The sequence below is a fragment of the Patella vulgata genome, chromosome 4 (assembly GCF_932274485.2).
Source record: "Patella vulgata chromosome 4, xgPatVulg1.2, whole genome shotgun sequence".
NCBI classification, from domain to species: Eukaryota; Metazoa; Mollusca; class Gastropoda; family Patellidae; genus Patella; species Patella vulgata.
Genome location: NC_065882.2, coordinates 19,312,819 through 19,456,997, shown reverse-complemented (window position 1 = coordinate 19,456,997; position 144,179 = coordinate 19,312,819). Strand labels below are relative to the sequence as shown.

Here is a 144,179-nt window from a genome sequence, read left to right as displayed (position 1 = left end):
CATGGCCGCCGTTTCATCTTCCAGGATGACAACGCAAGATGTCACAGGGCCAGGATCGTTACAGGTTACCTCCAACAACAGAACATCACCACATTACCTTGGCCAGCACTGAGTCCCGACCTCTCCCCCATCGAGCATGTCTGGGACATGCTTGGACAGAGGTTACGTCAACGTCAACAACGTCCTGCCAATGTCCAAGAACTTGCTGCTGCGTTGCAACAGGAATGGGACAATCTGGACCAAAATGACCTTAGACGTCTCATTAGGAGTATGCCACGTCGGATCAATGCTTGTTTGGCAAACAGAGGAGGATTTACCCGTTACTGACTTGGTTGTGATGCTGTGGTAACTTTGCTGTTTGACCCCGGGTATCATTTTACCCTTATAATGGTCAGTCTGTGCCTTACTTAGTCTAACGATCATTTGGAATAAATCGATGAATGTGAACTTCATTTCATTTTGTCATTTGTTTCTTCGTCAGTTTCATTAGGTGACTTTAATAACACTTAAAAATCAAATATCCCCTACTTTTTTTGAATAATAGATCCGAAATAAAAAATTTTAAATTGTGTTTGATATTTTAATATATGAAAAATAAAACTGTTTCACACTTTGACAATATTTGTTTTTATCATAAATTTTTGGCGGATAAAATATTCAAGTTGACGGAAAAAAAATAACATCAATTTTTTATATAAAAATTGTGATTCATTTTGGCGGATAAAAATGAAAGTCAGTGTGAGTCGTGCATTTAAGACATTTAAGACACCGAGCCAAACATGATACCAAGTCAATACGCAACATCTGATCAGATCACAGGAACCATCCAAATAACTTTGCCGACCTCATTCCCAACAACAACTGCATTCTGCTCTGTAGAAAATAACTGATTAAATATTATGTTTCCATTGAAATTATTTTTTATTATATGATAAATATTTTCAATCATGTATGTCTTTCAGTTGTGCGTGAGGATGGGTGGGTTGTTGATTGCTATACTATCTTGAAATATCTACGGACAGAATAAAAACAAATGTTGTGTAAAGTTATAATCACTTTGAAGACATAAAATGAAATCTCATACGTCTAAGGAAATGCTTGGACTTTGATCCTACTCACACTAATTAAATTTTATTGACATTGAGAGGAATCTTACATAGCTCAAATTTCATGGATTATAAATAACGGACATTAATATCATTAATTTTGATATGTGAAATATTAGCCTACGTTGGTCTTTTATTCATCAATGACAGCTCGTGATCTGTGGTGTCCCCTGACCTGCATCCAATGGTTTACGCCACCTGGAAGAGTCGGAGAATGCTCACTAGTCCGCGGGTCCATTAGTCCACCGATATCTATCATGAGGAGGTGGGTTAGGTTTAAGAATTTGGGGGAGAGGTTAAGTCTCCACATAAGCACTGACCTAGAGTGATGAAAAATTAGTTCGTGATATTTCCTAGTTTTATTAAAATACATACACTACATTAGGTTTATATACAAAGGTAATTTAACTTTTTTTGGTGTTGGTGGCGATGATGGTCTTCCTTGGATGGTGCTTCTGGTATTCTGGTATTTTTATTTCTGAAGAAAAAAGGAATAAATTTGGGGCTCTCGGGTGAGAGCCACATTAGTGTGTTTCCTACTAAGAATTGGATTTTCTAAAAATGTGTTTGTTCCACTATCACCGGGTTAGGTTTAGGGATTCTTATATCTAGTTGATTTTATTTACTAACGGTTAGGGTTAGGGTTTGATATATGGTTTGTTTTGGGTTAGGGTGAGGACTGGTCTTATTTAAACTAATTTATTGTGCACTAAGATGTTGTTCAGATTTTTATTTTTAGAATATGCAATAATAAGTTTCTGCGTGAAGATTTTTCGGGTAATTTTCCTGGAAGTCAGTATAGTGTTTTCTGATGATTTTGGACGCACTTGCTGCTGTTGCGCTAAAAGGGGGCTACAAAAGGTGCTATTGCGCTAGCCATATGGATATTCAAACCTGGGGGGGGGGAACTGTTGTTTTCAATTGGTCAATCCAGAATTTTGCTCTAGTTAGCCTAAACGTTTTAATTTCTTCCGGAGTTTCAAAGTTGCTCTTAGTCTTTTCTATTGGTGTGAAAATGAGATAAGAAATGTCATGATTTGGTTGGTTGAAGTGAATTGAGACCGGTTTGTCTTTTTTGGTGAATGTCTGACCGATGACCGTTAATTCTTTCCCTAAGTGAATTTTGGGTCTCCTCTAAATATTGTTTGTCACATTGTCTACATGAAATTAGATAAATTATGTTTGAACTACTGCATGAAAGTTGGTCTAATATTGGGAATTGCGTGCCAGATATTTTTTTTATGGAACTGGTCGAATATGTTTATGATTTGCATGTTTGACATCTGGGATGTTCACAAGTTTTTGTTTTAACTGCTGATTGCATATTGTTTGTTTCTTTGGCGGCATATTGTTTGCTTCTTTAGCGGCAAGTTCAGCTAGAGTATTGGTTTTGAATACCCCATTTCTCTTAGTTTGCTAAACACCATCGTACATGCCGACTCAAAGTCAGCCTTCTGAGTACATAATCTATGGAAACGGAGAATCTGAGATTTTATGATGCCAGAGAACGTATGTTTTGGGTGAAAGGAGCTTTTGAACAGTAATTGATGTGTATCGGTTTCTTTGAAAAATACTTTAGTTTCCAATTGGCCAGTGTTATTGGTGTTGCTAATTTTAAAAACGGTGGTGTCAAGAAGCTGTTATGACTTATGGATGATGATTGTTCAGAATGTTGAAAAACGCCCAAAATTCGTTTAGTGTGTACGTCCAGACTATGAAAACGTCATCTAAAACACGTCCATAGAAATCTGGTTTTAATGGCAGAGTGGCAGGATCCCCCTTTCCGACTACGCCATAAAGAGATTTGCATAACTCGGGGCAAATCGTTTTCCCATCGCAGTTCCTGAAGACTGGAGGTATTAGTCAGGTCACTATATGAAAAATACCCCCTCAACCCCCCAAAAATTGCTACAAAAAGTTTCTCAACTGATTCTGGTAGGATTTAGCGTACTTTATAACATACTAAAAGTTAACCAAAGTAGGACCCCCGGAAAATTGTAGGTTCACTGCTCAAATAGTTTGAACATAGTAGGAGTTTTAACAAAATAATGTCAAATCATGCTTTGCCGGACTGAGATGTCACGTGACACTCACCATGGTCAATATGTCCGCCGCCTTACTTTCGACCAAATGAACACACAAATAGTATCCCTTCAACCGCAATCACAAATACCAAATCTCAACCGGGCCGCAAAAACAGCATTAAATACCCTCAAAAAAGACACATAATAATTAAGATCAGCGACAAAGGCTCGTAATGCAATCTTAATAAACATGAACTGCAAGACAAGGAATACATAACCGCAAAACTATATGATTATCTATCCGCTAAATCTGACTGCCGACAGCGACATCGCTACGCTACCAAAAATACATAAAAATCCAGAAACAGAATAGTTATACCTAATAAATTACTCAAGGGACGCCCAATAATATCAGACTGTGGCAGCGAATCATACAACGTATCACAATTAGCATCTCAACACGCTTCCTACTTTAAAGACACCAACGACTTTAATCACAAAATCAAACAGTCCCTGAGCACACCATTTTAATATGCATCGATGTACAGTGCATGCATTGAAACAGTTAGGAAATCATTTCTTAGGGACCCACAGGCTTCCGGGCAGGACGAAGAAATCCTTAAATTACTCGACATTGTCTGTGGATGAATGTCATTCAACGACCAAGTATATAGTCCGGTCAAAATACAGTTTACAAATCCTGCCAATCAGTAGCCATTGGGGCGGAACTTAGGAACCGGTTTCACGCTGATTAATGGCCGGTGGGTTATACCAAAGATAAACGAAGGGTAAAGTTATCTCTGGGATCGAGATTGAGTTTGTTTGTGGGTTCGCTATAGAAAGACAAAACTGATAAACATTCAAATCTTGGAATAACTTCATAATGGCCAGTTTTTACACTGAATCTAATGGCAGGTCCGTAACTAGGTTTGGGGGGGGGGGGCGGGGGCGAAGCTCCACCTGCAAAAAGTTTCGCCCCCCCCCCCCCGTGAAAAAATTGTCACCATAAAAACAATAGGTATACATTGTTCGCCAATTTGACAGCACCCCTGAGAACACTCCCAGCCCCCCTCGTTGCTCTGAGCTACTTACGACCCTGTCTAATGGTGCTATTTATTTTGTATTTAGTAATGGAATTGACCATTAATGCTTAATGCGTTATTGTAGATGTTACGAGGAAACATTCTAGAGCACATTATGCATTTCTAGAGTCATTACTTCCACGAGAATGCAAACCCAAGATAGCCATACAATGAAGTGAAATGGGGTTAAACGTCTTAAGTTCTGCCCCGACTTGGCTAATGAAGACGGTCATATGCCATACAGTGTGCGATGATGGAAATTTTGCCTGGACAAACGACTATACGGCATGACGGAAATACCGATGAACTTTGTCGGCCAACCCCGGGATCGAACACGGGACCTGCAGGTTAACAAAGTAACGTCTTTCTCACTGAGCCTCCCACCACCTATGCAAAGCCGGGTAACTAAGCTTATAAATGACTTATCATTACCCAGCATAGGGTTACTGAACTATTCATGAGTTCATATATATAATATATATTATCTGACATGATGGACATCTTGAAAATCTTAATGAGAATAGTGACAGGAGTGGTTTAAAAACAACCTACTAATTACTTGCTGTCTACTTCGTTATCAAATTATATTAAAGGATTAAAACAGACCAGACTGCCATATTATATATCACGTAAATTACACGATGATGGACACAAAGATGAATGAGTTACGATAGGAAATATTTAAAACCCACGGCTTTTTATTGAGAAATGTAAGTGGCTAGGATAGTTTTATATCGTATCATAACTTTAAAAAATATTATAACTAAAAATGAAATTAAACAATGGTACTATACGGACCACTAGAAGATGTATTTTTCTCAGCGACAAATGACACAATTTAATTAATGTGTTTTTAAAATTCATTAGAAATTGAGCATAGCCCGATTTTAGTGCCAAAGAAATCAACATTATAATATCCCACCAAAAGCTCAATACGCCAGAAAGTTTACAATCATTAGTACCAAGTGTATTTTTTGTATAGTAATGTAGACAATTAAATCCAAAGACGTATGTAAGGTGCCATCTTGTCCTTGATGTTCATGGACAGAAACAAGTTATTCTTTAACAGCTGAATGACGTCCAAAGAGAGAAGAAAATGACACGAATGAAATCAATGGGAAGCTAAGATTTTAACAATGCTTTTTTTAAAGAATAAAAAGCAAACTTTCCGTTTTGTCCTTATTGCTGAAAGTAATGTCGAGTGTACGCGGCTGGATATGCTTTCTATTTACGGGCCAACTAACCATTCACCAATGGGCTCCTCTGACTCAAGGGGTGTGTCTTGTAATAGGTTTAGTTAACATTTTGTATTGACTATGTGGTATTCGGGTAATCTATTCTATGTTTAGTTCTATAGGCAATAACGCTATAAAGTCCATTGGAATTTCTCTAATATGTAATCTAGCTAAACCATTCTGCTAAGCTTAAAACCCTCTCAGATCAAGGCTATACGGAAATTACAACATTGCTATGACATGGTCAAAACATTCAGATTTGTACGCGCACAGTCAATCATTTACACAAACGCGCCTATGCCGTGGCCTTTACATGACTACAGTCAAATACGCAAACAGATTTCGATTGCAACTAGCCCGGTTCTATCAGTCTGAATTACAAATTAACAATCAGTTCACCAGTACCCTCGCTGTTACAGGATTATATCGCTAATTAAATTTTCCAATGTGAATAAAAAACAATACATTAAAGTCTCTGATCGTCATGTAAGTGATATTTAATCTCTCGCAAACGTGAACACTAAGTCGTTTAAGACGAATAAAACCCCCAAAATGCCACAGTTCCGTTTAGTACATTATGAAAATTTGTCAATACTCGGCATCCTATACAATCGATAATATGAACGGGATGGGATCAGCGCCTCCTATAATCTTCGCTAAACAATATTGATGGAGTTTTATTTATTTCCATTGAATCCAAGCCAGGAGATTATCTCTCGTTCATATTTTGATTTCTTCCGGATTAAGCCATGAAAAAATAGATATTGTCTAAAATGAAATTTGACGATCGGCAAACGCCTTTAAATGATTACGTGACATAAAATTATGTAATTCAAAATACCGCCTTTTACATAACTCTTTCCATCAGGAAAACCCTCCACACGCTAATACAACTTTTAAGAACCAAACAAACAACCAGAATTAAAAGGCTTTTATTAGAATGTGCGGCCTCCATCTTCAGTTATTGTTGGTGTGAATAATGCAAAATATTTGTCAGTTTATTATATATCCCGATCACTAAATGCCCTTCAAAGATACACGAAAGACTGATCCCAGATTCTAGACCTATACGGTAGTTGTGTAATTCAAAGCCGGTGTCGCGGTTTGTTTTGTTTTGTATAACTTGACACCTATTTGGTTGTATAGTTTCGGTCGCTCCCATTCTGCAAACAAAGAACTAAATAAGCATTTTTGACTTCATTACATGAAAATGGAAGCGGAATAAATGCTTCTCAAAATTCGATGTAAGAATTAAATGTTAGTCAACGTGGCTCCGTGTCTGTTCGCAAGCGCAGCTAATATTGTATGCTTATATGGCGGACAAGGTAATTGTATCTGATTAAATTCAAACTTCAATTACGTTTTTTGTGAATTATGGGAACTAAAAAACCCAAGTACGATTGGTTAAACATGGTTGTGGCAGAAAGTATGTTAGACAACAGTGAGGCGTAAAAAGCAGAATAATAAACAAAATAAAATCAAATTTCAGTTACGTTTTGTTTTATAATAATAAAATGCACGGGCATCGGTTTTTTTGTGAATTATGGGAGCTCAAAAACCCAAGTTCGACTGGTTGAACATGGTTGTGGCAGAAAGTAGGTTAGCCAACAGTGAGGTGTAAAAAGCAGAATAATAAACAAAACAAAATTGTAATTTAATTTAAAATTTTCTTGGCGTTTCACACGGCACTGAACTCTACGCTTTTTTTTTCTCTCATTGACTCCCCCCCCCCCCCACACCACAAGGTTACAAAGAGGTGTTAATTTCAAGCGTCTTTATTCACCCGATTAGATTTTATTACATACTTCGAGAAGGTATTTGTTGAGTAATAAAACCTTCTAGTAGTTTATCGAGGGCTGGCCGTCCTTACCGCACGGTACAAATAAAACAATAGATTCCGGTCTCCGCCATCATATAATAAAGTGTGCCATTTGTTAGTCGTTAACAACACATCGTGTCAATTTCAATTGGATGTTGCTGCTGGTACCGCCATTGTTTTTTTTGTTTTTTTTAAAGCAATCGAAAATGCAACATAATGTCATTGAGAGAGAGAAAGGGGAGGGAGAGAGAGAGAGAGAGGAGGAGGGTGAGATGGGACTTAACGTCCACTCAAGAAAACTAGATCATTTCTCATGCTAACATATGGTTCAATTTCATTTCAATAATTTGCTTGCACGTAGGGGTATTTAGCATTCGGACTCAATGGCAAACCTTCTGATCTAAAGCGTTAAACCACCAACCCTCCTAGACTCATGAGACACCAGAGAGCCAACTTCAAATAGTCATAACTTTAGTTATCATTGATCGATCTGACAAAATTTGAACCATTGCTTTCTGGCGTAACCCAGGTGAAACTGACTAGAAATGCGTGTTTAATCGAGACGAAAAACCGAGGTCTCGTGTACGTAAAAAGATCTCTTCTTTATTGAAATTCGAAGAAGAATTAGTGGTAAATCCGGTAAGTCAGTATTAACTCGTAAAATGTCCACGAGCCGTTAAACCCTATCCTATTCTTTGTTTATATATGTAACTTGAATAATCCCGGATTAGATGTTTACAAAAAGACCCTGATTCTGGTATATATATTATACTGTTATTAACTTGGTGAATGATCTTGCGTGCTAAAAATAATTATTGCTCCCTAGAGGACAAACAAAATTGAGCTAAATCATAAAGACAAATCTGGGTGTGTAAATATGGACACGTGTACATTGTACTATATGTATTTTGTATAAAATGTTTCAATGGCATTTAGTAATAGAATTGTGACCTGTATACGTATTATGTATGCCACAGTGTTCTAAATTGATCGAAATCTAGGTATGTAAATACATAAAATCAGCACGTGCGATATACGTAGTATGTATGCCACAGTTTTCTAAGTTGATCGTAAACTTATTACTCAAATAGCCATTTATGGATGTGATAATGACATTATCTGTAAATCAGGAAGTTCGGAATTACAGATGTCACGTTTAGTTAGTGCCAAAAGTAGCTACATTACTGGTAATCTGGCGAGACATTACGTTTCTACAATTCAGTTTTTCCCTGGCAATTTTAAGAAACATGAGACAGCGTGGAATTAATTAATAACATAAGACTTATTTAATAACATAACGATAATTATTACCCCAGTGTAAAGCTAGATAGATGGTCTTCATTAGTACTAATTATGGAGAAGATATGGATCAATATAAATATCTAATAAATACATTTGTCATTATAACACTTGTATAAAGTTCTGTTCAAAAAGCTTCAAAATCTTTTTAATGTTTATTCGCCAAGTTGTTATAACAAAAACACTAAGAAGGTTAATCCCGATTGTCATGACATATTTTCGACTTTTTTTCCTATGATTCAGACACATATCGAAGATTAAGAGATTCTGGGTGACCGAGACTAACTTTGACATGCGGTAATGGGGATATAATTCGTGCATTTATTCATTCGTCCTTTTATTAAACATACATTATGCAAAAGCTAAATCTGCCTATTGCAAATCTTCATTTAGGTTTCAGATGTTATAGAAATTATTAATTAGACCTTTATTTACACAAAAAGCTCAAAAGCAATTCTGTAGACCCTCGGATGGCTTGGATACAGCTTGGATTTAAACAGTCGTCCATTTAAAATTAAATCAAGAAATGGCCGACCAAGCTAACGTTTACCGTTGGTCACTGACACCACTACCGGAAACTGGCAATGAAAGGTCTACCAAGCGAGGGCACCATAGCCACTGAGAATGTTTCTTGATAATTGAGAATAATATGCGGGTGGATTTATCGTCTGTCAATCAAACGATCGGCAATTCTCGTAGACGGTGCGGACACAGTTGATGCCCATTTCTAGTCCAAACTTCTAACAGTGACAACTCCATTCAGAATAAAGTAATTTGACTGAAATTTTCAATATTTTCTTTTTTTATCATCTGTTTGAATTATTATAGCAAAACTGGCCAACTCTTTATTAAACGCTTAACTAAAGTATCTTTAATTAATTTCTTCATTTAATGTCCAATGTGTTGTTTTAATAACTTATTTTATTAATTTCAATAGATTTCTCTTAAAGATGGGTTCCCAGAAAATTATTTATCGGGTGGTTATTTCCAATAAAAGTATGGCAATTTTGGTATTATATGGAAAGTAGAGATATCCAATCTTACTAGAAAAATACTGGATTCCCCGAAAACACTCATGGAGCGTATACAGGACAAAAATGTAAGGGTTCCCCTAATCGACAGCCCGACGATTAGGAATTTCTGCACGCGTGATGTCAAAGGTCACGCGCGAACATTGAGCGCTTGATGTACAAGATGATAAACTTTATGAAGAGTTAGACGTACAACACTTTCTGAGTTAAAAATGACGGAAAAAGACGCGGGTAGTGGATAATCCGAGAATTTAATTAGGATTCGATATTTGTAATAAATAGTAAGCGATTGAAGACAACATCGTTTTATGTGTGCAATGAATTCTCCTCTGACTTCCACGAGAGGTAAGTCACGTGACGTAAACATGATCTGGTTTGATCGAATTTTTATAGCAGGGCATGCCTTCGCAATTACAATGTTTCAGAAGGATTTGAAGCAAAATTATGACAAATTAATTAGTTTGAATATGTTTTTAGTCCAAATATACCATTAAATCACCCAGTTTGTACGCGGGAATGTATCGTAATACCAATTATAATACCTGAAGCCATTCTGCGCGGACCAGTTTACGCTACGACGCCTTATGTGAACAATGCACGCGCCATCAAGCCAGTGATCGACGCCGTATGATGTGACGTCACATGTAGAAGGCATACTTGAACCTACAAAGGTCTGTCATTTCATGCAGATATAAGAAGTCGTTCGCAATAATCCTGTGAACAGATTGGGGTAAGACAGTTAGTATTAGATAATTATGTAGAATAGTTGCTGTTTTGAACCATACCATCAATGAAACAACTCGACGGGAAAATAATTCCTATATTAACGGGTATTCACATGATCTGTTGACCGAACTGAAATAATGTGCTCAACCACCTTTGAGTTTGACAGACGTACTCCATGGCAGTATGAGGTTTTGAATGAGATTAACCCTTTGGCAGCTGATCTGTCTGTTGTACAAGTTCTGTCGCTAGCATTTGGTCTAATATTCTAACAACTGTAGGCTACTAGAAATTAACAACAGATGGATCGAGTGCTTTGAGAAGTCGACGAGCAAGCCAGACGCCTTCACGTCGCAAAGTTTATTGTCTTTTGTTGTAAGTTTAGTTTCGTCCAAGGGCGAACGTAGTAGATTTATTATCAAGGGGAAGATCAAAGTTATTCTTGATATCGGAGTTTTGATTAAGATATTAAATGGCGAATGGATCTATTTTTTGGAACCATAAATAGGTCTAAAAGCACACATTAATGTAATATGAGTGTATATAAAGTGATTTATATTCAATTTCGTAAAAAAAAAATTCTAATCAATTATGTTCGGTGAAATACGCGAACAGTCAAAACTGAACGACAATCGTTTAAGTACGGTGGCTGATTTTGGACATGTAAAAAACTGAACGATAATCGTTTACGTACGGTGGCTGATTTAGGACACTTAAAAAAATATCTCGAGCGCTCGATACTAAGTCGAGCGCTCGAGATACTAATAGCCCGTTCATACGCTAATTTTTAAACCAGTTCATAATCGCTGGGGTTTTTAAGAAAGCACCGTGTTGCGTTCACACGTACTATAAGCCAAACCAGTTCAACTATTCTGACCTCTTTGGTCGGAAGTTAGAGTTAACTACGCATGGGTAGCTTCATATTCTTTATTCGGTTCTCGCACGCTTTCGATAACATTGGCACTGTCTGACCCCGATATTGTCACAGGAATGTAACTTACTGCGTATTGCGCATGCTTAAAGCAAGCTGGAACCGGTTTTTTTTTAAGCCAACCCGTTCAGACGGCTAAGATGAACCAGTTTAAAATAAAAAGCCTTCTCGAAGACAGGTCCCCACATTTGCGTTCAAACGCTTAAGTTAAACTGGTTTAACGATCCCCGGGGTTTTTAAACCAGTTCAACTTAAACATGCATTATGCAAGAGCTAAATCGGATTATTGCAAGTCTTAATTTAGGCTTCAGATGTTATAGAAATTATAAATTAGATCTTTATTTAAACAACAAGACCAAAATTAACTCTGTAGACCCACGGATGGCTCGGCTACAGCTCGGATTTAAATAGGATTTCACTAATTGATTAAATCAGATAAGGGGTAACCTGATGAAAATACGTCAGAGATCGAGGCTAAATGATAGAGTGTACTTAGCGAGGCCGCTGTAAAGCGTTTCCGTATGCCATTGAAAACTTTACTTGATAATCGAGATATGTAGGTGGAGTTAACGCCTGTCAATCAAACCTTCGGCGAAGGTGAAGACACATTTCGCTACCATTTCTAGGCAAATATTACAACGATGATAACTATGTTCAGAATAAAGTAATTTGACTGAATTTTTCAATATATTCTTCTTTCATCATCTACTTTTGAACTGTTATAGCAAGAATGGCCAACTCTCTATAAATATCTCCCATAATGTATCTTTAAGCGTCTGAACGGGCTATAAGTCGAGCGCTCGAGATAATACAATCAAACACGGGTCAACCGATGTTTTAATCTGTATAATTTTGTGCATTATTTAATGATAAAGCTGCTGTGACGGAGCGCCCCCCCCCCTTCACACACACACACACTCCATCCCATACTCATCACCACCACTAAATATTTCCCGTTATATTTACCCCCATCCAAGTAGGGAGTATATCGCATGTTATTATACGAATCAATAATTGTATATATGTAGGTTACAGAGTTTTGCTAGGAGAGACAGACATTTCCTCTTATCTAGAAGCTCGGGTCTGATCCAGGGTTATTTATTTCATAATGTAAGAACTGATCATAGTCTAATTTACCCTGGCGCAAGTGGCGCGATATTCTGACTTATCCCATGGTTATTCCATGTGTTGGAACAGTGGTGAAATCTAAGATAAGATAAGATACGATGTTTATTGCATCAAAACGTCCTGTGATTTAAATATTTCAATTTTATTCTGTGTATTACCAGTTTTGCCAGGTGATCCGGTTTTCCTATGATATAAATATCCCATTCGATTCTGTATTACCAGTTTTATCGTACACATAACTTACCTCGCACAGACATGTCAATATACAGTAAACCATGTTTTCAAGATCTTTGGTTATTGATTTAGAATTGGAAACTGCAGGTGAGTTTAATGTAGGATATTATCGTGAAATAAAATATGCAATTTTAATCCAACGAGACTAGGTGGTAATAATGTTTTATAGAATGTCGGATTATTTTGTGTCCGATTTGTCTTTCTGTTTTAGTTTTTATGTATATGTCCTGGTAGTTTAATTTAATCCATTCTCATTAAAAAAATAACGATGACCCATCACGCAGTTCGTGCATTGTTTACAATGTTTGATCTCCAGACTAATGAACGCAAGTCGCAAGACACATAATTAGAGCTGATAAGGCGGAACTACTATTTATTCTGAAGGTTACAGTACAGAGTTGGAGGTTGGAGGTCACCAATGCCAGAGAGTTATATAAAAGAAAACACCCACTCCTAACAAAATAACGAATTCGATAAACCTCTTAAAAGTAATACGTGCAAAAACAGGGAAAAAATGAATAAGCACTGACGCAGTTTCATTTGACTCATATTCTGCTCATGCGCAAGGAACATCGTCTAAACGGAAACATCCCAGGGCACTTACGAAACAGAAAAGGCTAACCAAGCACTTGAATTTCATCTAATGATCATTTATTAGAAAGTCGGATTGGTTTAGAATGAAATATTCCATTTATAATTCCCAAGCAAATTAACTATTTTACCGCATGTTAAGAAGTGTAACTTAAAATGTTTCTCGTTCAGTCGTTGTGTTTTCTTTAGCTTGAAGGAGTGAAAACACTGTAACAAATATGACATGTTATTTTCAAGCTTAACAATCTTTAATCCAAAGTCTTGCTAAACACCCGGTTTCCTCCCACTGCTAAAAAACCCTACGCGCAAGCGAATTATTGAAATAAAATTAAACCATATGTTAGTCCCGAAATGACCTAGTTTGTATCGAGTGGACGTTAAACCCCATTTCTCTCTCTCTCTCTCTTGCTGAACACGGGGGGTTGGATGGCCGAATGGTTAGCACGTGCGCGTTGTAACATAATACCTGTCATTGAGTCAAGTTTGGTGGTTTCGAATATCCGGTTGTACGTGACAATGAGTAGGGTAGCCTGTCCAACCCCGTGGGTTTTCTCCGGGTCCTCAGGTTTTCCCCCACTGCTATAGACCCCTACGCGTATGCGAATTATTGAAATAAAATTAAACCATATGTTAGTCCCAAAATGACCTAATTTGTGTCGAGTGGACGTTAAACCCCATTTCTCTCTCTTGCTGAACACAAGTGATCTCAATCCTCTATAGTGTTTACTAAATGGCTAACTTCCACTGTATATTTAACATGCCTATTGGTATTAAACTGTTGAAACCCCTTTACCACTTTGTATTATTAATTGAGGGGGGTGGGGCGCTTTAGGTCACAAGGTTTGCATGGTAATGATTCCAAAATAAACCTTAGAACCGAGATGGGGTGAAAAGCCTTTTTTTATATTAGTTGTGTATGGGATCAGCCGGTAACGGATAGAGGCCAGAACCGATAAGAATCCGTTACTAAAGTAATACTTCATTTACCACAACGGAAGACAACCAGCTCCAAGAATTTCAGCAGTTCAAGTCCGAAAGGTAGGCACTGTTTCGACAAGTGATGAAAACAGAAGACTAATCCATGCGTGGCAATATCAAATGTTCAGTTACCATTTTTTTAAATTCTTATCGAGTTCATTAATAAAAGTGGTCCTAGTATACCGAGGTTATTCAAGAGGGTTAAAGTTTCTGTTTTTTAGGGAGTCAATAATCACAACACCCTGCGAGAAAGATGAAATGTAATTAATATCAATGAAAATATGTTGATACAGGAATGTCTGCAGCCCTTTGATGATGATGTAAATGCGAAATCCGGTGGTTATAGTTTGTTATTGAATTTGAATTATGTCAACTATAACCTCGTAGCATACTTGGGATGCCGGAGAATATATTTGCTATACAAATGTACATCTTATAACACGTTGTTGAATACCAAAACATATCGTCCTAAGCCTGTCCAAGGGCACGGGATGTTTACGACTGAAACTTGTTAATGTCATCTACATCTCACAATAGTTGTTATTGTAGCAATTAGTTAGTGACGGAGTACGTTGAAAGTAAATGCCTGTAATTAAGGATGAAATTGAATCGCTCACCTGTGGCAATTTGCCACATTTATGTACATTTGATTTCATGACTTTACAGCGTATATAAAAGCAAATATTGTATATTTAAGAAAAAAATAATTGGGAATCCAACATAATAATGTGCTGCTTTGTGTAATATGAAAAGAGACTCGATGTTGTGAATAATCCAAATATACGGACAGTTGTATCGCTTTGTATCACTGGAGATCGACCAAGATTTCTGGCCGGCATTTTCAAGGCTTTTTTGTCATTTGATAACCATAACATATCAGCATGGAATACTGGTATAACTCTCCTGACAACAGAAAAGCCACAGTACAATTAATGACAGATCATGAGGTCGACTTGCCCTGAGGCAGCGTAGCTGTCGGGCCCCAGTGATAAGATGACATCCTAACGAGGGTCCGGGGAGTTCTCAGCCCCCAGGGTTGAAATTTGTACGGGGATACTCCCATGAGAATAGGGAGCCACGGTGGCTAGGTGAGTTAGACGCTGGCTCGCTAGCCTGGAGGTCGGGTGTTCGATCCCTGCATTGGCCGAATAAGTTCATCGGGATTTTCCGACGTGGTTTCCCCTTGTCAGTGGTGCAGAACGGGGGCCTGGCAAGGACAGCTGTCTAGTCCTTCGGATGAGACGAAAAAGAAATGGGGTTTAACGTCACTCGACACAAACTAGGTCATTTCGGGACTAACATGGTTTAATTTTATTTCAATAATTCGCTTGCGCGTAGGGGTCTTTAACAGTGGGAGGAAACCGGAGGACCCGGAGAAAACCCACGAGGTTGGACAGGCGACCCTACTCCTTGTCACGTACAACCGGGGATTCGAAACCACGCCAGTCGACTCAATGACAGACTTTATGATACAGCGCGAGGATGAGACGAAAAACTGAGGTCCCGTGTATACATTGGAATGCATGTAAAAGATCCCTTGGCAGTTGGAATTCGATATAAGAGTTGGCGATAGTGCCGCTGCCCGGGCAAAATGTCCCTCATAGCACAATGTATGGCGTATGCCCGTCTTTATCAGGCCAGTATAGGAGCAGAACAGTAGGACGTTAAACCCCATTTCATTTCATTTCACATGAGAATTTTCTTGAAATTTCGACATGAAGTGATTGTTGTGTATATCCCGGGTGGGAAGTCATATTATTCTAAGCAGTAACTAGATTAGTAATCTGAATGAAGTTGTTGCAGATCATATTTCCGAATAGTGCAGAATTTGTTTCTTCAGGAATATACATGTACTCGGAGAATTGATTCAGTTTTTTTATGCCGCTTTCCTGTTATCCAACCCGGGCCAAATGACACCAGTTCGCGATTATTCTTGTTAAACGAGATGTTTGAGTGAGAAACGGTGGCCCGACGGAAATATTGGACAATTAACCAGACCGCTACCTGTCAACCAAAAATAATATTTCGGGATTTGAGTTATGGAAACATTTCTGATATCAACTTCCCACTTCCAACCCACCCATCATTGAAATCAATTTTTTTTTCTGACCCAGGCCAATTGGGGTGCCCCTACCAAATAATTTCAAAATATACCACATTTTTACACTATTTACGTAGGAGGGGCGGCCATTTTGGTCGGCAGTTTTGGTCCGATTTTCACGAAATTCGAACTCAACCATCATTAGGGTATACCGGTGATATATTCAAGATCTTTGGGTAATAAATATGCATATTAAGTTTCATCAAAATCAGATGAAAATTGTGACCTGTAGGATATCCATAAGCTAAAATCGTGATTTTTCGTAAAATCAGGGGCCATAATCCATGAAGTTATGGTCCGATACATGCCAATATCGAAAGGAACCGAGACCCATGTTTCGTCAAAATCGAACAAAAAATGTGACCTGTAGAGTGTCCGGACGGACGGACGGGGGCGACGACATAATATGTCCACATGAAAATCTCTATTACATCCCAAATAAAATTTATGGTGCTGAAAGGTCTCCAAATGTTTATGTTGTTTTTATTGGTAATGCACCTTTTTTTATTAGCTGGACCCCCATAATCCCCGCGAAGATACGTCGGTGACGTCACTAAATATATTTGGTATCCGATTTCACAAACGTTTAGATTTTAATTCTCCAATAGTTGAGAGTAATGCCTAGGTCCCAAAGGTCATTTTGTTTCCTCGAGGAAGTACTACCGAGTGAAATTGGTGATCCTCGCAAGGCGTCGGAATAGGTTCCCTGGTTTCCAGGAAAGCTTCGTGAACGTCGCGAGCCATGTGGAACCATCGGAAGGCCCCGGGGGAACTGTGAAAAATGTCAATGCCATGTAAAACCATCTTGAGGCCTCTGGAGAATAGTAAAAAATGCTTTCCTGGAGCTTCCACGAAATATTATTTTCTGGCCGAAGTATCAGGGGATATTTTAAACCTTGGCGAATGTTAAATGACCTTTGGGTGATCTTGGGAGTTGCATGCCCGAATATTTCGGCTACGACTGAAAAGTGCATTCTCTCCATGGCGCTGATTGGCTGGATTTCGTTTTGAATCGAGGCGATCATTCCCCTAAGTTGCTGCCGATATGCCACCACGCAAGAGACTGAGATCTGCCAGCAAGAAAGCTTTGAAGAAAAGAAGCACCACACATAAACCAACCAAAAAAGGACTCTGCTCTAACTCGTGCTGTTCTTGTAAGTCAGCCGTAATAAGACGTAACCTTCCATTAACATGATCAAATGGGAGTACACAGAGATGTACACCCTTCAACTGCGGAGCCCAAAATGTGCATATAAATACTGCATCCTCCCCACCCAATAACCCTCCCCAGTGTCACCTGGGATGGTTCGCAAGTATTCTCCGATGCATCCCCTGATTTACGGGAACATTCACCCGATAATTGTGATTATCGGCGAAGGTACACCGGAGCTTCCCCGAGCATTGGGAGCCTTCCCCGATGATTCACGACACGACAATGTTCGGAGGACATTCCCAAAAGCTTTTTGACCAGAGCTGAGCATCAGTGAATGTTCACCGGATCATCCTCGATGCCCAATAAGTACCATTTCTCATGGGATTACTCCGGGGTTTTTTTGTGTGAAAAAAACAAACATCGGGACCCATCGGAACAACATTATGATTATTTCCAAATCGCCGATGATTTTGCCCCAGTGGGACCTAGGCAAAATATTATATAAGCGCTTCACAAAATACCTCCATCGCAGTAGTTCAAACATGGAGTTGTATGTATTTGATAACTAAACTTGCAAGAATGGTAATGAACGTACTTCTGGTAAATTCAACGTGGGCTAAACAGATCGATTTCGACACTTAGATCAATCTGCTATCATACATTAAAGATAAATTATGGGAGATTAGATAAAGAGCTGACAGTTCTCACTATAATAGTTAAAAACTACATAATGTAAAGGGAATTTGCTGAAGATTTCAGTCAAATTGATCCACTCTGAACCGAAAATTTAGCGATTGAAATTTGGGCCTAGCCTCGATCACCATTTCAAGTTTCAACAAAATCGGATAAAAATTGTGACCTCTATAGGGTCCACAACCTTGATATACCACATTTTTACGCTATTTGAGAACGTACGGCGGCCATTTTGTCTGTCAATTTTGGGCCGATTTTCACGAAATTCGAACTCAGTTGTCCTTAGGGTGTAACGGTGACATAATAATACGGTTTTTTTAAAATCGGATAAAAATTATGACCTCTATAGGGTCCACAAGCTAAAAAGGCGATTTTTCGTACAATCAGGGGCCATAATTCAGGAAGTTACGGTCCGATATGCGCGAATATCGAAAGGAACCGAGATCTTTTTGTTATAAACTTACATTTTAAGTTTCAACAAAATCGGATAAAAATTGTGACCTCTATAGGGTCCACAACCTTGATATACCACATTTTTACGCTATTTGAGAACGTACGGCGGCCATTTTGTCTGTCAATTTTGGGCCGATTTTCACGAAATTCGAACTCAGTTGTCCTTCGGGTGTAATGGTGACATAATAATACCTTTTTTAAAATCGGATAAAAATTATGACCTCTATAGGGTCCACAAGCTAAAAAGGCGATTTTGCGTACAACCAGGGGCCATAATTCATGAAGTTACGGTCCGATATGCGCGAATATCGAAAGGAACCAAGATTTTTGTGTTATAAACTTACATTTCAAGTTTCAACAAAATCGGATAAAAATTGTGATCTCTATAGGGTCCACAACCTTGATATACCATATTTTTACGCTATTTGAGAACGAACGGCAGCCATTTTGTCTGTCAATTTTGGCCCGATTTTCACGAAATTCGAACTCAGTCGTCCTTAGGGTGTAACGGTGATGTAATAATACGGTTTTTGAAATCGGATAAAAATTATGACCTCTATAGGGTCCACAAGCTAAAAACGCGATTTTTCGTACAATCAGGGGCCATAATTCAGGAAGTTACAGTCCGATATGCGCGAATATCGAAAGGAACCGAGATTTTGGGGTTATAAACTTACATTTCAAGTTTCAACAAAATCGGATAAAAATTGTGACCTCTATAGGGTCCACAAGCTAAAAACGTGATTTTTCGTACAAACAGGGGCCATAATCCATGAAGTTTCGATCCGATACATGCCAATATCGAAAGCAGCCGAGATCTTTTGGGGATAAACCTATATTTCAAGTTTCGTAAAAATCGGACAAGAATTGTCTGGACATCCGGACGGACAGGGGCGACGACAATATACGTCCACATGAAAATGTGGGCGTATAAAAATTTTGTTTTTTTCTACTGTCGGGGCTAGACATTTTTTAAATATTCTAAAATTCCCGCCATAAAATGTCTTGATTCGCAGATTTAATGAAACATACATAGTTTTCATTTGGGTAATGTCAAAGTGGGTAATTCTGCCACATAATGTTATAGACCTCATTTCATAAAATGCATCTGATGTAAAGAATCCAACTGAATTTTTAATCATTCCTCAGATATCCCCCATCTTATAAACCCCCCCTATTGGAATATGCTATTACTGTATTATTTCGCCACTGTACGTTTAAGACTGCACAGTAAGGGGCACCATGTAATTCCGTCACGGTGGAATCCATGAGATGTTCATTAAGTGAATGTCTTGAATGAATTCAATGATTTAGATTTTCCGCTAAAGCTAAGGAGAGCTAAGCAATTCCATTGGTCATTACTTTTGGACAAGATAACTTTGTTTCTAACTGATGGAGACTGAAGATTTTCTGCTTAGACTAAGATTAGAAAATTAGTTTGATTGCTCGATTCCTTTCAAAAAGATAAATGTGAAATTAATTAGTATGTATCATCTACATGTATTTATTTTGGGATATCGGCGGGGGACATCAGTCTCACTGTTGTTTTTTTCTTCAAGGATCCTAAATCCTAACATTAAAAGTATAAATGGTGTTCTGCTGCTTAATCCCTTGGAATAATAAGATAAATTAATCTTACTTTCTTCATGAAACACGTAGCTCCATTTACCAATTCACCTTTACGAGACCTTTTCATCCCTTTCTGTCAAGCTATTAATTTCAAGGGAGGTCTCAGGTTTTTATCTCTTATTAATTTCAATTGAGGTCTTAGGTTCTCTTTCGGTTTTGGCTGCATAGCACACTACTTGGCTATAAAAGGTTATCGTTGCCAATATTAAATGCTCTGCTAAAATGTCTTTTCCATTGGTTAAGTGTAAAATGTACAAAGTCTTAATACCGGTAATGATGAAATCAAAAGTCTCTAAGGGCAAAGTTAAATGTAAAACGTCAAATGCAATGTGCCAAATGTCAAATGTTTTATTGGAAAATGCTGTTTTATGGCGTGTCTTCATTTTACATTTCCTCATTACATTTTACATTTGCGCTCTGTCGCATCTCTTTTGTCCTTTACGCTTTCTACATAGCATCTTACGCAGAGTACTAAGTTTGATAGGCAAATGTATGATATCACGTGACTTAACATATATGGCAACGTTGCCGAGATCAACCTGGCATACTATAAGATATTTACTACACCATATTGAGGCAATCAACATGGCAAACTATAAGAAATTCTCTGGACGACTGTGCCTGTAATGGAATCATGTGATTGGTATGGCTAATCCGAGCCGTCGTCAAATAACATAAATTGAAAGTATAGTCTATATTTAGTTACTGTCAGACAGCCACACATTTCTTTCGACAAACAACAAAATATTCTTCCCAGTGATAACACGATAACTGGAATTTCGTATGAAGACCCGTATTTTGACATTTTAAACCCTCGCCACCGTTCCCCACAAACTCTCTAAATTTTAGTACAGGCTAATTAACTTTAATCCATTTTATAAAAATATAAATTAATTTCGCCCAACAAGTAATAAATATACTTAAAGAGAGGAATGATTATACATGAACGTGCTTTTCAACGATATGTAACATGCTATCTGGAATTTCGTATTATGACCCGTATTTTGACATTGCATACCTCACCCCCCCCCCCTCCGTAATCATGGCAATATAGTTTAGTAACATCCAACAAGGTAAGTAATTTTCTTATAGTGTGCCAGGTTGATCTCGACCTCGTTTCCGTATATGTTAAAAGGGAAGACCAACGATTTTCAACAAGATTTCCATAAATCTTAAATATATATTCATATTTAATCCCCTCCGTAAAACAAGCAAAAATGTTTTTGTAAGTGAGAAATTAATTTTTATTAAAACCGGAAGTGACGTAGTTGGTGCAACACGCTCACTGGTCTCTATAGTAAGCATACCGGTTACTGCTGTTCACGCGCCGTCCTTTAGCCAAATATCTGATCAATTGGGCTGTTTATTAGAATATTATAAACACGAATTTGTGGGTTTTTTTAACGTTTAGTACACAAAGCCGTTGCGTAAATTCACTTATACTGAACAGTACGCTGTTGCCCAATTCACGCCACATGGCTGATTGTTTACTATAGAGACCAGTGTGCGTGTTGAACCAACTTCATCACTTCCGGTTTAAAAAAAAAATTCTCGCTTCCAAAAACATTTTTTCTTGTGTTACAGAGGGGATGGATTATTTATCAATATATATATAAGATTTATGGGTAGCTTGTTGATAACTCACGTGGTATCCGAGAATTTGCACATCAAAGTTAGTGCTTTGCGTAAGGTGGCATGTAGAAATCGTGGCGTGGTTTCGATTCCTCGGTTGTACGTGACAAGGAGTAGGGTCGCCTATCCAACCTCGTGGGTTTTCTCCGGGTCCTCCGTTTTCCTCACGCTGCTAAAAACTCCTCCGCGCAAGCGAATTATTGAAATAAAATTTAACTATGTGTTAGTCCCGAAATGACCTAGTTTGTGTCGAGTGGACGTTAAACCACATCTCTCTCTCTCTCTCACCCGGTGCAGAAATGTGGGTCGTTAAACCCTATTTCATGCATTTTTTCTTAGCTACTCAGTATATACAGAAAGGGGAAATGTAGAATTTTTTGACTTTTATCTTAACACTTTGCCGTGTCTAATAAGCAGATTGTATAGAATTACAGCAAACATCAATAGTATTTAACTTATTCATTGATAATATAATCAATACGATTAAGCTCACGTTAACTTTCGCTGTCAGTAGTTCACTCAAATGTACATTTGTGTTCTTGAAGTACGCTTGTCTTTAAAAGCCTAATATGTATGCTGATCTATTCATTTTGCCAACACTCATCGAGCAAGGCCCTGGATCACTAATCAGGTTTCGGGTTTATTGGCCGTGAAAGTTCCTAGTCGTTCGGATGTGATGAAAAACCCTCGGCACTTGGAATACGAAATGTGAGTAGGCTGTAGCCCGTCTTCATTAGCCTAACCGGAGCACAAAAGTAGGACACTAAGCCCCCTTGCATTCAAAGTACTAACAATTTTCGCTAATTGCCAATGTACTTGAGACTAAGTAGCGTCAAGAATGTTCCGTGCACGGATCATGGCGTGGGCCGAAAAGAACCGTCGGAAATCTTCCCATTCTCACTTATCAGGGTTGGCGCCTATGGGACTGACAAGAACAATGTCTAGTCGTTCTGATGGGACGAAATAACCGAAGCTTACTCTTGTACACATTGGCATGCACGGAGTATAGGATTTTAACTAAATGATGCCCTTAGCGTTAGATCCCGGTTTTGTTCGCGAGACTTCTCCGGAATTTTCCAGCGTGGTTTCAGGACTTCGGGCTTCATAAGGGACTGCGCCTAGTCGTTCGGTGCATGAGTTCGGTGGGACTACTAACTGACTTCCCGTGTACGCGTTAGCGTAAAATATCCCTTGACATTTGAATTCGAAATAAGGGCAGGTCGTAACGCCCCTGTCCGGGCACGGATGCCGTCTTCACTAGTCCGATTGGTGCAGAAAATCACATTACATTTAAAATGCAAAAAAAAATAAAAACCCAAAACAAAGGTTAAAGCTGCAACGTCAATAGCTGAAGCCTAAATCTTGTACTGTCTATGAAGTGTTAGCATATACACCCTGACCGGAGGGCCCCCGGGTTTTGAGGTCCTAGACTTCAGCCTACAAAATCTATTCGAAAAGAACTCTGGAACGTAGGAATTACATGAAGAGTACGCGACTTTTGGTCATTTTTTTTTTATTAAAGAAACATGTCTTGTATAAAAAAATATTTATTATCACTTTAACAATAACATGACAATTTTAAAAGAAAAACAAAACAGTAAAGAATGGAAATAAAATTACAATATGCGATTGACACTTCAAAAGTTACAAATGTATAGGTGACCACATTTTTTAAAATTTTAATTTGTTTTAACTTGATAACCCGTGTTTAAAATTTCGGCGATATATATGAAGATTTGGAGATCCGTTGACTCTTGTTCGTCGAGTACTGAAAAGAGAGTGAGAAAAAAAATAAATAAAACTATTCAAAATATTTGGGATGACAAAAATGATTCAAAACTAAAATCAGTAAAAATATCAGGGTCCTGTTTCTCGAAATCTTAACCAAATATAAAATCCATATTTTAGTAGATACTTCAATTTTGATTGGCTAAACACTAAAATCAATCTAATATTATCCAATCAAATTACTAAAATCTGGATTTTATCTTAGTTAATATTTCGTGAAACAGGCCCCAGGTCTATAGTACAACAAACACAACACAGAAATCACTGTTTAAATCATGCGTCAACACCAAGAATTGACCTGGCACTATGCGTTTCACTTCTATAAAGTACGTGACAAAACCAAGAATTAAGGTGATAAATAGGCGAGCCATGAGACCCCATGTGTAACTGGTTTTGTAAATTCTGGACTGTTCTTCTTCTTGTGGTAGGGTGCCACACCATAAATAACTATCTCCAAATATCTCGACAATTACACCACAATATCTATATATACACCAAGCTTTAAATCAGTTTCAAACATTTATAGTAACTAAATAAACGGTCGTGTACTTAATAAGCTATGACCATTTAATCATCCATAAATACATGTAATACACTGAAAGATGGTTCCGAGTGTCGGCCATAACATCCGAGCACATGTGAGTAAAAAATAGGTTACGTGCCCTTGTTTTGTAAGTAGTCTCGCTTAACCAGTCTACCGACCATTCTACGTTTGATTAACATGTCGGGATAATCAAGACTACTTTTTTTTACGATAACAGAAAGCTGGAAAGTATAAATTGAATTTAGAAACACGCACGTTGGGCAACTCAACAATTGTTTTAAGAACCTTGTAAAAGTAAAATGAAACTACTGCTAGTATCATATTCTTGCCCAACGCAAGTATTTCAGAGATATTATTTGTACTAAACCAAAAGATGCCGTTCCTAATGGTACAGTTAATGATAAAGCAATTTAAAAAATAAAACGAACGTAATTTCTAAAGCTGCTATAATAACCAATAAGCTAAATAGATTTTTTACGGCTGTAATAGTTGATAGATGTGTAGAGAATTGCACGTGCGATGGCTATTTATAGTATCATAGACTCTACCGCTGAGTATTATCATAGTGCGTAGTAAGCGAGAAATCACTTCGAGATAAGCCACTGAAGCGTGTACATTCGTCGTGTCGAGACCAACTTTCTGTACGGAAAATTTGGGTGTACAGGTCACCCTACTTGTGGAGCTTTACTCTCGCTTCCGCCGACGGTGATATTGCAGGTAAGAGTCTTCTCAGAAACTTCGCGAAAAAGCCAGTCGTGAACGATAAGCTAGTCCAGAGTGAAAACGATTTAGCAAGTAAGGTATTTGTATCGACAGCATTTTCTTGGTAATAGACTTCTAAGGCCTCATACTTTATCCTTTGCGCACTCTATACAATAACCATAAAGCAAATATTACACCGCTATCCCCATACGTATTAGCTAGCCGATAAAAATGAATACAGATAAAGATGTGACCCTTAAATACTCTAAATTAATCAAAAGCATAAACCACATTTCATCGAACTATTCCACTCTCATGAGAGTATTTTGCATTTGACCCAAGAGAGCGTCTCATCCTAAATCTTAATGGGAAATAACCGTTCCGTTTGCATGATGTCCAAGTATAAATGTCAATTCTCGGATATTACCGAAATTTATCGAGCAATGCTGAATGATCCTAAGGGATACTTTAGGGCCCAAAACACGACACTTACGACAATTTGGCCCCGGTTCGGTGTGAACGTAGGTATAATAAATATTAGCGAACGTAAGTCAACATTCATTAGCTATGGCGTTAGCATCTGCCATCGCACGCCAAAGTAAAATAATCGATTACGCTGAACTTTGCGAAAATAAACGTTACGAAACAAATATCCGATAAGAAGACATACTGCTATTTCTGATTCACAGAATTTTAGGCGCCACGTTAACGACGGTTGCTCAGTGATTAAGGTGCTAGCTCACTAACTAGGATAACCCGGTGTTCGTCTTTAGAAAGTCCATCAGGATTTTCCAGTCTTGTTTCCTTATTGGCAGTGATGAAGGACGGATGGATAAACAAACCGAGGTCCCATGTACATATTGGCGTGCACATTAAAGAGCCCTTGAAAGTCTGAATTCGAAATAATAGTAGGCCGTGAAAGAACCATGGCCATCCTAGGGTTAATTATCGAAAATACAGATAATGCTCGACAGGATAGCTAGTATCCACCTTAACATAAGCGCAGTAAAAGTGTAGATTTTAGCGCTTCTCTGTGTCTCGTGGGACACAACAACACACGATACATGGCACATCTTTAATCATCTTTAATACAAAAAGAGAAGATTACTGGTCAACTGAGTATTAGCCATTTTATCTCGGGCGGATTGTTTATATATCGATATTCATTTACAATTAAATCAAAAGAAGGCCATTTGCTTGAAGGAGGTTTTATATCTATTAGTGAAGCTGTTGTGAATAAGGCTCTTTTACATGACCAACAAAGAGCTTCCAGCACTTTTCGTAAGAGGATTACCATCTTAGCAACAACTGTTAAGAGTTGAAGCTTTTCGCAAAGAAAAATGCATAAAAACAGAAATGTATTAAATATGGCATTACAGGCTGGTTGGTGAAACAAATAAAGTTACAACATAAAAAGCCACTATCACTGAATAAGACATTTGTGTTCTGAAATAATACAGCTTTGTTTGACATATAACCAGAATTTGTGACGACAACAATCAGCCCCAATGAAACTCTAAAAGTGGATACATATCAATTAGTCTGTTTCAATCACCACATCTATCCACAATTAAACCGGAAATTACCTTTGTCCCTAAACAAGACTAAAAGCACTTAATGGGCGAATTTGATAGATTCTCTCTCAAAACGTCGCGTCTATAGCTCCGAAATAATTTGATAGCATACAATGCTTCGGTTTACTTTAATCGGTCCGAGAATCTGGCTTCATTATCTATACATGTAAACTACAAAATTACATAGATAGCTGAACTACCGTGAAATTCAATTTTAAAAGCTATGACAAAAGTGACATCAAATGGAATCGAAAATGTCGTTTATCTGCCCCAGATCCACAGCCGAGCTGTCGTTTATTGTATTGGTTTATTTCTAATCAGCAAATGAACCTCGAGTCTACTTCCTTGATCGACAAATTCCGCTTACAAACAAACCCCCGTCATTGTACTATAGCAGTTTCTTTCGCATAGCTTTATTTTCAATATTATAATATCGGCTTAAAAATCTATGTTTGTAAATATACGTTTATGTTTGTTCTCGTATTATTTTATAGTAAATATCAGGAAATGATGGATGTAAATCACCCGATATTAAAACTAGATCCAAATATTAAATAAAAGAAATTCTATTTCTAGATGACTTTGTATATAATACACACGCGAATTTTTTAATGAGTTCATCCATGTAATGTTGGGGAGTCGCGGTGACTCAGTAGGCAAGAAGCCGGCTCGAACCACCCGGTGTTGGCTGAGAAAGTTACTCGGGGTTTTCCAGCGCGGTTTCCCCTTGTCAGTTGTGTAGGACGTGCGCGTGGGCGGGGGGTGAAATCGAAATTCGCGGAACGCTGAATACTGAAGGGGCTCTTGCCTTCTCATCACCACAATGCTTCACAACAAAATGGAAGAACATCCGTTAAAAACTGTAGCTTTGATCGCGTTCATAATATTGTGCAAAAATGGGGTAACTCCTGATTACAATGCTTCGCACCAGATTTGAAAAGAATCCGTTAAAAACTATAGCATCTATCGCGTGCACAGGGTTTCGGAAAGGGTGCATAAATATGGTACAGAATGACGACGAACGCTGAATATGGAGGGCGGTTGTCGCAATGGTTCGCACGTGCGAGCTGTATCATAAGGTCTGTCATTGAGTCAAAGAGCGTGGTTCCGATTGTACGTGACAAGGAGTAGGGCCACCTGTCTAATCTCGTGGATTTTCCCCGGGTCTTCCGGTTTCCTCCTACTTCTAAAGACCCCTACGCGCAAGCGAATTATTGAAATAAAATTGAACCATATGTTAATGTTAGTCCCAAAATGACCTAGGTTGTGTCAAGTGGACGTTAAACCCCATTTCTTTGTGTCGATAGGGTTCTTCCACTCATGACCAAATGTAGCTTTTATCGAGTTCACAAGTTTTTCGGAAAAGGCGGATGTCTCCTGGCCACAATGCTTTACACTAAATTTGAAAAGAATCCGTCAAGAACTCTAGCCTCTATCGCGTTTGGAAAGCCAACGGACGGACCGACGACATAATACGCCTACACTCAAAAGAATCTCTATTTTAAGATATTACAATTATTTTAGCACATGCATAGTACCATTAAATCCATTTTTATCTGTCAAATGATGTATTGTGTTTTGATTTAGAAATAAATAATATTATAGCTTTTGAGCAAACCATCTAATTTTGACCACAGTAATAACAACTTTTGTTAATCTAAAACATGTCATAAAGTAACCTGTCATGGCAAAACTGACAGCTATCAGGGAAAGGATGTAAAGTTTGTTGACAACTGCAAATTATCATAATTATAAGACGCAATAACACAATTATATTGAGAGTGCACAAAGTAAAAACAAAACGTTTTATTTGCTTAGTAAATATGGATGTTTACAAACTAATAGTATTTTTATAGAAACTTCAATCGCGTTCGAAATAACACGTATGTGATTCGTTGAGAAATTTAAATAAGTCCAAATTTGAACCAACCATATTATGCAGTCTCGCTCAACAAAAATTGTACATCAAAATCTAAATCAAGAGGAGCCCGGAAAATATTAAATATAAGAATTTCTAATTAGCAAAAGGCAAAACATTTTCTTCCTTTTGAATTGTCGAGATAAATAATGTTTCTTTTATAGGTAATACTATTATTATACATCTTAAGCATGTCGTATCCACAGGGAACTTGACTTGACAATCTACTCATATTATCTTGCGAGGCTAAAAAGGCTGATTATTATTATATAGTGTGGGCTGTAATAACCTCATTTATCTGTATCAAACATGTCATTTATTTATTTCTGATTAATTAGCCACAGCAAAATGGACAGTCATTGGGAGAAAGACGTAAACATATCGGTGACAGCTGTAAATAAACACTATAAAATAGCCAATCTGTTTTACAGAGGTATTAATAAGGTCTTCTTCTTATAACTCTGTGTATGATGACTGACCTTTTTATAAAGTTCATATGCATTCACATGACACTGCGCCAATCATTGGCATGCAATCTTTACATACCGTGAACTGGTCCGGGCAGAATGGTGCATTTTATTCCGGTCTGATTAATACAGGTCTATATTTCGTTTCGTTTTTTTATACTTTCGATCTGACCAGTTGTACTAGAAGGTCACGTCAGGGGTCGTACGAGCGACTTTTGGCCCTATGACGCCAGACATTGATTAATCAGTCAGCATTGACGTTTCTAGTGGTTTACCCACAGTTCCGCGCATGGCACGCCAAGTAGTCGCCGTAACAGATGGTTTCATTGGCTAATCCCTCACGCAATCCAGAACGCGGGTTATATAACAACTCTTCCAGATCCTAGTATACATGTAGTACAGACAAATAAAACGAAATTTTGAACTATAAAAAGGAAACGAAATAGGATCTGTGTTTTAATCAGAATGCTTTTACTCAGTATATACCCATTTAAACTGAATAGGACATATTTTTTTTTATCCAGATATACTTCAAACATTTTTATTTTTCTGATACTACAACAAAAATGTTCTAAAATTTAATTTGCAGAAGGAAAAGGATTAATATTGTGATTTAATTAACCTGCACCGATGTCACCACTCTCTCTCAGTGATATTAGCCGCCTAGGGAATATTCACTGCTGATCTGTTTGTAAAGTAACCCCAGATTGTTTACATCTGTGATCAGCCCTGAGGTAGAGCATTCCTATAACTCTGGTCGGACATTAGAAACACCACAATAATACAGCTGAAACCGGTAATCTTATTTTTCTATATGGTTTTGATTTTCTACCCGAGATAAGATCTAACATAATTATGAGAACAGCTGCTGTTCAGACGGCTGACGTTCATCGATGCATTCATTGTCTGTCCGCTATGTTAATATTTTTAAATTGTAAACTCAGATTTGCTCAATGTATTTCGTAAGATATAGTACAAAACTCTTGTTTGCGTAGTCTAGAGGAAGTTGGTTACCCCGAGAGTTTATTGATACAATTAAAGAGCAGCGGTTACTCAAGTTTAAACTGAGTAGGGCAAAGACTTAAGGGACCAGAAATGGCAAGTGTGCGGTTTTAATCATTCGTTGATGTTAGAACCAAAGACACACGGGAATGTGAATGTAAACTTGTACGTGACAAGGATGGAAACATCCTAAGACCCCCGGCATTAACTTACTAACATCCACCATCAAAAGAAGATGGAGAGGACATTGATCTCAATATATGGACAATTACCAAATCAGAGATTTTAAAAATACAGTATATCATAAGATCACAGGTAGGTAAGATATCTACATAAACCATTGCAAGACGTATAGACGAATTAAGTGGTACCACAACATTGGAGAGTGGGTTTTACTGTAAAGTTACCAAAGAAGGGAGAACTGACCAAAAACCTGCAGGGTAATTCGGCTTCTGCCAGATATTTCCAAGAACATGATATTGCCCAAAGAGTCAAGATCCTATATCTGAATGTATGGATGATCCGACCAACACAGATGGAAACGTTGTAAAAGTTCAACTAATTGAACAGTTTCGTCCATAAAACTAGGGAAACTGACAATAAAAGTTACAGAGAAACAACAACATTTATCTGTATGGAAGACCAAACAGCTCTTTATCTTTTATCGCTCCTTTCAATACTTATCCCCTGGCGTGATTTAGAAGAGATAAAACACTCTTTCGATTGAGCAAAGAAATATGTCGCTAGAAGACAAAACCTAATTGAAAATGGACTACTTTCATTTTATTTTCTTTATCGAAGGCCCAGCCCGATTAGCCATACAAAGCATGTGGTTTCACTAGAGTCGCGGTCATCGAGCGATTTTTCTGATTGTATATATGCTTGCTCAATTCACCATTTTTGTATGGTGACTTATTGTATGCCAGGTTGATGTCCGCTCATGTCATAATGTTCCGGTTCGATAAATTTTAAGAAATGTTTTTGGAGAAAAGTTTTTAGACCCAGCGGCTGTCGGACAGGATACGCCCACATTTTGCAAGAGATGGATAGAGAACAAGCTAAACGAAAGGCGATTTTTCGTAAAATCAAGGGCCATAATTCCGACGATTTTATATGCGCGAATATCAACAGGAACCAAGATCTTTGGGTTATAAAAATGTATTTCAGATTTCATCAAAATCGAATCAAAACTGGGGCCTCTAGAGGGACCACAACCTTGATATACCATATAAATCACTATTTTTGTCCGGCAGTTTTGGTCCAATTTTCACGAAATTCAAACTCAACCTTCATTAGGGTGTTACGGTGATATATTCAAACGTTTTTTTTTAAATCGGATAAAAGTTGTGGCCATAATTCAGGAAGTTATGATCCGATATGCGTGAATATTGACAGGATCTCCGGGTTTTAAACATGTATTTCATGTTTCATCAAAATCGGATCAAAATTATGACCTCTAGAGTATCCACAACCTTGATATACCATATTTTTTTTTACACTATTTGCGTACGAGGGGTGGCCATTTTGTCCGGTAATTTTGGTCCGATTTTCACGAAATTCAAACTCGGCCGTCATTAGGGTGTAACGGTGATATATTCAAACGTTTTTTTTTAAATCGGATAAAAATTGTTACCTATAAAGTGACCACAAGCTAAAAACGTGATTTTTCGTACAATCAAGGGCCATAATTCAGGAAGTTACAATTCGATATACGCGAATTTTGAAAGAAACCAAGATCGTTCGGTTATGAACATGTATTTCAAAATTCATTAAAATCGGATCAAAATTATGACCTCTACCTTGATATACCATATTTATTTTTAGACTATTTGCGTACGAGGAGTGGCCATTTTGTCCGGCAGTTTTATTCCGATTTTCACGAAATTCAAACTCAAGCATCATTACAGTGTAACGGTGATATATTCAAACGTTTTTTTTTAAATCGCGAAAATGTGGGCGTATAAAAATGTTTTGCAAGATTTGTATTAGGAGATTTGTTGTTTGAGATTTGTTTTTCGTTGTATTTCTCTGTTGAAATGTAAATGTAGGCTATTTTTTTTATTTTCTAAAATAAATTAAAATACAATTAAGTAAAACGAATAAATTTTACAAATCTGATATGACAAATATTGGTTTTAAGATACAAATGTTAATTTTAGTGTACAAATGTCGAAATACAACAGCAAATTAAGAAATAAGAACTAAGGACTATGAATTACTGATTGAATGGCATTTAGTAATTGAAGACATTAAAATAAACACAACTGTTCTATGGATAACAATTAGTACATTGTATTATCATCCAAGAGCCGATTAAGTGTGTTGTTTGATTGTTTAGGTAATTAAAATGTACATCAAGGGTCAACACTCCCTATTAATTAAGTGGTTTTCATTATTATAATCAAAGGGCCACTGTCCTCCAAATTAAATGGTTTCATTGAATGTTTGGATTGTACATAGTATATATATTTCGTACCTTGTCTGTATCAGTTTGTCTAAGATATCACCTTAGGTGGAAGTGGACGTAAAACCCCAGAAACGAACGATCTGTATCAGTATTGTGCTTGATAACGACAAAAGAATCATTGTTGAAACGTAGCTTTAATAATAATGAATATTTATATTGCGCGCATTCCATCCAAACAGTATTCTCATGGCGCAGGTTTGTTTAGCTCGTCAGTTTTATCGTTCACTCTTTATGATAGGATTCAAACATATGAGATTTTAATTTTGACTTGAAAGTTTCCAAACATTTTGAGATTTACGGGTAGGGGAGTTCCATAGTTTTGGCACACTGACAAAATCGTCGAAACCCAAAGGATTTATGTCTATAACTTGGTACTGTTAGAAGGTGATGATTTTTTTGACCTTAGGGTGCGTTTGGGGATATATTCAGATAGCATTGAACTAAGATATTTGGGGGCTGTTCCATTTAAACATTTATGGGACATACACAGGAGTTTGAAATGGATTCTGTGGGTGATTGGTCGCCAGTGCAGTTCTTTTAAAACAGGTGTAATGTGACAGTTTCTGTCAGATCTGCAGACGATCCTGGCTGCAGTGTATAGAAATACAGTAATTGTTATCCATAGAACTGTTGTTTATTTTGACTATGAATTAGGAACTAAGAACGCGGAATAACCAGCTGTTTGGTATTCCATAGATCTGAAGACTAAACTCCCTTTTTTTTTTTTATCTCTTATACGATTTTTGTGGGTTACTAATTTAAGTAATTGGCTATTCAAACTTCGGAAATGTTGTGTATATGGCTATAAAGTCAAGCTGATTAAAAAGCAGATCCTATTTCGTTTCGTTTTTTATAGTTCAAAATTTCGTTTTACTGGTCTTTACTACACTAGGATCTAGAAGAGTTGTTATATAACCCGCGTTCTGGTTGATGTGAGGGATTAGCCAATGAAACGGTTTGTTGCAGCGAGTTCTTGGCGTGAGATGCACGGAACTGTGGGTATTCTACTAGAAACATCAAGGCTGATTGGTTAATCAAAAGACTGTCGTCATAGGTCACAAACCGCCCGCTATAACTCGCCAAATCTTTATGCAGTAGAGGCCATCGAAGGTATAAAAAACGAAACGAAATATAGATTGCTATATAGTTTACTCAAAAACTGTTCCTTCCAGGTAACCATATAAACCATGCATGGTAACATAAGAACACGGGAAAGGATGTTTAATATATAATTATTTTCTCTAAGATTAGCTATTGGCATGTTTGCGAATATACGTATCACAATTCATACATGTACGTTGACATTATAGCGTGGGTGTAGGAAAACAGGTTAATTAGAAATAAGAACCCGAGGATATATACTTAAAGTTAATTACTTGTAAACAAATACTGTATACATATTATTAGGACTAAGACTCGAAATCGGAATTCGTGCTTTCATGCCAATCAACGTTGTTTTTATTTTATCCGTTGATTAGCTAGCGGGCTCTCCAAGAAGCTTACAATGCCAATAGTCGCGAGATGTGTCGCCAGTTAAGCATAGCTTATGTCACCCTACGACGCGATAAAAATGACGGCGACTAACAGCAATTGAGATCGTGTGTCGCTACGACTGAATTTATCCACGACAGGACGCAACCACGAGCAATCAGTTGATCATAGTCGCCTGGGGCAATTGCAGAATTGGAGCCACAACTTATCACATGACTACCACGTGATAACCTACAAAATGGGCTCAAACCACTTGTCCACCACGTGACTAAAAAAACCGAATCGTATTGGCTACCTCAGCAAGGCACCGACTCAACGTAGTCGAAGGTGCGCTCATGTCGCTTGCGACTAGGGACAACTGGTTGTCTCCACTCGTAGGAGTAGAACATGTGCGACTCAGACTTACACCAGTCATAAGAGCGCCCAGGTAGTCACGACTGACCAGTTCCACTTGATCGTAAACCAATCGCCGATTACGAGTCGCGTCTTAGGACAACATACATGTAAGCTAGGCTTTAGTTATGTTCGCTAAATGTAGACTAAAATTTAGTGTAACACAACCACGTAATTTTTGAAGATAAGTGAAATGGGATTTAACGTCCCACTGTTCTGCTCCGACTGGGCTAATGAAGACGGGCATACACCATACATTGTGCTATGAGGGAAATTGTGCCCGGACAGCGGCGCTACGGCCTACTCTTATCGAATGTACACTGGATCTCGGCCAATGCAGGGACCGAAAACCTGGCCTCCCGTTTGGCGAGCCAACGTCTTACTCACTTAGCCACTGTGGCTCCCTTTGAACATAAAGATTAAAGCAGTCATATTGGTGTAAATAAAATGAAATGAACTAGATTTTTTTTTTGCCGAATCCCGGACCACCCATGAAGGCTATCCATACAGAACAATACTGACCACTGAGAAACAAGACTGGAAGATCCCGAGAAACTTTCTCAGGGAGAACCAGGACCGACCGAATCAGGGACCTTTTAGGTGTTTAGTCGAACATATCAAGTCTTAAACGAAATTATAACAAATGCTTAGTATGGCGATATTAACGCATGTTGGTCGAAGGGATTTCAGAATCGGCGAACCAATTTGCTATCGTAACCTCATGCCTTGTTCATGGCACGCGTTATAGTACAGGTAATGATGTGATATATAGCCGCGAGAGGATTCGGTTGATACAGATAATAGTGTCTGCTTAATAAATGAAGGGTCTAGAGCACAAGTTAGACCCTCCAAATATAATAATCTGGTATTAGGCTGAACTTGAGGGGCCGTATACCCATGCTAGCGATATTTTACCAGCACTTCAAAAAAACACTCGATTATGGCTCTACTTGACACAGTCCTGCAAGCATTGACCTTAAAATTCTATAAACGAAACCATTTTTTAAAAAAAAAATGGCTGCCTATTGCACAATATTCTTCAAAGCCAAGACACTTTAGTTTTGATAAGATTACGCTATAAAAGACATGCCAGTCTCCTTTATTAAAAGGTTAACGTTAGCCTTTACTATGTAGTGCATTCTAAGATTATAGCCGGGTTCAAATATTCTGATCCAACTGTGTAGTGCTCCAGCATGATTCTATCCAATAACAAACAAGGAAGTCATATAGATCTTCGTGTGGTGTGGTCATTAATAAGTAAAACCGCGAGGAAGTAAAGATTGGATTTTTAGATGTCCCGTGAAACTGATAATAGAAATGAAGATCACATAAAATCAATCAATCCAACATGGTTTCATCAATCATTGTCCCGCAATCCCTCTAAGCTAAGTTTTATCAGAAAGTTAGATTAGAGAAACAAGTAAAAGTGTACAATTGGACCTTGAATCGAACATGACGTTATCGTAGCCGTCTTGTAATTGTGACGAACTAAAAGAAAAACGAAAGGTTGCACGGGCCCCTGCGTTTTGTTGGCCCATGGTTTTGGCAGGGTCCTAGGCTTCAGTCTAGTCAGCCTTTATGATAATACTACGTATGTACTGTATGTAAACGTTTTGTGAAGTCGTATGCCTATTGCAGGTCTTTATTTTGCTTCAAATGTTATTTAAATTATAAACATTTATTCACATATAATCAGCTCTTTAGATCATCAGATTGTGGCGATTTAAACGGATTGAAATCCCATCGCCATTTAATGATTTAATTTAGCGAGGCTAATTCTCGAATAACAAGTACCGCTGTTACGATAATAAACAACCTAAGCCACATCTTGTCAAAACTTCAGTGATAATTTCTCTCAGAATAAAGTAATTTCAATGAAGTTTTCAATGCAGTCACGTTGCATTATCTATTTTTGTTCTATTATAGCAAGAACGACCTGCTCTTCATCAAAATCTTACACGATGCATCTCTAAGATTCAAATTGGGAATATTGAAAGTGAACATGCAGCGCTTACATAATGCATCTTTGATGTAACCTATATCGTTTTAAAAGTGCAATTTGAATAAATGGTTAAATTTAAAAAAAAAGGTTAAAATTGGTTCTTTTAAAATGTGGTCGTATGCGTGAGTAGCCTGTAATGCTGACTTCAGCGGGATTTCACTGTATACAGTAAGGAATTTAATAGGATTTAACGTCCGCTAAGCATAAACTAGTCTACTTGGGGAATAACATTTTATTTCTCAATAATTCGCCTGGAGGTCCTTTGTTGTTGGAGAAACCTACCAGACAGGCAATGGACCCAATGCAAGCTCGATGATAAACCTTACTTTATGCAGCTAATACTGTATTCGTTACTCCTTGGTTTTATGGATAATACGACTAATGAATTAGTAAATAGCGTTCGTAACTACAACAACTGGATCGGAAGTCGTCATTTCTACTGGAGAACTAGGGTAGCTAAAATTATATTTAGTTTACGACATATGACGTAACAATATGGCAACCAAAGTTACAAAGTTGAACGTTTTGAACGGTAAATTACTATTTTTGTAGTTATATATTTGTTGTGGAGGTGCATATCGATCTGAATACGTGATTTAAAGAATTTTACATATTGGGATGTATACATTTTCTGGACAATGACAAGAAACACATTAAACAGAAAACGAGAAAAAATACCCGGCTTTCTATTTTGCACTAACTTGTTGTACGTCTATATGAACAAACATGTTTCAGTAACTGTGGTTTAAAGCCCAATCGGAACAAACTAGGTCTTTTGGGGATTAACGTACTACGTTTCATTGAAATTTAAAATGTCTACATACCGTAACAAATAGATATTACCAGTAGACACAATGCTTAGCTAATTGACCGTGGCGCTAATCGACAATAGACTTTATCTAATTTTTCACTTCTTAATGTACGATAAATTGTTCTTAGATTGATTATTTAACATTTAATTAAGAAAACTAAACCAAAATAGACCAACGGAATATGTAGATGTTTTCTAGCTTGAATTTAATTGGATTTAAAAGAGGCCCATCAAAAGATTGACCAATATTTAAGGGTTACACTGGCTTGTTTATATCGTTTGCATTAAATGCTGAACGATGTTAAATTTCCAATTCATCATATCTTTGTAAATACTGAACTGAAACGTCTTTGGACTGATATCCCTTTTAGCGATTTAAATTTCACAAATGTTGGTTAAAGGTTTTAATAATGACAGCCATGTTGATTTTCCCACTTGTGCACCCGAACACGACAAGTGTGGTATTTACTATTTCCTAGTGGGAAATACGATATTTCCAAGCGATAACGAATACAGCATTACGCCAAACTTGGAAACAAATAACCCCCAGTTTGAAATAGACGAAGCAAACACACAGTAATCAAATTTTACACACATGCATTCAGTGACCAAGAATCCCCGATTTTACAATATTACACTGACAACGAGTCGTGCAAATCGGCGTTTAAGAAAGCCTATTTGGTGAGTTACAAAACTGACAGATACATGAAATATCCATACAAAAAAAAAACAGCAACAAAAAAACCCCAACCCAAAACCAAAACCAACCTAAAAACACACTACACCATCCCACCCGTTCATTCTACAGATTAATTATATATTTTAAATACAATAAATGTTACAAGGTATATAGTGAAGGCTGACCTCGTCATTTGTTTTATTCTGAATACCAGTGTTTCTGAGATTTCCTGAAAGAGGGGAGATAATTTGTATAATTAAAGTGACCATAAATTAAAAAATCAACCACGCCCAATCTTTGCATGGAGTTAGATTATGGAATATAATATTATGGTTATCTACACCCCCCCCCCCCATTGCTTAGTATCTGAAATTGTTGGAATTTCTAAATTAATATATATATTCAACAATTGATATGATTAAAGGCCCATTAATGTAGACAAATTTTCTGACTTGCATAGATCCATTACCACTTTAAATAAACATTTAAAGCAAACAATATGTAACATTTTGCAAGCCCCCAATAATATTTTACCACTTTAAAGCTGAAATCCGATTACAAAACTGCAGAAATAATTAAATAAACCAGCGGCTGCCAGACAGGATACGCCCACATTTTGCAACAGTTGGACAGAGAACAAGCTAAAAACAAATACGATTTTTTGTACAATCAGGGGCAAAAATCCAGAAAGTTATGGCCTGAAATGTGCAAATATCAAAAGGGACTGAGATCTTTGGGATATAAAGATATGTTTTAAGTTTCATCAACATCGGATAAAAATTGTGACCTCTAGAGGGCCCACAACCTTCGTATTACACACTTCTACACAATTTGCATACAAATTTGCGAACGTCAGTTTCGGTCAGATTTTTACGAAATTCGAACTCAACCATCCTTAGGGTGTAACGGTGATATATTCACACGTTTTTTTTAAATCTGATAAAAATTGTGACCTCTATGGGATCCACAAGCTAAAAACGTGATTTTTCGCATAATTCAGGAAGTTATGGTCCGATATGCGCGAATTTCGAAAGGAACCGAGATCTGTGGGTTATAAACATACATTTCAAGTTTAAACCAAATCGGGTAAAATTGTGACCTCTGCAGTTACGGTCCGATACATGCTAATATCGAAAGGAACCGAGATCATGGGGAGATAAACCTATATTTCAAGTGTCATTGAAATCGGATAAGAATTGTGAGCTGTAGAGTATTCACATACAATTGTGGACGGACGGATGGCCTGACAGGGGCGACGACAATATACGTCCACATGAAAATGTGGGCTTATAAAAAAAATTAAGGCCCAAAACAGTCGCCATACTTGTTTTCAATTTGTAGAACAAACATGGCGAATGTTTACGGTGTGTAAAAACAAAGGCAGACCACGCCCAAATCCAGATGCCTTGTCAAACACGTGACACGCCATTTTCAATAGAAGGCTTGATCTCGCTTTAACTACGTACATCTTGTGAAACTCGCAGTCGTTGCTTCAGGAACATGGTGACACTAGATAACAAACCTTAATCTCTCAACCCTCCGTGTTTCGAGATAAGAGATGAGGCCATTGCCATCAATGTAGCAAATGCGGGAGCGATTCGCACCCGGCATTTGTAAACAAAATTGATAATATTTTTAATCAAAACAACGATTGGTTATTGTTATTTATAATATTTCTGCAACACCCAACTACAATTAAGCTTTTTCCGACATTTTAAATTTACGTCTGTACACACATAAAGGCGGGGCCTCGTGTGCAATAGCCAATCAAAGTACCCATCTGATCAGAGTTGCGCAGTAGGTATTACGGCGTAATTATGAACGTCCGAATCAATTTTGATAAAAAAAACAACGCTGGATTTACTTTATTGTCAATATTTGCTGATACATGAATGTTCTTTCAGTAGATTGGACTGCGTATGTGTAATAAGTACTAATAGTATAAAATTAACTTATTTTTAAGATGGTACATACATTAATAAAGAAATTGAGTTTGCCACTTGGAACTAAAGGCATCCAATCGTTGCTAAAAACAAGAACATCAGTATATCTCAGCGTTTTTAGTTACGTTCTCGTAGCTAGGTGACAAGCTCGACTGGTTGGTGTTTTTTTTCACTATCAGCTTACTGAAAATATTATTGCTAAACAATTATTATGTCCGATCAGGTACATATTATTTTACCAATTTGATGAAATAAGCCAACCACGGTTTACTATTGCTCCAAAAAAGAGAAAAACTGTCCTACCCCAAACAAATCCATTCATGTTCTTATTTCGTGAAATCTTTTGTACAACAACGTAGAAACACCAAATAAGTTTCTGTCTCGTTATTTGGTGATTCTACCTGATCAGACATAATAATTGTGTAGCAATAATATTTTCAGTACGCTGATAGTGAAAAAACCTCAACCAGTCGAGCGTGTAGCAGTTGACATAGCCAGCCGGATGTGGAAAGTGTGCCTGACAAGGCATATGATGGATGTGGCGTGGTCTGCCTATCTTCTTATACCCGTCATCAGTCATGGCCATGTTTGTTCTACAAATTGAAAACAAGTATGGCGACTGTTTAGGGCGTTATCTTTTTTTATTGAATTATTTCCGTACTTAAAGTTTTGTAATACGATGCATGCACAATTAATACTACAGAACATGAACTATGTGCTGCACCATTCTGAGAACCTAATGGTAAAGAAAATCAGTGGTTTTGTATACGTTCAAGCCATAACTTAAATCGTCCCAGTGTGGCCTGGAAAGTGTCGTTTGGATAATACTCTGACGTTTTTATTGACAAACAGTGGCGATACCGTATGTAGTGTTTTACACGTCGAACTGTAGGTCGAAACAATGTCAGCACCTCAGCAAATTCAGACATACCTTAAACATAATTTAACACAAGAAAAATGGCCGTTGGTTTTATATTATGAAGAATCTGGTAAAAAAAAAGCTATGAAATTACAAAAAGGCCAAAGCATGGTCATAAAGAAGCGGGAAAAACGACATAAACACCTCTAGTCCAGATCATACATGTCAATACAATGAGATTAATTAATTACTCTGATAAAGCTAAAAGAAAGTGTTTTGAATATACATAAACTGTAGAATTTATGCCAAAGTATTTTTTTTAGTAATTTTTAATACAAGCAAATTGCGGCTTAAGTTATACACCTACATTCATAAGGTGGACGTATGTGTGTGTCTGTGGGTTGCCTACATGGCGCAATCCTTAATGGATTGTCTGGAAACTTTGTGTACTTATTCTGTATATTGTTTTTGGTGCATGAACGACCCCCAGGGGCAGAACCACGTCCATTTTGTTTTGTTTGTCATCTTGCAACTTTAATACTTATTCCTTATATCCTAAGGATCACCCCTTTAATTTGTGGTGTATGCCCAACCCCCATGGGCAGAGCCACGCTTATTTTCTCTTTGTCTGTCTATCGCCTACAGGCCACAATTCCTAATGGATCGACTTGAAAACGTTTCATACTTATTCCTTATTCCCTAAGGATGGCCTCTATTATTTTTGGTGTACGCCAGACCCCCAGGGGCTGAGCCACACTCATTTGTTCTTTGTGTGTGTGTGTGTGTGTGTTGCCTACAGACCATAATTTGTAATGGATCGTCTTGGAACTGTGTATATGTAGTCCACGATGCAATATCCTTCTAAGTGAAGTTGACATCGCTATTACTTTAACTTAAACGCTGTATACATCGCTATTACTTTAACTTAAACGCTATCATCGTTTGAAAGAAGAGCCAGTTAACCTAGCGTAGCTTTGAGATAGAGAAGCGATGGAATTTTTGTTACCGCCCCCATTCTGTGGGGATAGCGAAGCGATTAAATTGTTTTACCGCTTTCATATCCTTGATTAAAGGCACAATTAAAGATCCAGTGTGCAATAGCGCTGTTAAAGATGCCTTTCCATGTACAAACTACGTGATTTGATGATATTTCAAACTAATTAATCTATCAAAATCAAATCCCTCTCAAAACATTGTGTTCGCGAGGAAATTCCCCAAGATATACAAAATCTATTTTTAGAAGCCATGTTTGTCCCATAACTTGATTGAGGGAGGGCCTGTCCATTTACCATACACATTGAAAACTAAGTATATTCTTGGATAATCTTCGGTTGACTTCTTTTCCGCCGTTTAATTGCAGAGTATTTGTACGTTTAAACCTCACAATGTTCCCAAAACCGTTTACCCATTCGCTCAAAAGATAACAACCGCTCCCTAAGTCAGCCGTGGAACTGACAGTTAGTGATACCCTGACATTTTTGCCCAAGGCTTGTTGCCCCATTAGTCCAGGCATTTTAACTCAATTTCGCACCATTTCGGGCAGTTGCTGCAATAGAAATGCCGACCACGTTTTATGGTCGGTTTAGACGTATAGTATCACCAAAAAAAGTCCCAGTCCGAAATCCATGCCCAAATGGGTCAAATTGGCAAAAATCCAAAATGGCCGCAGGTTTTGACTGGAAAATGCCAGTTTTTATCCACTTACCATAATATGATTGAGTTTGGTATCATAAAATATCCTTTCGAGGTAGCTGGATCCATTCCCATACACATTTTGGTCATTAGTTATACCGCGGAGTCAATATTAGGAAATAATTTCAGATGGCGGCCAGTTTTGGCGGGAAAATTCGAATTTTACAAAATTACCTCATTTGGTGTCAAAATATATGTTTTGAAGGCAGCTGATCTCATTTTCGACACATTTTTTTCATCTTGGTAATTAACTGGTTCCCCTGGGTCAAAATAATGGGAAATCCCATTGGAGATTTGGGGATTACGAGTGGTCGAGTCCGCCTCAGATCTAATACGATGGCATTCATCAAGCATCAACCAAATTTCATTTAGACGCTCTGGTCGACCACTGCTCACTACGGAAGCAGCGTAGCAGGCATGACGAAAGGGGACACTCTCAGCCCACTGTGAGCGCAGTGTCGTGGGCGAAAATTGAAGCACGTGGTGAATTTATTTCAGAAAATGATACAAATGTTGAGACACAGATTGATACAATATCGCCTGTTTGTCAGATATGCAGTGAACTGCCCATCGTCATTCCCAAAATGACGGAAAGATAACGGGTATTGGAGGCCGACAATGATGAGCCGATTAAGATTCCTGGCTTACGTTCAAGAATGAGCGGAGATACCGATTTCAATGGCAGAGAATTTAGGACAGAATAAAGCTTGGTGTAAAGTCATGACTAAGTTCAACAATAAGCCAAAGGCGTGCTAGGGCCTCCGAGGGTAGGCAGACCAAAGTTAGGGCACTTTAGGAGGGGGGGGGGTAGGATCGGGGAAAATTTGAGTTCTATGGCACATGGTAGAAGCGGTTTGACATATATGCCATGACATACCATACATTGACACTTGGTTAAGGGATTATGATTGAGTCACAAAGATCCGAACATGAACATAGTTAGCTGCAGTAAAGAACTAAACGACCTGTGAGTAAAGAAAAACAAGCATCAAAAGGGACTGGTATTCTTTACAAAGGGTACCTGCCAAGTTTCATTCGATTCTGTTATCTAATGAGGGTAGGGGTAGGGAGGTAGAATTGAAAGTAGACTGACAACCTCAAGAACGAGACGACGATCAAAATACACTTTAAGCCAGGTCAAGGAAATTACAGGTGACAGCAGAAAGGGGGACACGATATTCGATGGCACATTTTCAGAAGAGAAGGCACATAGTCACCCCCGCTGCCTCCCATATACCTTGTTAGGGAATCTCATCGTATTTGAGCGTTATCAACCATTTCGGGTTTCTTTTGTTTTTGCATTTATGAGGGCAGGGTAGGCAATTAGATTTTTTGCTTAGGTTACACAGAGTGAATAACAATTTCTGTGCTAGATGTTTTATAAATAAGTTAGATGTGCAAGTAATTAATAAGTGTCATCTATTTAGGGACACCAGCCTCAATGCTGATTTATTAAATACAACTAGATTAATGTCAAGTCGTCATTTGTCCTGTCTTGGCTTGTCCAAAAAATAGGCATTGCGAGTTCTACTGTTTACTGTTGTAACAGCGGTCACCGCTGTTGTAATGGACCGTCTGCTAGTCTTTCCTACAGACCATGTAAAAGACAACAGTCCGCAAAAATGAATTTTGGCACCGAAGACCCTCTAGACCTTGATACAGACTCCTCCACTTCATTAACCTTAAAACATTGACCAATAACTATGGGTTATTCATTATTCAATGCTTCACTGTCTATCTGACAAACAGGCGATACTGTATCCATCTGTGTCTCAACATCTGAATCATTTTGTGCCACGTGCTTCAAAAGGTACGACCAGCTTCTGCAGTGACCTGACAGTGGCCCCAGTCAACATAGCCCCATGCCGCTACCGCAGTGAACTAGGAGACACTCCAAATGAAATTTAGTTTATACTGGATGAAAGTCATTGTATTAGGTCTAAGGTAGGAGTATCATTAATCTCCAATCCCTAATTGGAAAACTAAATCCCAAATTGGAATTTCTCCTATATTGACACAGGGAATCACTAATCACTAAAATATGTACAAAACATATATTTTGACACCAAACTTGATCCTTAAGTAAAATTCGAATTTTCCCGCCAAAACTGACCACCATCTTGAATAACCCCTATTATTGACTCAGCGGTAACGCTTATAACAAAAATGTGTATGGAAATGGATTCAGTTACCCCGAAAACGTATATTTTGATACCAAACTCGATCATATTGTGATAAGTGGGTGGACATTGGAATTTACAAGCCAAAAGCGGTGACCATTTTGGATTTTGGCCAATTTGACCCATTTGGGCACGGATTTCGGACTGGGACTTTTTTTGGTCATAATATACGTCTAAACCGACCATAAACCGTGGTCGGCATTTCTATTGCAGCAACTGCCCGCACTTTTGCTATCTTGCTTGGACTACATGGGTGTTTTTCAGGTAATCCAGTATTTTTCTAGTAAAATTGGGCGTCTCTACTTTCCATATATACCGGATTTCCATACTTCTCTTGGAAATATTTAATCTATAAATACTGTCGTAGGAATGTATATTTAAGGTTCACTCAACGTTATCATGTTCTGGGAAGGTATTAGGATGATAATGAGTTGTATGACGTCAAGACGAACACATGATTTCAGACAGACTTGCTGACCTCATGACGTACTGAAAGGAGACCCTTTGTTCGGAAATAACTTCTTTCGATGTTATTATGGTGTGCCGGTGATATATTCAAAAAGTTGCGCAAAAATCGAAAGAAACCGAGATCTTTTGGATATAAATCGGATAAAAATTGTGACCTTTAGAGTGTCCACAAGCTAAATGCGTGAATTTTCGTACAATCAGAGGCCATAATCCACGAAGTTACGGTTCCATACTTGCAAATATCTAAAGGAACCGAAATCTTTGGGATATAAACCTATATTTCAAGTTTCGTCAAAATCAGAATTTTTTTTATTGTGACCTGAAGAGTGTCCACAAACAACATGTGGACTTCAAACGGACAGGGGCGACCACAATATACGTTGACATGAAAATGTGAGCGTATAAAAAGTAGAACTTCCTTTTGTTATGCCTATTGCCAAAAGTTGTTTCTTTAAACGTAACGTAATGATAACTAGTGGTTAGACTAAATGGAAATGCATCTGGCCCAGTTTGTTAATGCCTCTATAATAATGTCAATGACCGAGTGTTATTTGCTGCAGGATTAATTTGGCAGTCAGTTAACCGTGAATACATCACAACAGTTTCTTTGATTTATTGTTTAATCTGATCTGTCAAATATCGGTTACTATTCTATATACTGGTAATTTTATGGATTGTATCCTAGCTGAGAATACAGTTTCCTCAGAGCATTGCTATTTGTGAAGTAAACCCGTTAGTTTGCCTATATAACCTAATTTGTAATACTAAATATTCTTTGCCTTGCGGCTGGAATATATGTCTCTCCTATAGAACGTTATTAGTGAATCCTAAAATTAAGAAGACGCCGATGTGAATACCGATGATTAAGATATAAGCCTTGTCATTTTTGTTCATCAAGTGAAAGTGATCTTTAAAGGTGTTTATAAATCCCAAGCGAAAACAGGGTTGTTCAAATATTACATTAATATTATCTTCTGTATTATTGGACTGTATATATACTAGTAATTTGTTCAAATATCACATCAATATCAAAACTAATTAACATCTTTAGCGTGGAGCAGATTAAACTGGTATATTGTGGGACAGAAGAGTTTAACATGATATCCTATCAGTGTCTGGTTAAGCAACATTTTTGGAACAATGAATTCTAACTATGAATTGTGCCGATCCAGTATACAACCGTTATTTTTCTTGAGGTGTATCATTATGCTTTATTATCTCCGTCTGCTCATCAGAATTTCAGTCAATTAGTTTTTAACCAATAAGTTTTTAATTTTTAATTTTAATCAATAAGTAATTCTATACGAGTTTTACTTGTCATATGTACTGATATTGAACGCTGTCTTCAGAGTCTGGTTCCTGGGAGTAAACTACCCACGGGTTTAATCCCATTCGTGAGCAGACGTAAATGCACTTTAGATTAGCAGGTTTAATGTACGAAATGCTCTCATCTGTACATAGTTGACATAAGTTGTTAACAGCATAGTGGACCGACATTATATTCTCACAAATAAATATAAGTATCCCAGGGGTATTGTGAGGATGGGGTCACGGTGGCGCCGTGAGTAAGACGTGTTCGATTCTTGCGTTGACCGAGAAAAATCATCGGCATTTGCCGGTGTGGTTCCCCCTTGTCAGTGGTGCAGGGCAGAGGGCCTGGCAACGGACAACGAATAGTCGTCCGGATGGAACGAAAAAACAAGGTCACGCATACTCCCATAGGCGTGTACGTAAAAGATACCATGGGAGTTGGAATTCAATATAAAAGTCCGGGCAAAATTTTCCCCATTGCACACTGCAAAGCGTATGTCCGTCTCCAGTAGGACGTTAAATCCCATTTCATTTGTATTGTGAGGAACGGTATAACCGAAATATATAAGGTAACTATTATACATAGTAAATTGTATGTACAATCTGTGGTATTTTAACCCTTGTCTCGCTACTCGTGGTAGTGGGGTGATGGTCCTCGAGGGCATGTTAGTTTTCCGATCGTGTCATGGCGCCCAAACCAATCAGTTGATTAACCAGTTTCTTTTTGATTTTAGAACTAATAGATCGGGCGATCGAAAAACGGGATACATAGTTTAATTCAATTTGATACCACCATTATTCAGCGCCTCAATAAACAATACAGAAGCCCGGCAATGAAACAAAATATGTTTGAATACAATTTTAAATACAATTTCACTATTTACATAGAGTGTGGAAAAGTACACGTGGAATATAAGAAAATCACGTGAAGTCAATATCTGGGAAAACCCGAAGACAAAATTAACAGAAAATAGATAATATGGAAGCCTGATCATTGAACCAGATATGTCTGACCTTATCACCAACACTGATCTGCAGTGAATATTCGCTAGGCCGCTACTATCACTGATAGTAATTACATCGGTGCGGCTTAATGAGCTCGTGATATTAACTTTTTTCCATCTGCAAATTAAATTCTAAAACATTTTTTTTGAAGATTAGAAAAATAAATGTGTTTGAAGTATATTTAGATAAAAAAATTTCCTATTTAGTGTAAATTGGTACATGTATATAGCTATACATCTATAGCTATAGAAACCAAAACTATCAGCGAGGAAATCAAAATCAAATGGGGTTATGAAAGACACTCCTGAAATTAAAATATTGACAATCCCTGCGATGCTGAAATGGCATGCAAGATGGAACAATTAAACTGAGTAGAAGTTGTAGTTGTCCCACCCCTATCTCTAACCAGGAGCTGGAGCAGGGTATTTATTATTCATGCTATCCCATGTGAATACTTAAACAACGAACTATTAGACGATCTTCAATCCAATGGGTATGAAGTTACACGTGTATATAGGTACAGAATCTCAGATGGCAAAAAATCAGGAACCATACAAATCACGTTTAAAAAGGGAAAAAATAAAATTAGGCTATCAGATAAGAACATTATACCCATGTATTCCCCTTGTCAAGATATGTAAAAAATGTCAAAAGTTTGGACATAACGAGGCTCACTGTAAAGGTAAATCAGTGTGCGACAAATGTTCCGACTCGCACAGCAGTAATACACGTTCATCTAAGCTATTAACCTGACAAAACCTGCACACACAGAGAGATAGTGAGATAGTTTAATGGCTAGTCGACACAAACTAGGGCATTTCGGGACAATAGCATGGTTCAATTTTATTTCAATAATTCGCTTTCGCGTATTGGTCTTTAGCAATGGGAGAAAACCGGAAAACCCGCGAGGTTGGACAGGTGACCTACTCCTTGCCACGTGCAGCCGGGGAATCGAAATCACGTCAGCTGACTCAATGACAGAGCGCGCACTTGCTTACCATTCGGACATCCAACCCCCCGACAAAATCTGCACCAAATTTATTGAAACAAAGGAAATTCTTAGAATTCAATACACAAAGAACATTTCGTTTAATGAAGATTTCGTTTTAAATGTCATCCATGGATATTGAGGTTTATGACGATGAGATGTTATCTGACTACTCAGATGATTACATCTCACATGCGGATAAAAAGAAGAAAATATCTAACAATCACCCAACCACTGACACGTGCATAAAAATAAGAAGAATCCCAGGGCTAATGATCAAATAAATAAGAAAAATACTAACGAATACTCTAACTGGCTCATTACTTAGAATTAAACCTATCCAATCAAATGATCCAATAATTTAATCGGTGTATTCAATAAGTTAACCATAATGAAAAATACGAATGGTTTCAGACCGCGATTGACACATATGCATACAGGAATCAAAATCAGATCCATAACTGAAGGACCCAAAACTGACGGAGTATATATTTTTGCGGAAAGATCGTCCTAACCTGACAAAGGGGGGTTCTGGAGGTGTTGTAATATTCGTGAGTGAACAACTCTCATATACGTTTATTAGAATAGACTCTGGTTAAGTCGAGCTAATCGGATTAGAATTAGTTAGCTACAACCGACAAACAAAATATGTCCGTAGTTGGTCTTACCCTAACATCTCCCAGTATAGCTCTAAACTTTAACAAAAAGAGTGGGCTCTTTTTCAACACTACTGTGAAGAAATCGGCCCAAACATAGTCAGATCACAATGGTATAGAAGAAGAAGAAGAAGAAGAAATTTTTATTATAGTGACATATGTTATGTTATATACAATATAACTTATGACATAGTTCAAACACCATGCCTCTTGGGCCTATTAGTCACTTTAAATATAATTAATAATAAAGTAAATAAGTACATGTAATAATATAAATATTTGTAGTTATTTTGTTAAGAGATTATTTATATACAATTAGTTAGGATTAAATAAGAATTCTCGTCTTATATTAAACGACTTTGTAATGTATTTTGCACAGTATCGAGGGTGATTCATTAGTTTAATCATTTTGGCATTGTCATTTAAGTTTTCGAAATCAGGTTCATGTTTTGTCATTGCTTCGTACATTTTTCTTCTTTCGTCATTGTATTTTGGGCAATGAAGAAGGAAGTGCCACTCATCTTCGATACTTCCAGAATGACACATTACACACAATCTATCCTCGATCTTTTGACTAGTATAACGGCCAGTCTCAATTCTCAGGGGTAGAATACCACACCTGAACTGGGCTAAATGTGATCTTTCAACTTTGCTAAGAATGGTGGTGACGTAAGTCTCTGTACTAAATGTATCTTTAAATTTGGTGTACGTTCGAAGTTTGGAGACAGATTTTATTTCGGTCGACCAGTCATTTGAGTAGTTATTAATAAGTTTTTGTTCTATTTCTTTTATATTACATTGTTGTTTGTTACTGAAAATGTGACCCATTTGAACACTATTGAACACGGATTTTACTTCGGAGCACCAGTTCCCATTTTCGTTATTATAATCAGCTTCGAACACATCTTTAATTAAACGATCAGACCTCATTGATACAAGATTGTTCCACAACTTCACCATATTGGTCCATCGTCGTATAAAGCATGGTGTCCAACCTATATCGCCATTATAGGCCACCTTAGGCGCAAACCTGTGGAGTCCAAAGAAATAACGTATTGCTCGGTTTTGTGTTTGATCAATCTTGTCAAATTGTTTGAATCCCCAAACACCAGAGCAATAATCAGTTATAGGAACAACACAACTTTCATACAGTTTTTCATATGTTTTAAAGCTTATTGTTTTATAAGAATGTATTTTTAGAAATGACAGCCCCCATGGCGCGACTTACAGATTGCGAAAGTATTGTGGCACAGTTTTCAAAGTTTAACTGTTCATCCAATGTTATTCCTACGTATTTATAAGAAGAGGCATACTCTATATTTTGTGTACCGAATTGAAATTGGGACGTACTCTTTGGTTTCCTTTTTGGTCTAAAATGAACTATATTTGTTTTAGAGTTATTAATGGACAACCTCCACTTTTTACACCACTCAGCTGTATAATCGAGCATCGTTTGTAGATCCGATTCCGTGGGTGCTAGCAAAATAATATCATCGGCATAGAGTAAAACACAAACTTTTCGACCACCAATATCAATGCCTTTATTAAGCTCGTTTAGACCTCTTGCCAAATCGTTAATGTACAAATTAAATAATGTTGGCGATAAATTATCACCTTGACGAACTCCAGATGAACAGGGAAACGAAACTGATGTCTGACTATTTATCCTCACATATGCTGAGGTGTTTGTGTACATAGATTTAATCGAATTGTAGAAATTACCGTCAACATTATTAATAAGGAGCTTATAGAACAACGACTCTCTGTCAATACAATCAAAAGCTTATTGAAAATCAATGAATGCGGAAAACGAATGCTGTTTATTTAATATCCGTGTTCGAACGATAGAGTTCGTTACGAATACATGATCTAGACACGACCGGTGTGGTCTGAAACCGTTTTGTTCTTCGACTATAACATTATTGTCCTCGAGAAAAGATACAAGACGTATATTTAAGAGAGACGAATACAGTTTGCTTACACATGATAAAAGGTTTATGCTTCGATAGTTTGTTGGAATGCGGGGGTCCTTTGACGAGTCCTTCGGGATGGGGGATAATATCGCTGTCTTCCATGCGGATGGGACATATCCTGTGTTTAGACATAGTTGAAATAGGCGGAGTAGAACATTTTTAACACGTGCGTACCTCAATACTTCATACGGTAGTTTGTCGTTTCCACATGATTTTCCATTTTTAGCTTTTATTATAACAATATCTAGTTCATTCGTAGTGATGTCACTGTTAAGATGATCATTAGAATGAAATGAGTCATCCTGCATACGGCGTTCTAATTCACATTTTATTTTGACGACTTGCTCATGGAAATCACTATTGAATTCACTATTTGTTGAGGGGCTGTATACTTTTGAGAAATCAGAGGCCCATTTATTCAAAACTTCATCTTTATCAAAAATGATATCACCGTTGTCATTATAGATTTCGAAGGGTATTGACTTACTCCTTTTAGGTCCAAGTTTCTTAAGATGATCCCAAATTTTTTTAGGATTTTCGATACATGTTGCATCTATTTCGATCATAAGATTTTGTTTATATAATCGCTCTGTTCGCCTTAAAGTGCGATCAAATATTTGTTGAGCAGCTTTGAACTTTTCACGTAGTATGTTTCGTTCTGATTTGGGTCCTTTGAACTTCACAAACTGTCTCTCATTGTGCTGGAGACCTTTCCACAGAGAAGTTAATTCGTTATTCCAAAAGGGTTTATTGTTCTTATATCGTTTCTTGGTACGCTTGGAACAGTCGAATTTGGGTATATGTTTGTCCATTTCAAAGTACATTGTTTCACAAAACCGGGAATATGTACTGTCCAAATCATCTTGTGTTTGTATATAGTTTTCAATATGTTCAATAATATCAAGAAATGCCAACCGTGAGGACTCGGATTCTAAAAAATAAGGCGATATTTGTTTCAGTTTAAACCTTTTGTCTTTGCGAAAATTAGTATGCGTCGTTGATATATGGTCTGTGAGTTCTATTTCAGGTGTTAATTGATAGTCAAATTGCAGCAAGTAATGGTCTGGTAGTCGTGACCTTGAGTTTAGTAGTGATGTTAACAGTTCACCTTTAACAATAGATTCAGGGGAAGTAATTTTAAAATTATAACACTTTTTAAGACAATCGTGAGCGACACAAATGTAATCAACGACTGCTTTACCTTTTGCGCTCACCGAAGTGAACCCACTACTATCCCGTGGTTCTCCAAAACGACCATTTAAAACGCAAAATTTAGCGTCAGATAAAAATTCTAAAAATGCTCGTCCATGCTGATTTACTACTTTGTCTGCATGCTGTCTGGGTGGAATGTCTGTATCGATATTCAAAATACTGTCACTACATTCCCCTATCCTTGCATTTAAATCACCGCATAAAAATACATCCGATTCTGAGAACAAGTATATCTGCGTCAGAAGGTGAGCGAAGAAATCACTAACATTTCGTCCCCAGCGTGAGTTTTCAGGAGGTAAATAAGCACTAAATACGACAAGCTTATGTTCAATGCATTTGCTGTCAAAAGATAATCCGAGAATCCCTTCAAAAGTCATGTCAACTACCGTTATTTTGAAATGATTAAATAGACGTTTATGTACAAATATTGATGAACAATACGTAAGGAATTGTGAGCAGGATTTTGCTTTAAACATAGATTATAGAATGACATTTAATTTGGCATTGGCATTCTCTAGAGTAAATGTTAAAAACATTTAATTTTAATTCTATCTTATTTGACAGACACAAAATTGACAAAATTTTAAAAAAACAACCCCAAAAAACAAAAAACCTAAGAGTTATGAAATTGTTTTTACAAAGACGATGTGTAATATAGCAATGTTGACTTTTACACCCGTTACACTGGTCGTTCCAGATTTTAATAATGCACCAATAACGGTATATGGTCTGTTAATTGTCTTTGATATGTTGACTTTAACATTAGCTGCACAAATCATTTCCAATTTTACAGGATTTTTTCAAAATAAATAAATGTTCATAAAATGTCAGACTACTTTAAAGGAGCTAAATCTTTATTCTTTGGAACCTAAGCGGGACAAAATGGGCCTAAAAGCACTTACTAATGTAATATGAACGTATATAAAGTGATTTACATTCAAGTTTTAATTTTTATACGCCCACATGGAATATTATACCGTCGCCCGTGTCCGTCCGCCCACAATTTGTTTGTGGACACGCTACAGATCACAAAATGTTTTATCCGATTTTGACGAAACTTGAAATATAGGTCTATCTCCCAACGATCTCGGTCCCTTTCGATATTGACATGTATCGGACAATAACTTCATGGATTATGGCCACAGTTTATACGAAAAATCACGTTTTTAGCTTGTGGACACTCTAAGGGTCACAATATTCATCTGATTTTAATAAAACTTAAAATGCATGTTTATAACTCAAAAGATTTTGGTTCCTTTCGATATTATTGAACTTATTGAAATGGACCAATATTGAATTCTAGTTCGTTTTTTTTTAATTCGAATATTATGGGTTAGCTCCTTTTAAACTAATTACACAGATCGTTTCAGATTTTAAATAAAAACACCAATAACAGCACATATAATGGGCTGTAAATCGACCTAAAACATGGTCAACTGTCTTTGCAATGTTGACTGTAACATTAGCTGCACAAATCCTTTCCAATTTAAGAGGTGTTTTCAACATAAATCAATCATCATAAAATGCCATGCTATTTTTAGGTCATTTTTTCTCAGTGTAGAGAGTTGGGTCGAAAATCTCTATTGTAATTCAATATAATTCCTCATCAATCCTAAAGAACTGGCTCTCATCCTACACCCCATTGATCTCAATCTAAAACCGTGCCATTACCATTTTTTTGGTCACCCCGGTGATCTTAACGGGGTGGCTGAATGGTTTAACGCGTGCGCCATAAATCACAAGGTCTGTCATTGAGTCAAGTGGCGTGGTGTCGACTCCCCGCTTGTACGCGAGAACGAGTAGGGTTGCCTGTCCATCCCATGGGTTTTCTCCGGGTCCTGCAGCCCCCACCCTCATGCTAAAGATCCCAACGCGCAAGTGATTTCATGAAATAAAATTGAATCGAAATGATAGTGCTACAATGACCTAGTTTGTATCGAGTAGACGTTAAAGTCTCTCTCTTTCGCTCTCTCCGATGTTCCTGGTCTGAACAAATGAACAGAACTCAACGCAAGTGATTTCATGAAATAAAATTGAATCGAAAAGATAGTGCTACAATGACCTAGTTTGTATCGAGTAGACGTTAAAGTCTCTCTTTCTCGCATTCCTCCGATGTTCCAGATCTGAACAAATGAACAGAACTCAAAATATCACAAATATCTGAAGGGGGTTAACTGTTGCGATTTGCATATCGAGTTAAATCATTTCATATTAAAGAGGAATAACCGAAATTTCAGAAATTTGAATATAACATTTAAAAGTTTATAATATGTTAAATTATATTATCGGTGTCTTCTTTGATATAAAATATTGAGAGCAAAAGATAAAATAAAATAAGTAAATAAAAATATAAAAGGAAAATATTAGGGGTTAACCTGAGAGTCAACATCGGTCAACACATGTATATATGTACTTGAAATCTGTAAGAATGATGACGTCAACTAACCTTTCTGTGTTTATGGCAGCACCTGTTGAAAAAATAATTATTCAATGTTTCAATAAAAACTAGCGTCAACTTATCAACAACAAACTGCATCATTTTATCAATTGTATCATTAACAATTTACTAACAAAATATTTGAATTTGTTAACAAAATATATCAATTTATTAACAAAATATATGAAGTTGTTAACAAAACATATGAATGTGTTAACAAAACATATGAATGTGTTAACAAAATACATGAAATTGTTAACAAAATACATGAATTTGTTAACAAAATACATGAATTTGTTAACAAAATATATGGGTTTGTTAACATATATATGGGTTTACTAACAAAATATATGGATTTTAACAAAATATATGGATTGGTTAACATGATATATGAACTTGTTAAAATATATATGGGGTTGCTAACAAAATATATGGATTTTAAATAAATATATGGATTGGTTAACATGATATATGATCTTGTTAACATATATATGGGGTTGCTAACAAAATATATGGATTTTAAAGAAATATATGGATTGGTTAACATGATATATGAATTTGTTAACAAAATATATGGATTTGTTAACAAAATATATGGATTTGTTAACAAAGTATATTAATATATTAATTATCTAAAGTTGTTATGAAAACTGGCAATCTAAATATCTAACATTTGATATTTTGGCCTTTTACTAGTAAATAGATACACAAGAGAATGGCAAGGGCAGAGATATACATAAGGTCGTGCACAACAAGCGCGTTGGCCTCAGTTAAAGTTTAATAATTATATCGGGACTAGTTTTAAAGAGCTAAACCCAAGTTTTAGATCAAAGTAAAGTGTTGATTAAGGTGACCCGGGGCCACATTTCGATTGGTTTTAGTTCCATTTTTGGGATGCAAAATTTAGAACCTAATTGTAATCAAACCAAACTAATCAATAGATAAAATTCAATGTCATCGACAGTTTTAGTTTTAACTGAGATCACTGATGACTGATGTGATCGATACGTCGTCAAGTTCACAACACTAAGGCAAATACCAGCACATACGATGAATATCGATTGGATGTCAATAATATATTATTTTATAAAATGGATTCCATATATGTTTTCATATATACTGCGCCATGCGGGCATTGTGTGGTGGGACTTGTTCTAAATAAATCATTACATTAACCACATATCCCAGTAAGACAAATACATGTACAATACATTAAATGCCTCCTTTGCATTCCTAATAAGCGAACTAACTGACATTACCGAAAGAACTGCAGATGCCTGTTCTTGATGATTAACCTCGATGATCCACGACGTTAAGAGCTACATTTGTATAAAGGGTAACCTACTCTGTGATAAACATTGTAGAAAATCAAGATGGCCCTGCATTAAAAGTTTCTTTGATCCAAGAAACGTCTCTAGGCAGGTACATATAAATCTAACGATCGATCAACAGTGATTTTTGAAGTTTTATCAAATTACATAAGAAATCATACCTTCTGAGAATCTCAATGGTCTTTCCTTAACACAACACAGTTTACACGCTGTTCTGAATTCTCTCCGAAATGTACCTATAATGAAATTGTCAAGGAGATAAACGAGATATAATAAACGCAAATGACAACACATTATCTTTTATTGGAAAAGAACATCATGAACAATTTCCATATTCCATTAAATTCAAATATTTTCTCGTGTTTATAGCTACTATAGATGTCTAGATGATGTGACATTAGCCATGACTACGCTTTATCTGGATGTAACGATCTTACAATGAAAACCGTACATGTCCGATCTAATATACTATTTTCAGTGCTTATTCCGCAAAATTAACTTTGTCATTGATTCACAACGTAGACACGGTTTGCAATGTTTACTAAGTTCTTTGAGGTGTCACTTTTTGTATCATAAACGTGAGTTTTATTACTATTATATAAAAACCGCCATTGCTAAATTTATGCTTGACAGAACTTACAACATTTAAGCATTATGAAACTCTGCTGAAATCCATTCGACCAAAAATGTTAGATTTGATCAAATATAACATATGGATTGCTGTTATTCACACCGAGTAATCAAAGGGCTCTTTCTGAAAATGGTATAATTAAACGGGCACATCCACAACCATTTGAACTGCAAAGTCGGCATGTCGTACAAGCAGGGAAACTGTCGTTGGCGTTGTGGCTCTTGTGGAGTTAAGCGATGGTCGTTCGATAAATCAAGAAGTTTTAAAGTGGGGAGCCGATGCAGATAGAGGCCCATGTATGAGCCCCAATCAAAACTGGACACAATGGTTTCGATTATGCCTATTGAAAAGTTCCGTAAAACGGTCACTAGCATTTTCGTTTACAGAGTTTTATGTAAAGATTTAAAACAATTCTCGTATCCAGGGTGGAGCCGTGGTCAGTAAGGCTCTGACTGTTCAACTAGACCTCTGATTCGCTCCCGGGTTGGCCGAAATTTTTGTTGCCTTGTCAGAGGTGCATGACTAAGGGCCTGGCAAGGAACAGCATCTAGTTGTTCAGGTGAGGAAACAAATCCCGAGGTGCTTTGCACACATTAGCGTGCACGTTAAAGAGTCATTGACAGTAAGAGTAGGCAGTCTAGTGCTGCTGCCCGGGCGCAATAGTAGTAGTAGAAGGTGTAACTGATGGTTTAACGTATAAATGTCGCAACTAACATACTATTTTCAGCGACTGTTCCACAAAATTAACTTTTTCATCGATTCGCAATTTATGCAAACCACAGTCGACTAGTAAGTTCTTTGAGGTGTTGATTCTTGTGTATCATAAACATGAGTTTTATTATTATTATATAAAACCCGCCATTGATAAATTCATGCGTGACAGAACCCACAACCTTACATTATTAACCACAAATGTTAGAATTTATCAAATATAATATATGGATTGCTGTTATTCACACCGAATAATCAAAGAGCTCTTTCGGGAAAGGGTACAATTAAAAGGGCACATCCAAGACCATTTCCACGAATCGTGAGAAATTTAATTGTAAGCTGCACAATTTGCAAAGTGGGCATGCGAGACGTTTTTATTTTTATTTCTTTAATGCGGGGAACCGATGTCCTAATCAAAATAGTTTCGATTAAGTCGATAAAAACGTGGCGTAAAATGTAACTTGCCGTAAATATTGAGTAAAGTTGTTCCATTCAGATACTTTTATGTTTGACACACGTCGATTAGAAAGGGCGGTCAAATCAGTGTCGGATCCAGGTGGGGGACCCTTTGGCCCCTCCCTCCCCAATGATATAATACAAAAAATTCATTTATAATTTCGTTTCTATAACATCTAAATTTGAGCTTTTTGATGATTGGTCTGATGGAATTAAATGTTATATTCGGGTCAATGCACCTCAAATCACCACTGATTTATCTAGATTTCATCAGAAGAAGTTCCTCGCCCTAATCAAATACCATGTATCCGCCACAGGATATAGTTTTACCGTTAGACATAGCACTCTAGTCGATGTGACAGGTCGATGGTGAAAAAGATCATGTCATGTAGTAATTGGCAGCTGCTGTTTAATGGAATCAACTATCAGTTTCTAAACATGAACTTCCATTGTTATTTTCATGAATTTGAAATAGTCTGAATACGTACGCTAAATACGTGTATAAACATATATTTCTCTTCACTATTTTTTGTCGCGCACTGGGATGCGTTCTCGTGACAGCAGTTCGTTATCGGAATTTGACACACAAGGAAAGGACACTTGTACTCGTTATATAAGCATTTCAAGTATTGTTACTCAGCGAGTATTTGTTTATAATCCGCTGAACAAAATAGAATCGATCAATTTAGCCAGTAATTCCAGTACAGATTGTAAACGTTAAACAAACTGCTTTGTGTTAGTATAAATAATTGGAAAGAGGGTGTAAATTGATGATCGTGTGCTGTGCAGTAAATAGTTAATTTACACCATGCGATTAATATCTTATGTGATATCCTCTACATTTCTGTTTCATTACCATGTAAACAATCTCTGTTATTATCAGTCTAGACGATTAACGTGCCTATTATTCGGTTCCTGACAATCGACTTAATCAGATGGTCAAACTACAAGTATGTACTCAGCCCCAATGTATCATTGTTTCCAAAGTTGCCTTAGGTTATTGTTCTTGTAAAGTTCATGGCAAAGTGTAGGGTGAATGCGTAGTTACTTTTTTTGCTATTTATCAACGATGTTTGATATTTAACTATATAGACCACTTTTAAACTTGAAAGAAGTTTCAATGACACTTGCGTCCAAGGCAAAATTTAAGACAGATTAAATAGACGATATTCTTACAGAATTTAAGACCATGCGCAGTCTGAAAACATCTCAGTTACGAAATTGTTCTCATTAAAGAAGACAGATTTTATTTTCATCTGGGCTCGCGAATACGGGATTCTGATCCGAAATGAAAATGAAATGGGGGCTTAACCTACAGCGATTCTTCATCACAGGACCTAACCGATCCTTTTTTGTGACCCAACACAAATGCAGTAAAGGGTTAATAGTACTTTTCTTGGCAATCCTTAAGATGCACCGAGGCGAGTCACGCCATTATTGATGACGTTATAATATTTCATATATTCCCCCTTTTAGCTATGCATTTCTTCAAACTTTCTTACTAGAGTAGGAGAACATCTTAATTGACCTCAAAAACCAATTTATTGAAAACAGTATTATGAATAATTTATTTAATAATAATATATCGTTATAAAAGGCCAGGGGAAAACGTGCTGAATGCATTCTATACATATTTTAAATATTTCCTTTTATATTTTTTAAAAGAAAAATCAATAATCGATATTTCAATATTATTAGGTATCGATTATCAACATCGAACCGCATTCTTGACATTTTTCTTACATCTCATAACATCATCATAGTTAAAACACTTTTCAGATGGTAATATATCCGTATTAATTTGACTTAATATTGATTTAAATCCGATCTTTGGAATAAAGCCTGCGGGACTGGCTAAAGATAGTTGGCCCCGTTATAAGAGGAGGCATGCACACATTGATAATTCGTAAACCAACCTCCTTAGTCATATATTTTCATTTCGACCGAAATTAAGCACCGACTAGATAAATTACGCCATAGTTCATAAATGTACCTGGATAAACGAGGCACTGGGCCTTGAGAACATCGACTAATCATCAGTCGTGCAAATGGGTTGAATCAAAATACGAAATGTGTTAATTTTGGGACATTGGTAACTCATAACGCGCCTGCTTTTGTGGCAAATTACATCGTTCAACAAAGTTGTAATCGGCTTAAATTTTAAATGGACAAAAACTGAAATAAAATAGAATGCATTAAAGCAGCCGATCGTCAATTTCATTTTTTGTACAATATCTAATTTTTTAGGACTTGATCCATGTTAAAATGTTTATGCAACATTTAATCAAGAAAACATAATACAAAAACAAAATAAACTCAATGGTAAATAATCCCCCACCTTAAATTCAATCGGATTAAAATGAGGTTCATCAAGAGATTTTAGTGAAGATTGTATGTGCAAATACTAAACAAAATTGTACCATTTATGTACTGATATGCCGTTTAGAGTTTCAACCTGTAGTTTGCTAGGGATTAAAAATCTCCAAATTTAAGATAGCGATAATGGACACTATGATTATTAGTCAATATTCCGGAGACAATATTTCTCCTTATTTAGGTCCATACATGTATAGGATTAGTTCCTTTCAGGACGGTCTCTGATTGGACGATGTCCGCTGTCCGTCCATATATAGCTGCAATATGAAAATACCGCGCTTCCCCACCTCAGTTCTAAGGCTATTTTGGTGACTATTTCTTACCGTAAGAGACTAGTATATGATTAGCGTGGCGAGAGGCCAAAACGGTGGCAATGCTTCGCACGTTTGTTTGTTCGACGTTGTTTCGAAGAATATACACGCGTCTGACTTGTAATTGACAGTTAACATAGAGTTATGTCTGGATTTCAGACTTGAATCAGTTTACCGCCATGAGATTATGTCTCATTGACCAATGATAACAGCCCATATTGTTTTCTGATAGTGTCAATTTGGCACGAGCAGGAGACTAAACAATAAATTAGGTAGAAGCAGATCCTGGAAGGTATTTTTAACACCCTTAGGTTAATAAAGGACACTAGAAGGTTTTTTTTTAGGATGGGACAAGGGATGAATCAGCCCTTGGGGTAAATGTATCACAAATACTGGAATATTTATATTATTTCTGTATTTAAGAAAGTAAGCCATGATGTTTCAATAATCGCAGTTTTGTAAATACTCCTGAAATATAAATGCAAGTATATAAAAATTACATTATTTATTTTAAGGAAACTGTCAAAATTCCAAATAATGGAGCTTGTCATATAAAATATATCTGGCAAGAAGAAAATATGATACTTACAACTCATAAAATTATATATAGCTGGATTAATGGCACTATTAAAATAACATAGCCAATGGGCTGTCAGAACTATTAACTTAAAGGCATCGTGTGATATAGTAATCCTCACCCCCGTACACCTGAAATAGTGAAGAAAAATTACAATTATAACCCTATGTTTTATTTTTCTAAGATAGAATACTGTGGAGTATACTGTGGACCCGAAAGCAAGAATCGCGTAGTCATTTTGGAATTGTTTCACGTCAATTGCACATTAATTGGTACAGCCTTAGGTTTGTTGTCGAAGTGCAAAAGGTGAGCAATAACAACAAATATAACACCATGTGTAGCGCTGGGGGGGGGGGGGCAGTTCCCAGTCCTAAAAGCATCAATTGGATTAAACAACAGTTCCATTACATTCCGATCTGATTGTTTGTAGTGCGACTTTTGATCCGTTGATGTCAGACATCCAAATAACCAATCGGCTTCAGTGTTGCTTCTCGAAAATACAACTTTTCTTTTATATCGCTGCAAATCGCTACCCAAAGTTCTACGCGATAGTCCCCTCACATCACACAATGTGGGTTAGCTTTTTCCAGGTATTTAGATAAAACACATTCTTAAACTCGTTTTTTGTACTGCTTATCAGTTATACTGTGCCATTTGAACTTATATGCCATAAAGGATGAATTCACCTAATTAAAACAATTATTGCCAACTACAATGACGGGTGAGAGAGGATACATCCCTCGGCCTCATTTTTTCTAACCTTCGTCTGGCCCCTTTCAGTCTCTAGAGCAGAACCTGAAAACTGTTCAATATTATTGCACGAAAATTCTTTACACTGATCAGTCGCATTCTAAAGTGGTGACCTTTGCTATTAAGAGTCTTTGACTTTTTTATTTGCTTCTGCATAAATTAGACTGATCATTCAATAAAATGAAATGGGTTTAACGTCCTAATGTTCTGCTCCAAACCGGGCTAATGAAGACGGGCATCCGCCATACACTGTGTTTTGAGGGAAAAATTTTGCCCGGACAGCGGCACTACGGCCTACTCTTATGTCAAGAGATCTTTTACGTGCATGCCAATGTCTACAAGGGACCTCGGTTTTTCATCCCATCAGGCCCTCCGTCCTGCATCACTGACAAGGGGGAACCACTACGGAAAATCTGGATGAACTTTCTCTGCCTAATTATAAAAAAAAATGATATTAAACAAAAAGAGCTTTGTCGTCAGCACCAAGCGGGATTATGAGGACGAAACTACGCAATCCCACACGCTCTTTCGCCACAAGACTAGACTGACACTTGTTTCCCACAGGAAGATCCAATCCTTAGAAAAGCTGGCATCGAGGTTGATATAACATAAAAGAAATACAATCGGCTTCGAAGAATGTCGAAGCAGAAATTTATGGGAGGCGAGTGGAGGGCATCTTCGGGTGAATCTTGTTTTAATAGTACCTGTGGAGTCTTCACATAATATGTCACAGGTAACTAGAAGCATTATACTTTTATAAGGTGCTTGTGGCGTACCCACAAAATTAATTATCGCGATTTCAGAATCAGTCCATAAAAGTTTTCTAACCCATGTGGTCTTTATTAATATCTGTTAATGGCGTTGCGTTCAGATCTAATCAAATCATTTAACATTAAGAATAAATCAAATACTGACATACCTCGTATATCGCATGACAAGAGGCACTGCGGATATCGTTAAATAACTTTATGATTTTATGTGATTTGACTCGCCTGTTAAATGATACACGTTAAGATTAAATTGCGCAGATACTTCAGCCTTCATTGTTAGATGGGATACACAACCACGAGCAAGTATCTTATTGATAAACTATTTCATTGTGAAGCAAACATCTGTTGTTTGCTGTAACTCTTCCCGCGGTTGCGTGATATGGTCGTATATACGCCTACTAGTAGCTGCTAAATAAATAAATAAATACATTCTTCAACGTTACTAATTGATTTTAATTATTTAACTTCTTCTAAAATGGTATGCTGATGTCATCATTTAACGTTATAATATGACGCGATGACGTCATGGGGTTAATTTATGATAATTTCTGACTAGATATTCTGACACGTAGAAGTTATAAGGCTCCAAAGGTACATTTGGCGGCCATTTTGAATTTATGCAAATAAAGCCCTTTCTCCGGTCCGAAAATTAGAGAACTTTGGACATGTTTTAGAGGATGATCCCATTCACACAATGGTACCAAGCAAGAAACCTTCTGTTGCAATTTGTTCCATGTTGCCCTAAATTTACTGTAGATTGACTGGATTATTAGGATTTCATGAATCGTTAACGTAGTTACGATGTTAAAAATCGTTCAAGAACAGAAATCCAGTTTATAAAATGAAAAATATCTTCTACTACGTGAAAAATCAACACCAATTAAATACCTTGCGTATACTATGACGAAAGCACGAAATAAGCCGGAGAATCAGACGTTTGAATTATTTTGAACTATTTTAAATAGTTCTGAACTGTCTTGCTTCTTCTATTCGATAATAAATTTAATTTAGGTGAAAATAACGTATTGAATTTGGTTGATGTCGATGAGCGGTAGGTAGTGTTGAAACTCTGGGCATATTTTAGTATTCGGCTATCCGTCTATGCTATTTGAACATATTGGTACTATTCGTCAGTATTTTAAAACTTAGTTTTGACGTTTTAAGTGCATGCAAATTCGTCTATTGTACGGAGTGTGGTACGTGTAAAGGCTACTAAACCATAAGGTAGATGATTTAAATTATCAGACATATTTTTGGCAATGCTAATGTTCTTAATACATTGTCACTAATAACTTAATGCGGGACTATCAAACGATCACGTACGCCATTGTCTTAAAAAATAACTATGGCCGCGTGCGGAGAGAGAGAGAGAAGGCTTTTATAGCAAGAACAGTTTACTAATATTGTCTAAAAGAAAGATGATATCATGAACTGTCTAAAACTTTATTTATCTGAACCAATTTATTTGAAATAATCAATCCTTATATATTTCGATGAAAACAAACCGTGAGCGACTCAGAAAATGCCGACATTGTAAATACAGGGGTCGGTTTAAAATAATCAAACTGTCGAGAGGAAAACTATACCACAAAAAGTTTTATATAACAAACTGTAATAAATATATATGAAGAAAACACATGAACTGTTTAAACAAGTTTTGGTTGATTACTGGCACAAACTAGCTACAGCATTTTATTATTTTTTCAATCCTTGCGTAAGAATATTAGATGGTCGACTGTGTCGGGGTCCAGAGTTGGCGGTAACTGTATTTCCCTCGGCGGACAACACACCCTCCGATGGTACCGAAGTGGCTGGAATACCAAGATAAGACTTTGCCAGTTTGGCCAGTCATGGATATCTAAATTCACACGATTTCCACCATTCTTGGGGCTAGTGCCATATAAAACCCCGTAAGATTTAAAGACTTCTATTTCTCTCTGGACGATGCTGGGATATGTCAGCGTGTCACGGTGATCACAGCTGTATTCTCCAACCAGAAAATCCAAAGCTGTTTTTTTACTGGCGGAGGGAGTGTATCGGGATCTGGTTCAATGTTGTTTGAAACCAGTCCTTCTTTTGCCATAGTCAATATATTAAGAAAGCGAAGGTGTTTTTATCTTAGATCCAAATTCGATGCGATAATGTGAGTTGTAGAACATAAGGTGTTGTCATCCAATGACAGGTAACGCTTTGTTAAGTCAGAAGATAAGGTGTTTTTCAGTCTGCTCATATCAGGGCTGTCGGCATCGGAGCTTTTTAGGTGCTTATTAATGAGACCAAATACAATTGGGTAGACCATGCTGATTGTGGGATACTCAACAACACTTATTACTCCCGTAGCCATTTCTAAGAGCTTCAAAACGGAAACGGCATCTTCCATAATTCACCAATCTTTGTCCGACAGCTTGAGAATCCTGACATCTGATGGCTTCACAATACAACTATCGTGAATTACAGCCATTATCGGTAAACGTTGCTCTATAAGCCTCTCAACCATATGACGAATTTCAGCTAGTTGGTACATCTTGTATTAAACTTCGTGATTGCTCCCCAAGTTGTTCCGTCTTTACCTTAAGTGCGTTACTTGCAACAGTCGAGCAATATAAGTAGATGACTACCTTTCTACCAGCACCTGCTGCTCTGCTTATGAACGGCAGACCGAGTCCAGCTTTAACAGATAGCTGTAAGGTATGTCGTAGCCATTTCTAAGGGCTTCAAAACGGAAACGCCATCTTCCATAATTCACCAATCTTTGTCCGACAGCTCGAGAATCCTGGCATCTGATGGCTTCACAATACAACTATCGTGAATTCCAGTCATTATCGGTAAACGCTGCTCTATAAGTCTCTCAACCATATGTCGAATTCCAGCTAGTTGGTACATCTTGTATTAAACGTCGTGATTGCTCCCCAAGTTGTTCCTGCTTTACCTTAAGTTCGTTACTTGAAACAGTCGAGCAATATAAGTAGATGACTGTCTTTCTACCAGCACCTGCTGCTCTGCTTATGAACGGCAGACCGAGTCCAGCTTTAACAGATAGCTGTAAGGTATGTCGTAGCCATTTCTAAGAGCTTCAAAACGGAAACGCCATCTTCCATAATTCACCAATCTTTGTCCGACAGCTCGAGAATCCTGGCATCTGATGGCTTCACAATACAACTATCGTGAATTACAGTTATTATTGGTAAACGCTGCTCTATAAGCCTCTCAACCATATGTCGAACTCCAGCTAGTTCGTACATCTTGTATTAAACGTCGTGATTGCTCCCCAATTTGTTCCTGCTTTACCTTAAGTTCGTTACTTGCAACAGTCGAGCAATATAAGTAGATGACTACCTTTCTACCAGCACCTGCTGCTCTGCTTATGAACGGCAGACCGAGTCCTGCTTTAACAGATAGCTGTAAGGTATGTTCAAAGCAGCGGTTATGATCCCACCCCAGGTTTTTAACACAGACGTCCATGTTTAAAGCATTGTCGGTGGTTATGCCAATTATTGGCACATGTGATATGTTAAAATCTTGAATATTATCTCGCGAATATGGTGCAATGTAGTTTCGTGTGTAGCTAAAACATTATTGCATGGCTTCCAGTTGGCGTCAACGTAGTGGACCGTTAGGGTTGTGTATGCATTGCATGCAATGCTAGTCCATGTGTTCGTTTTCAAAGCTAAGCTTTTCTGTAATGTTAAGGTTTCAGTCAGGTCCTGTTTTTCCGGGGTGTACATTTTGTCGATGTAATTCTTGACAGTTGTGTGTGATGGTACTTTATAGCGAGGGTTGATTCTATTCACCATGTCAATGAACCAGGCTCCATTTACCATGCTGAGTGGCCTCATATCAATGGCACAAAATTAAGCTATCTTGCCTGTGATATTTTTCCATTGGGTTTAAAAGGCGATATTTCTGACTGACGAATGGTTGATTTCGACTGCGAATCATTGACATCGGCAGAACCTGTAGTAGGCCTAGAACGCGTTGACGTGCTATTACAAGTTACATCAACGCCACTTATTAAATCAATTCTGGTATGTTTAAATTTCAAGTGATGTAGAAACTTTGTAAGTATCCCTCACTTCAACCAAAACGCCGGTAATATATATATATAACAATTTTTCCAGATCCTAGTGTAGTAAAGACAAGTAAAACGAAATTTTGAACTATAAAAATAGAAACGAAATAAGATCTGTGTTTTAATCAGATTGAATTCAATGTTTGTTGTATTATATGGTTTCGTTATATTGATTATATGGATGTGATATCCTATACTAAGTATATATATATATAAACAAGTAGATAAAAATATCATACTTACTTTAAAATAAACAACATATATACAGGTAAATAACAGATAGCAAATATCATCACCACCACAATTAACATCTTAGCTTTCTTTCTTCGTAACATAAGCTGAGCTCTAGGCACACTAGCAGCAGCTGAAATAAAACATTACGAGGGGAATATTATAATCTGGGTTGGATATGGTTATAAGTGGGAAGTTAAAACCTACGTCATTTCATTTCAGCAATGGTCCTCCGCACTTTATTGTATCAGTGGGCCGGCATGCTTTTACAGCTAGGTTAGATTTTCGTGAATGCAGCATAAATTTACCAACCACAATTGATTTAATTAAATAGGCGCAGATGGCATTGCTATCAGATCTCTGACACTGGTGTATAGGGGACTGAATATTGCGTTTCAAATGATCAACCAATCAGATTGCAGTAAGTGAAGGCTAGACACTCAAGTGCGAATTTAGTTGAAAATCATTGATATTTGACATTTATAATGAAAAATATCACGTTTGCACCTCCATTTTAAAAATATCTGGTATCTGCCCCTGACGTTTCAAAGGATCGGCCAATCAGATTGCAGTGGACCAGCATAACGTTGATATTCGGACTTAGACCAGTCAATATAATTCTGAAAGTTTATATACCAATTTTTAACATACTCAACTCAATAGAATAGTCTAAAACGCGCAAAAGCTCTGCCAATCAGTCAAGTGGTGTGGTCTCGATCCAAAGCTTGTACGTTATATGTAAGTCCCGAAATGACCCAATGAAGGTTAAACCCCAGTTTTCTCTCTCTCTAATGCCATTCTGATTAGTTGTTAACAATTTACGAAAAGGAGACAACATAAGTTAGACAGTACGTCATGTACTAAGAATTCTGTATTAAAGTGACAGTCTATTTGGCCTGTATTTAGACAGTGTTTAAATACAATACCACATAATTAGTCAGAAATATCAAAATCTGTTTCAAACACATTGGCGTGCACGTATAAGATCCCTTGGCAGTTGGAATTTTATATAAGAGTAGGCCGTGGTGCCACTGTCAAGGAAACAATTCCCTCATAGTACACTGTATGGCGGATGCCCATCTTCATTAGACCAGTCGGGCGTTAAATCCATTTCATTTCATTTATCTAGTTCAAATAAACATTATACTAATTCCTAATAAGATCTGTGAATAGAGATGCCAATTAAAGTCAGTGATCGTTATTTGAGTCTGGACTTTGCAGTCGTATAAGGGAAATATTGGTTGAACAGCGTGGATTAAGCCGTGAAAAATTATCACAATTTTCATCTGACCTTAAAACATTTTGCTTGGATTGGTGTTCCTTATGTTACAAGCTTTCTAAAACTGTATAGTTTGTTTAGTAGGGAGGACCTACTCTGAGGTCCAGAATAATCAATTACATACGCCCCATTGTATTGTTTATGGAGTGGAGGGTCGGATAAGATGTGTCATATTTAGCATTATCATTAACATCATTTTCAGCATGAATTTTTTAGTTTTATTCAAGTTCAGTGACCCGGAAAACCTTATAAAAGAGATATTATAAGCTATATAAAACAGAAAATTGACGATTTTCTAAAAAATCATTCATGTTATGGAAATTCTGGCCGCCATTTTGAATTTTCGCCATATTGGATTTTTCAAACTTTTTGTTTAGATTAAACATACATGCAAGAGCTAAATCTGCCTTGAAATGTTTTCTAAATTATTAATTCGACATTAAATAACTGATCCAGGCCATAATCAACTCTCGATGGCATCGGATTTTTCCGATATTAAATAGATTAGAACGGTTCAGCCATATTTTGATTTAATCTAAAAATGGAGGAGCGAGGTTTAGCTTCGAACAACCAGTACAGTGGTTGAAATTATTGCACGCGTCTTGTCAAACCTTCAAAGGCTAATATCTTCATTCGTAATTGAATGAAATTGTCAAATTATTCATTTTACATTATCTATTTTTGAACTATTGTAGCTCAGCAGCACTGAGTACTCTTTCAATTGGATAGTACATGTCATATCAAACAATGAAATGACTATTATCTGACAAATTGGCCATTTTAGGAAATTTGGTCGCCATTTTGAATTTCTATTAAATCACTTTAGATGACCAAATAGATAATTTGGATTATATGGGTCTGAACACGATTTGTTAGTAAACTTATGAACAGACATGAAAAAAAAATCGAAAATGTTGCTTTTTTCAGATTAATCTTTTATTTTAAAACTGATAGTATTGATTAAACAACATATATCATATACCAGCAGATGCAGAATTATAGTCTGAACATTTTTTAAAGATGGCCGCCAAACTGACATTTGGCAAAGTGACCCGGAAGTCCATCAACCAATTTTGGACACTTTAGACCCAAGGCTAACTGAAAATCATAGTTTTTTCCAATTCATCAAATTGGTCATGAATATCTGCCTGCGACATGGACTAATCCTTTAATATTTTTTGTTAGAACACTACTTTTTCCCATTGTATATGTTGTGAATAGGATTTATAATGATATGCTCTAGAAATGCAAATTTGTTTGGTGTAAAGCCTCTAGTTGCTGCTTTGCGTTCTTTTAGACTGATTATTGGCGGCAAATTTCCCCTATATACATAGATTTACAATTACATTAGATTTGGTACACTATAATGTTCTACCATTTGCATTGATTGGTGATGTTAACGATACTCCACTACTGAATTTTACATGTATGTTTTAATTCAAATAATAATCTTGTGATCGTGTAACTTGTAGGGCCTGCAAATGGAATGGTGATATGGACTGGGGAGTTTCTTTAATCTTAACACCCAGGCTTTATTTACTCGGGTCAACAGTGCTACTGATTATTTTATTAGCAATATATTTTCAGTGTTTACATGTCAAATCTCCCGCATCCAGTTATTGCCAAATTTCCAGTATTCTTTAAATATACGTTTTGTGTCTACGATACGCCTTTTGTTATTTTCAGGTACCGGGGTGGTATCAGAATCATTTGTAAGAGGAGCTTACATCAGACAGGTCGTTCACCTTAGACTATTTTGCCGGCGGTAATGAAAAATATATATTTAGTTTTTCGTACGTCACAGTATCGATTTCACCTGATTTATTTCAAGGTTCCTTGAAGGTGGCTTTAGTTTCTGGGCTGGATTCTTTTGTAACGGGTTATAGGCTGTCGAGTCTGATAACGTTTGGTTCACCATTTCTCCTAGCTGGGCTGTATCAATTGTAACTGTAATTTTGATTTGATCAGCTGGCACAATAGCTATATCGTTATTCTCTTTTAACTCATTAAACGGGGGTGAGTGGCCGAATGGTTATTGCGTGTGCGTTGGACCACAAGGTCTGCCATTGAGCCAAGGGGTGTTGTTTCCATTCCCCGCTTGTACGTGACAAGGAGTGGGGGCGCCTGTCCAATTGCTAAAGACCCCTATACGCAAGCAAATTATTTAAATAAAACTGAACCATATGTTAATGTTAGTCTCGAACTGACGTAGTTTATGTCGAGTGGACTTTGCCCCCCCCCCCCCCCTACACTCATAAATAACCTTAATTTTATTTTGTTTAGATTTGGATTATGATTAATAAGTTTTTATACGCCCACATTTTCATGTGGGCGTATATTGTCGTCGCCCCTGTCCGTCCACAATTTGTTTGTGGTCACAATTCTTATCCGATTTTGACGAAACTTGAAATATAGGTTTATCGGATCGAAACTTCATGGATTATGGCTCCTGTTGTACGAACAAGCGGTTGCCATGCAAGATACGCCCACATTTTGCAAGAGATGGACAGAGAACAAGCTAAAAAAAGAAGTGATTTTTCGTACAATCAAGGGCCATAATTCAGGAAGTTACAATCCGATATGCATGAATATTGAAAGGAACCAAGATCTTTGGGTTATAAAAATGCATTTCAAGTTTCATCAAAATCGGATCAAAATTGTGTCCTCTCTCTAGAGGGTCCAAAACCTTGATATACCACATGTACAATATTTGCGTACGATGGGCAGCCATTTTGTCCGGTAGTTTTGGTCCGATTTGTACGAAATTCAGACTCAACGATCATAAGGGTGTAACAGTGATATATTTAAACGTTTTTTTAAATCGGATAAAAATTGTGACATCTAGAGGGATCACATCCTAAAGACGCGACTTTTCGTACAATCAAGGGCCATAATTCAAGAAGTTATGATCCAATATCGAAAGGAACCAAGATCTTTGGGTTATAAATATGTATTTCAAGTTTCATCAAAATCGGATCAAAATTGTGACCTCTATAGGGTCCACAACCTTGATATACCATATTTTTACGCAATTTGAGAACGAACGATGGCCATTTTGTCTGTCAATTTTGGGCCGATTTTCATGAAATTCGAACTCAGCCGTCCTTAGGCTGTAACGGTGATAAAATAATACGTTTTTTTAAATCGGATAAAAATTATGACCTCTATAGGGTCCACAAGCTAAAAACGCGATTTTTTGTACAATCAGGGGCCATAATTCAGGAAGTTACGGTCCGATATGCGCGAATATCGAAAGGAACCGAGATCCTTGGGTTATAAACTTACATTTCAAGTTTCAACAAAACCGGATAAAAATTGTGACCTCTATAGGGTCCACAACCTTGATATACCATATTTTTACGCTATTAGAGAACGAACGGCAGCCATTTTGTCTGTCAATTTTGGGCCGATTTTCACGAAATTCTAACTCAGTCATCCTTAGGGTGTATCGGTGATATAATAATACGATTTTTTAAATCGGATAAAAATTATGACTTCTATAGGGTCCACAAGCTAAAAACGCGATTTTTCTTACAATCAGGGGCCATAATTCAGAAATGTTACGGTCCGATATGCGCGAGTATCGACAGGAACTGAGATCTTTGGGTTATTAACTTACATTTCAAGTTTCAACAAAATCGGATAAAAATTGTGACCTCTATAGGGTCCACAACCTTGATATACCATATTTTTACGCTATTTGAGAACGAACGACGGCCATTTTGTCTGTCAATTTTGGGCCGATTTTCACGAAATTCGAACTCAGACGTCCTTAGGGTGCAACGGTGATATAATAATACGGTTTTTTAAATCGGATAAAAATTATAACTTCTATAGGGTCCACAAGCTAAAAACGTGATTTTTCGTACAATCAGGGGCCATAATTCAGGAAGTTACGGTTCGATATGCACGAATATCGACAGGAACCGAGATCTTTGGGTTATAAACTTACATTTCAAGTTTCAACAAAATCGGATAAAAATTGTGACCCCTATAGGGTCCACAACCTTGATATACCATATTCTTACGCTATTTGGGAACGAATGGCGGCCATTTTGTCTGTCAATTTCGGGCCGATTTTCACGAAATTCGACCTCAGTCATCCTTAGGGTGTAACGGTGATATAATAGAACGGTTTTTTAAATCGGATAAAAATTATGACTTCTATAGGGTCCACAAGCTAAAAACGTGATTTTTCGTACAATCAGGGGCCATAAGTCAGGAAGTTACGGTCCGATATGCACGAATATCGACAGGAACCGAGATCTTTGGGTTATAAACTTACATTTCAAGTTTCAACAAAATTAGATAAAAATTGTGACCCCTATAGGGTCCACAACCTTGATATACCATATTCTTACGCTATTTGGGAACGAACGACGGCCATTTTGTCTGTCAATTTTGGGCCGATTTTCACGAAATTCGAACTCAGACGTCCTTAGGGTGCAACGGTGATATAATAATACGGTTTTTTAAATCGGATAAAAATTATAACTTCTATAGGGTCCACAAGCTAAAAACGTGATTTTTCGTACAATCAGGGGCCATAATTCAGGAAGTTACGGTTCGATATGCACGAATATCGAAAGGAACCGAGATCTTTGGGTTATAAACTTACATTTCAAGTTTCAACAAAATCGGATAAAAATTGTGACCCCTATAGGGTCCACAACCTTGATATACCATATTCTTACGCTATTTGGGAACGAATGGCGGCCATTTTGTCTGTCAATTTCGGGCCGATTTTCACGAAATTCGACCTCAGTCATCCTTAGGGTGTAACGGTGATATAATAGAACGGTTTTTTAAATCGGATAAAAATTATGACTTCTATAGGGTCCACAAGCTAAAAACGTGATTTTTCGTACAATCGGGGGCCATAAGTCAGGAAGTTACGGTCCGATATGCACGAATATCGACAGGAACCGAGATCTTTGGGTTATAAACTTACATTTCAAGTTTCAACAAAATTAGATAAAAATTGTGACCCCTATAGGGTCCACAACCTTGATATACCATATTCTTACGCTATTTGGGAACGAATGGCGGCCATTTTGTCTGTCAATTTTGGGCCGATTTTCACGAAATTCGAACTCAGTCATCCTTAGGGTGTAACGGTGATATAATAGAACGGTTTTTTAAATCGGATAAAAATTATGACTTCTATAGGGTCCACAAGCTAAAAACGTGATTTTGCGTACAATCAGGGGCCATAATTCAGGAAGTTACTGTCCGATATGCGCAAATATCGAAAGGAACTGAGATCTTTAGGTTATAAACTTACATTTCAAGTTTCAACAAAATCGGATAAAAATTGTGACCTCTATAGGGTCCACAAGCTAAAAACGTGATTTTTCGTACAAACAGGGGCCATAATCCATGAAGTTTCGATCCGATACATGCCAATATCGAAAGCAGCCGAGATCTTTTGGGGATAAACCTATATTTCAAGTTTCGTCGAAATCGGATAAGAATTGTGACCTGTAGAGAGTCATAATTTTTATCCGATTTAAAAAAAAACCGTATTATTATATCACCGTTACACCCTAAGGACGACTGAGTTCGAATTTCGTGTAAATCGGCCCAAAATTGACTGACAAAATGGCCGCTGTTCGTTCTCAAATAGCGTAAAAATATATTTTATATCAAGGTTGTGGACTCTATAGAGGTCACAATTTTTATCCGATTTTGTTGAAACTTGAAATGTAAGTTTTTAACACAAAGATCTCGGTTCCTTTCGATATTTGTACATATAGAATAGTAATATCCTGAATTATGGCCCTTGATTGTAGGAAAAATCACTTTCTTTTTAGCTTGTTCTCTATCCATCTCTCGAAAATGTGGGCGTATCCTGCCTGGCAGCCGCTGGTTCATTTAACCTGTTAATTTTGTAAAATCAATATTTCTAACAGGTTCCAGCTTTTCTAGACATTGTTTCTTAGGGAACTGTTGTGGTAGTAGATACAAATTTAGACACTTTGGCCAATAGCGAGGTATGTGATTCTCTTTAAGTTGATGGAAGATAAATTCATTACTTTTCTGTCTAAATAGGATCTATGACCTTTCTATCACTACTGTACTTGTACTTTTAATAAGTAACATTAGTCTTTTCAATTTATTTAGGTGGCGTCTTGTAATCTGGTTATTCTGCCTGGTTTCCCAGCCATCATTTAATAATCTATAACAGTTTAAGACCACGCTTCTACCATGTCTATACATATTTATAGCTTTGATAATGGTTAGTCCAGCCAGTATGTTAATTGAAGGAGTTGTGTGTTTGATATTGTCTTTGTACATATTGTATTTTATTGTAATACCTTGCGAGTCTTTGACTTAAGGAACAAAGAACTCAAATTTGATGCCACACGACAATCTTACTGGATAAAGGCTTTATTAATACCCCCGTCAGACTGGGGTGGCGGTAAAAGCATGGTGGAAACGCCAGATATCCTGCTGTGGTCTCCATGGTCGTGAATGATCGCCTACTCACCGCGTTTGTTTTAAGCATGTCCAAAACAGCGATCTAACCTGGAAAGTTGTAATGCCCCCCGTCAGACCGGGGTGGCGTCCTTACTGCGCTGCAGCGACCATACGGCGACCACAAAATGCACAAGGTCGCCGGCAAACGTGAACACAATGTCACAAAATATTACAAACTTGAAACAAATTTTGCGTTTTCACATCTTTCCAGGGCAGATCGCAGAACCTTGGCGTTTGTTTTAAACATGCTCAAAACAAACGCCGTGACTCGGCGATCATTTGCGACCATCGGGGCGCGATATCTGGCGTTTCCACCACGCTTATGGCCGTCTTGACGCGCTCTGGGACCATTTTCCATCGCCGTAGCAGCGCAGTAAAGGCGCCACCCCGATCTGACGGGGAAAAGAACGTGACTTTTTTCAAGTTTGTAAATTTTTTAGGACATTTTCTCGCGTTGTATTTACGTTTGCCGGCGACCTTGTGCATTTTCGAGTGGCTGTACTGTCGCAGCAACGCAGTAAGGACTCCACCCAGTCTGACGGGGGCATAATAGAAAATAATGTTTTAGAGCGTCTGACACAGATTGCTGTGAAATTGGTATAATGTACCGCTCCACCATTTTGAAAAATCGGGGTGATTTGTGCCGCATATCTGGACCCGAATGTAACATTCAATCTCATCTGCTACATCACCCGGACCAACAAAAAGCTCAAATTTACACGTTAGATGAAACAGATTACTAAGAGACTATTTTATGGTGTCATATAGGGCGGGGACACGGCTGCTACCCCCCCCCCCATCCGCCACTGTAATGGCCAAACTTATTTACGGCTCGACGATGTTCTGGCCCGCCTACCTCCACGTGGATATGCCACTTTTATTGCGTATTTGTATTGTTCGAATTTCGTGTAAATCGGCCCAAAATTGACTGACAAAATGGCCTCTGTTCGTTCTCAAATAGCGTAAAAATATATTTTATATCAAGGTTGTGGACTCTATAGAGGTCACAATTTTTATCCGATTTTGTTGAAACTTGAAATGTAAGTTTTTAACACAAAGATCTCGGTTCCTTTCGATATTTGTACATATAGAATAGTAATATCCTGAATTATGGCCCTTGATTGTAGGAAAAATCACTTTCTTTTTAGCTTGTTCTCTATCCATCTCTCGAAAATGTGGGCGTATCCTGCCTGGCAGCCGCTGGTTCATTTAACCTGTTAATTTTGTAAAATCAATATTTCTAACAGGTTCCAGCTTTTCTAGACATTGTTTCTTAGGGAACTGTTGTGGTAGTAGATACAAATTTAGACACTTTGGCCAATAGCGAGGTATGTGATTCTCTTTAAGTTGATGGAAGATAAATTCATTACTTTTCTGTCTAAATAGGATCTATGACCTTTCTATCACTACTGTACTTGTACTTTTAATAAGTAACATTAGTCTTTTCAATTTATTTAGGTGGCGTCTTGTAATCTGGTTATTCTGCCTGGTTTCCCAGCCATCATTTAATAATCTATAACAGTTTAAGACCACGCTTCTACCATGTCTATACATATTTATAGCTTTGATAATGGTTAGTCCAGCCAGTATGTTAATTGAAGGAGTTGTGTGTTTGATATTGTCTTTGTACATATTGTATTTTATTGTAATACCTTGCGAGTCTTTGACTTAAGGAACAAAGAACTCAAATTTGATGCCACACGACAATCTTACTGGATAAAGGCTTTATTAATACCCCCGTCAGACTGGGGTGGCGGTAAAAGCATGGTGGAAACGCCAGATATCCTGCTGTGGTCTCCATGGTCGTGAATGATCGCCTACTCACCGCGTTTGTTTTAAGCATGTCCAAAACAGCGATCTAACCTGGAAAGTTGTAATGCCCCCCGTCAGACCGGGGTGGCGTCCTTACTGCGCTGCAGCGACCATACGGCGACCACAAAATGCACAAGGTCGCCGGCAAACGTGAACACAATGTCACAAAATATTACAAACTTGAAAAAAAATTTGCGTTTTCACATCTTTCCAGGGCAGATCGCAGAACCTTGGCGTTTGTTTTGAACATGCTCAAAACAAACGCCGTGACTCGGCGATCATTTGCGACCATCGGGGCGCGATATCTGGCGTTTCCACCACGCTTATGTCGGTCTTGACGCGCTCTGGGGCCATTTTCCATCGCCGTAGCAGCGCAGTAAAGGCGCCACCCCGGTAAGACGGGGAAAAGAACGTGACTTTTTTCAAGTTTGTAAATTTTTTAGGACATTTTCTCGCGTTGTATTTACCTTTGCCGGCGACCTTGTGCATTTTCGAGTGGCTGTACGGTCGCAGCAACGCAGTAAGGACTCCACCCAGTCTGACGGGGGCATAATAGAAAATAATGTTTTAGAGCGTCTGACACAGATTGCTGTGAAATTGGTATAATGTACCGCTCCACCATTTTGAAAAATCGGGGTGATTTGTGCCGCATATCTGGACCCGAATGTAACATTCAATCTCATCTGCTACATCACCCGGACCAACAAAAAGCTCAAATTTACACGTTAGATGAAACAGATTACTAAGAGACTATTTTATGGTGTCATATAGGGCGGGGACACGGCTGCTACCCCCCCTCCCCCCCATCGCCACTGTAATGGCCAAACTTATTTACGGCTCGACGATGTTCTGGCCCGCCTACCTCCACGTGGATATGCCACTTTTATTGCGTATTTGTATTGTTTCACAACCTGTTTTACAAAACATTCAATGAAAGGATAACCGCAGAGAGCTGCTGAGATTAGCTAACTTTCGCAAAAAAAGAAGAATAGAACAGAAATAGTAATGTTTTATCTCCAGTGTTTGCTAGACTTCAACTATAGAAATCTTCCTAGAGACAGTATTAGGATAATACAATTCAATTTGAACCGCCCGAGTTAAAAAAAAAAACAACCCAACAAATCAGACCAGACAGTCGTTTAAAAACAAACGAAAAGTTAAAAAAAGTTCATCAAATTTTTAAATTGAGAGTCCGGGTAGAACCGCCATGTTCTGATGCTCTGGGGTTCAAATGACATAAATATATTCTAATAACGATCACAATTAATAGAAATATTCAATGATATTCACTGACAATTTGATTAATGGAGCTCCCTAATGACCAATCTCCATTGTCGTACAATTCCAAGTCATTTTCTTTACAGTCAAATTTGAAATCTAAATATATTATGATGTGAAAAATGGACCATGAATACTTAACTTGTAAGATTCTTGCGTCACCTTAATCAGAATTAGTGGTTAATCATTAGTAATAATCATTAGATATTGTGCAATATGACGAAACTGGATTTCACCAAGGGGTTGATATGTACGTGAGATTTTACTTGGCTATACTATGTCCCCGTTGGAGTATACTTCATCTTAGTTATAAGAAGCGTGGCCATAACAAACGATCCCAAAGGGGTTTTTTGAACACAAGAAGCCCTTCCTTTCATCAATCTTTCCATAAAATATAAGATTTTGTGAGGTTTCTCTGTATACTCGCCAAGGGAATGTTTTTTCTCTCAGTTATCATGCGCTGGGCCAATATCCCAAGGCTGAGCCAATAATAGAAAAAAGTCCCAGTAGATGCAAACCATGTAAGATACTAATATGTACTTTACTGACCGATAGTGTAAGGTTTGGGACATTTTGTGCCGATTTCAAGATATTTCCGAATAACGGCATTACCAACATAAACGTAATACAGGTAGAATATGTGCTGAATGAGTTGTTGAAAACGTGTCGAGGTCAAGCTTAGCCCAACCAGCTAAAACTAATATTACATTATCTTTACAAAACACACTAAACTCACAGTAAATCTGAAATCCTGTTAATCTCAAGTATAACAATGTGATATTATTGTGTTTAATTTAAATTATAAAGAGAATTTGTATCAATTACCATGTTAGCCATAGCTCTCTAACCATGAAGTCCCGGGCTTGAACCAGGTGTCGGAAGAAAAAGTTCCTTGAGATTTTTTTTAGCGTGGTTTCCCCTCGGCAGTGGAAGGAACAAAACGGAGAATCCGGCGAGGCAAAGCGTTTAGTAGCTCAGATGGGACAAAAAAAAAAAGAGGTCCCGTGTAGATATTGGGGTGCACTTAAAGGAGAGAGAGATGGGGTTTAACGTCCACTCGACACAAACTAGGTCATTTCGGGACTAACACATGGTTAAATTTTATTTCAATCATTCTATTGCGCGTAGGGGCCTTTAGCAGTGAGAGGAAACCGGAGGACCAGGAGAAAAACCACGAGGTTGGACAGGCGACCCTACTCTTTGTCACGTACAACCGGGGAATCGAAACCCCGCCAGTTGACTCAATGACAAACCGTATGATACAGCGCGCGCATGCTAACCATTCTGCCACCCAATCCCTCTGCACTTAAAGGAGCCCTTGGCAGTTGGAATTAGACAATGAGTAGGTGTAAACACAGACTTCCGGGAAACAATTCCCTGATAGCACACAGCATGATGTTTGTCTTCATTATCCCGGCTGATGCAGACTGGTCCGACGTTAAACCTCATTTCATTATTCTTTTAAGTACTTTCTGTCGGATAAAAAGTATAAGTATGTCGTGTTTGAATCACCATTAGTTATTACAATAAATTGTTTCTGTGTCTCCCATAGGAAAAAAGTATTTTTTTAATGACATATTTTAAAAGCCATTTTAAGGACAGATATGTATCATACAGTTATTTTTGATGTTCATTTTAGCTACTTGTGATGTTCCAAATGGTAAAAAATGCTAATACCTGCATTGTTCTTGAGCCCATATGCATACAGTAGTAATAGCCGCAAGTATGGAATTATTCGAATGGAAACAATAAAGCGGTTCACCAATTGAATTGGTTATTAACTCCTAAATACTTATTTTGTTTTATAACGTCTTCGTTTATTACCTTACGCCCTAAGATTCTTCTTTAATTCTCAATGTTTTGTACAGAATATCACAGCATTGATTAAATATTTGCCCCCCCCCCCTCATCCCATAGACGACGCCAACAAGCTTGTCCGCAACATGCTACAAATTATAATGTCATATAGTATTGTTTTTCATTATTAATGATGACTTGAAGTGACATAAACATCACCGTTAGTGCGAGGAATCTAAATTTTCTAAGACCTATTCGTAAGTGGACTGGTGCGAAGTAAACTGCATCCTCTATCGCTTTGAATCTTATTCTCTCTATTAAGAAAATAATTTGTCCACTGTACCTAAATGAAAGAAACCTTAACCTTTCTCGAAATTAAAACAAAAATGCTTTAATTTTAAAATAACATATCGAACAATCACTAGACTAGATTGAGTGCTAAACATTATTAAGAAAAGTGTTCATCTAAACCTGTCCATTTCCAAATGCTTGTCGGTATTCGGAAAGGACATCCGGTTTTAATAAACAACTGTATGTACAACCCAATCGTCAATAGACCTAGCCAAATAAAAAGCCACAAGCTACCAGTGTAGCACCATGGGCCTTTCTGTCTGACGTGGAGAGCAGACACGAACTAAAACCGGTCGCCACATCCTACGTACGACCCATGCATCTTTTCTTACTACATATTTCTGTAGCCTTGTGATCGTCTAGAATTTGTCTCCAGCTGTCTTTGCTTCTGCTTCACGTTGTGTATTTACTTTTTACTGTTTGCTTAAGACGTTTGTCTTCCTCAGTTATAACAATGCAACAGTTCGTTTTTACATTTTATATAGCATAGCCGAATACATGTATACAAGCATAGCACAGATTACAATACTAGCTAAAACCATTTCTCCAACCTAGACAGCCGCTTGGCTGTTCGACAGTATCACTCGAATCCTTGTACAGGTTAAATATTAAACCCATCTGATACGATGAGTCGAAAAATTGAGGTTACTTTTATATTTATAGTTTCATTGATACCAGGCTAATCACCATAATCGCCAGTTTATTAAAAAAATTTATCGACATTTGATATACATTTTAGACACGAAAATGTGTTTTGCACATCGAACATTTTTAATTAAATAGGTGTGACTTTAACTCCAATAAAAGAATAAATCCCTGTTTTCACTGGTTCTCGGATAAAAGAAAGCGAAAAGAAATGAAATGGGGTTTAACGTCCTACTGTTCTGCTCCTATACTGGGCTAATGAAGACGGGCATACGCCATACAGTGTGCTATGAGGGAAATTTTGCCCGGGCAGCGGCACTATCGCCTACTCTTATATCGAATTCCAACTGCCAAGGGATCTTTTACGTGCATTCCAATGTTTCCACGGGATCTCGGTCCTGCATCACTGACAGGGATCGAACACCCGACCTCCAGGCTAGCGAGCCAGCGCCTAACCCACCTAGCCACCGTGGCTCCCGATAAAAGAAAGCAGCTTTAATCATGAACAGCAAGCGCCAAAATCTATTTGAATTTGGCCACCGTTGACAAATGATCGCCAAAGCAGTTAGTAGGGATTATGTAGCTCTTTGCGAGTGTTTCCCTTAATTTTTCGTTGGTTTATGTGGTAACCACGACGATTCGATACCGTTTGTAAACTTTGCCAAGGGGAAATTAAAACAGAGTAATAACCTGCAAAATTGCATTACTCCATTCCATGGAAAACAACAAAACAGAAAGGATAGTTGTAAGTTGCTGCTGTGTATGCCTCCGAGTTAAAGACAGTTTTTCAAGCACACAGAACTTCCTACATTTCCTTTGAACGATGATAAAGGGCTCTGAAGACTGTTTGAATACCAGTCACACAAGTTTGCCGCGAGTGTGAATTGTATAAAGGGATGTGATAATATCGATAATATTGTGTGACTCAACATCCAATGTAGTAGTCTGACAAGAACCGAGATGACGATAAGGATGATGTGTGCCATGTCAAAGCGCTAAACATTAAATATAAAGTCCTCCGTCCAGCTACTAAATCGCCCATTTTCTATAAATAAATACACTGGAAACTAGTTTTAGAATCTTGTAGACGAGTGTGGCATGAGCACCAAACAATCTCGCTCTGTTAGCAAGAATTAGACGCATTCATCATCCCTATCATCAGTGGATGTCTTACAGCGAACAAACAACGTAGCGAGTTTCTATATGCGTTAAAATATTCAATATATGAGAAAAACCAACTAGGACAAATTATCACACCAGATGAAGGTTCACCGGTAAAAAACCCACCTAAATTGAATCCATTTGCATTTAATTTGAAAATTCCTTTTCGAGTCCTGGATAAAATAAATTATATTACAGTTTCTTCTTTGATATGGAGTTAGAAGGATTTCCGTGTTACTCGACGTCACTCAAAGATTAAACAGGATGAAATCAAGCGATGGAACTATACCGTGAGTATAATGATATCGTTAATGAAACGGATGAGCATTACCATAAATTGATCAAGAAAGAATGTAGGGGTTAACGTCCTATTGTTCTACACTAACCGGAAAAGGAAGGACAAACGCCATGTCGTGTTCTATAAGGGACATTTTGCCCAGCCAGCTGCGCTATGGCCTGCTCATATTTGAAACTATCAGGTGTTCTTTAATGTGTATACGGGACCTCGGGTTTTCGCTCCATTCCAACGACTAGGCACTGTGCCTACATAACTGATAAGGGGAAACGACACCGATAAACTTTCTGTCTTTACCTGGAGCGAACCTGAGATCTCCTGGTAAGCGAGCAAGCGCCTAACACACTGACTCATCGCGGTTACAAAATGATGTAAACTAACCCTAACATATTTCAGGTTTATCAAAGTAACGTAGGAAGGGTTAACACATCTTTTTGTAGAATCATATAATTGCTTATTATTTAATCATAAATGATTTAATTAACGTTACCAGTAGGAGATATGCTAAAGGGGAATTCCGATCGTTGCTCTATTTATCTTATATTCATGATCTACTATTAAAATGAACCAGTCGATGTACATATTGCCGAATAAATGAATAAGCCGGCCGTGGCGATAAAGGGACGGGCAGTGTGGGGGGGGGGCTAGAATAAAAATTAGAATATCGCATTTTCTGCTATCAGAAGAGCAGAGAGTGTTTCTGCAAATTGGCAATAGTGGCTTACCCTTGTTAATGGCGGAGGGCCTGGCAAGGTAAAGCGTCTCGTCGTTAGGGCAGGAAAAGCCGGGGTCCTTTGTACACATTTGGCATGTACGCAAAAGAACATTTGGCAGTTAAAATTATATTGCTGTACGGACTAAATTTCCCACACAACACATTGCCTTCTTTAGCCCGGATGGCGCAAAACAGGACGTTGAATCCCAGTTATTCTGTGACGGGAGTATGACCTAGTTTAGGTTATGATTATGTAGGTGTACTGTTGGGTTAAATGTAAACAAATCTTTACCTGATTCGATGTCGTCTTTAGATGAAGCACTCCGCCATAAACACAAGGCGACTTTTGCGTAAGTAAATGTCATTATGAGCAATGGAATCACATAAAACACAACAAACATAAATAATATGTTAATTTTTTCCTGTAATTTGTTCCACCACGGACCACATATTATAACCTTTCCAGTGGGTGCATACGCCTTTAAAGTCGTCATGGCAACCAAATCTGGAATAGCAACCCCCAAAGATACAATCCAAATGACAACCATAATCCTTCTGGAACGTAGAGAAGTTTGTCGAAACCACAAAGGTCTACATATTGCCATCCACCTTTCCAAAGAAATGGCAGTCAAAGTTAATACTGATACAAATACTGACACTTTCTGAAATGGATAAAAAAAAAGTGAATGAAATGCAAAAAAAAAAAAAAAAAAAAAAAAAGTGAGTGAAATGCTCAAGTGTATAACACCAAAATTCAATCCTTTGTAAAAGCAATGCATAAATGTTCTATTAATTTATATTGTGACTGATGATTATAGTTACAATGTTTTGAAATATAAATGCTCAAGATACAAGCGGTTGCCATGCAAGATACGCCCACATTTTGCAAGAGATGGATAGAGAACGATCTAAAAAAATGTGATTTTTTTTTTACAATCAGGAGTCATAATATGCACGAATATCGACAGGAACTGAGATGGTTTGTATTTAAACATATATTTTAAGTTTCATCCAAATCGGACACAACCTTGGTATTACATACTTTTACACTATTTGCGTACAAAGAGCAGCCAATTAGTTGGGCAGGTCCGGTCCGGTTTTCACGAAATTCGAACTCAACAATTATTAGGATGTAACGGTGATTAATTTAAACGTTTTTCTTTTTTATTAAATCGGATAAGAATTATGAACTCTAGAGGGACCACAAGCTAAAAACCTGATTTTTCGTACAATCAGGGGCCATAATCCAGGTCAGATATGCCCGAATGTCGAAAATAACCGTTAAGTTAAATTAAATACCAATGAAAACAATCTTTTTGGGATATTATATTAAGAACGTCCTCTTGAGAGTCACACCCGCATCGTTTCAAATGTTAAGCTATTTGCATTTGCGAAGACGGAAACTGAAATAGTTAATGAGAAATAGTTCTGAGTTATTGTTGAATGTAAATTTTTATAGTTCAAAAGTGCACTCCATATTTTAGTTATAGAGTCTGTAATAAGGTTTTATTAATTTTAAAAGTAAATGTTTAACACTTAAATCGCTATGTGTAAACGGCATTTTGCGATTTTGTTTTGAAACTATTCGCTTGCAAAGCCTGGAAATACTTCTAAACATAAATCAGGGCTTTTAATCCAAATCTTTGGGATATAAACATGTCAAGTTTTATCAAAATCGGATAAAAATTGTGACTTTTAGAAGTCCACAACCTTGGTATTACATAATTTTACACTATGTGCGTACAAAGAGCAGCCATTTTGTCGGGAAAAATCGGTCCGATTTTCACGAAATGTAAACTCAACCATCATTAGGGTGTAACGGTGATATATTCGATATATATTTAAATCGTATAACAAATTGTGACTTCGAAGCGGGACCACAGGCTAAAAGCGCGATTTTTCGTACAATCAGGGGCCATAACCCAGGAAGTTACGGTCCGATATGCGCGAGTAGATAATAGGAAGTGTACGTTTAGATCTATGATTTAAATAGTAACGCTTTAGTAATTCCAAGGAACGACCTATCCGAATGATTTTAGCTTCCACCTTGGGCAACACAACTGATGAAGTCTGTTTGATCGGAGGTTACGTGAGGGAACACGTATTTGCATAAGGTTGGATAGGTATTTTGGTGCTAAGCCATTTACACACTGATAAGTCAAGGACAGAATTTTGAAGATGATTCTTTTATTTATTGGCAGCCAATGGAGTGATTTCAGAACAGGAGTTATATGAGAGTATTTAGATGATCTGATAACAATTCGATGGTCAAAATCATTTACGGGGTTATGCTGGTTATAAAAATGAAATGGGGTTTAACGTCCTACTGTTCTGCTCCTAAACTGGGCTAATGAAGACAGGTTAATTTGATACCAAACATGTGGTGGTCAATGGTGGCGAACACACATACATCTCTGATTTTATTTATACAAGTTAAACTAAACATATTAAGATATTCGGGTTAATCCCTATACTGACAAAAACGCAAACAAAATAAAAATAAATCCAGTTATGGGTATTTCGTAAAATTCAAATGGTCGTGTTTGGTTTTCTTTTATGATTATACCACTGATAATATTAATTTTCTTTTTATTTGACATGCTATATTTTCACTTAGCCTTTTTATACGTCCACATTCATACCCATTTTTTCTTTGTGTCTGTGTGTTTTGCCTACAGGCCACGAATCTTAAGGTATGAACTTTGAACTTGGGATGTGTATTCCTTATTGCCTAAGGGCGACAACTGCATGTCCCGACCCCAGGGGCAGAGCCACGCCCAATTTTTGTGTTTGTCGTTTACAGGCCGCAATTCTGATAGGATCAGCTTGGTACTTGGCATATGTATTCCTGATAGCCAAAGGGCGTCCAGATTTTGGCGAATGCCCCGACTCCCAGGGCCGGAGCCACGCCCAATTTTTTCCTTTAGCGCCCGAAAGTCACAATTCTGAATGGATTATCTTGGTATACTTATTCCTTATACTCTAAGGACAGCAACTAGTGATGTTGATGCAACCCCCCTCCTCCAAACCCCCTGCGCCCCCACCCCTTGGGGCAGTTTCACACCCACGTTTTTGTTAATATTTTGTCTGAAAATTTGGCAATGCCTAGCCTCCTTTGCCTCTTGTCATATTACAGCCATTTCATATTTCATTCTCTTCATTTTAAAAAGTGTCATATCAGTCAAAGCAGGAATGTGGGCGTATATTGCAGCTTTAGCGATGCTCTCGTAACTTTTTGGGGGATTCTGAAAGAATTGTGTAAGCTAAAATTACTTAGGTACTTTGAATAATCATCTGTTTTATGTCGCGTTATGGTTGATAACTAAAATATATAGCGTGCTTTAAGAGCTCATATGTTCCTAAGGGTTATTTCGGAGATTGTATTATCAGCCTTAAAATAAAATATTGCCTAACTTTGAGCTTTTGGATCTCTTTGTGGTCGCTTGTCATCGTCTAAATATAACGAGTGATGAACACTAAAATAGGAGCAATCGCCTAGTTTCAGAGTACGAAACAAAAAGAAATTTTAATTTGTTGCCAAATGATTAGGTAACCAGGCATGCGTTCACCCCATTGATTAACCATATATATGTTATATATTATAAATACTCATCCAAAACTCTTCTCTGATATTTGCCTACAAAAAAAACCCCCAAAACGTTGAACGAAAGCCATTTCTTAACTGAGAACACCGCCATTACTAACATTTATACAGGTCACAATTCTATGGAATATAATTACTGGCTATTAGTGAGCGACGTTTCGACTAGGCTTCTCTAGTCATCAAGCCTAGTCGAAACGTCGCTCAGTAATTGTATTCCAAAGAATTGTGACCTGTATACTCTAGTTCAATTACTAAATGCCATTGAAACACTTTAATAACATTTAACTGTTTTTTCCAACTTAAGGGAAGAGTGAAAAGATGAACCAATTAACACATGGTCGTTTCATTTTCAACATACATGTACTTCCGTCTTTGGCAAGCTTTAACATTAATTGATCAAATATAACTAAACGTGTACGCAATGTCATTTCTTATTAATTTGATCATGGGGTGAATAACAAGAAGTGTTGTTTTTTTCTCGAATGACGTAAAGCTACCCCTGTAAACTGGCGCTATAGTCACGTTGACTTCATAGAATAGGTGGCTTCGGTCAATATTAACACTCCCACTCCCTTGGTCAATTGCACGCACAATTACACTACTTTATCACTTTAGTGGTTAAGAATAAAAATTTCCTCGTTATTACTGTATTTATGACTTTCGATTACTCATAAATAACACTAGATCATTGAAGTAATTCCTGTGCTTGTTTATTATCCATTTCCCAATAAAAGACTGCCTTAACCCTATTTAACATACAATGTTCTATTATTATGTTGACTTAACCCTATTTATTATACAATGTTAAAATAAAAGGCCCTAACCCCGAATACTGTGGTAAGGAATAACCTCTTCCATATACCTTATATAATAACCACAATAGATGATATTTCTTTACATCTATTCAGCGACCCATGGTTTTTATTTTTTTTTCCGCCTTCCATACCGTTGTTTTCAGCATTTTTAAAAGAACCTTTTGTTATGTAAACACTTATAATTGATACTCTCGAGGGTATTTTACGGGGAGTGATGAGGAATCACGTGCTTTTCCAATCAAAATTCCAAGGTCACAATTTATATTCATTACTCCTGTCAGTGTAAATTCCGATATGGTTGATGAAGATAACGGCATCCATATTGGTATTACAGATATCCTACCCCGCGCATTACTGGGTTATTTGGGCGCCCCCTAACCTTACTGTGTTTATCAGAGCTTCGACGTATAATACACAATAAGAGACCACCTTTTAGGATGTATGAATTGTCAAAAAGGATACTTTCACTACCCTGGCTCTGTTTTCCAATCAATGATTACCAGTAAAGAGGAAGGTCAGGGCTAATGAAGTCGGGCAACACAAATATATATATATAGCATTGCTTCTCTACCAAGCAGGGACAGATGAAGGAATTGTGGGATTCAGAGTTTTATTTGTCATGCTATTTTCCATCAATTCCTTTCTTTACACCGTGTAAGTTATTTTAACCAAGAAAAGTAATCTGCAAATATATAACACAGCGAAAATCAAAATTGGTTCCGTCTATAAAGTGATCACCGGATTGTAGACGAATTCAAGAAAACTATGGATTTTTGTTTTATTTGTCCGAATAACTTATTGTTAACTCGATTTTAATCAACTGGAGAGAACAGGTTTTAGTGTGTTACTGTTCAATTACTAAATGCCACTCAAAGAAGTTCTCACGCACATCGATATGGAGATGAGGTAATCAAATTAGCTAACAGTGTAGGTTAAACTGAAAGGAAGTATTATATAAAATGTAATAATTTTATTTTATTATTGCAATGTCGTGACATGTCGCTTTGATCAAATACTTGTTATTATATTATGGATATATCTGTGGCTTTTTTTTACTTCATATATATACCTGGATATACTTGGGATTTTATCTACATGTTAGTTAGCGATATCACTTCGGTCGAACCGGACGTTATGTTATTTTGCTTGATAAAGACCAGAGTATCAACGTCGAAACGTTGCATGTTAATAAAACTAGTAATTGTTATTCCATAAATAAGTCTTTAGTGTGAGTGAGAATTTAAATAAAACGATTTTAAAAATTGGTTCTCCGAGAAGGCAAGGAACACTCCATGTAACACATTATTTTTTACAAACAGATAAAGACTTCCAAAGACCATATCGCTTTAAAAAAAAAGAAAAAGAAATATATGACTAAAAAGTATTGGCAATATATACATCTAACTATTTGGTATCCTAATGCATCATAACCATTAATTTTACCTAACCTGCACTAGTTAAATTACGCTTCTTGCTTCTAGGGCTTTCCTGCCTCCAATTAACTTATAACTCGTCTCGTCTATACGAAAAAGTATGGAAGATCAAACAGCTCTTTAATCGGTGTTCTTAGTCCTTAACTCTTATTTCTTCATTTGTTGTCGAATATCAACATTTGAAAACTAAAATTAACATTTGTATCTTAAAATCAACATTTGTTTTACAAATTAGACATTTGTCATATCAGATTTCTAAAATGTATTGCAATTGTATTTCAATATAAAGATAAAATTTATTTTAGAAAATCAAAAATAAGCCTACATTTACATTTCACCAGAGTAATGCAACGCAAAACAAATCTAGAATAAAAAATTTTTAAATACAAATCTCCAATTACAAATCTTGCAAAACATTTCTTCAATAACATTTCTCCAAAGAGTGATTAATCTCTTCTAAATCATGTAATCAAGAATGTGCAAGGGAATAAGTAATATATTGAAAGAGGGAGGGATAAATAAATACTTTCTGTTTATGCATTACACGATAACCCGTATTTTAACTTTTAAATCCCCCCCCCCCACTAACTTAATAGTATTTAGCGTCATCCAACTACTACCTTTTTCAAGCTATGTAAATTTAAATTTGCCAGAATATAATTTACATTTCTGAAAAAGTAAATGAAACATCTTTTCAGTGGTAATCTGTGTGATATCTGGAATGACAATACATGTAATATGTATTAAATGAGGAGGGGGGGGGGATATTTAACGTCAAATACGGGCCATAATGTAAAATACAAGATATCGGGATGCATATCATTAAAAAGGTGCGAATACATTTTCAAAATTTACATTTCTGAAAAAGTAAATGAAACATCTTTTCAGTGGTAATATGTGTGATATCTGGAATGACAATACATGTAATATGTATTAAATGAGGAGGGGGGGGGGATATTTAACGTCAAATACGGGCCATAATGTAAAATACAAGATATCGGGATGCATATCATTAAAAAGGTGCGAATACATTTTCAAAATTGTAAAATATTTTCTTACATATTCATATTTACGTACCTTGTTAAAGCAGATATAATTTGGAACGTCTGAACTCTATTTAGTGAGGAGAAGGGGTATTTAAAAGTCAAAATACGCGTCTTAATACGAAATTCCATTTATCGTAAAATGCTTCATCGGAAAGTATTTGTCTATCGCTCTTTGAATATACGAGTATTAGCTATTTTACTGGCACATTCATGATTACATGATTTAGAAGGCCCTCTTTAGTTTGTCCAAAGAAATATGTCGCTATCAAATAACAACCTAATTACTAAAAATAGACTACTTTCAATTTATTTTATTTTATCAGATTAACAATTTGTATTTAGAGATTTGTATTTCGAAATTTGTTCAAGATTTGCTTTCCGTTGTATGTCTATGATAAAATGTAATGTAGATTATTTTTTTGATTTACTAAAATAAATTCTTTTTTTATATTAAAGATACAAAATGGGGGATAAGATAAAGAGCTGGCAGTTCTCACTATAATAGTTAAAAACTAGATAATGTAATGGCAATTTGCTGAAAATTTCAGTCAAATTGATTCACTATGAACCGAGAATTAAGCTATTGAAATTTCGGCCTAGCCCCGATCATCATTACTAAAGTCTGTACGATAAAAGAAACCCCAACATAGTCTCGATCATCAATTTCATGATTAAATTTTGAATGGAAGTCGAGCAGCAAATGTGATCACAATCCAGTAAATATCGATGCCATCGAGAATTGAATATGGTCTAGATAAGTTAATTAATGTCTAATTAATAATTTAGATAACATTTCAGGCCTAAAGAAAGACCTGCAATTGGCAGATTTATGTTTAAAATAAAATTAAATTAAACAAAAATACATTTTACAAATCTGATATGACAAATGTATAAATAATGATTTTAAGATACAAATGTTAATTTTAGTGCACAAATGTCGAAATACGACAACAAGTGAAGAAATAAGATTTAAGGGCTATGAATTAAGAACACTGAATAAAGAGCTGTTTGGTCTTCCATAAGAAAGCATATATATATATATATATATATATATATACAAACACGGTTCACTGTCACCATAAAACCCATTAATTCACAGACATGGCTATATATTTTTAAATATATACTAATTAAGCATGTGCTCACAAGGATCACAATTGTAGCCTTTTTGGGAGATCATGTGGAATGCTATGTGTGTTGGCATTGTTACTGAATTTGATGTTGACAATATTTATTACTACCCCCCCCCCCCGCCAAATTCCCCCGCACGCACACGCACACACATCTATTGCTGCAGCTGCAGTACCCATTACGTCAACTTGTACGATACAGTTATATATACCGTCATCGAGTATAACCAATGCGTTTGCTTGTTAAATAATACTCTACAATAGACGACAGGAACACTTTTGTTTTTCAAGTGTTCTTAGAAGTGGATTGACGACAGATTGAGTAGCTGACACAAATATGCCACAGACACAAGAACCACCAATCTTCGTCTATTTCAATCATGTCTATTTTCTAGCATCCGCATAGTACCTTCCTTGTCGCAAATTGCTTTTGGCATCAGCTTCGAGGTTTTATAGAAAATGTTCGGATTTAATTTCATTGTTTCCGAGAACAGGACACAAGCTTTTATAAAAGCAGGTTTTACAAAAAAAATTATGACGTTCTGGGTAAATAAATGCTGGAGTCGGTTTTAGGTCATTGCTTGCTCTTATAACCACCTTTTCACACTGAAGTATGTGAATTACCTTTGGAAAAAAATCTATAAATCTCCACATAATTTATCATCATGTTTATAAAATATTTTTTATTTGATCGATTGTGAAATTGTTATAGTCCATTGTGCTACACCCATATCTTTCAGTATCCAAACCTTATAACATGGACAGTCGCCCTAAACACCACGTTTTAATCATGATCCACAAGAGAATACGAACATGAACGTAATAGACTTGGGAGATACATGTACTTAAGTCATAGGATGTCGTGTTCTCGAAGTGCATTTTACATTGACTGCCAACAATGTAGGATATCGAGTGAGATAGGATAAAGTATATTATAGAATAGACGAAGTAAATCTATTACTAAGTCTTGATATAATAATGTTGTAAGAAAAATCCCTTCCTTTTACTACGCTATAAACACCGTTATACACAATGTAATTATGATACTAATGTATACCCCAAATATATCTTTTCCTGGTACGTTACTCACTACTTCAATCTGATGACATAATATATGTTTCATGTTGTAATACAGTATAAGTCAAAATACACACGAAACAAAATTGTAGCCTGCTTTTGAACTGGGTTTTCGTTACATTAAATACGGCGAACTATCCTAAAACAAGAGAATGAAAGAGAGGCAGAAATGGGGTCCATATTGGTACACTGGTACAACTTTATTTCAATAATTCTTTAGCGGTGGGAGGAAACCTGGGTATCCAGAGAAACCCCAGGAGGTTGGGTAGGCGATTCAAGTCCTTGCCACGTGCAAGCTTAAATCAGTGACCGTCCCAATAATCTACCACCAACTGACTACTTTCTAATTCCACAAACAGCCGATGTCGATTTCATTGGACTTAAATAAGCCGATGTTTAGTAAGAAGAAAATATGTCTTCCTTGAATATGTTATGTCTAGATTAAGACAATTTTGATATAAAATCGATTTTGTGTCCAATTGTCAACAAAATAAGCCAAAATTTAACTAAAACAAGCAGGATCCCAGCATGAAGTCATCGCAGCCATCATCAAATTGTGACGCCATGTCAAAAAGCTATATTATGTAGACTTCCACGGAGTTCTACAAAGTTTTGAGAATATCCATTCAGAACCTTATCCTGAATCTCTAACGGTCAAAATGTGAACAGCCAGATAACTCGTTCAAACGCGTCTAGTTTCAACGACATGTGTCTGTGACGCGCACAAAAGTTCATAAATTTAAAAGTAAGCGTGAAACAAGATATTAAGACTTCGAAATATTATGAATATTAATATGGACCGCCCCAATGAACAATAACGGAATAAATAAATTATCCGTTATCGGGCATATGGCACAATGGCTTAAATCTTAATTTGAATTCTGTCTACAAGGGACCAAGGTTTTTCGTCCCACCAAACAAAGGGACACATTGCTTGTCAGACCCTTTGTCCTGCACCACTGACAAGGCGAAACCACCAGCGGGCAATGAAGAGGAACTTCCTCGACGAACACCGGAAGTGAACCTGAGACCTGCTGAGCTAGCCAATGGCTTAATCACTGAGCCACGGCTGTCCCTATCTGGCCTGTAAAGTGTTTTCCTGTATTCTGACCACTCGAATACCACGGCCGCCGCTCTTTCACGAGTGATTATTGGTAGTAGACTTGTCAGCTGAATTTCATGCCCGTGGAAAATATTCGTGACATAGACAACCGACAGAATGGAAAATGGAGCTTTCTCGAGAGTCAATCACACGTATAATCTACGTCTTTTGAGACAGCTTCCTTGATCACATTTCATTAACCACAAAAATAGGCAATTTATATTCGCAGAAGGAACAATACAAAACGTAAAACAGTTTTCATCTTGAATAATTCCTGTATCTCACAGCATCGTTCTATAGTTCGTTGAAAACTGATTTATACGAACATTCTATCCTATAAATACTCGATCTTCAGATAATATATCAAATTAACGGCATTATTGTCATGTCAATATTTAATATAGTATATCATCTATATTATCGAAACATAGCTCTTAATAAATGGCAAAAACCACGACGACCACCACCATTTTGAAGGTTGTCCTTACAAGATTTCGATAGAGTCCGCCCCTTTAGTTGGGGCAAACAGTCCAGCATGCTCGAAAGGTGGCAGAGATAAAGCTCTTAATAAGTGAATACCACTTCCATTTTAAAGTTGTCCTTACAAGGTTTCGATAGAGTTCATTCTCGTTGGATGGACCGAACAATCCCAGCATGTTTGAAAGGTGACAGATGCAGTCACTCGACGAAAAGCGTTAGAGGGCGTATGGCTCTATTTTTTGGAACCTTGAAATAGACAAAAATGGTTCTAAAAGCACATATTAATGTAACATGAATGTATGTAAAGTGATCTATATTCAATTTAAAAAAAAATTGTACTTTCTAATCAATTATGTTCGGTGAAATACGTGAACAGTTCAAATTGAACGGCAGTCGTTTACGCCTGCTTAGTGCATTCTACACGTTTTTAAAACTATTATTTTGTCGTTTGTGAATTAGCCTTTACTTATAATTACTTCCACATTGTGTTCTAGGATATGTTTTATTTATTCATTACAAAATGGCACCCGAAACCATAGGCTACACGACTCTTGTACTGATTATAAAATGTTAATTGTGTCTTAAATATTGGACATTAGTATCATATAGATTCACGGAAAGATATTATGGAATATATTGAGTTAGAGACTCCGCTCCTTTAATGAATTCTGAAATTGAATTGGATTCCTCTTTATCATTAGTCGAACAATCCCAGCAGACTTGCAATATAACACCCATATGTAAATATTTAACAGAAGAGCTGTCGACACAGATATTTTTTGTTGACATTTTTTGTGGTTATTTGCAATCAAGGTATGTTCAATCTTCCTGAACACCAAAAACTACTTGGTCATTAATATATTGATTGTTTGTATACCTACTCTTCTCTTTGCTAGTCACATCCCTACTAGTATAGGAGGGCATGCTGTGTACATCTCTTTTTTAAGGATAATCCGGCCCTTTCCTGTTCTGTGCGTTGGATCCCTTTTTCTGGATAGTCTAATGCACGATACCAATCGGTTAGGGAAGCCGCGGTGGCTCGGTGGGTAAGATAGTGACTCACTAACCTGGAGGCAGCGTGTTCGATCCCGGTGTGACAAAGTAGCCTATAGTCGTTCGGATAGGATGCAAACCCGAGGTACTGTGTATACATTAAAAATTCCTATATGTCCGGGTAAAATTTCCCTCATAGCGCACTTCATGGCGTATGCCCGTCTTCATTAGCCCAGCATTTCATTTCCTTTTTATATGCAATCGGTTAGAAAATGCCACTTTCAGATTTCAAATAATAATTTAAGAACAGATGGTACGAGATTCAAATTTAACATTTTATTTGCCATTTTTAAACACAACACATTTCTAGCATGCTGCAATGCCATAAACCTCCTTTTCCAACCAAAAAATACCATATTTCGAGAAATTTACTAGCACTAAACGACTCTTAGAAAAGACGCTACCGAGAGAGAATATCACGTATTTTTGCCCATATCATGTTTTTTGTTATTTACTCTTACCTGTGATTATTTAAGGGCACGAAATTGGAGAGGCTATTATAAGAAAACACCATATGGGAGCCATTGTCCTTCTAACTTTTATATACGGACTGCATGCACCGATTCATGGCGAAGCGAATATATTAATGGAATTGTTATTATACAGTTAACATTGAAGTTCTTGACAGACTGGACTTTCTTTTGTTTTTGTTTTATATAAAAATCTACGTTGGGCGGTATTGGGAGTTCTTAACAAACAAGTTAAATAACAAGGATATACCTGGATTGTTCACTTGATGTACATTGTGTTGGCGGGCTTATATGTAGTTTAATTTGAAATTGGCGTGTTATCCCGTTTATACGTTAAAATAAGATTTATTTTGATTAAAGTAGATGATCGTTTATCCCACGAGAAGTTTTTGATGGAAATAGATCTGTCTTCTTTTAGATTATCAATTTTCTCTTAACGTTGTTTAATTTGATAAATGTTATTGTCCCTGTCTTTGTACTTAGTAATTCAAAACGAAAAAATAATGAGACTTGAATTAATGAAGTTCATAAATGTTTTATTTATAATGACGACTGTACCTTCTTATTTCAACAAGAAAGGACACTTAAAATGATATCGGTTAATCATCCAGTGGTTTTTAGAAATCACAGGATTGTATGACTTTATCAAAGTCCACTGTAATATTATTTTATTCACCACGTTTTGTGCAATGTAGCGCTGTGATTGCCGACGGGTGCCATTAAAAACCATTTCATTTCAATAGTTTATTAAATATTGCATAAATAAAAACCCCAACACAATTGATATGGAAAGCAATCTCTAGTTTGTACACATATAGCACGACGTTTCGAGAATATGTGTATAAACCAGTGATTGTTTTCCATATAATTTGTGTTGTGTATTTTTATGTGTTCAATCGCTAAATGCAACTCAAGGATTACATTGCATAAATACATAGTGATATCGGGATTAACAGAAAAGATTGACCAGGAGCCCAAAATATGTCAGATCATGTAAGGTCCTTTTGTTTTTTTTATACAAGCGGTAGTTATGCATTGAACCGGATTGCGATTTGTTTGAGAAATTGCTGTCGGACAAGAGACATGTCAAAGTTCTAAATACAATGTTCGTGCATATTGGCAGAAAAGTAGGACCTTAAGCGCCATTTGATTTCATCCTTATCGACTAACCCAGTTCCGATGAGCGGGTTATTTCTGGTAAGATTATTGCACAGAAGCATGGTGTACAGCGTAACATCAACAGTGCATTTGCCTTCAGGTGATTCCTATTTGTTTAATGAATTCATATTCACCAGATGGCTGCAGCAGGCAAGGATGTGGTCACAAAGACCTGGTTAATAATTGTGGAACAGATCTGAATTTGGCACAAAAGCGTAATGGTTTTAGATATCGAACGAGACAAACCGAACTATATATTTTCTCTACGATGCGTAGCCATTAGAACTATTTAACGGAGATAAACTAAATTAATCACTTTCTACTTTTCTCCATGTTAGATAAACTAAATTAATCACTTTCTACTTTTCTCCATGTTGTCTAGTCATTATGTATTTTTAAAGGAGGTACATTTTGGCGATCAGAAAGATGGCCCTGGGGAGTGGTGTATCTCTTTTACTGCGCCCAATGTGTGTAAGATTGTTAATGTGAAACAAATCCATCAAGTTTTGAAAATCCAAATCCGATCAAGATTGCATATGCATGCAGACAGGCAGATCGCTCGGGTTTGAATTTGAATAATTTTCTTTTATAATCCAAATACCCATGAAGCGTTTTTAAATATTAAAGCAAGAAAGTGAAGAGCGCACATTTCTAGGCAATATCACGCGCGGTATATATTTGGTTAACAAATTATCCACCGACAGTAAATATACTAGCGTCTCTTCTTAAGTGCGATTTCAACCTAGAAACGACACTTGTATATTGATACATTTTGTTATCCACTTGAAGCAGATTTGCTCACAATAGAATTGAGATAAAATTTTAGCACGAACATGAGCTTAATATTCTGAATTAGTGAAAAATGGTATCGCGTCAGATGTGTCCCAAGAAAATTTCATGAACGAGGTTGTAAAATATGCGAATTACACGAAGCATTGGCGTCTCTATAAAGGCAACGTTATATTATTACACTCGAGAACACAAGTAAGCTTATTTAACTAACGTCATCTCTTGCGATATACTTCAAGCTGTCTTCAGTTTGTACCTTCATCCAATTTTATAGTTATCGCCATGTTTAAGGCAATGCGAATACTGGCGTCAAGTGATTGTTCGCGCTAAGATGAAACCTGTTTGAAGGGCGGAAAGACAGAAAAATACTATTTTTGTGCGTAGATGTATCGAGTAAGTGATTGAGAGGATCTTGAAAACCCGTTCAAAGTTACTGGCCTATTAAACCTTGAAGATCAAGAAGTGAATCTTATGATAAATATTGACAACAACCGCGGCAACACGGGATGTAGACAAAAGAAAAAAAAATAATAGAGAGGAATACAAAAAAAGAGTGATCGAACAATTTGTTCACCCTTTTCTAACACTCGTTTTCGCCACTGACCATAATTTCCCTAATATACAAAGTGAGATACATATAATTAATTATAATCTATTCCTTTACCAAGACATAACTATTCTAAAGCGCATCCTATATGCAAGTTAGTAACATTAGATATATTGACCCTTTGATTGAACAGATGTCTCTACTGGTAGCGATGTGTTTACTCAAGACATGATAAACTCTTATTATAATCTGACTGTGGACAAATGTAGACATTATTTGTTGATATTTCATTCCATATATGAATACATGTTGATTAATAATATCTGATAAAGATGATATATAATTCCCTCTGTATTTACGTGTGCATAACAGTTCGATATGTATATATAATCATTAACGCACCTGCATGTATATGTATGATAATGTATTCTGTAAACTTATGTTTCTGGTGATGATCCCAATAATTAATATCGTGAATAGGCGTCCAGATCCACGATGAAGCCAATAACATAAACAACCACATCATGTAACACTAATCACTCTTAATTTCTGGCAACACATGGTTAATTTGCAAATCACACTGTCTAGCAAAATATGTGAAAAATAGTTTCTCTTGTTTTCCTAAAACACCCTTACAATTTCGGGTTATAGCCAGGTGAAATGAAATGGGGTTTTTAACGTCCTACTGTTCTGCTCCTATACTGGGCTAATGAAGACGGGCATACGCCATACAGTGTGCAATGAGGAAAATATTGCCCGGGTAGCGGCACCATCGCCTACTCTTATATCGAATTCCAACTGCCAAGGGATCTTTTACGTGCATTCCAATGTATACACGGGACCACGGTTTTTCGTCTCATCCGAAGGATTAGACAGCTGTCCTTGTCAGGACCTCCGTCCCGCATCACTGACAAGGGGGTACCACGCCGGAAAATCTGGATGAACTTTCTCGGCCAATGCAGGGATCGAACACCCGACCTCCAGGCTTGCGAGCTAGCGTCTTACCCACTTAGCCAGGTACTCTCTGAAGTAATCTGCTTATTCTGTATGGGGCAGAGGTATTCAGCTCTTATACAATACAAGAACCCTCCTGCATAGCAGATGTTTGTTGGAATCTCAAACCAGGAACTCGCGGAAAGAAGCAAACAAAACAGTCTTATTATGCACAGAGAAATATAATGGTGCTATGTATTGTGTATTTGATGCATTATTTAACGATAAATTTGACAATAAATAATTATTGTGTCGTTATGGTTGTTACAAATATGGAGATACTCATCTACCCGTGTAACACAGCTAGTTATGCTAAGTTCCAACAGCCGTGTGATGAGTTCCGGTAGGATTTTCCCTATTGAGTCAACGATCTGGTACGTGCCGATACGTTGGGATACCATCAACACGATTACTACGACTGACGCCAATATATAAGACCTGATAGGATCACCACGATTAAAACCGCGATTTCAATCGCAGCACGACTCGTGATAGTGGAAACCTAGCATTATCTACACATCCTGAATCGTGCAACACAGCTAGTTATCTACAGTCGCTGAATCGTGGTTGACAACCCATTGTCAATGATCACAAGATCTTTTAATAAAGGTAACGAACTGCTGACGGCTACGTCTTATAAATATCAGCGTAAATACATATTTATTATTCACAGATCTGTCGCTCTGTGTTTGTTGAAAAGATTGACGACCATTGCTTGCCAGATATTTGAAATTGATCATTATTGAGGTATAGTTGTTGTTTTGGATAAACTAAGAGCATACCCGACGCTGATAATCAGAACAGAAAAAAATGATGTTTCTTTGACAATACATAACGTTAAAGTACGAATTACGTTATGTTAGAGCCCCATAAACTATTTTTGACATCACACGATCAAAATAGCCCAAAAGAGTCTTTCTCAGTTGATTTGATGTGCACGCAAACTTATGGAGAATTCCTTCCTAATCCCACAAAAACCGATATCACCGAATTTAGATAGAATCGTGACTTAAATACCTTAAAATCATTTATTTTGTATTTACTATTTTCAATACGAATTGTTCTATAGTTTAATTGGATAATCCCCATCAAAGTATGGCTAAATTTGGTTTTCCAATGAATGTACATATTAATTTACTTCTTAGACGGCGTTTTTGTGTAGCATGGATATTGAGTTAATGCTCATACATGAATAGGGTTGATCAGAATATTCAACATATAAATGACAGTCAGGTACCTATTATTGTGACTGATAAATCGTATTTTTTTAGCACGTAAATTGACAATAAAAATCCTCCATTTAGTAGTTTGATCGATGAATTGTTTCCGTCATACGAGTTAACTTTCTATCTAACTGTCATGTTGTCTCTCAAGAGTCCTCACTCTTCAATTTCCTCTAGATAATTGTGGTATACGGTGGTTGAACATTGGTGCTGATAACTAACTGTTCAAGGTTATCCGAAACGTCCGATAACATGTTTTATCACCCAATAGCACATTCTACAGTAGATATCGCTTGTCTGATAAATTTCATATTTTACTTAAGGAGATATCGCTTTACATAAATTTGATTGGTCAATTTAAAAAGGAACTACTTTTCTTTTATCAAAAAAACCCCTACTTTTATTTAGTTTATATTTCAACACGACTACCATTGATGCTTTTCACTCTAGTGACAAAGTTTCAGTAGACCTTTCTGGACAAGGAATACCAGATCAATATATAGGACTTTGCACCGCGGGACTTGCTGTTAAAAGATGACGTATCACTACGCCGTAATGTAATCAGGTTCCGTAAAATAAAATCTATGCCAAATATATTGGCAAATATATTTATTTGAGTGTGTAAGAAAGGCGGGGAACAAAAAAAAAGACTCGTAGGAGATTCTTTATTTATCCCTGATTCCGAATGCACCAAAACGACCAGTCTGTAGCGTTTTGTCACGTGTCTTCGTAATATTAGAAATAGGCATTACAAGTGAGCAGTATATTCAAGCATTCAAATATGGATTCGCTGATTTTATTCAGGCGTGCCGACAGTGTAAAACGAAGAGAAAGATTTTAGAAAGTGCTCTGATCAATGATTATATATTTTATAATTATATATCCATGGATTTTACATCAAATCATTTCGTTTTTCAAACTAGCCATCAAGAGAGTACATTTGTCCTCTTAAGATACACGGAGAGAATTTCGGTACTAATATGGCATATTCTTATTTCACTCATACCCTTTGCTTCGAGTTACCCAAAACAAAAACTTACAGTGAAACTCTTTGACAAATGTGGCGATTTAAACTATCCCCCGTTTTTTCTCGTTCTACCGACACAAGGTTATCTAACACCCAACTCAACTTGAAGAACCAGGTGATTAGCATAGCAAAGCCATCTTTTGGTGTTAGAAAGCAGCCCTTGCTTCCACATGCTCGCTTATTGGCAAGCACCCTGCACACATGATACAGTAGTACAATTATGTAGCTAAACGACTAAAACAATGTAACAACAACGATACTTACAGCATTTTGGTTAATCTTCGGGAAATTTTGCGAGATAAATATCCGAAAATTGATCAAATAAAATTACATATAAAATATACTATTCAAAAAAAGTAGGGGATATTTGATTTTGGGGGCATAATACTAAAATATGCAAATGACTACGAAAAAAGTCACTATAGAACCTAACAGAAGAAACATTTCCAGTTACATATGACGCCCAAACGCACCAATAGCTACCGCATGGAATGCAGGTGATGCTTGGGATCATCATGGGGGTCCAACCCAAGATTTGCACGACTCTGACTTTGAATGTTACAGTCATTGTGGCATTGAATTCCAGGGTGGAAACATCAGTTTAATTGTTTTAGTGACCAGAAAACAAATTTTGATATGCGTCGGCTTACCCAAAATGAAAGGTTACGTGCCCTTGGCATGCTACAGATCGGCACAACACAGGCGGTTGTGGCGCGGACGATGAATGTTTCTCAGTCTGTCATAAGCAGGCTATGGTCCAGATACCGTGATACACAATCTGTACAGGACAGACCACGCTCAGGTCGACCAAGGGCGACAACTCAAGCCCAGGATCGATTTATCCGTACCTTGGCCTTGAGAAATCGTGTCATCACAGCAAATCAGATCAGCGCTCGTCTTCAAACAGACACTGGTGTGAGAGTGAGTGGCCAGACGATTCGGAATCGACTGCATAGGGGTCACCTTCGCGCCCGACGTCCTCGCGTGATCCCTTGTTTGAGAGATCATCACATTCAGGCAAGACGTCGTTGGTGTAGGGATCGTCAACACTGGGATAATCGACGCTGGAGCAATGTGATGTTTTCAGATGAGTCAAGGTTCACTGTTGATTTTTTGGACAGACGTAGGAGGGTGTGGCGTCGTCGAAACGAGCGCTTCCAAGACGTTAACGTCATCAGACATGATCGATTTGGGGGTGGTTCTGTTATGGTGTGGGGAGGCATCACTGTTGCTGGAAGAACGGCTTTACATGTTGTTGCAGGGCGTGTTACAGGCCAGTACTACCGGGACAACATCTTGGCAGTCCATGTTGTGCCGTTCGCACGACGTCATGGCCGCCGTTTCATCTTCCAGGATGACAACGCAAGATGTCACAGGGCCAGGATCGTTACAGGTTACCTCCAACAACAGAACATCACCACATTACCTTGGCCAGCACTGAGTCCCGACCTCTCCCCCATCGAGCATGTCTGGGACATGCTTGGACAGAGGTTACGTCAACGTCAACAACGTCCTGCCAATGTCCAAGAACTTGCTGCTGCGTTGCAACAGGAATGGGACAATCTGGACCAAAATGACCTTAGACGTCTCATTAGGAGTATGCCACGTCGGATCAATGCTTGTTTGGCAAACAGAGGAGGATTTACCCGTTACTGACTTGGTTGTGATGCTGTGGTAACTTTGCTGTTTGACCCCGGGTATCATTTTACCCTTATAATGGTCAGTCTGTGCCTTACTTAGTCTAACGATCATTTGGAATAAATCGATGAATGTGAACTTCATTTCATTTTGTCATTTGTTTCTTCGTCAGTTTCATTAGGTGACTTTAATAACACTTAAAAATCAAATATCCCCTACTTTTTTTGAATAGTATATATGGAATTAATAGATCAACTGTTATGCCCTCGTCACGCAGAATGATTATGAAAACAAGTTAATCATTCTAGTAGTAGCATATCTGTCACGCTATTTTCAACATAGACAATTTGTATTAATTAAAATTTCCCTAGTTTGGAAGTACAGAGGGAAATTATTGTATTAACGATACCAGTATAAATCACTGACATGTGATCTGCGGCAGTTAAAAAATAATTCATTCTCGAATTGTCAACAACAATTGATCACATTTATTGTTTATACCAATTATGATTGTTAAAGTACCCGCAATGATTTTCTTTAGCGTTCGAGTATATCTCCAGTGACGATTATTGCATTGGATTCGAACCCAGCTTCCAGAGCATTTTTGATCAAGTCACCCCTGTTTATGTGTGTCTGTGGGTCGCCTACAGGGCACAATTCTTTATGGATTGTCTTAAAACTTTACATACTTATTCCTTATACCATAAGGATGATCCCTATTTTGGTGCATGCCCGACCCCCAGGGACAGAGCCATACCCATTTTTTATATTTGTTTGATTGCCATATCATATTGAAACTTTGGATAGTTATTCCTTATACCCCAAGGATCACCCCTATTGTTTTTGGTGCATGCCCAACCCCCAGGGGCAGAGCCACGCCCATTTTCTCTTTGCGTGTCCGTGTGTCGCCTACAGGCCGCAATTCTTTGTGGATCGTCTTGAAAAACTGTTCATACTTATTTCTTATACCCTAATGATTACCTCTATTATTTTTAGTGCATGCCTGATCGCCTTCAGACCGCAATTCTTTTGAAACTTTGCATACCTATTCCTTATACCCTAAGGATGATCATATTGTTTTTGGTGAATGCCCTTTTGAAACTTTGCATAACTATTCCTTATACCCTAAGGATGATCCTATTGTTTTTGGTGAATGTACTTTTAGCCTAAGGACGGCAACTATTGATTTTGGTGTAAGTCCCGGCTCCTAGGGACAGAGCCACGCCCAATTTTTGTGTTTATCGTATTTTGGCCGTATTGCTTATAACCTAAAGGCGGCAACTATTGATTTTGATGCATGCCCAGGCCCAAGGGGCAGAGCCAAGCCTATGTTTTTGTGTTATGGATTATCTTGGAACTTAGTATACTTATTCATTATACCCTAAGGACGGCAGCTATTGATTTTGGAAAATGGTCCTTCCCCCTTGGGCGGTGCCACACCCACCTTTTGTTAATATTTTGTCTGCAAATAATCTACAGGTTGCATCCGTATTATCCATCATAAGGTTGTACCTATTTATATTGGTCCATGTCCAACCCCCTGGGACAGAGCCACGCTCAATTTCTGCAGTTGTGTACAGGCTGGATTTCTGATTCTGAATGTTTCATCTTGGAACTTGGCATATTTATTCCTTATACCGTGAGAATAGCAACTATTTATTTTGGTGCATGTCCCGAGCCCACACGCACTTTATTTTAAAAAGTACCATATGAATCAAAGCAGGAATGTGCACGTATATTGCAGCGATAGCGATGCTCTCGTTATTGCTGGTTTTCCCGGCCGGCGAGGTCGTCGTTGATGGATAAAAGTGTAACACTTGTGTTATTCTTTCTAATCGAGATTCAGTTTAATATACTATTCAAAAAAAGTAGGGGATATTTGATTTTGGGGGCATAATACTAAAATATGCAAATGACTATAGAACCTAACAGAAGAAACATTTCCAGTTACATGTGACGCCCAAACGCACCAATAGCTACCGCATGGAATGCAGGTGATGCTTGGGATCATCATGGGGGTCCAACCCAAGATTTGCACGACTCTGACTTTGAATGTTACAGTCATTGTGGCATTGAATTCCAGGGTCGAAACATCAGTTTAATTGTTTTAGTGACCAGAAAACAAATTTTGATATGCGTCGGCTTACCCAAAATGAAAGGTTACGTGCCCTTGGCATGCTACAGATCGGCACAACACAGGCGGTTGTGGCGCGGACGATGAATGTTTCTCAGTCTGTCATAAGCAGGCTATGGTCCAGATACCGTGATACACAATCTGTACAGGACAGACCATGCTCAGGTCGACAACTCAAGCCCAGGATCGATTTATCCGTACCTTGGCCTTGAGAAATCGTGTCATCACAGCAAATCAGATCAGCGCTCGTCTTCAAACAGACACTGGTGTGAGAGTGAGTGGTCAGACGATTCGGAATCGACTGCATAGGGGTCACCTTCGCGCCCGACGTCCTCGCGTGATCCCTTGTTTGAGAGATCACATTCAGGCAAGACGTCGTTGGTGTAGGGATCGTCAACACTGGGATAATCGACGCTGGAGCAATGTGATGTTTTCAGATGAGTCAAGGTTCACTGTTGATTTTTTGGACAGACGTAGGAGGGTGTGGCGTCGTCGAAACGAGCGCTTCCAAGACGTTAACGTCATCAGACATGATCGATTTGGGGGTGGTTCTGTTATGGTGTGGGGAGGCATCACTGTTGCTGGAAGAACGGCTTTACATGTTGTTGCAGGGCGTGTTACAGGCCAGTACTACCGGGACAACATCTTGGCAGTCCATGTTGTGCCGTTCGCACGACGTCATGGCCGCCGTTTCATCTTCCAGGATGACAACGCAAGATGTCACAGGGCCAGGATCGTTACAGGTTACCTCCAACAACAGAACATCACCACATTACCTTGGCCAGCACTGAGTCCCGACCTCTCCCCCATCGAGCATGTCTGGGACATGCTTGGACAGAGGTTACGTCAACGTCAACAACGTCCTGCCAATGTCCAAGAACTTGCTGCTGCGTTGCAACAGGAATGGGACAATCGTGACCAAAATGACCTTAGACGTCTCATTAGGAGTATGCCACGTCGGATCAATGCTTGTTTGGCAAACAGAGGAGGATTTGGTTGTGATGCTGTGGTAACTTTGCTGTTTGACCCCGGGTATCATTTTACCCTTATAATGGTCAGTCTGTGCCTTACTTAGTCTAACGATCATTTGGAATAAATCTATGAATGTGAACTTCATTTCATTTTGTCATTTGTTTCTTCGTCAGTTTCATTAGGTGACTTTAATAACACTTAAAAATCAAATATCCCCTACTTTTTTTGAATAGTATATGTATTTCATCTTTAGCACTATTTTGATGTCATTGTAAATAGCGGTGAGAAGTAAATTGTGTAGCACCATGAGTCTTTCTGTCTGACGTGGAGAGCGTCTATGGGAAACCGGTCGCCACATCCTACATACGACCCATGCATCTATTCTTACTACATATTTCTGTAGCCTTGTGATCGTCTAGAATTTGTTTCTAGCTGTCTTTACTTCTGCTTCACGTTGTGTATTTACTTCTTCCAGTTTCTTAAGACGTTTGTCTTACCAGGAATAATAATGCATAGTTCGCTTGTACATTTTATATAGCATATAACTGAATACAGGTATACAAGCATAGTACAAATTACAATACTATATAGCTAAAACCACTTCTCCACCCTATCGGCTGTCTAGGAACTCAGATGTACCCTCGATCTCTGGAATCTAATGCAAGTCTGACTTACAGGGTTCCACGGTTTCTTTTAAAGGTAAGTGAATATCATGCACAATAACGCGTGATCATGGCCCTGAACTTGTGTAATTAACAAAATGATTGGTTACTTTAAATCAAATGATGCAATTAGAATAATTCCACTCACGTGTAATTCTGGTGGTAAATGAGTGACATATGTTTTCGATAAATAGCTCTTTTTTATGTGTCAACTGTCAATTACAGACTAAGTTGATTTAAGTATTTTAAGTACATATCACATATTATGCGAATATGTTATTTCTCGAGCAAAAATTCTACTAAACGTATTACAATTGTACAGGAATAATTTTCATATTCTTCATTATTATATATAATCTATTATTTGGGGTATCGGCAAATATGATTTTGTGTTTGGTATTAGACAAAATTAGATAGCACAGTGTGGCCTAATACCATTTTAGCTTTACACAACGTTAATTGGCAGGGATCATGTTGAACTTGGCTTTGGTTGTCGTGACAGAGTACCCCCGAGGCTATATTGACCCGGTTATTACCAACTAATTATTGAGAGATGTAATATTAGCATCAGACAAAACATTCGATACCTTTGAAGTAATGAGTTAAAGTATAATAAAAGGTATGACTATTAATAGTCAGGGCCGTATTAACAGCATTATAGGGTCCCTTACAAAGCGGTGCACTAAGGGCCACTACACACACAACCACTAACAGCACTAAAAATCATGTTGTACAGCAAAGATTAATCAACACAAACGTTTGACCAAAATCAAGTCAAAACAAACATGCTCGTGGGGGCAGGGACAACTTCCCAGTGCGTCCGTGCGTCAAGACGGGACTGTTACTAGTTACTAAATGAAATGAAATGAAATAGGGGTTAACGTCCTTATACTTACTAGTCTTTGACTGATTCTTGATGATTGTCAATGGAATGCCTTACATTATACACTGTCTGAAAGCTGTATATATTAACTTCCAGTTCGTTGAACGTTCGGAAATATATACATTGGGGGTGGGGGGTGAGTTGTCGATCGATGCTGTATAAAGTAAAGTGCATAGAAGGGCCCATTTATAAATGAGAAATAAACGACCAGAATCAAGCAACGGTAATAAATGTTGTCTACAGTGTCAACGATTGTTGAATCTTAAAGGCTCGGTGCGTCATTTGCATTTTTGCTAAAATACCAAACTAGAATTCAATCGGATTTAAAACATGTCCAGCAGGCGTCTCCGCTACCAAAACAGGTGGCGGCATCTTGTTACGTTCGAGCAGCATAGATCTATGAAATTTCAATTTATCATAACTTTGTAAATACTGAACAGAACTGAACCATGTTTGGACTGATATTCCTATTGAGATTAAACTTCACAATATTAAAGATACATTACGAAAGATTAGATAAAGAGCTGGCAGGTCACACTATAATGGTTAAAACCTAGATAATGTAAAGGGAATTTGCTGAAAATTTCAGTCAAATTGATCTACTCTGCACCGAGATTTTAGCGATTGAATTTTCGGCCTGGCCTCAATCATCCTTACTAAAGTCATAAAAAAGGCCAGTGAAATACGTCACGCGAGTCCAATATTTCACTAGTATAAATAATGTACGATTGGCAAGTTGCCCGTACGATTATTAGAAATAATGGTACGCCAACATCATAGGGTGACGTCACATCTGTATTTTAAGAGTTGTTATTACTATTCCAAGTAATAAAAGTATAAAATTCAATATTAGTGCCTGTATACTTATTCTTAATTGTACATTTCTTAGCTATGAGTTTTTAATACAATTTCTGACCAACCGACTCTCTATAGTACGTACAAATGTGGATAAATAAACCACGCCAGATGGCATACTTTTAAACCATTCGACCAACCCTCGCCCCTCTCAAGTAGTCTGACGTTAAAATCTCAACTATGATTGCACGTCTTTCTCATTGAACTTATTTAGGGTAGTTAAATTGTCCGATACACACCAATATCGACAGGAACTGAGAAGTTGAGGATATAAACCTATATTTCAAGTTTCGTCAAAACGGGTAAAAATTGTGACCAATAGTGTTCACAAACAAAATGTGAACCGACAAATTTTTCATTTTAATTTATTAACTATATATTTTTTCCGCCCAAAAAATTAGAAATATCTATTAGGTTTTTTCAGTAATTATTATTACATTTTTTACTTTCAATATAAATACATACAATATTGTTACAATTTACAAAATTCTGCTCTGTTTTGCAGAAATTCATTTTTTGAAAGCCTTTTCAAAATCTGGTTAATCACTTTACCTATACTTTTAATACCACCAAATTACAAAGTGCATTTGTTTTTAAAGAATTTCTGTATTTGTTTTTGATAAAATTCTGTATAATAAACCGTCTTTCACAGTCTTCAGTTGCCATAGGATTTGTGAGCGAGCGCTTACTAATATTACACACAGTTGTGAATGTATCAGTTGGCGTTAAGGCAAATTTACAAACAGCAGTAATATTAACAGCATCTAAGTCTGACAAAGTAAAAGCATTAAGTTTCAACAAATTTACATAATCTACAATGTTATCAACAAATACTACATATATTTTACTATTAACATCAAATATTTTACACAAATTACTGAATATAATAGCACCCCGCTTCTCTTCAAAACGAGCATTCAAATTAGTATGATATTTGCACTACATTTATTTTTTTGGAATTTGGAAAAATTAGATCCAGAAGTTCCAGGAGCAACGTTTTTTTAACTGTATGATCAATGGAGGATTGTAGCAAAGGGTTTCCATTGGAAAACATATACGTACAATAAAGGAATTTCACAGAAGTTATGGATTTAAGAAGGGGCGTTGATCTGCCATTAAGACAGTATTAAACAGTCCCATCACATGACAGCCACCTTGTGTCTGAGTTGTGAATGAATTTGTAAAGTAAACTGATTCACATGTGGAACAAAACATTGTTTTGGTAGCTGCATCATTACCTTAACCAACAATAGACATCCACATGAAAATATGGGCGTATCAAAAAACAATAATGGTTTTAATGTGGATTCTATTTGGTAGGTGACATGCAGTCAAATTGTAGGTTAGGCTCCTTGTGACAGTTTGAGGAAACCGCAAAACCTATAAGATAGAAAGGAAAGTTTATTCCTTCTTGCGTGATGGCAGAAACCAATGATCCCACTGGTTTGATTTACTGTACGAAACTATTTGCGTAAAGAGATATTAATCCCTTGATGAATTTTTACTTTTTTTGTTTTAGTTAATAAATGTTAAGTAGCTTTATAATAGATTCCTTTAACACCAGTAAATGGAAAAGATGACAAGTGGAACCTGATAAAATTGGAGCAAAGATTAGATAAATGACCTTAGACGTCTCATTAGGAGTATGCCACGTCGGATCAATGCTTGTTTGGCAAACAGAGGAGGATTTGGTTGTGATGCTGTGGTAACTTTGCTGTTTGACCCCGGGTATCATTTTACCCTTATAATGGTCAGTCTGTGCCTTACTTAGTCTAACGATCATTTGGAATAAATCTATGAATGTGAACTTCATTTCATTTTGTCATTTGTTTCTTCGTCAGTTTCATTAGGTGACTTTAATAACACTTAAAAATCAAATATCCCCTACTTTTTTTGAATAGTATATGTATTTCATCTTTAGCACTATTTTGATGTCATTGTAAATAGCGGTGAGAAGTAAATTGTGTAGCACCATGAGTCTTTCTGTCTGACGTGGAGAGCGTCTATGGGAAACCGGTCGCCACATCCTACATACGACCCATGCATCTATTCTTACTACATATTTCTGTAGCCTTGTGATCGTCTAGAATTTGTTTCTAGCTGTCTTTACTTCTGCTTCACGTTGTGTATTTACTTCTTCCAGTTTCTTAAGACGTTTGTCTTACCAGGAATAATAATGCATAGTTCGCTTGTACATTTTATATAGCATATAACTGAATACAGGTATACAAGCATAGTACAAATTACAATACTATATAGCTAAAACCACTTCTCCACCCTATCGGCTGTCTAGGAACTCAGATGTACCCTCGATCTCTGGAATCTAATGCAAGTCTGACTTACAGGGTTCCACGGTTTCTTTTAAAGGTAAGTGAATATCATGCACAATAACGCGTGATCATGGCCCTGAACTTGTGTAATTAACAAAATGATTGGTTACTTTAAATCAAATGATGCAATTAGAATAATTCCACTCACGTGTAATTCTGGTGGTAAATGAGTGACATATGTTTTCGATAAATAGCTCTTTTTTATGTGTCAACTGTCAATTACAGACTAAGTTGATTTAAGTATTTTAAGTACATATCACATATTATGCGAATATGTTATTTCTCGAGCAAAAATTCTACTAAACGTATTACAATTGTACAGGAATAATTTTCATATTCTTCATTATTATATATAATCTATTATTTGGGGTATCGGCAAATATGATTTTGTGTTTGGTATTAGACAAAATTAGATAGCACAGTGTGGCCTAATACCATTTTAGCTTTACACAACGTTAATTGGCAGGGATCATGTTGAACTTGGCTTTGGTTGTCGTGACAGAGTACCCCCGAGGCTATATTGACCCGGTTATTACCAACTAATTATTGAGAGATGTAATATTAGCATCAGACAAAACATTCGATACCTTTGAAGTAATGAGTTAAAGTATAATAAAAGGTATGACTATTAATAGTCAGGGCCGTATTAACAGCATTATAGGGTCCCTTACAAAGCGGTGCACTAAGGGCCACTACACACACAACCACTAACAGCACTAAAAATCATGTTGTACAGCAAAGATTAATCAACACAAACGTTTGACCAAAATCAAGTCAAAACAAACATGCTCGTGGGGGCAGGGACAACTTCCCAGTGCGTCCGTGCGTCAAGACGGGACTGTTACTAGTTACTAAATGAAATGAAATGAAATAGGGGTTAACGTCCTTATACTTACTAGTCTTTGACTGATTCTTGATGATTGTCAATGGAATGCCTTACATTATACACTGTCTGAAAGCTGTATATATTAACTTCCAGTTCGTTGAACGTTCGGAAATATATACATTGGGGGTGGGGGGTGAGTTGTCGATCGATGCTGTATAAAGTAAAGTGCATAGAAGGGCCCATTTATAAATGAGAAATAAACGACCAGAATCAAGCAACGGTAATAAATGTTGTCTACAGTGTCAACGATTGTTGAATCTTAAAGGCTCGGTGCGTCATTTGCATTTTTGCTAAAATACCAAACTAGAATTCAATCGGATTTAAAACATGTCCAGCAGGCGTCTCCGCTACCAAAACAGGTGGCGGCATCTTGTTACGTTCGAGCAGCATAGATCTATGAAATTTCAATTTATCATAACTTTGTAAATACTGAACAGAACTGAACCATGTTTGGACTGATATTCCTATTGAGATTAAACTTCACAATATTAAAGATACATTACGAAAGATTAGATAAAGAGCTGGCAGGTCACACTATAATGGTTAAAACCTAGATAATGTAAAGGGAATTTGCTGAAAATTTCAGTCAAATTGATCTACTCTGCACCGAGATTTTAGCGATTGAATTTTCGGCCTGGCCTCAATCATCCTTACTAAAGTCATAAAAAAGGCCAGTGAAATACGTCACGCGAGTCCAATATTTCACTAGTATAAATAATGTACGATTGGCAAGTTGCCCGTACGATTATTAGAAATAATGGTACGCCAACATCATAGGGTGACGTCACATCTGTATTTTAAGAGTTGTTATTACTATTCCAAGTAATAAAAGTATAAAATTCAATATTAGTGCCTGTATACTTATTCTTAATTGTACATTTCTTAGCTATGAGTTTTTAATACAATTTCTGACCAACCGACTCTCTATAGTACGTACAAATGTGGATAAATAAACCACGCCAGATGGCATACTTTTAAACCATTCGACCAACCCTCGCCCCTCTCAAGTAGTCTGACGTTAAAATCTCAACTATGATTGCACGTCTTTCTCATTGAACTTATTTAGGGTAGTTAAATTGTCCGATACACACCAATATCGACAGGAACTGAGAAGTTGAGGATATAAACCTATATTTCAAGTTTCGTCAAAACGGGTAAAAATTGTGACCAATAGTGTTCACAAACAAAATGTGAACCGACAAATTTTTCATTTTAATTTATTAACTATATATTTTTTCCGCCCAAAAAATTAGAAATATCTATTAGGTTTTTTCAGTAATTATTATTACATTTTTTACTTTCAATATAAATACATACAATATTGTTACAATTTACAAAATTCTGCTCTGTTTTGCAGAAATTCATTTTTTGAAAGCCTTTTCAAAATCTGGTTAATCACTTTACCTATACTTTTAATACCACCAAATTACAAAGTGCATTTGTTTTTAAAGAATTTCTGTATTTGTTTTTGATAAAATTCTGTATAATAAACCGTCTTTCACAGTCTTCAGTTGCCATAGGATTTGTGAGCGAGCGCTTACTAATATTACACACAGTTGTGAATGTATCAGTTGGCGTTAAGGCAAATTTACAAACAGCAGTAATATTAACAGCATCTAAGTCAGACAAAGTAAAAGCATTAAGTTTCAACAAATTTACATAATCTACAATGTTATCAACAAATACTACATATATTTTACTATTAACATCAAATATTTTACACAAATTACTGAATATAATAGCACCCCGCTTCTCTTCAAAACGAGCATTCAAATTAGTATGATATTTGCACTACATTTATTTTTTTGGAATTTGGAAAAATTAGATCCAGAAGTTCCAGGAGCAACGTTTTTTTAACTGTATGATCAATGGAGGATTGTAGCAAAGGGTTTCCATTGGAAAACATATACGTACAATAAAGGAATTTCACAGAAGTTATGGATTTAAGAAGGGGCGTTGATCTGCCATTAAGACAGTATTAAACAGTCCCATCACATGACAGCCACCTTGTGTCTGAGTTGTGAATGAATTTGTAAAGTAAACTGATTCACATGTGGAACAAAACATTGTTTTGGTAGCTGCATCATTACCTTAACCAACAATAGACATCCACATGAAAATATGGGCGTATCAAAAAACAATAATGGTTTTAATGTGGATTCTATTTGGTAGGTGACATGCAGTCAAATTGTAGGTTAGGCTCCTTGTAACAGTTTGAGGAAACCGCAAAACCTATAAGATAGAAAGGAAAGTTTATTCCTTCTTGCGTGATGGCAGAAACCAATGATCCCACTGGTTTGATTTACTGTACGAAACTATTTGCGTAAAGAGATATTAATCCCTTGATGAATTTTTACTTTTTTTGTTTTAGTTAATAAATGTTAAGTAGCTTTATAATAGATTCCTTTAACACCAGTAAATGGAAAAGATGACAAGTGGAACCTGATAAAATTGGAGCAAAGATTAGATAAATCGTGTGTTGATTCTCGCCTTATTCTGGTTCATTAGATTTAAGTTTTTTTTCCCATTAGCTAAAGTACGACGACAGTTTAACATCACAGAACATTAGAACGTTTTTGACTCTTCAAGTGTCAAACAAATTAATTAAACATAGAACATTTTGTAGATCTGGATTTTTTAGAGAGGACTCCCAGGTTGTGTTCTTACATTAACCGGATATGACAATTGCTATCGAGTGTGTGGCATCGCGTAAGAAATGTTCGATATTTATTGGCATACACCTGGAGACTTGATCATTGGATTTAGATAAGACACATTACTCAAGTTACTAGTTGGCATTCTTTGTATTTTGTTACATCATATGGTAAACATAGTCACACCCCATATACTGTTGTGAGCAAATACAATAAGACGAAAATACATTTCGATACACGGAATTGGCTGTCATCTACTTACTTATTATGACCCTTGCATGTTTTAAATAAAATTAAATGAAATGGGGTTGAAGGTCAAAGCGGTCTAAAGAAAAATGGGCATACGCCATAGAGTGCTATGAGGGAAATTTTGCCCGGACAGCGGCGCTACGGCATACTCTTATATCGAATTCTGTAACAACACGCAAATGTGAACACGAGACTTCGGTTTTTCATCCCATCCGAACGACTAGACACCTGTCCTTGTCAGGCCCCGACAGCACTGACAAGGGGAAACCATGCCGACAAATCAAAAGTTAATCAAATTTGACAGCATGATATTGACCAATTTCTAGAAAAAACCGGTAATCACTTTCTAGGACTTACTGTGAACACGATAGCGATAAGATTTTTTTAAAAGGCAACCCTATTAGCAACCAACAACAAAACATGAAAAGCATGGTATCGATCAATTTCGAGAAAAATGGTAATAACATTCTATGGCTTGCTGTGAACACGATTGAGATCAGATTTCTTAGGCAACCTTAATTTAGCCAAAAATAGTTTTGCTTTTCAATAAATTGGTGTTTATAACTGTCTTTATACGCGCACATTTTCACGTGGACGTATATTGTCGCCCGTGTCCGTACGTCCACAAATTGTTAGTGGACACCCTACATAACAGGTCACAATATATATTTGACGAAACTTGAAATATAGGTTTCTCTCCCAAAGATCTCAGTCCCTTTCGATATTGGCATGTACTGGACCGTAACTTCGTGGCTTATGGTCACTGCTGGTACGAAATCTCACGTTTTTAGCTTTGTGGATAATCTTAGAGGTCACAATTGTTATCCGATTTTGATGAAACTTAAAATGTATGTTGTTATAACCCAAAGTTCTCGGTTCCTGGCGAAATGCACGCGTATCGTACTGTAACTTCAAGGATTATGGCAACTGATTGTACGAAAAATCGCGTTTTTTGCTCGTGGTCCCTCTAGATGTCACCATTTTTATTCGATCACAAAAATCGTTCAATTATATCACCTTTACACCCTAATGACGATTGAGTGTGAATTTCGTGAAAATCGGGGCAAACTGCCCGACAAAATGGCCGCTCCTCGTTCGCAAATAGTGTACGACAAAATGGACGCTTTTCATGCACCAATTGTGTAAAAGTATGTAATACTAAGGTTGTTGACCCTTTAGAGGTCACAATTGTTATCTGGTTTTGATGAAACTTAAACTATATGTTTATATCGAACAGATCTTGTTGGCTGTTGATATTCGCGCATATCGGGCTGTAAATTTCTGGATTATGGCCCCCGCTTTTACTTCTGGACCCTCTTGAGGTTACTATTTTTATAATCACCGTTACGCCCTACTGAAAGTTGAGTTCAAATTTCGTGAAAATCGGACCAAAATTGCCCTACAAAATGGCCGCTTCCCGTTTGCAAATAGTGTATAAGTACATGTATGCAATACCAAGGTCGTGGACCATCTAAAGATCACAAATCTTATCCGATTTTGATGAAACTTGAAATACATGGTTATATACCAAAGATCTCGGTTTCTTTCGGCATTTGCGCATATCGGACTTCCTGGATTATGGCCTCTGTATGTAAACTAGCCTTAGCTTGTTCTCTGTCCATCCCTTAGACAATGTGGGCGTATCTTGCATGACAACAGCTTTCTTTCAGGGACATGACATAGCTGCTGTTTGGGTGTAGTTCTACGCTTTGCAAGCGTATCGTATTAAAACAACACCCCAAACTGGCGTACACACATAGTGATTTAAGTGTTAAACATTTACTTTTAAAATTAATAAAAATTATTACAGACACTATATATTCAACAATTACCCAGAACAAACTATTTCACATTAACTATTTCAGTTTCCGTTTTCGAAAATTAGCTTAACATTTAAAAGAATATGTCTCTAACAGAAAGTTCTTAATATAATATCCGAACCATTGGTATTTGATTTAACTTCAATCAAATTATAGCACCGAGCTGTTCTGTACTGACAATGCACCCGAATGGTCAATAGTTTTACATTTCATTGTATGCCTAATTATCAACAAGTCTGTTAATAACATTACAAACAACTATATTTGCCTTTGTAATGTTTTTTTTAAATATTATGTTATCAATGACGAAGAAAGAAGGGAGATTATAATTATATGACTTTTGTCTGCATGGAAGAGTTGGGCTTTATTAATTCACATGGTACTATCTGCTTTTAATTCGTCAATTAATTTGATGTAGGAAACCGTCAGTACCAAATTGCCTCGGAAATTTCTCAGATCTAATAAGTTACAATATATATATATATATATATAGTAGAATAGTTAATTAAAGCTGCTCTTTGGTAATATATAGCGGCTCTTCAGGCATTTATTAAACAATAATTCAATTAACAAGTCTATGACGTCACAATGTCATAGTTACATTATCATACAGGCAAGGGTAGTAATTTCTTAGCCTACAGACTACAAATATTCAATCCCACCACGGTCTTTATTTAATTTAATTTAATTTAATTATTCTCTTATTTAGAATTAAGTTTCGGGTGGTACTTCTCAATAAAATAGCTTTCTTTTGCCTCCAAGAGGTCGTTGTTTTTGCTATTAAGTCTATATAAAGGAAAAACACTAAATTTACCCCCACCACATACTTCAAGATGCTCACTGAGCGGGATCATCCTGTATTTTGGTTGAAGTATGTGCTGTCGATGGAGGTTCATTCTCAACCTAAGCATCATTTGGGTCTTTCCTATATACCTTCCCTTGCATCCCGGACACGCTATAAGGTAAATTACATAGTTCGATTGGCAATTCATTACCTGTTTGATATAAAATGTATTATCATCATTAATTTTTATGGATGATCCCTCAATAATAATGTCACAGGTTTTACACTTTGAATTACCACATTTCGAAACTACTGGAATTGAAGCGACTGAATCATATTTAGAAGATGTTATAATCCTAGCTAGATTGGAAGGTTGCTTTAGACTGTTGATTATATTTGTTTTTCTCAATATTTTATCCATCGTTTGGCTATTTTTAAGGATATGGATGTAATTTTCAATGATAGACTTCCCATTTTCCTGGGACGGATTGAATGTAGTAACTAAAGCAACGTTCCTTTTATCAGAGTCTACGGGAACTTTAGGTTGTCTTAAAACGCTTTGGTCCAGACTCAATGCTCTTTGGTTACCATCGTCTATTAATTTACCTGGATAGTGTTGTTTTAATAAGAAACCTTTTAGTTCGTGTTGTATTTTTTGCGTTACGTTTTGGGTACGAATATATTTAAATGTCAAATAGAATGTTTGGTATTCGAAACTTCCATGGATCATTCAAATGCAAGTGTATAGTTAATTTGCACAGCATACCTGTTTCTTCAACTTGAATTAAAAAATTCCGTTTAATTAGAAGACATTCGTGTCATCACTATTTGCAATTGTCGCTAGCTTGATTTTGAAATACGTATTGACGAAGAACGAGGTTTTAACATCTTTAAATCGACCTCATGCAGACTGCCAACAGTCTATTCCAACAGAAATGTACGCAGTTTTTCGTGATGGTATCTCACCTGAAAACACCCATCGTCTCGAAAGACTTGAGAATACAGATGCACAAATTATCACCATCTCCAACAATAGCAAAAACCACACTTCTTTAATAAGAACCAGGTCTACTTTATGAACAGCTGAAAATGGTGTCCAGCATATTGCAAACTATCATTTAACGTACAAAAACAACGCAGCTTTACGAAAACACAAACCTTGGGGGCATTAAAAGGGATGTTATAGCCACTAACCGGTACAATCTATCAATAATTTAAATGAAGAAGCACCGTGTGTCCAAGCTCGCTGATTAATATAGCAAAAACAAATATTCTAGCAATATGGTGACAATCTGGCAATATGATAAACCCTGGACGAATTGCATAGTAAGACGAATGAACGAAGAAAAATAGATTACAGAAAAAAAGCATTGAATATGAATTTAGAATCTGATTGGTATGACATCCGGTAACACATTGTTTAATCAATCTGGAAAAACAAATGCCTTAAATTCATTTTTACCAAACAATGACAACTAAATGACACTAATAAATCCCTACCACTGCGTGATGTGAACCCTGACAGCATCGATAGGAATGTATCAAATCAGAGCAAGTTAAAGACATAATATATAGTATAGATATCACAAAAGCTTCGGGGCCGGATGAAATTAACACTGGATTTTTAAAGTATATTTCAAAAGAAATCGGTCATCTACTTTGTCAACTTTTTAAACTATCATTAGATCTTCACATTGTACTAATAATTTTGAAATTTGCTAACGAAACTATTGTAGTAATTATAGACTAATCTTCCTCTTTAGTATAATGGTCAAAATTCCATACTAACCAGTCCAGAATGGCTTTCTATCTGGTGATTCAACTATATTCCAACTAACCGACCTAATTCACTTCATCAATTGAGCCATTGATCAACATCCATATACTACAATAGTCTTCTGTGATATCAGTAAAGCTTTTGGCAGGGCTTGGCATGCTGGACTCGACACTGCGGTCGCAAGAACTCAAGTTTACACAAAACTTCATTTGATGCGCCTGAATTGTTTATTTGGCGATATTTCATTATGATATAGACCTTAATATTTATTCTCATACCTTACTGAAACTTTAGCGCTTATTGAAGACGGCTGTTGCATTTAAAGAAGCTAAACCTCTAAATCAATATTTTCCATAAAATTCGAAATTAAAAACACATTTTTTGAATTTCAATCAATATTGATGTGGTTAAGTTGTCGTGAAAATATAGCATCCTAATATACTATATTTAAAACACAATGAACATTTTAAAATCAATACACAAGTCGTCCATTCTATGAATTCGGTCGCGATTTGTAATGAACAAAGGAATATATATCCAACAAGACAAAGCGGAAGTAATTAGTTTTAGCTGATTCACAAACGACAAAATAATAATAAAACACGTATAAAATGGACGCATTTGGACCGTTCACACATTTCACCCAACATAATTGATTCGAGAATACAAATAAAAATTGAAAATATATAACCTATTTGTACTCATTTCTTCTAATCATCTATAGCTAGTTAATTATAAGCTCTCACGGAAGAAAAAACTTTGTACCAGGATGGATAATAGCTATTATTATATACACCCAATACCCCAGCAGAGAATTTTCTGAATGGTTTAGTAATTCAGTTGCATGGCTATGGTGTTCTTATTGCTTATATATTGCACATATCCGCACCGAAGACGATTGAAATCTGGGCAATAATAATAAAATAAGTACGAACAATCCAAACCATTAGACAAAATTCGAAGTTCTAAAAAACGGTATAGGCAAAATAGTGTAATAATGCAAAATAGTGTAATCAGCATATGGACTGTTCACCTTGTACAAAAGACACGACAGACAGTGGTAACAGGTGCCCGGAAGAGTAAGCTTACCCTATCTGGCGCCACACCCGCCATAGCTGCATCCAAACTATTAGGCGAAATCTCGGTAAAATAGCGTGATTGGCCAATGGACTATCGGTATGCAAAATGCACGTGATGAACAGTGTTAACGATGTAGTAGACAGACATTATCAGGGATAGTATACGCGTCAATTAAATATATCTAGAATAATAGCCGAGAGAGACATTTTATATTTGCCAATCAAGTCAATATGACGGCCATAAAACTTTATAAAGGTTTTAATAAGTTTAGTTCGCAAGTATCCTTGTAGTTGAAGCTTAGATGACAAATGCCTCGATCTTCCTAAAAAATCAGAATAAAATGAATAAATTATATAGGATAGGGTACTCTGCAAGACACATGCACGATATCCGCCACTATTTAAATGGGAAAGTGCATATGAAGGTCTAGAAAGAGTAAAGGTGTCTTGTCTCGAAAATCTAACTATTGATAACAGACAGAAAAAGAGAGAAATGGGGTTTAACGTCCATTCTACATAATCTAGGTCATTTCGGAGGACCAGGAGAAGACCCACGAGACTGAACAAGGGTACCAATCTGATTAAAATACAGAGCTATATTTCGTTTTTTTATACTTTCGATGGCCTACGCTACATGAAAATCTGACCAGTTTTACTAGAAGGTCACGCCAGGGGTCGTATGAGCGGCTTTTGACCCTATGACGTAAGACATTGATTAATCAGCATTGACGTTTCTAGTGGTTTACCCTCAGTTCCGTGCATCGTACGCCAAGAATTCGCCGTAATAACTCTTCCAGATCCTAGTGTAGTACAGACAACTATAAAACTAACTATAAAAAAAACGAAACGAAATAGGATCTGTGTTTTAATCAGATTGCAAGCGGGGAATGAAAACCACGCCACTTGACTCAATGCCAGACCTGATGTTCTAACGCACACGCCCCCCGATTGATAACAAGATGGGTATGGGTTTGGACTATCGTGATTACGGAAATGAAATGTGGTTTCACGTCTTTCTATTCTGCACCGACTGGGCTAATGAAGACGGAATACGCCATACAGTGTGCTATGGGGGAAATTCTGTCTGAACAGTGGCGCTAAGGCTTACCCACGATTATGGACAGGCGTTCGTATTCCTTGTCATGGACAAACATAAAGTCGACACAACGCCATTTGATTCAATTACAGACGATAGACCCCTCGACCAATCTAAACCCGTGACATAATTAAGCAATCTACCTACAACAAAAATGTATCCAATGACTTGCCTTTTGTTCCAATTTAAAATTCGTATATATATTTACTGTTTTGCCGATGTCGGACATATAGTGTGGTATGACCCCATCTATGATACACTTCAAGCGAATGGAAGTAGTTTTTATTGACTTCCGGTGGGAAATAACAATAATCGGTGTCAAACTCGGATCGATTTTAGCAAATAATCTTTGGTTGTTCATGATTTGAAGTACATTCCGGTTTTTTTCCATCATGCCGACCCCATCTATGATACACTTAAAGCGGATTCAAGTAGTTTTCATTGACATCCGGTTGGAAATACCAATTTCCTCCGGTGTCGAACTCGGATAGAATTCACTTTAGAGACATCTATCATGCAGTACCACTTTTTGTGGCTTCTGAAGCATGGCAAATGTTTCGTGCAGTCACTCTTGGGTTATTGGAATGTTCTGTCATGAGATTCAAGACAAATCTGACATTTGTAACAAGTAAACAAGGTTAATATTAACTTAAGTAAGTCGCCAGAAACGAAAACAACGAAATTCCTTTCTTGGAAATAAATACAACGCGGTTCACTACATCAGCGATGCACCATCCTCATCCCCCTGCACATCCCTGATCACATTGCTACATTATTCCGGCAACTGTCCCGCCCCGTTCATCCTGTTTTACAACTGCATTCTGTGAGTTGAGTTAAAGCACGTGGGTCAGGCAGAGTAAGACTATGAACAGGAACATAAATGCCTTTGTCCAACTGCCAACCAGTTTGTTCAGTGGCAGGAAGGCTCGGGGGTTTGGTCATGTACGACTGTGTAATTCACAAGCTTAGTAATGATCACGCCTTCGAAAAGTTCCTGAAACAGTTGATTATAGGATCGTCACCATCAAGCTTAAGGTATAGACAATAATCCATATTTTCTTTGCGATGCCAACAAACTTACCTCCCCAGTCAGCAGCGGGGAGTTGTGAAATACAATCAGGCCTCGACACTGGTTGAGCCTTTGCACCTTCAACAGCATATGCTATCCTGTTTGATACAGCACAGGCTACAACACACAGAGTTCATAGCATCTATAGCTGAGTGTCTAGCCGGAAGTGTGTGTTTGATCACTTGACACTGATGCCCTCACAATTCTCCTGGACCTTGTCTCACAGGGTCGTCCCGGTATTTGTAACTGAGAAGGCCGCGAAATACAGAGATCTAGAGATAGATGTGATCGAGCGTGTGTCATTAGAAGTAACAAGTGTCAAAGGCTGATTAGACTTCACAACTTCTCTGGTGCTGATTGGAGAGGTAAATTTGTGGGCATCACACAGAAAACATGGGTTAGTGCATCATTGAAGCTTGATGGTGATGACCCTGTTATCATCTGTGTCAAGTCGCTTGGCGAAAGTGTCATCTCAAATAAGCTGTTGAATGGTGACATCCTCATCTGGTCCAAAAAACTTGCAAGGAGAGATAGTGCCACCGACTCGTGCTGCATTATATCACAGGGGCAAAGTATGCCGCGATACGCAACAAATCGTACCTAACCAGATCCTGAAACTTCTTGCCATTTCACGAAAGCGGCTGTCAGTTGGAAAGAGGCATTTATGTTCCTGTGCCGAATCTTGATTTGTCTGCCCCTCGTGCTGTAATTGAACTCACAAAATGTGGTTGTAAAACTGGCATCACGGGACTATGCAGTTGCCGCAAAAATGGTCTACCTTGTAGACGTGTTTAGATAGGGTCTTTACCAATATGATCAGGGATGTGCAGGAGGACGAGGATGATGAATGGTTACTGATGTAGTGAACGGCAATGTAGGATTTTTTTGTTCCCTTTCTAGTGACTTCTGACTTTTTAAGATTTTTTTTGTTTTTGATAACTTGTTTGCTTGTTACAAATGTCAAAGTGTCTTGAATCTCATGACTAAACATTCAAATGTAGGATTTTTTTGTTTCGTTTCTGGTGACTTCTGACTTTTTAAGATTCTTTTTGTTTTTGATAACTTGTTTGCTTGCTACAAATGTCAAAGTGTCTTGGATCTCATGACTAAACATTAAAATCACCCAAAAGGGACCGCACGAATCATTTTACCATGCTTTAGAAGCCACAAAAAGTAGTACTGCGTGTTAGATTTCTCTAGGCTGAAAGACCTAAATTCGGTATTCCCCATCGGAATTCAATAGAAACTACTTCCATTCGCTTTAAGTGTATTATAGATGGAGTTGGCATGATGACAAAGCCTAGAATGAACTTCAGATCATGAAAATCCAACCACTGCCATTATTGGCGGAGACAGCCATGTACGACTAGGTTAGAAGGGTCTGGTATCAAAAAAAGGGCCCTCCCGGAGGTGTCAAGGGGTGGGAAAATTTGAACTCTAGAATGGGGTCGGCATGATGAAAACCCCCCAGAATGAACTTCAGATCATGAAAATCTAAAGAATATTGGCTGAATTCGATCCGAGTTTGATACCGGAAATTTGTACAGGAAGTAAATGAAAACTACTTACAATAGATGGGGTCGGCATGATGAAAAAACACAGATCATGAAAATTTAACCATTATTGGCGGACATTGGCATAGCCTCGGTCAGGGGGATTCTGATTTCACCCCCCCCCACCCCTCACCTCCAGAGAGGTCAAGGAGTCGGAGAAATTTGAACCCAGACATTTTTGGATAGCTTGGTCCAACATCAACCCAAAACATGCCATGCCACACAAAGAAAGCAAAGTACGCTTTTCGAAAAGCTTGAAACTTATTTGTCACAAATACACCAGTTATTTTGCCCTTATTGTATGACCCAGTTATTGTCGATCCAGTATGGTCCAGTTTGGTGACACGTTTGACGCTCCATGTATTTTTTCAACCAAGAAGCTGTTAGTTAGGCTGTAATTAGTAATGTTATACAATTTTATGTGATAATGGAGAGTTCTTAATTCGATACTTAAGGCCCCTCGTTATTAATTTCCAGATATAGTTACCAGAAAAAGGAAATGAATCAATGTGCTAATTCCTTTTGGGTGTTTAACGACCGGTAAGATTTGGGTTTATGTCTGCTAGTTCTTCTAAAATATCACTTAATGGTGCCAGATCAAAAGTGGTAATGGTGCCAGATCAAAAGTTGTAATGATGCCACAAATCTTTTCTTGGCGCTACTTATGCAGGAGAACCACACCACCCATAAATAAACCAAAACCCAGAAGACAAACGTGCGGACCAGACACACCACAAAAGACATTGACATTAATAAACAATAAAAGTACTATCAAATGTACTGAATCGATATTCCAGACGACTTCAAGAAACAAAAGCACGTGACCCTTGAATCAATCCTAACAAGTAGTTTAATTTAGTATTAAAATCGATGGTATCAACAGGAAATGGTCTGGCCAGATAAAATAAGATACTGGAATGTGGTATCAAATGTCATGACCAGCAATGTCGCTACATATAGAACAGTAATATACATGTATAGCATTCTCCTGTGAAGGGGTATATTACAAGGCTTTACTAAGTGGTCAAATTACAATCATCAGTCTGAGTACACGCCCGATTAGTTGCTTTCTGAAATTACTTTTCTGCTCCGCCTGGACTAATGAAAAAGGCATACATCATGCAGTATGCAATGAAGTAAATTTGGCTCGCACAGCGGAGATCTGGCCTACTCTTATTTCCATTCCCGACTGCCAATGGTTCTTTTACGTGGACTACACGGGACCTCGGTTATTCGTCCATCCGAACGACTATACATTGTCCCTTGCCGGACCTTCCGTCCTACACGACTGACCAGGCGGGACCATGCCGAAAAAAAAGATGACCTTTCTCGGCTAACACCGGAATCGAAGGCGGGAATTCCAGATTAGGGAGCCGACTTATTACATTGGTTTCTATCAATGATCAATCCACGGGGATTTACTATATTGAAATTGAAAATTATGTCGTCATATCCGGGAATAAACCACCATCATATTGATGTTATCTTGCCGTGAAAATATAGGAATCTAACATCCAACAATTAACTTTTTATAATCATTACACGAGTCGTGTACCCTATGGTTTCCGGTGTCATTTTGTAATGAACAAATAAAACATACAAGACAATGTGGAAATAATTAGTAAAGTGTGATTCACAAACGACAAAATAATAATAAAAATGTCTAGAATGGACTAAGCAGGTGTAAGCGACTGTCGTTCAATTTGAACTGATCACGTATTTCATTGAACATAACTGATTAGAAAAAAACAATATTTCTTTTTTAAAATGAATATAAATTACTTAACATACATTCACATAACATTTGTATATGCTTTTAGAACCACTTTCTTCTACTTTAAGATAGTAGTATCTATTTCAATAACGTATTACTGACAATGATTTGAGACCATTAACACTCCATAAATTTTATTAATCATTGTATGTCTATGAAGTGCCATGTCCGATGATGACATATACACGTTGGTCTTGAAAGAAGTGTTGCCCTTTTTATTGTCATGGAGATCGAGGGTTAGTTGTATTAAAAAAAAGAGATCAAGATTGATTACGCAATGTGTCTGCAAAGCTCAGACCGCACTTAAAATTGAAAATAAAACCGTTTTTTTTCGTTTAATGGTTTAAAACCCGACAAAGCATAAAATACGGAATATAAAAAATACAGAGTCGAAATAGTCTTTGATTTCCCTGATTTCTTGTAATTTAAATTTTCATAATATGTTTTAGATGTATTGTCTTTGTCTGTTTGTAGTTCAAATTCCATATAAGAAAAAAATATTGATATAGATGAACATACCGAGTTTTTAATAAGTTCTAAGAGAATGTTATTTCCTTAGGAAAGATTCCCTCTCTTTTAAATTATATCCAAATGCAAACCGACAAAGGGAAAGGATGTGTGCTTAAGGGTAAATTAGGCAGCTATTATAATTCCGAAGTGCATTAGCGATTGATCAATATGTTCAAAGGTTTAGTTAAGATTCGTGGGGCATATTAATGAGTAGTCTATATTTGATAACAGTGATACAATAAACAAGAAGTGGTATTATGTAAACTCCGCCAAACTAGTTCACAGATTCCTACATTATAGATTAAAGCTGGATAAAGTCGTCCGTATATTATTCATACTTTCTTTCGTTTAATAAAGGTGTGGTTTCCCTTGTCAGTGGTGCAGGAATGATGGCCTGGTAAGAAACAGCGTCAACATTCGGATAGGACAGAACAAAATTAGCATGCGCGTAAAAGAGCCCTTGACAGCGTTGGTGGGCACAGTAGTCAGTAATCGTTTCTGATTACTAATATACTCACTTACAATGAAGGGTATTACTCTAAACAGTATTGTGTGCTTCAGTGCTTTTACAACAACCCCGACCTAACATGGTGGAGATGCCAAATTGTTAATTATTTCACTATGAAACAGATTTCATAAGATTTTGGACTGGTTTTTGATTAAATTTGTTTCTTTGTTAAAATACTATGACAATTATGGAAAGATGGATTTTTAATTCAGAATATGGATTTACATAATGTGAGTTGTGCCAAGTAGGAGTAGAATGTTTAATTTGGTAAAGATAGGCGTACTATGACATTGTTTCAGAGATGGATTTTTAATACAGAAGTTTTGTGTTCCATATTTTATGAACTTTGTTTTTCATGAAAAGTCATGATTTAAACTGAATTGATAGCGACAGTGTACCACGCTGGACTTCCTTTAAAGTGCTTCATCAATATTTTATTCTAGGGCAGGGTGCTTACTACTTACTTTATTGTGTTTTTGTTATCAGGCCGTGTCGCAAACTTTAACCTGAATCGATTACCAATTAACGTTTTTATTGTAATTCACACACTGGAACGTGTTTATTAGTCACGAATCGAGATAATATCTTAGAACTCTGACAATCTTAACATTCGCTTACATTTATGTCACTCATTAATATTGAGAGAAAACCCTTTTCTTCAATTCTACACCAAAAAGTCAACAAAAGGGGGGGGGGGGTAAAAATAGCTTTGGCCCTTGTAACGGCGTTGGAGTAATTGATGAGCTGTGTCCTTTTAATTTTCAGGTTGTCTATGTTAGTTAGGTGGCGAATATGATATTAGCATGTCTTTCTTCCGCATTGGCAACAACCTAAAGAGAATAGTTCATGGAATAAAGGAAGATGGAATGGGGGGGGGGGCGTTTTTAAGTTGTCTTCGGATTAATTTACTCAATATTAGTAAATTGCGATTTAAATAGCCACAGTTTAATGAATGTAATTACTTACCTATTTATGTATAAGTTTATTTTGTTCATTGCGAATGCCATTTCAAGGTAGTTTCGGGTAAATTTCGTGTTATGGCTAATCTAAAATTCGAACATTTAGAATTATCTCTCATTATTAAAAAGAACTATCTGTCCACTTATAATATTTCCAGAAAACAGTTACCCTTTCAAATTCTAAAATTGGAACATTTAGAATTCTCTTTCATTATTAAAAAGAACTATTTGTATCCACTTATAATATTTCCAGAAAACAGTTACCCTTTCAAGAGTGTGTGAATTTGAAACAGACATTGGACTAGCCTCCAATAACCAATAATTAAAAATTCAGTTTATGAGAAAACGAATGGTATGGGGGTGGCTAGGATTGGGTACTGTACATGTATATCAAAACTGTCTAACCCTATATGACGTATATGATTAGAGTCATATACCAAGCTGTCCATGATAACACAATCTTTTTTGATCTAACAAAGTGACGAATTGGGGCTAATGTGAAACGTTCCATTTTCTTTTTTTTAATAAAATGATGAATGTGGCTATCATGAACTTTGCCCCTTATCAAAGTCAAAGTTACCCCCAGTAACAATTAAACTGGTTTGGCAAGACTAACCGAGCAGAGTGTAACAGTATCATGAGATACACTAGTTTTGTCATGGACTAGGAACCAGTCAAAATCTTGCCCAAAAGTAAGGAAAAAAAACAACCCCCACCCCCCAACCCCCCAAAAAAACACGGTAGTCTGCCTTTTACTATGAATAATTGTTTTTTTCCAAAATACTGTAGTAATTTAGTGTTATTGGAGATTACATTTTTAATAATTAAAAAAGAATAATTCATGAATAGACATAAATAAAAATAGTGACACAATTCTGGGGTTAAAAATGAATAACAGTCAGGCGACGGAAAGGGTTAGACTCATTACTGTTTCATTCCACATAGGACTACATAAATTGATTTGGAATTCTATAAGCCTAACATGGCTAGACTTTTCATTGTTTTGTGTCAAAAATTGATGAGTTCATTTGCTTGTATGTGCTGATAATTCACCTTGTAGATAATGTTCTATTGTCGACACAGGAAGTGAAAACTGAAACTAGTAAAGAAGCCGACTTCAATGAAAAAATTATATTTCGATAGCTAAATCAAAATAACAAAGCAGATCAGTGGGAAAGGAACTCATACAATATGTGTTATACTGAGAAATTCCGGTATCATCGAAACATCCACAAACACACGACGATTGACGTCGAGTTGTTAGATATCTATTGGTCATTATTTTTCGAATGAGAAAATCGAGTAACCCGTTCGGAAATTTGGCGGATATCATCAAAATTTACTTTGGTTTTAAACGACAAAAAATACCCCCGAATGAATGAAATGGTGTTAACTACCTACATTTCAGCTCTGATCCGTCTAGTGAAGACGAAAATACGCGATACAGTGTACTATGGGGGAAATTTTGCCCTGGCAGCATTTGAGTTCCATGTCATGGATTTTTTTACGTGCACATCAAGTTTTACTCGTAACCTCGGTTTGTTCGTCCCATCGGAACGACTAGACGATGTTCCTTGCCATACCCTCTGCTTTCCACCACGGACAGGGGTAAATCACGCTAGGAAATTGTGTCAAAAGTAAAATAAAGATATGGGAAATTGATAGTTATTGTACTTGCTTTAAATTGCCTCATGTAATTATGTCCTTATTTTATTTGTAACTTACATAATGAAAATTGATACTCATTGTTCTTGCTATAAATTTCCTCAAGTAATTTTTTTGAGACATGTTTCCTGTAAAGTTTACGGACTAATAAATATTAACTAGTGTCTTGAATAACCAATTGTTTCTTTTTTTCGCTTGTTCATAGTTAGTAAATCCATAGGAAAGCTTTAAAACTTGTTTTTGGTTAAACATTGTGACTGGAGCGAGGTTTACTGAGAATGTGTAATATTGTTAGATCAAAGATCGTCTATAACTATATACCAATAACCATCTGTTGTTTAAGTATCGCCCGTTTACCATTACATTCTCCATATCAATACTAATTTATTGATAAACCGGGTACAAACGAATCCATTGTTTGCAATATTATTTGAAAGTCTATTATATTAATGTTAATAAAAAATATATCAAAGGACAATATTGGCGCCAGTCATTATATGTGATAGAACTGGTTAAACACGTTCCAAATATAATTTTATCACAGAGATCATTGCTATGATAGATGCGTAATCAATGCTTCAACAATCGGAAGTGACGAACGCAAAAGGAAAACATCTATATCCCTCTATATAACTGACTGTAGTGACAGTCAATTTTTTTTATGAATTGTCAGATATCCTTTCACAGTCTCAAACAACAACGTATAGTCTTCGAAGTCTTTCTTTCCCCAGCATAACGTCAGACTCTTGCTTTATCCTACACTGAAAATTTATTAGTAGAGCTTTTTTAAAATCCGATAGAATCCAAGCCGGGGCATTATCTAGTGTTAGTATTTTTATTTTGTTTTCTTAAACATACATTATGCAAGGGTTAAATCTGCCTATTTCAGGTCTTTCTTTTGGGCCAGAAATGTTATCCAAATTATTAATTAGACATTAATTAACTTATCCAGACCATAATCAACTCTCGGTGTCATCGCTAGCCTGCGATGTTTATTGGATTTGTATCCAATTTGCTGTTCGACTTCCATTCATGTTTAATCATGAAGTGGATAATCGAGACTAAGTTTTTTATCGTACTGACTTTAGTAATGATGATCGAGGCTAGGCCGAAAATTCAATCGCTAAAATCCCGGTTCAGAGTGGATCAATTTGACTGAAATTTTCAGCAAATTTCCTTTACATTATCTAGTTTTAACTAATACAGTGAGAACTGCCAGCTCTGTATCTAATCCCCCATAATGTATCTTTAATTAAATATTAAATAATCAATCTGAGTACATATTAGTGTGGATTAAGCCGTGAGAAATTTGATAAAAGCGAATAATGTAAATGGCGCATCGTGATTATTTGTGGACATTTTTTTTACATAGGCGAAAGGGTTTAACGTTTACTCTATACAAACTAGGCCAATTGAGGACTAACATATGGTTCAGTTTTATGTAAATAATTTGCTTGCGCATAGCTGTGTTTGGCAGTGGGGTGGGGGGGGGAATCGGAAGTACCGGGGAAAATCCATGGGTGAGGTAGGCGACACTGCTCCTTGTTACATACAAGTGTGGGATCGAAACCCTGACACATGACTCAATAACAGACCCTATAATCTATAACACACGGTTAGGCACTCCCACCCTTTATATCGACGTTGTTCGTGTTCAGGTGGGACTATTATTTTCAATTTATAGTAGCAATTGTTTATTTTTGTCAGTTTTTAAACTTGATATCACTATGCAGACTGGGAAAAACCTGTAGCACATTATGCCATTCCACATTAAAAGCGCTTATGGCTATTACAGATACATTATGTAAGATTTAAATAAAGAGCTGGCAGTTCTCGCTTTAATAATTTAAAAAAAGATAATAAACAAGAAAAATATAGAAAAATATTTCAGCCAAATTGCTTTATTTTAAGCGAAGTTATCAGTATTTGAAGTTTTCATAAGACTAGCGAGGACTGGATTTCCATTGCTACCATTGTTGCCTTAATAAACAAAGTCTCGATTATCCAGTTCTAAATTTAATCATTACAAGGCGATCGTGTTTCAATCCATTGGATATGGGCTTGTCATGTGAATAAATTAATAATTAATAATTTATGTAACATTTCAGGCCAAAAGAGAGACCGACAATGGGAAGATTTAACTCGTAGATAATATATCTTGAATGATTTGTATTTTAACAAATGCATTTCGACATACAAGCGATTACCAGGCTGGTTAAAATTCTATACTTGTACGACTGTCAGTAACTGAACTGTAACAAAAAAATGAAAGAAAATATATCAAAGTCAATTACTGGAGAATAACGGAGATTCTGTGAGTGATCGTAGTGTCGTCTTAAAATGTTTCCGATTACAGGAACAGTAAGAGATATGTTACTGAATTACACTAACGATTTTCTTGCAATATTTTATTCTTGCAGCAATCTTGCATTGCAATTTTGAGGCAGCGAAATATTTGAATACACAGAACGAATGATCAGTTGTAAAACTAAAAAGCATACGGGAATCAGATCAAGGTAGTCAACCACGATCCGATTTTCATAACTGTAAATTTGGGGTCTAACTAATAACATACCATAGCACTTAACGTTTCGCTAAAGGTCCCCAACAAGAAAATATATGCTATAATATTTTAACACGTCATCTCTAACATTTATATGATTTCATCCAAATTGAGAAAAATTTTGGATAATTGAAATTTTGACAGAGGGACCTAATACCATCAAGGAAGAAATGAAATGGGGTGAAACGTTCTCCGACTAGGCTAATGAAGACGGACATACGCCATACAGTGTGCTGTGGGGAAAACTTTGCCCGGCCAGCGGTGCTATCGTCTATTTTTATATCGTATTCAAACTACCAAGGGTTCTTTTACGTGCACGCCAATGTGTACACAGAACCTTTGTGTTTTGTCCCACCCCACGACTATACCCGTTGTTCGATACTAAACCGGGTGATAAGGGGGAACCACGCCAGAAAATTCCGATGAGTTTTCTCGGCCAACACTAGGATCGAACAAGGTTAGCGAGCCAACGTATTACTCACTGAGCTCCCAACAGGGAAGAGGAAGAACTAAATCTTACATTGGATAAACTAAACCCACAGATAACCGTATGATCGATTGATATGTCATGTAACTGATAAGAAAAAAATATATATTGTACCTAACATACAGTTATACCTGTTTTCTGGAGTCTATAAATAGTTTATCCAATGTATTCTTTACTTCCTACAATTCATAACTTTTAATGAAATCATTTAAATTTTAGATTTAATGTGTAGGATGTGCATATCTAAAACATAGCTTTCTGTGTCACTCCTTAGGATATTTCAGGCTTTCTCGACACATGTTCTTGTCAGTCCATGTCGGCAATAGTAAATTCCATACCCAGACCCCCCCCCCCCCCTCACACACACACACACACCTTTCACATTTGAGTGGATCACATGTCAGTAGTGATTTACCTAAAATAGATAATGCAATTCTTCTGATATCTGCTTTACCTTCAAATGAAAACCGTAAGTGCACCCATAAAAATGTATCAATAGCGAACATGGCCGTATATCTAACGGAAGACCAAGAAGGTTCCCACCAAGCTCTCACAGATATCTAAGCCGACAAAATACCGAGGTTTTTTCTAGCTTATTGAGTTCGTTCCTCTCGACATCGGCTTAGCCTTACTCAACTCAAAACATCAAATTACCCCCCCCCCACACACACACACAATTCATTTCGTTATTTGTATTAAAACATTTATAGTGGCCTAGTATTTCAAGTATAATAATGTACAGAGTATATAAAATCGGTAATAAAACCAGTGATATTTAAGGGGACGCATTTTCCTACATTATATAATGACCACTATCGATATCCCAAATCGAAGTGTCTAATTCTTTATAGTATTTTCGGGCGGAGTATCAAGAAGGCGCTTACAAATTGCAAGGATCTTTTTAATGGGAAAAATATATAAACCTTCTTATGAAGTGCTAATGGATGCTTCAGTAATGCCCTTTAGATTATTCTAGCGTATTGATCATTATTACACAAAAAGGCCATTAATCATTCTGAACTTACAGATATAACAAAGTACGTTTTATATACTAAACGGCAATCAATCAACAATGAAATGTACTTTCCGTTAGAACATAATTGAAATGTGATGTTATATAAAGAATAATTGTTTAGTTCTTTATTCAAATCATTTTGCTGGTGTAGGCAAAACCGAAACGAAATAATACATCCGACTGCCTTACGCAGTTTTGGAAGGAATGGAATGGAATGAAGGTAACATATTTTTGTAATGTCCTTAAGATAAATCCCCTTGCACGTTGTAGTTGTAGACAATACTCTTCACATGTAATCAGGGTAAAATTAAACAGATAACTTAGTCTATAAAATAAACGGCATTACATTGACAGACCAGTCTGAGATCGAAACTAAGCTTATTGAGTCTACGACAGACCTTATAATTAAAAACAATCGCTTCAGACCACCCAACGAAGAAAACAAGTATTTAGCATGGTGATCACATACTGATAACAAATTGAGACTTTCAACACGTTTTAACAGGCAATCTATATTTCGTTTGGTTTCTTTACTTTCGATGGCCTCCAATACATTAAGATCTGACCGGTTGTAAACAAGATGTCGACGCCCATGAAATTAATTTAAGAATTGTCATTTCAGAAAAATCTATCTGCATTGCCTGTTCAAAATTTCTCTCATGTTTGTCTATAATAAGGGTTGAACTCTTTCTTGACTTCAGATAAAAGAAAACTGTTTCATTGCCCATGCGTAACCGGGAGTTTTATTTCATGTAGTTGATTTTCCTGTACAATTTCGTCAAATTGCCCACACCCCCGTACGCTGACCACTACGATATTCTGGGTGTCCCAGACTAGTCTACCCACAGTTCCACACACCGCACGCTAAAAACTCGACGCAACAGACCATGATTGGCTAATCCCCTACATCAACCAGAACGCGGCTTAGGCCTATTTAACAAATTTTACAGATCCTCGTGTAGTAAAGACAAGTAAATCGTAATTTTGAACTTTAAAAAATGAAACTAAATAGGATCTATACTTTAATGAGATTGATATCCAGGTTATTTTGTTCATTTTAGACATCTCTTTTAGATCATACTAAAAGCATGATCAATTGAAACTGATTTTAAGAAATACAAAGACAAAACAAATAATAACGTTTGTTTTGCAAAAATAATTTGCAGATACTAAAGGTTATCAATGATCTAGAAAAAATAAATAAATATAAAATCCCACCCTCGTTTGGTATCTTGGTTGAGAAGATAGATAATCAGTTTTATGTACACACATATGTTATCAGCTGTCTATATATTTAATGAATTTTACCCTGTGGTGGTAGCATCATTCAGATTCTTATTGTTGCTCACACTACTCCCCGCTCTCTTCTCGTGGGGAGTTATTTTTTGACCGGAATCAGCCGTTCATGACCGCAACTTGACTAAGCTAGACGGCATCGAACATGTTAAAGGGGATAAACCAATAACTCAATATTTTCCATATTATTCGAAATAAAAAAACACAAATTAGATTCCAATATTGGTCAATTTCAATCAATATTAATGTTGTTATCTTTGCGTGAAATATAGGATCCTAATATACAAAATTTAAGACACAATGAAAATCTTATAATTAGTACACGAGTTGTGCCATTTGTAATGAACAAAGAAAACATATCCTACACAACAATGTGGAAGTATTTAGTTATAGCAGATTTACTAACGACAAAATAAAAAAAAACGTGTAGAAAAGTCTGAGACAAATCTGACAAGCCATCTGCCAAATCACGAGCTGTACAAATTGTCGTGTGGTTTGGGTGGAGCTTATGAAAGTCCGTTATCACTTTAAAGGTAAAAAAATCCAGGTATTGTCCATTTGTTATAAGGAAGAGTTATAACACTATAGGGTTATTTTAGGTCTAAGAAAAGTGTTCTGTTTAATATAGAAATCTTTACCTACATGATGTGTGACGAAAACTAGGGTAATGAAGTAGCTTGCATTATCCTACTACTAACTTAGAGTCTAGACTTAGACTAACTCACAGACACTTATGTCAGTACCCATTTCTGGAAAGTAGGGTACTATCGTCCAGTCATCTCGTGCACGGATTAGTCCAATGAAATAAAATAAGCTTGACGTTAAACGGTGTCTATATGAAACACTTACCCAAAAATGGTAATTGCCCCGCCCTAATAGATGACGCGTTACATTTTCTATATAGGAAAGAGCGGATTTGATTTACGCTCAGACAATCATTCGGAGCTCAAGGGGAACATACCTATAGCCTCCTCGGCTTAGAGGCTAGGGCGAACACATCATCCTAGCGCGAACCTTATGTAGAACTAACAAGAAGTATGTGGCTCTTGCCACGTTCAAGCCGTTAGGTCTGAGTTAGAAAGGATATTAAACTCAGACCGTGGAGATTTTAATAACTCGAAAAGTAACTATCATAGATATTGTAGTTTCGTGTATGTAACCTTTGTATTTTTCGGTATTCGTTAGATAAACTTAGTAACAACATAAACGGTGCGGTGTCCCAGAGTCAATTAATTGATGATTGAGATAATTGATCCAATAACGTGAAGTCCAAGCAGGTTCTAGACGATCATCTGTCCCCATAGTGTCACAGAGTCCTATATCGACATTTTCGATCGCACGTAGCAGAGTTATTCCACCCATAGTTGTGAACGCCATACAGACCACAGTTATATTTCCGGCCATAGTTTGACTTTTATAGTTTGTGAATGCAAAACTGAAATGAAATGGGTTTGACGTCCTACTTTTCTGCACCAACTGGCCTAATGCAGACGGGGATTAGAAATGCTATAGAGGAAATTGTCTGCGGCATCAATACTGTGGAAGCATACATTAAGCATCAACCAGAAATTCAGATAAAAGACAAAGGTCTGGGCCCTGTTTCACGAAATTTTAACTAAAGATAAAATCCAAATTTTAGTAGATACTTCAATTTTGATTGGCTAAGCACTAAAATCAATCTAATATTATCCAATCCAATTACTAAAATTTGGATTTTATCTTAGTTAAAATTTCGTGAAACAGGCCCCAGGACTTTTTGTTTCTGACTTTTTGTTTCTGACTTCGTGAGGTTTTTTGAACTTTTCGATCGGATGATTGAATTCTCAAATATCCTGTGGGATTGCAGAGAAAGAACCCTATCAATTTTCAAAATTGTCACATCGTAAAGTTAGAATACACTTTGCGTATAGTTGTCTTTCCTTTCATAGTTTGACTGATAAAGAGGAGGTCAGAGTTCATCGTGACATTACTTTTAAAACTTGCCGAGCCGGATGTATTGACAGTGGATTTTAGGGTGTATTCCCACGAAGGCGCAGTTACAGAGCGTGACCAAAATTAATCCTTCCCGTGAAGGCGCAGATATCGACTTGTCGGCTTTCGTTTGAAGAGAGGCATGTTGCTTTTAGGACCCAATTAACGGTGTTAAAGATTTTATGAATTTATGTTCACTCTGAACCAACAACACTCTGGTAGGATGGCATGCAAGAATCAAGAAGCTAGTTGGAAAAGCCCATCCGAATGGTTTTGAAATGATCACATTTTTACAACAAGAACAAAATATTAACCACCAAGGAAGAGATATAAATATGCTCAAATCCAAAGCCAGCTCCAGGAATTTAAAGGAAGATACGAGGAAGAGGAATTGACTTCGGTCGAGTATTTAGACAAGGTGTCTTATTTGGCGAAATTAATATAATTTTTGTTATAGTGTAGTTATGTTTTCATTTCTTATGCCAAAAATGATGCTAAAATGTTGGTTAATTAGTTACATTGGGGATTATGAAAGTGTAAATTCTTATCTTAACGATCTATAACACCATTGTTACGATTTTAATCCATTTTAATCTCTAGATGCTGGAGTCCCGGGGTGTTCTCATCCAGCTCAAAATATTGATTAAGGGGATTAAGGGTTTAGGGCTGGGGGATTATGGTCTGTAGCTGAAATGTGTTCACCTAATTAGATATGGATTAACCATATATGGATGTGAACTGTGTTTAATAAGTGTCATGTGAACTGTGTTTAATGAGTGATTTTTTACAAAGTAATGAATCAAAATAAGAATTGTACAGCTCAGTGCTAACGGCATTTCTAGGCCAAAGAAGAAAGCCTACCGTGAACTAGAAGAGAGACTTCAAGCATTGACAGATCAGTTCCGAAATGGTCAAAGAGACATCATGCTTTATGTAGATGCGGTATCTCATCTTGTCCATTTAGTGTAAAAAGTATGAAATGTTTACTTGCCCATATGAAATATATATTTTTAATGTTGATGCTCATTTCATAGTGCTATTTAGTTATTTATTTTTTATATTACGTTTTTCCATTTATATTAAAAGTGTTAAAATAAACATGTTTTATTATAATAAATGTTGAATAAAACATTATCAAGTGATTTTGTTTTACTATTAGGTTTAACCTAATGAAATAAACAGTGCCCAATGTGAAACAGACTACAGCTAATCCTTCTTTAGAAATTCCAATTAACACCTTAGTCACGCTAACATGATTATTTAAGTTTTGAGCTGGGTGAGAATGAACCGGATTCCAACGAAGTCGTCTAAAACGACCTAGTTTAATCCGTTACGGTCAATAACTGCGCCTTCGTGTTAATAAAACGATTTTAGAACTAGTATGGGCTACTTTGTTTCTGGTGAGCGTCTATGTTTTATAACCAGATGTGTATAGTTATTTTCAGCGTGATGTTATTCAGAAATACATCCGCATAAAAATATTTCTTTCTGAAAAAGTTAAAACAACAATGCGATCATAGTGTAACTTTGCGAAGTCTAATTAAAATTGGGTCATATACCTTAGTTATTATTTTTTTGTGTATTTACGGCGCGTGACTTTTACGGAATTTGGAATTGATCTTAGTAATAGCCTTGCGGTATGACCGAACAATTCCCCAAAATGAATCCTCAAGCACATTAGAAATGAAATAAATGGGGTTTAACGTCCTAAATTTCTACATCAACCGGGCTAATTTTGGCTGGCATTTTCCCCAACCTTTCATTTTACGTGCAAGGCAGCGTGTACAAGAGTTCACGGATTCTCGTCCAAGACTGCACACTATTCCTTGCCAGGAATCCTGTCCTGCACCACTGACAAGAAACCAGTCTGGAAAATGCCAATCTTCCCTGAGCCAACTCCCGCAAGTATTTTATGTAACCAGTTGAGAAAGGGCTACCACCTGAAATGTGTCCTGGATTAAACCGTTAGACGTTACTTGTACAGAAAAGTGGGACGGTAAACGCCATTTCATTCATTCGTTTACTGTTTAGATAATGACTTGGGAGCCGCGGTGTCTTATAGTGATTAACAAGGATGTCTCGGGTCCGTTCCCTGTTTTGGACGAACGAAAAAATCCCCCCTGTCAGTGTTGCAGGAAGGAGTGTCTAGTCGTTGGGATGGGACAAATAACCTAGGTCCCGTGTACACGTAAAATAACCCTTGACTTGGAATTTGTTATAAGAGTAGACCGTAGTGCCGCTGTCAGGGCAAAATTTCCCTCATAGCACACTACATTGGGTATGCCCATCTTTATTTACGCGGTTGGTACAGAAAAGGAGGACGTTAAACCCCATTTCATTTCAATTGATTTATAAAAAAAAACTTACCTGTAAATACGATATAACTTTACACATCGCAGTGCCTAATATCCACATTCCCATATAATCGGCTATAACGGTGGGTGGTAAGCAAATCAAAATCACCAAAAAGTCGGCTAGAGCCAGATTCACTAAAAATATATTTGTTGGGGATCTCATGCGTGGATTTCTCCACACGGAAAACCAAACTAAGGCATTTCCTACCAAACCCATCACAAAAACAATAACAGAAAGACATATTAAAATCCATTCATAAAAACGTGTGTCTGAAACTTCAGCCTCCAAATTAAATTCTAAGGTGTCGTTTAATGTTTTGTTTCCGCTATTCGTTTGATTACCTTTATAAACGAGTTCCATTCTAAGTCAAAATTTCTATTTGTTTTAGAGTTTGTAATGAATAAAAAGGCGGTAAACTTTTGGCAACTTTTTTGTAAGGAATTTTCCAAAGTAAAAGCCTCGGAAATTTAAATTATATCCATATTTCGTGATTTTATAATTTGTTAGAAAACTTCCACATTGGCGCACTTATCCGACGCTCGCAACTCTGTATACGCTCGCGATATTAGTTATAACATAGCTTCGACAGAGCTGTTGCAATAAAGATATCGTCTACATTGCCAATCGATTCAGCAAAAGGTAATGGCAGCATAGCGATCGTTTAAAGCTACTCGGGTGAAATAGTAGTACTGTTAAGCTGCTTATTAAAGGTACATTGTGTAAGATTTAGATACAAAGCTGACCGTTCTTGTTATAATAATTCAAAAATAGATGATGCAAAATGAATAATGTTTGGAGTTTTGACAATATGTTGGACTGATTGTTTATTATCGTAACAATGGTACTTGTTATTCGAGATTAAATCATTAAATATGGGGTGGTCATGATCATAAATGTTTAAATAATAGTTTATACAACATTTGAAGTAAAAAAAAAGACATGCATTGAGCAGATTTAGCTCTTACATGATGCATCTTTAATAAGTTAATCATTGTCATGTCATGAATCTGAAATACGTGAGGGTGGGGGGTGGGGGTGGTTGACCGAATGGTTAGCGCGTGCGCGCTGTATTATAAGTCAATTGGCGTGGTTACGATTCTCCAGTTGTACGTCACAAGGAGTGGGGTCGCCTGTTCAACTTCTTGGGTTTTCTCCGGGTCTTTCGGTTTCCTCCCACTGCTAAAGACCCCAATGCGCAAGCGACTTATTGAAATAAAACTGAACCATATGTTAGTCCCGAAATGACCTGGTTTGCGTCGAGTGGACGTTAAACCCCATTTCTCTCCCTCTCTGAAATACGTGCTTAGTTAAGACGAATGAATTTGCTTTTATTATATCGATATCAAGAACACGTCAAAGGTGTTACAAAAATATAGCTGAACAAAGATAAGTGCATGCTGGATTATGAACCCCGGTTGCTATGGATTTGGAATTTGTTATATTGCACAGTGTAATAAATAATATTTTGTACTAGATTTTACTTTATAAATAATGATACTATACGATTTTATTTTATAACACAGGTAAGAATTATGGTTTCAGGACAGCTCCAATTAATCAAAAGTAACGTAGTCCAAGGAGGTGATTCACTGACTGTCTTTCCATCCCATATTTTCCCGCCTTTTCTGGTGTTGCAATTGGATTTTGGAGTTGATATTTGGGCTCCAACTAATAAATTGTTATAATTTTCATTTTACAAGTCCTTGTTTAGTTGTTAGGGTGGGACTAAAAACCGATGTCCCGCGTACACATTGGCGTGCAACGTAAAGAAGCCACGAGGGTAGCGCCACTGTCCGGCCAAAAATTTTCCTCATATCGCACTGAGGCCCGTTCGGTGCAGAAAAGTAGGATGTTAAACCCCATTTTATGTATGACATGTATATAATTGATGGCGAGCAACATTCTCTTTTAAATAATAGAGAAACCATTTGATGGATAGATTTATTGCTGATAAAGTTCCATTCATTATAATGTAGAAATAAAACAACACGATAAGGTTTTGATGGTCAAACTAATCGATGATTCAAATACATGTAATTCCACCATTAAGCAGAGCTATCCACTCATCGCACGTGTACCAATGAAACATTTAAGTATCTTATTTCTGTATGTCTTTCTATACGCGTATAAATAAGACGCCTTTATTAATTAAAGAAACCCATACACATACCAATGGGTTGACATTAAGCTTGGGAACTCGCCGAGTTGCCTGTAGCATCTTTTCATTCACGGCGTCAAAGGCCTTTTAGCTAAGTTGTGGAAAACAAACAAATATTGAACGCAATTAATTTCGGTAGCCGCAATGTCGTGTCTGAATGTGAATCTTCTGACTGGTGAAAAAATTCAAATAGCCTTGGGTCCCTTTCCAGCAGCGGCAGACATTTCATTTTGATCTAAAGCGCACCCAGCCCATTGTCACCCCACCGCTCCAACACCCACCCAGAACGGAAAATGAATAATTAAAGGAATGAAAATATGAATATAGTCCCTTGAGATCGAAGTTAAATATCCCGAATTCCGTATCTCACACGCACCAGACAAGAGAAATTTTTCAATCTAGTCTCAAGTGATTGCGTTTAAATATTTAATAATATTATGTATATTTTAGAATATTGTCTTCGTGTTTTTTTTATACAGTTTTGACATACTATGTAATCTTAGCCCTTTATGGGATCAGTGATGCAATGAACAAAGAAATAATTATGCTAACGTGTTTGATATGTTTATTAGACCTCCAGTATATAAAAAGTATACTTTTACAAAACGCATGGCCTGTCAAGAACAGTATTAAGAAAGAAGACGTTTACCTAATATAAAACTGTGTTAGATCAGCTGATAAAATCTAATATATCATATTACCTAATGCACATGTATATTATTACCGTACATGTGTGTAGTAACCTCCGCAATCTGTTTCACAGAGTCGACTGGCATGGTTTCGAATTCCCGGTTGTACGTGGCAAGGAGTAGGGTCGCCTGTCCAACCTCGTGGGTTTTCTCCGGGTCCTCCGGTTTCCTCCCACTGCTAAAGACCCCTACGCGCAAGCGAATTATTGAAATAAAATTAAACCATATGTTAGTCCCGAAATGACCTAGTTTGTGTCGAGTGGACGTTAAACCCCATTTCTCTCTCTCTCTCTCTCTCTCTCTCTCTCTGTTTCACAGAGATATTCTAATATTACTTATTTTAATACCCATTTACACTAAATAGGAAATGATTTTTACCTACAGATAATTCAAACGTCTTTATTTATTTTTCTAATAAATGAAAAAAATGTTTTAGAATTTAATTTGACGGAAGAAAAATGTTAATATTTGGGACTCATTAAGTCGCATCGATGTCATCCTTATCAGTGATTGTAGCGGCTTAGCGAAAATTCACTGCTGATCAGTGTGTAACCTCCGGTGTAGTAGTTCATATAAATATACTATAGTAATGAGAAATACCACTTGTTTATCACAATGAAAGCCTAACATGGAAATGTACAATGTTTAAATACCCTAAGGACTGCGATGGTGTCGAGTGACTCGCGAACGTATTTAGCAGTGTGACTGCTTATACCCCCGTCAGACCGGGGTGGCCTCCTTACTGCGACGCTACGGCGACGGAAAATGGTCGCATAGCGTGTCAAGATCGCCATAAGCGTGGCAAAAGCGTGGTGGAAACGCCAGATATCGTGTTGTGGTCTCCGTGGTCGCCAATGATCGCCGAGTCACGGCGTTTGTTTTGAGCACGTACAAAACAAACGCCAGGGTTCTGCGATCTGACCCAAAAAGCTGTAAGAACACGACTTTTTTCAAATTTGTGTTCAAGTTTGCCGGCGACCTTGTGAATTTTCTTTCGCTGTACGGTCGCAGCAGCGCAGTAAGGATGCCACTCCGGTCTGTCGGGGGCATTGCCATTAGTCATGAATGGACCTTTTGGTCTAGCGCTCTAAATATACATCGCACAATACCCGTGTGTTTTCGAGTGGAATTAACGACATAATTCTTCTCTTAATCTCTTAACGCTAATATGCTTATTGTAATGCATATAACGTCTGACTGTAATATATATTTTTGTAGATTTATGGAATGAAATGAAAGTGGGTTGGAAATAAATGAAATGCCTTGCATTTATTTAGACAGAACTCTCTCAGACACTATAAACCTCAGAATGCCTCGTTCGGCATTTTTGTCCAAACGTGGCAAAAACGTATTAAAATTTTTGCCATAATTTTGCCAAGTTGTAACGTGGTAAAAACAAAATGACACGTTTGTCTTGAGTTCCAAAAACGAGGCTGATCACAAGGTTAGATACCCGATTTTTCAAAAGGGTTGGGGGTGGGGTTCAGCCAAACCATGCTGTTCCTGTTTTTATATAATAAACGAAGGGTTTAAGATGAAAACGTATCATGTATATTGAGTTAGTTGCTCGGTTCAAAGGTAGAAGATTTTAATGGCTTTTAACACAAAATTAAGCAGTTTTATTCTCCAAAATATAGTCCAGATCGACCCTTTATATAAGAATCCAGACGTAGGCCGGTAACCTGAAGGATGTAAATGTAATTATCATTTTTAATATAGTTGTTCGCACCGCCCCGTTTTGCATGTCATTATATAAACATAAATTGTGTCTATTTCATTTTTCGATGGATTTTAATTTAATTGCTTTTGCAATTTTTATACATACATACATAAAATTTCATGAGATATATTAAATATAATATCGTTTATTATATAAAAGAAAAAGGAACAGCATATTTGTAATTAATAATATTCAAAGGCCTAAAAACAATTATTGAGTTCGCTCCTCTTTGAACTTGGCTGTTTTTCATTTCTCGCATCTCTTTGTTGGAAATATTGTGTGAACATATGAAACTGCGACAAAGAACTTGGCAAAATTGTGGCAAAAATTTTATTAGCACGTTTTTGCCACGTTTGGACAAAAATCCCTAACGAGGCATTCTGAGGTTTATATTGAGAGTGATGGTTTTCAAAAAATATTCCTTGAAATACAAAAGTTATTATAGTTTTCACAGATTACATCAGTAGTAACCTGAATGATACTGTTGGGGGTGGGGGTTCTGAAAACTAGTAAAATAAATAGAATTGACAGAAATAGGTATTCACCTAGAACAGCAATGAGTGGGATACTCTTCTTTGTTTCTATAGTGGCATCTTACTCTTACATCATGCGGGGTGGAAGGGAGTAAAGTTTCGCAGACAGCGGTGCTATGGCCTACTCAGTTTTCGATTTTCAACTGTCAGTGGGTCTTTAACGTGTTGCTAACATTATGCACAGGACCTGGGTTTTTCATCCTATTGGAATTGTGCATCTGTTTTAAACAAATTTTCAAAGGATAAATTAGATTTTATCCATCCACGATGCCTTTTATTCGTAAAGTTCAATGCAAAAGGCCAAAATTTATGTTCCCGACTGTTGATAAAAGATTCACTGTAATTCTACTAAAAGTTGGCGAAAAAATATATCATTCAGTGAAAGATTAGATATGGCTTCAAAATTACTAATTCTACTGAATTATTCTGTACCCACGAAAAATAAAAAAAATAAAAAGGATAATGATTAAATTGCTAAAGTATGTAAATTCACATAATACTTGGTAAATATATTGCATTATCGACGCGGAATCGTAAAATTAAGTATCTGTACAGTCATTGTTTTTTGTCTTCTGTTATGTAAATGTTTGTTTTTTACAGACAAATAATTTATTTTTTTTTAGCTTATTCAATAAAAAATACACCATACTTATCGAAAACTGATTATTTACACTTTTAACAATGCTAATTTATACGGGTTTTTTCTTACATACTTAATATAGGATTTGTATGTTATTTTTTGCCACAATTACGTTTTATTCACCCTCATATTTTTGGTGTTAAAACAGATTGTAGTCTGTTTAATTCCGTAAACATTTTGACATTTCACAAGAAGCTATATCATTAGTAAAACTCGTTTTACATACTGGATGCAGGTATACTTTTCTTAAAGTCTATATTACCTTGCAGTCCTGTCAAATAGCATTGATACCAATATATTGATTCCGAAGTGATAGGCCTGGAAACATTAAAAAATAATTGGGTCGGGCACATACTCTGGAACCTCTTCATATGGGTGCATACTATTGATGTTTTAGAGAGTTAATGAGTTTTTACAATTTTTAATTATCTATACCCTGATTCTATTAGCTATGAAACAAGGTCAATCGGTGGTTTGACAGCTTATTTATCATGTAAGTTAGACGATACATGCATTAA

The 144,179-nt window shown here is 37.0% G+C and overlaps 1 protein-coding gene across 3 annotated transcripts; it reads right to left on the bottom strand.

The window, feature by feature from the left end:
- Nucleotides 1-23,447: 23,447 nt before the first annotated feature.
- Nucleotides 23,448-138,509, bottom strand: LOC126818937 (orexin receptor type 2). 3 transcript variants are annotated; one of them, XM_050546639.1, is made up of 8 exons: nt 137,934-138,509; nt 82,723-83,092; nt 66,630-66,750; nt 60,810-60,928; nt 55,897-55,971; nt 54,414-54,435; nt 37,866-37,909; nt 23,506-23,610 (listed from the first exon to the last, which is right to left on the bottom strand). In XM_050546639.1, exons 1-7 carry the CDS (start codon nt 138,279-138,281, stop codon nt 37,879-37,881), a joined length of 1,086 nt encoding a protein of 361 aa, XP_050402596.1. In that variant the 5' UTR covers nt 138,282-138,509; the 3' UTR covers nt 23,506-23,610; nt 37,866-37,878. The 3 variants fall into 3 exon arrangements, with proteins under 3 accessions (XP_050402594.1, XP_050402595.1, XP_050402596.1); XM_050546637.1 differs by lacking the exon at nt 37,866-37,909 and having other exon boundaries at nt 23,448-23,610; XM_050546638.1 differs by lacking the exon at nt 37,866-37,909 and having other exon boundaries at nt 23,491-23,610; nt 54,343-54,435.
- Nucleotides 138,510-144,179: the final 5,670 nt, after the last annotated feature.

Coding starts and splice junctions, on each gene's coding strand:
- LOC126818937 (XM_050546637.1), bottom strand. CDS start 138,281: ATGGAACTCGTTTATAAAGGTAATCAAACGAATAGCGGAAACAAAACA. Junction 60,929..66,629: donor TATATGTTGTTTATTTTAAA/GTAAGTATGATA, acceptor TCACTATTTCAG/GTGTACGGGGGTGAGGATTA. Junction 54,436..55,896: donor ACCATTGAGATTCTCAGAAG/GTATGATTTCTT, acceptor TTTTTTCAACAG/GTGCTGCCATAAACACAGAA.